At 46.6% G+C, this 114,450-nt stretch overlaps 4 protein-coding genes across 4 annotated transcripts; 3 read left to right on the forward strand and 1 right to left on the reverse strand.

The window, feature by feature from the left end:
* The first annotated feature begins 25,702 nt into the window (after positions 1 to 25,702).
* LOC119646715 (proteasome subunit alpha type-5) lies at positions 25,703 to 27,209 on the forward strand. Its single transcript, XM_038047293.1, has 3 exons — positions 25,703 to 25,842; positions 26,019 to 26,151; positions 26,510 to 27,209. The coding sequence occupies exons 2-3, from the start codon at positions 26,019 to 26,021 to the stop codon at positions 27,106 to 27,108; spliced, it is 732 nt and encodes a 243-aa protein (XP_037903221.1). The 5' UTR covers positions 25,703 to 25,842; the 3' UTR covers positions 27,109 to 27,209.
* A 248-nt stretch (positions 27,210 to 27,457) lies between these two features.
* Positions 27,458 to 43,934, forward strand: LOC119661694 (putative ATPase N2B). The gene is made up of 4 exons (XM_038071140.1): positions 27,458 to 28,020; positions 28,082 to 28,509; positions 35,451 to 35,886; positions 43,426 to 43,934. The coding sequence occupies exons 1-4, from the start codon at positions 27,658 to 27,660 to the stop codon at positions 43,546 to 43,548; spliced, it is 1,350 nt and encodes a 449-aa protein (XP_037927068.1). The 5' UTR covers positions 27,458 to 27,657; the 3' UTR covers positions 43,549 to 43,934.
* A 6,906-nt stretch (positions 43,935 to 50,840) lies between these two features.
* Positions 50,841 to 72,265, reverse strand: LOC119650469. The gene is made up of 6 exons (XM_038053357.1): positions 71,980 to 72,265; positions 63,850 to 64,013; positions 62,497 to 63,789; positions 62,218 to 62,440; positions 59,694 to 62,125; positions 50,841 to 52,260 (listed from the first exon to the last, which is right to left on the reverse strand). The coding sequence occupies exons 1-6, from the start codon at positions 72,035 to 72,037 to the stop codon at positions 52,027 to 52,029; spliced, it is 4,404 nt and encodes a 1,467-aa protein (XP_037909285.1). The 5' UTR covers positions 72,038 to 72,265; the 3' UTR covers positions 50,841 to 52,026.
* An 866-nt stretch (positions 72,266 to 73,131) lies between these two features.
* Positions 73,132 to 94,599, forward strand: LOC119646668 (inhibitor of nuclear factor kappa-B kinase subunit beta). The gene is made up of 6 exons (XM_038047198.1): positions 73,132 to 73,303; positions 84,670 to 85,049; positions 85,168 to 86,193; positions 86,285 to 86,466; positions 86,542 to 87,030; positions 92,678 to 94,599. The coding sequence occupies exons 1-6, from the start codon at positions 73,189 to 73,191 to the stop codon at positions 92,700 to 92,702; spliced, it is 2,217 nt and encodes a 738-aa protein (XP_037903126.1). The 5' UTR covers positions 73,132 to 73,188; the 3' UTR covers positions 92,703 to 94,599.
* The last annotated feature ends 19,851 nt before the right edge of the window (positions 94,600 to 114,450 follow it).

Raw genomic sequence — 114,450 nt, forward strand, 5'->3', positions numbered from 1 at the left:
AAAAAACCCCATAGAAAAAAATCACAAGGGGACAGATCTGGAGAGCGTGCCGGCCATTCCAAATCGCCTCTAATTGAGATAAGGCGCTCTGGAAAGTGTTCCCTCAAAACAGCCATCAATGCTCTTGAAGTGTGTGCTGTTGCACCGTCTTGTTGGAACCAAGTGTCCCCCAAATCCAAATGCCTATTGTGCGAAGCAAAAGAGGGACAGGATAACCGGCACATTGCCGGAAGTGGTAAATGTCCGGAATTTAGGAAGGCGCTCACTGCAATGAGAAAATGAGGTTTATTCAAATAAACTTCAATCATTGCAGGGTCGCTCAGCTGCTGACTTGAGCAGACCACGTTCGAATCTAAGATGGAAGTTGCCATCATAAGTGAACCGTATAGAAACCGTCACGGTGGCATATGGGTCACAGATTCGACTGGTGGAGCGGCGATATGGGCTTGTGGTCGACAAGCCATACAATGTACTGCAAGTCAGGCAGCCAGTGGCTTTGTGTGGGCGAAAATAAGTGGTGTATATGTATACAGCTGCTACGCCCCATCGAGTTTGACACTGTCTGAGTTCGAGCAAATGCTTGATAATCTTGTTCTCGACGCAAGGGGACGAAGTCCAAAGATGATTGCTGGTGATTTCAATGCTTGGGCCCTAGAGTGGGGTAGCAGACAATCAAATGCTAAGGGGCGCAGTCTATTAGAGGCTTTTGCGCAGATGGACATGGTTTTGGCTAACGAAGGTGCTGTAAACACCTTTCAGAAAGGGGGGTCAGGCTCGGTTGTAGACCTGACCTTTATCAGCCCTTCCCTGGCGTGTGGTATATCCTGGTGCGTCAGCGAAGGCTACACCCACAGCGATCACCAGGCAATCTTCTTTGAGACAGGGCAAAGAGCTATCATGCCCGAAACCGAAAAAGATTTCAGGCTGGTGTGCAAAATCTTTGGATGAGCAGACCTTCATACAGGAGTGGTTAGATCAACCTGATAAAGCAGGCGCCTCTACGGAAAGAGCCGTCCATCTGGCTCAATGCATCGCCAAAGCATGTGACGCGTCTATGCCTAGGAGGTGCTCATTCCCCAGTAGAAGACCAAACTACTGGTGGAATGATGAACTGACCGGTCTTCGATCAGCCTGCCACCGAGCCAGAAGAGCGGTTCAGAGGGCGGTAGGTAGAGTCGATCAGGGGCAGAAAGAGTGCGCCTATAAGGCAGCCCGCAAAACCCTCAAGCTCGCCATCCAGCGAAGCAAGGCGAAATGCTTTAAGGAGCTCTGCTCAGAAGCGGACATAAACCCGTGGGGGAGTGCTTATAGAATAGTGATGGGACGATTCAGAGGTCGCTCCTCTCCGCAGATCACGTGTCCCACCCTCTTGCTGAAAATCATCCAGGGGTTATTCCCCCAGCAAGAAGAGAGCACCGACATATTCCAACCACCTCTGAATGTGACGGGAATTCCTCCAGTCACCAGAGACGAACTGCTGACGAATTGATGCCATCAAATTGGTTACTGGCTTGGCCGAAGATGCAATTCACGGAAAGGATAGTACCAGAAAATATTGCGTGGTAGTAACCCTGGACGTGAAAAATGCATTCAATTCGGCCAATTGGAATCTAATACGCAAATCACTAGCGACGGTTGGTATTCCCGCCTATCTCGCTGCTATCGTCGATAGTTACTTAACTGAAAGGAGGCTCTGGTATGACACTGATGACGGACCCCAGGAGTATGTTGTTTCCGCCGGTGTCCCACAGGGCTCCGTATTGGGCCCACTACTGTGGAACGTCATGTACAACGATGTTCTTAATCTTCCCCTTCCGGAGGAAGCCACAGTGGTGGGTTACGCTGACGACATAGCACTGCTTGTTGTCAGTGAGGCAATCAGTGCTGTCAAATGCTGGTTGGAGAGCTCTGGTTTGACGCTTGCGGAGGAAAAAACAGAAGCGGTCCTCATCACGAATCGCCGGAAGAGAAATTACGCCTGTGTTAGAATCGGGAATCATATCATCACTTCCAAGCCGACCATCAAATACTTGGGGGTGGTGATAGACAGGAAGCTCAGCTATAAGCAACACGTACAGTATGTTTGTGATAAATCATCCACTGCTAGTATGGCCCTGGCGAGGATAATGCCGAACGTGGGAGGGCCACGGCATACCTCTAGGTTGCTTATAGCCAGGGTGGTGACCTCAATCATGCTTTATGCGACCCCAGTTTGGTGCGAGGCATTGCGGATGTCAGTTAACACTAGCAAACTGAATGCAGTCTACAGGAGGACAGCTCTGAGGGTATGCTCTGCCTTCAGGACTGTCTCAGATGATGCAGCATTCGTCATCTCTGGAATGATGCCCATTGACATCTTGGCAGATGAGATGGCGAATATATACCATGCGAAGCCAATCTCTCCCTTATCGCAGACGAAGAACGCTGAGAGGGAGAGATCCATAAATAGATGGTAAGAGCGGTGGGAACGCTCGGGAAAGGGTCGGTGCACTCACAGGCTCATTCCTGCCATCAAGGAGTGGTTGGAGAGACGACACGGTGAGATTAATTATAATCTCACCCAGTTTCTCACGGGACATGAAGGATATCTCCAATACCTTCACAGGTTTAAATTGGAGACCTCACCCGACTGTCCAAATTGTGATGGAGTCCCAGAGGACCCAGAGCATGTATTCTTCCACTGTCCGAGATTTGTGGAAGAAAGGAGGAATCTAGAGGAGACTCTAGGAGAGGTGCTGGTACCAGAAAATCTGGTGCCGAAAATGCTAGCACATGAAGAGAATTGGGATGCGGTCAACTCCATGGTCGCATCTATTCACGATAAATTGCGAAAGTCAGAGGAAAGGAGAAAATGGGAAATGGGATTAAGCTAGAGTGAGCTGACTCCGCCCCGTGATATAATACCTTATGGTGGTTCCGCAGGGCAGGGAGGGAGTCGGGGGTGGTTTTAGTGGCTAAAAATCCCACACGCTGGTGTGTCCAGACCTTTTGAAGATTTCCACCTCCACAAAAAAAAAAGACTTGGCTTCTGGAGAGAGCCACATATCAACCTTGAGAGAGTTAGGTTGGCTAGTAGAAAGCTGTATTCCGCATCAGTCTATCCTGCAGTCTACCGTGTGACTCCTTGAATTTCATTAGAAAAAATATTGATTAAATATATTAATGGAATTGTTGGAGTTGGACCAGCTCACATATAGGTTAAAGTTTAGAAATAAACTCAAAGTTTACAATAAGCATATTGGGTGATACCCGCCCGTGTGTGTAGAATTTGTGTTTTTCTCTTATTATTTTATTGGATTGTCCAATTCAAAATGGTATTAAATGCTATGGTAGTCGCCCAAATCGTTTGCATTAGTTGAGGATGGCAGAAGCCAGGCTTACGCGACAAGGACTCCCGGTGTTCTGTAAACTATGATTTGGCGAGCGGGTTAGAGATATAGGGAGATTGGCAGTTACTCGCGGAGGCAGGAGCAACAAACCAAGCTGACGATCAATTTATTGCAAGGGAATTGCGGTAATGGTGGGGTGAGATTTATTTAGAAGTGAAGACAGACTGCTCTCAAGTCATAAACTCACATAAACGACATCCTGGAAGAGAATGTAGTCCCTTTTATGCCGTTTATAACCCTAATTTTCTTTTATGCACGAGAATACCCGGCCACACGTCGCCAATGTTGTCTGGGACTATTTTGGTGAGGACCTTATTCGTACCTTGGAGTGGCGCGCTCGAAGCCCAGATCACAATCCTATAGAGCATCTTTAGGATCATCTTAATAAGTCCATCCGACAGCAAAATAACCCTCCATGAGACCTCCAGGAGCTGAGGGCGGCTACAGAAGAACAATGGAAGCATATTCCTCAATATCGAATGACCAATTTTATAAGGAGCATACCTGTAAGGATGCACAGTCATTGTGGGCCGTCTTGAGAGGGGGGTTTGCCTTTCGTTCTCCTTGGTTTATGTATAGCCGTCAACGAAGAATTTGCTGCCAGCCCAACTGAGAACTTACGATTATCTGGCGACCAGGTCCTCGACAAGAGAGACGGACTTGGAACGACCGGATTGTTACGTCCCTTACGGGAGGCCGTTCTCAAATCGAACCCGTCTCTGTCATCTCATCACATGGGGTCTGCGGTAGACAACCATGAGGAGCTTGAAATTTGCATCCATGTTCTGTTGAGGAATGATCTCACTCGGAGGACGCTGTAGCCACCATACTAGGACCCCTACAGGGTCGTTGAGCGTGGGGACCATGCGTTCAGTTTAGACATCGGTGGCAAGCAAGACGGTTTCCTAAGATAGGCTGAAGCTTCCTTCGACAGCACTGGAAGGAATCGTGGACGTTTTGACGTCCGCAAGTCGACCCCGGTTGAGTTGTCCGCCACGGATTCTCTTGCCGAAACCTATTGGTTTCAGCTGGGGACAGAGTTCAATGATGGAGCGAACGTACACAATTTGCGAATAGCGTTGGCTAAAAATAATTTTTGTTAGCGAAAATTTTGTTCACTTCTTCCGGCCCTTCCCACGCCAGATGGGTTCGGATCAACCTTCACATATTTCTTAAATGATATGGACGTAGCAAAGGCGCTCTGCTAGCTATTCTTTCGATAAGATTTCTTGTCTGTGTTCGCATCCGAACCGTCCTTGTAGTTATTATTCCCTTCGGCAGCAATACTTCAGACACGAGTCTTATGGTCCTAATTATTAAGAAAATTTCTGGCGAATTATTTGAAAAAGGAGAGTTTAGTGCGCGAGCCTGAGACTTCCAAGAAAAGCAAGCAAGCGCAAGGATAGGAATTTGCTCCGAATATCTGCGCAAACATTTTAAAACTGATTCCGAAATTGGTGTGGATTTAAGCAGTTTAGCTGTATAACGGTGGTTAAGACCGTTACCGCAAGACGCCGTTCATTGTCTTTTATGGTCGGCCAGCCCTCAGAACCATAGAGAGTGACTGGACGGACGATATTGCGGTAAATTTTAGATTTGAGACGTTCGTTGATACGTCGATCACAATGAACTCCAGTTGTGGAACGCCACTTCATCCAGGTTGCGTTAATGCGTGAAGCAATTTCATAACGCAGTTCTCCATTGGCTGATAGCGTTGACCCGAGGTATTTAAATCGCTCAGTTCTGGGCAGATCACTGCCGCTGACAGTAATTGTACCTGTTTCATGGGGATCGATCGTCAAAAGTTCAGTTTTGTTTAAATTCAATCTGACACCGTGTTGCATGAGGCGATCATTCCATTTTGACGGAAACAGAATAACCTTAACTAGTCCACATTTGGGAGTCGTAGGGCAACGGCAATGGGAGTTATAGTGATGAATGGGGGCGGAGTACTGTAAAGCATTCTCCACACGTTATGTTCCGAGGAAGCAATTACAAGCCATGGTCTTGCAGAAATTATATTGCTGGAAGGCACTGTGAACTCGGTAGTCTATGTAGAAACGATAAATAGGTCCTTTTGACAACAGTCGAGGCTTTACCATGATTGCTGTCGTAAGAACAAGGGGGCAGAGTCTAGCCGGGTCAAATCTGCAGAGCCAGCCCATAGCATTCACGAACGGATCTTTCTCAGGTCCTCAAAGAATTACTTTACCTAGTGTTCGTAACCTGGCCAAAGCTATGTAATCGCAAAGAAAGTGCCTGAGAGTTTCTCCTTCTTCTCCGCAGTTCCGGCGATGCGAATTGCCAATTTCCCGTGCAGACCGTCGTAATCGTGTATGTATTTGCACGCGTCTAGTACAAGAGCTCTTCTTCTTCTTCTTTTTTTTCAGCCTTTGTCCCGTTCACAAGCGGGGTCGGCTCGTCGTGATCGGCTTCGCCATTTGGCTCTATCGAATGCCTGATCTGGGTGCAAGAGCTCTAGTGGTTGCATTTTGTTTTAGGCGAGAAAAATCCTTCTTGATTTGGCACAGGTGGTGAGCCTTAATCATCAGAGGTCCGCAGATGTAGTTTGCAGTGCGAGTCCATCCTTAACAGTCGACAGTGGGTCACAGACCGTGCCCAGCGAAGGACTGCCAAGAGCAGAATCCCACCTGGTCAGTCCGTCAGCTCGCTCATTCCCGGTGTAAAAAAAAACCACGCGCGCCTGTCTACAAGAGTGTGGCACGCTTCTTGCTGCTTCTGTCGCATAACTGGCATTATGCCATCTGGGCCTGGAGGAAGAAGCTGCTTATAGCCCAGCTGATTTTATCCTTGGTAATTATCGACGTGATAGTTTTAAACGACTAGGGCTGCATCCTCCTCGCTGGCGGGGAAGTACTTTTGGTCAGCTGTGAGGCATATAAGCCGAGGAAATATACATGTTTTTCGCTCCCGCATGTTCCAATTTGAACATAGATAATTGTGCAGACTCCTTCTGGCGAGGGTACATCCTCTAGGTGTGCCTCGATCCACTTTCACCTTTGTGTTCCTGACTTTGAACCGGACTTTGTAATCCACCTTTTTCTGTGCTTCCAGGCACTCTTCGTTTATAAGGAGCAGAAAAGGTTAGCTTGTCGTCTGGGATTTCTCCTCCTTTTTAACCGCCCAGTCATCCCTGGGAATCTGGGGTTTTGAAGGCCCAGTGATTGGACGAGCTTGTCCTTATTGGCGTTTGCAGTTTCACCTTGGTTTGGGGTTCTGTTAGCATCTTTTACAGTGCAGGGAGGACTATACCAGGGATATTGAGGATTCACAATGGATTAACTACCGCGTTGGCCAGGAGGTCCAATTTTCAGATTTTAGGCAAGGCAGCGAAAGCAGATCTAGCTACATTAATGAATCTGGAAACTTTCAGTTCGGTGCAAACATTGATAGAAACCACGCTCCCTATACAAACAAATTTATCGACGCGTTCAATGCTCTGTTCATTTATGCAGATAGGGAAAGCATGGTGACCCGTCAGACTGAGAACCTTGTTTGGTTATTCAGTCCAAATCTACTTATCTCTCTTTCTTAACTCAACGCAGATACCGTCAGCATAGTCGAAGTGTTTGAGGAAAGATATCATTTTTTTTAAAGACGACTACGGGAGCAGCGTGATCGAAGTGGTTAGTAGATGTGGTTCGCTTCCTTTTATTAATTCGCAAACACGTCATGGCGAATTATATTTAGAGGAAAAATGACTAGTATTTCTGGCCAAAAGTCGGATGTAAGCCCAAAACGAATAGCCCATGGACCAGAAAAAGGTTAAGGCAATCAAGTGGGTGGGTCAAAGGTTCATTCACTCAGTCCTGCGAAACCTCGATTTCTGTTTCGTATATTTGGATGATGTTTTGGTCGCTTCTTCCACTGAGTCTGAGCACTTAGCCCATCTCGAGTGCATTTTTCAACGTCTCCTTGAGGCCGGTTTAGTCCTAAACGTTGAGAAATGCAAATTCCTTCAAAAACAGGTGAGATTCCTCGGCCACTCCATTTCCCCTGAAGGAATACAGCCCGACCCAGACAAGGTGCAAGCAATTACAAGCTTCCCGCGTCCGAAGACAGTGAGGGAGTTGAGGAGGTTCTTGGGCACGCTAAACTTCTACCGTCGTTTCCTGCTTAAGGCCGCCCATCACCAGTCCGTTTTGAACGCGTACTTGTCTGGCCCCAAAACAAAAGACACACGAGAGATTGTGTGGTCTGAAGAGGCTGTCCGCGCGTTCGATAAATCCCGACAGCAACTGACTGATGCTACACTCTTGGCATTTCCTCTGCAAGATGCACCCCTAGCCGTTTTTGTTGATGCCTCTGACATCGCAATAGGTGCTGCCCTTCACCAAAAGGTGGATCAAGTTTGGCAGCCGTTGAGCTTCTTCTCGAAACAGTTGAATCCCGCTCAACGGAACTACAGTACCTACGATCGCGAACTGCTCGCCGCGTACTTGAGCATCAAATACTTCCGTTTCTCCCTAGAAGGCAGGCCGTTCACAGTGTTCACGGACCATAAGCCTCTCATGTATGCTTTGAAACAAAAGCCCGACAAAGCGTCCCCTCGTCAGCTTCGACACCTGAGCTTCATAAGCCAGTTTACGTCAGACATCCAGCACGTGTCCGGCAAGGACAACATAGTTGCTGACGCTTTGTCTCGTGTCTCCGAGGTTAACATCCCCGCCTCACTCGATTTCTCGGCTATCGCCAAGGCGCAGGAGGATGACGCAGCACTTCAGAGCCTCAAATCGAACCCCAAATACAAATTTCGGGAGTTGCCCATCTTCGGCTCAAACCTCTCGCTCTGCTGCGAAGACTCGGAAAAGGGACCTCGGCCGTACATTCCGGCCACATTTCGCAAGGAAGTGTTCCACGCAGTTCACGACTTGGCGCATCCCGGCATCAGGACAACAAATCGGTTAGTCACCGGAAAATACTTCTGGCCCTCCATGAACAAGGATATCAATTCCTGGGCCAGAGAGTGCATCGCATGCCAGAAGTGTAAAGTCTCCAGGCATGTAAGGAAAGAAGTGGGCTCATTTCCCCGCACTACCAAGCGTTTCCACACGATACACCTCGACATAATAGGGCCTTTGCGAGACTCGCACAGTTACAGGTATTGCCTCACAATCATCGACAGGTTCACGCGGTGGCCTGAGGCAATACCTCTGAAAGATATTACGGTGCAATCTTGTGTCGAAGCCCTCTGCCGAGAGTGGATACCGCGCTTTGGCGTCCCTGCAGTGGTCATCACTGACCGGGGAATGCAATTTGAATCCACCCTTTTCTCGGAGTTAGGCAAACTCCTGGGTTTTAAACGCCAGCGGACTATTGCATACCACCCGCAATCCAATGGGATGCTAGAACGTTGGCACCGGACGCTGAAAGCCGCCATTATGGCACGCGACGATCCGTCCTGGACTCAAGTCTTGCCTCTCGTCCTACTCGGCCTACGTACAACCCGCCGAGAGGAATTTGCTGCCAGCCCCGCGGAGCTGGTATACGGGGAGAACCCAAGACTCCCAAGCGATCCGGTCTTCGACAAGAGATCGGGTCTCACGGAGTCGGGGTTGGTGCGCCTACTGAGGGACAATCTCCGACGCATCAAAGCGCCACCACCCACTGGACACTCGTCCACACCTGCCTGTTCGCCCAAGGAACTGGACACATGCACGTACGTTCTGGTCAGGGTGGATGCCGTCCGGAAGCCGCTGCAGCCTCCGTATGAGGGCCCGTACCGCGTTCTCGAGAGGGGAGAACATTTCTTCCAGCTCGAGATCGGTGGACACAAAAAGGCGGTCTCTTTGTCCAGACTGAAACCCATGTGCGCCCCGAAGCAGTGTCGTGTCCGCTTTGTGGATTAACGGGGAACGGAGTTCCGGGATCAGTCGCCGAAACCCCCTAGGTTACGTCTGGGGGCGGAGTGATGTGGCGCGGCATGATCCGCAGCATTCGAAATTTATTTCGAATGTTGCGGATGCCATCTGTCCATTGCAAGCGTTGTGGATTAATTTGCATGAGACGGGACTTGATTGTTAATGAGGAAGAAACTAAATACATTTTCATTATTCTTTTATGATTGATTTCGCTCGTTTCAATATCAATTAAAGTTCGTACATTGATTTATTTAAAACAACAACAAGAAACTAAAGCAGATCAGGGTTCTTTCCATTTCAAACAAGGAAGATGTCATTGTCCATTGAACTCCTCCCCGTCCTCCGGATAGGACAGCGCGAACAACGTTACTGATAACAAGAAGATATAATATCGGTTACAAGTTGGAACCCTGGCGGACTCCGCTTTGGATCTCAAAGTCCCCTGGGATTTTACCTAGGTGCAGCACGTGACACTTTGCGCCTTCATATGTGGCTCTCTTAATAGCTTTTTTGAGTACGTCAGATATACTCACTGTTGACGCTGTCAAAGGCTTTCTCAAAATGGATGAAGAGCAGGTGAAGCGAAGATCTAAACTCATCGCTCTGTTCCAAAGTGATCCGTAGGGTGTTGATGTGGCGAATTCAGGAGGATTTACCATTTAAGTTCAGAAACTTGTGGTCTCTCATAACAGCTGGGAAGCTGATCTGAGCTCCACACCAACATTACTGTTGTCACCGCTTCCGGGCGCTCATTTGAAGCGTTTATCCAATTAGCAACTGTATTTGGCGGCGCTTTCGTCGTGCATTGGTGGTTCTGGATAGTGTTGCCTCAGATTGAACTCAGCACCACCCATTTTATTGTGATCTGTTAGCTGAATGACACAGCACATTCACGAAATAGTGAAATAATGCAACAAAACTTATACTTGAACTACACGCGATCGAACCCCCATGCATGTGTGTCCGTGTTCCTTAAGAAGTGAGACATGAAAACCCTAGTAGGGCTTTCGACGGGACACTGCCCCTTAAACTACCATATGGAAAAGATTGGGGTAGTGGTTTCGGCTATGTGCAGCCAATGTGAGGAGGAGGAGACGGCCCTGCACTTTTTATGCAGCTGCCCAGCATCCTCAGATCTCAGACGAAGACACCTTGGCAAGGTTTTCTTCAATGAAGAATCTGTCTCTGGAGAATGTTCTAAGGTTCCCTAAAGCCTGCGAACACCGTAGGCTGGAAGCCATTGAATAGGCAACTTACGGGGATAGTACAATGGGCCTAACAATGGCCTAAGTGCTAGTTCTAGGGAGACCGTGTGGCGATCCATTTTCCCAGGCTCATAAAAAGTTTTCCTCATCTAGCGTTGACTATTGGCACACATTACGGTCATTGGTAATGGTGATCCAAATCGAGTCGATTATCGATGCGCAATGCAATATTTTGATTGAAGTTAAGCGTATCAATGTCGCTCATTGATCACCGCTGGTCATCGCCACCTTGACTTCGCCATTGTGCTTTGCACCGTCGTCATGGAGCGGATCAATTTCTTCACGACCGTTGCCAAAAAAGCGGCCACAGAAGAAAACACGATTAATCTCTTTTGGAGCGAAATTGGTAACAACTAGCCGGAACGGTATTATGGCAGCGGATTGTAAATTACTTATCGTAAAAGTAAATAGTGCGCGAACAGAGAGCGCGCTGCTGCTGGAGTATTACCTGGCCGAGACCAGGTAAACTGGTTTTCCTAGCGCTCCGGCGAAAACCAACCGATTCAATTGGGTTTGATGTATTTTCGTTCATTTTCTCGATATTGGCTAATTGGATGTTGTGATGATGTCTGGAAATTAACATTTTTGAGCGTGTCGAAATCGCCTCTTTCATATTTAATACGCCAAATGATTGGTGGCTCGAATGCTGGCCCGCGAATGAGTGCACGATCCAGTACAATGAAAATTACGTTTGACCTATTACGGGTACAAGTGAAACATATTGGAATCGAACAGAGACGTTGAGCAAATTAACAAAGTAAATATATTATTACCATTGCGGCGCTGCAAGACAAAGCCACGGTTGGCAAATATACAAATGAAGTTTTTTGTGCGGCGTTTCGTTGCTTTTATGATTTTTCTCTAATCTCATTTTCGAAATCTGAAACAATGAGATTTTTTGATTGGGAAACGATTTTTCTGCTTTGATTGTTGCTGAAATTTCCTCACGGACACACATGCATGGGGGTTCGATCGCGTGTAGTTCAAGTATAAGTTTTGTTGCATTATTTCACTATTTCGTGAATGTGCTGTGTCATTCAGCTAACAGATCACAATAAAATGGGTGGTGCTGAGTTCAATCTGAGGCAACACTATCCAGAACCACCAATGCACGACGAAAGCGCCGCCAAATACAGTTGCTAATTGGATAAACGCTTCAAATGAGCGCCCGGAAGCGGTGACAACAGTAATGTTGGTGTGGAGCTCAGATCAGCTTCCCAGCTGTTATGAGAGACCACAAGTTTCTGAACTTAAATGGTAAATCCTCCTGAATTCGCCACATCAACACCCTACGGATCACTTTGGAACAGAGCGATGAGTTTAGATCTTCGCTTCACCTGCTCTTCATCCATTTTGAGAAAGCCTTTGACAGCGTCAACAGTGAGTATATCTGACGTACTCAAAAAAGCTATTAAGAGAGCCACATATGAAGGCGCAAAGTGTCACGTGCTGCACCTAGGTAAAATCCCAGGGGACTTTGAGATCCAAAGCGGAGTCCGCCAGGGTTCCAACTTGTAACCGATATTATATCTTCTTGTTATCAGTGACGTTGTTCGCGCTGTCCTATCCGGAGGACGGGGAGGAGTTCAATGGACAATGACATCTTCCTTGTTTGAAATGGAAAGAACCCTGATCTGCTTTAGTTTCTTGTTGTTGTTTTAAATAAATCAATGTACGAACTTTAATTGATATTGAAACGAGCGAAATCAATCATAAAAGAATAATGAAAATGTATTTAGTTTCTTCCTCATTAACAATCAAGTCCCGTCTCATGCAAATTAATCCACAACGCTTGCAATGGACAGATGGCATCCGCAACATTCGAAATAAATTTCGAATGCTGCGGATCATGCCGCGCCACATCACTCCGCCCCCAGACGTAACCTAGGGGGTTTCGGCGACCGATCCCGGAACTCCGTTCCCCGTTAATCCACAAAGCGGACACGACACTGCTTCGGGGCGCACATGGGTTTCAGTCTGGACAAAGAGACCGCCTTTTTGTGTCCACCGATCTCGAGCTGGAAGAAATGTTCTCCCCTCTCGAGAACGCGGTACGGGCCCTCATACGGAGGCTGCAGCGGCTTCCGGACGGCATCCACCCTGACCAGAACGTACGTGCATGTGTCCAGTTCCTTGGGCGAACAGGCAGGTGCGGGCGAGTGTCGAGTGGGTAGTGGCGCTTTGATGCGTCGGAGATTGTCCCTCAGCAGGCGCACCAACCCCGACTCCGTGAGACCCGATCTCTTGTCGAAGACTGGATCGCTTGGGAGTCTTGGGTTCTCCCCGTATACCAGCTCCGCGGGGCTGGCAGCAAATTCCTCTCGGCGGGTTGTACGTAGGCCGAGTAGGACGAGAGGCAAGACTTGAGTCCAGGACGGATCGTCGCGTGCCATAATGGCGGCTTTCAGCGTCCGGTGCCAACGTTCTAGCATCCCATTGGATTGCGGGTGGTATGCAATAGTCCGCTGGCGTTTAAAACCCAGGAGTTTGCCTAACTCCGAGAAAAGGGTGGATTCAAATTGCATTCCCTGGTCAGTGATGACCACTGCAGGGACGCCAAAGCGCGGTATCCACTCTCGGCAGAGGCACAAGATTACGCCGTAATGTCTTTCAGAGGTATTGCCTCAGGCCACCGCGTGAACCTGTCGATGATTGTGAGGCAATACTTGTAACCGTGCGAGTATCGCAAAGGCCCTATTATGTTGAGGTGTATCGTGTGGAAACGCTTGGTAGTGCGGGGAAATGAGCCCACTTCTTTCCTTACATGCCTGGAGACTTTACACTTCTGGCATGCGATGCACTCTCTGGCCCAGGAATTGATATCCTTGTTCATGGAGGGCCAGAAGTATTTTCCGGTGGCTAACCGATTTGTTGTCCTGATGCCGGGATGCGCCAAGTCGTGAACTGCGTGGAACACTTCCTTGCGAAATGTGGCCGGAATGCACGGCCGAGGTCCCTTTTCCGAGTCTTCGCAGCAGAGCGAAAGGTTTGAGCCGAAGATGGGCAACCCCCGAAATTTGTATTTGGGGTTGGATTTGAGGCTCTGAAGTGCTGCGTCATCCTCCTGCGCCTTGGCGATAGCCGAGAAATCGAGTGAGGCGGGGATGTTAACTTCGGAGACACGAGACAAAGCGTCAGCAACTATGTTGTCCTTGCCGGACTCGTGCTGGATGTCTGACGTAAACTGGCTTATGAAGCTCAGGTGTCGAAGCTGACGAGGGGACGCTTTGTCGGGCTTTTGTTTCAAAGCATACGTCAGAGGCTTATGGTCCGTGAACACTGTGAACGGCCTGCCTTCTAGGGAGAAACGGAAGTATTTGATGCTCAAGTACGCGGCGAGCAGTTCGCGATCGTAGGTACTGTAGTTCCGTTGAGCGGGATTCAACTGTTTCGAGAAGAAGCTCAACGGCTGCCAAACTTGATCCACCTTTTGGTGAAGGGCAGCACCTATTGCGATGTCAGAGGCATCAACAAAAACGGCTAGGGGTGCATCTTGCAGAGGAAATGCCAAGAGTGTAGCATCAGCCAGTTGCTGTCGGGATTTATCGAACGCGCGGACAGCCTCTTCAGACCACACAATCTCTCGTATGTCTTTTGTTTTGGGGCCAGACAAGTACGCGTTCAAAACGGACTGGTGATGGGCGGCCTTGGGCAGGAAACGACGGTAGAAGTTTAGCATGCCCAAGAACCTCCTCAACTCCCTCACTGTCTTCGGACGCGGGAAGCTTGTAATTGCTTGCACCTTGTCTGGGTCGGGCTGTATTCCTTCAGAGGAAATGGAGTGGCCGAGGAATCTCACCTGTTTTTGAAGGAATTTGCATTTCTCAACGTTTAGGACTAAACCGGCCTCAAGCAGACGTTGAAAAATACACTCGAGATGGGCTAAGTGCTCAGACTCAGTGGAAGAAGTGACCAAAACATCATCCAAATATACGAAACAGAAATCAAGGTTTCGCAGGACTCAGTGAATGAATCTTTAACCCACCCACTTGACTGCCTTAACCTTTTTCTGGTCCATGGGCTATTCGTTTTGGCCTTACATCCGGCTTTTGGCCAGAAATACTAGTCATTTTTCCCCTAAATATAATTCGCCATGACGTGTTTGCGAATTAATAAAAGGAAGCGAACCACATCTACTAACCACTTCGATCACGCTGCTCCCGTAATCGCCTTTAAAAAAAATTATCATCATCATCAACGGCGCAACAACCGGTATCCCATCTAGGCCTGCCTTAATAAGGAACTCCAGACATCCCGTTTTTGCGCCGAGGTCCACCAATTCGATATCCCTAAAAGCTGTCTGGCGTCCTGACCTACGCCATCGCTCCATCTTAGGCAGGGTCTGCCTCGTCTTCTTTTTCTACCATAGATATTGCCCTTATAGACTTTCCGGGTGGGATCATCTTCATCCATACGGATTAAGTGACCCGCCCACCGTAACCTATTGAGCCGGATTTTATCCACAACCGGACGGTCATGGTATCGCTCATAGATTCCGTCATTGTGTAGGCTATGGAATCGTCCATCCTCATGTAGGGGGCTAAAAATTCTTCAGAGGATTCTTCTCTCGAACGCGGCCAAGAGTTCGCAATTTTTCTTGCTAAGAACCTAAGTTTCCGAGGAATACATGAGGACTGGCAAGATCATAGTCTTGTACAGTAAGAGCTTTGACCCTATGGTGAGACGTTTCGAGCGGAACAGTCTTTGTAAGCTGAAACAGGCTCTGTTGGCTGACAACAATCGTGCGCGGATTTCATCATCGTAGTTGTTATCGGTTGTGATTTTCGACCCTAGATAGAAGAAATTGTCAACGGTCTCAAAGTTGTATTCTCCTATCCTTATTCTTCTTCGTGTTTGTGTTTGACCAGTGCGGTTTGATGTTGTTGGTTGATTCGTCTTCGGTGCTGACGTTGCCACCATATATTTTGTCCTGCCTTCATTGATGTCCAGCCCAAGATCTCGCGCCGATTACCGCCTGCTCGATCTGGATGAAGGCAGTTTGTACGTCTCGGGTGGTTCTTCCCATGATGTCGATATCGTCAGCATAGGCCAGTAGTTGGATGGACTTGAAGAGGATCGTACCTCTTGCATTTACCTCAGCATCACGGATCACTTTCTCGAGGGTCAGGTTAAAGACGACGTATGATAGCGCATCCTCTTGTCGTAGACCGTTGTTGATGTCGAATGGTCTTGAGCGTGATCCTGCTGCTTTTATCTGGCCTCGCACATTGGTCAGGGTCAGCCCAGTCAGTCTTATTAATTTCGTCGGGATACCGAATTCTCTCATGGCCGTGTACAGTTTTACTCTGGCTATGCTATCATAGGCAGTCCTCTCTATGAAAAACAAGAAGGCGCCAGGACCCGATGGTATTCCAGCAGAGGTGTACAAACTGGTATTCCAACACCGGCCAGACCTACTGCTCGGCGCATTCAACGCTTGCCTGAAAGAGGGCATTTTCCCTGCTCGTTGGAAAATTGCGAGGCTTGTGCTGATCCCTAAAGGGAAAGGCGATCCCGAACTGCCGTCTTCATACCGCCCGCTATGTATGCTTGATACTGCTGGGAAAGTGCTCGAAAAGCTCATCAGAAGTAGACTCGCTGAAGCGATACGCGCTGCCGGAGGTTTATCTCCCCGGCAGTTTGGTTTTAGGGCAGGGAGATCGACAATTGATACTGTCATGCAGGTCGTGGACGCCGTTCGACGAGCAGAGGCACATAGCCGCCGAACTCGACGGGTGGTGCTCCTCGTAACGCTTGACGTCAGAAACGCCTTCAATTCCGTAAGATGGAAAGACATTCTAGGCACACTAGACAATACCTTCAACGTGCCGAACTATCTCTTACGGATTTTGAGGGACTATCTGAGGAACCGCTCCCTGCTCTATGAAACACTAGATGGTCAAAGGTGGATGGAGGTCACGTCGGGAGTAGCACAGGGATCCATCCTAGGGCCGGACCTCTGGAACGCTACCTATGACAGTCTGCTTAAACTCGACATGCCAGAAGAGTCGCCCCTGGTCGGCTACGCAGATGATGTCGCAGCGCTTGTTGCTGGACGCACTGTCGAACAGGCGCAAAGCAGACTCGGCATATTGATGCGACGGGTAAGCGGATAGATGACTACTCATGGTTTCAACCTTGCACTGGAAAAAACCGAAGTAGTCATCCTGACTAAGAAGAGAATTCCGACCCTGCGTCCTATATCGTTCGGCGAGTCGATAATCGAGTCAAAATCAGCGGTAAAGTACCTCGGGTTGACTGTTGACTCAAAGATGAGCTTTTCTGAGCAAATCCAAGCAGCAGTTTCGGAGTTTCGGCGTTAAGTAGGCTAATGGCAAACATTGGAGGTCCTACGTCTAGTAGGCGACGTCTCCCGATGAGCTCAACGCAGTCTGCCCTGCTCTACGGCGCAGAGGTATGGGCTGGCGCTTTTAACAAGGAGGTATATCGTAGACGCCTCGCACAAGTGCAGAGACGGGGAGCTTTACGGGTAGTGTCTGCGTACCGCACTGTCTCTGAACCGGCCGTGATGGTGATCGCGGGAGTTATCCCCGTTGCTCTTCTTGCTAGGGAGCGTCAGGCCATATACAAGCGCAAGGGAGATGAGCCAAGGGAGGTAGTTGCTCGCGAAGAACGGCAACACACTCTAGACGAGTGGCAGCTCTCTTGGCGAAATGAAACTAGAGGCAGATGGACTGCGCGGCTCATCGGCAACTTAGGTGCGTGGCTGAATCGGAAGCATGGTGAGACTGACTATTTCCTTACCCAATTTTTAAGTGGGCATGGAAGTTTTCAGTCTTACCTGCACAAGATTGGAAAGGCGCGTTCTCCGGATTGTGTGTTTTGCAATGGAGTTGTGGACGATGCCCACCACACTTTTTTTTCTTGCGGAAGGTGGGATGGGGTTCGTCAGCAGCTCTATTTAAACACAGGAGATCTCTCTCCAGACAACATTGTGGAAGAGATGCTGAGGACTGCTGATAGCTGGAACCGTGTTGCCCATTGCGTTCGGGCCCTTCTCGTTGCTAAGAAGATAGAACTCGACCGGTGGAGGAGCCGGATGGCAGGGGGTTCCTTGAACTGACAGTTCCCTTCCTCCTCTCCCCTCCCGTTGGTGAAAGGAATTCCCTGATTTGAAGGCTCCGCAAGGTGGGAGAGTTCGGGGGCTGGCCCGAAGTAATGTGACAAACGGTTCCAGGCTAGCTCTCTGACGATGGGGAGGTGTTTAGTTGGTAGTCCGACGACGTACTGAATCGGGAGTCCAACACTGTGTGCGTAAATGCATTCACCTAACCTACCCCAAGTCGATGAACAGATGGTGCAACTATTGTCCATATTCCAACAGTTTTTCCATCGCTTGCCGCAGAGAGATTTGCCTGGAGTGAAGCCTCTTTGGTATGGGCCAATGATGTTCTGGGCGTATGGGGCTATCCGGCCTAGCAAGATAGTGGAGAATATCTTATAGATGGTACTCAGCAACGTGATACCTCTATAATTGCTGCACTGTGTGATATCTCCCTTTTTATGTATGAGACAGATTATGCCTCGCTGCCAATCGTCAGGCATTGATTCGCTGTCCCATACTTTGAGCACAAGTTGATGAACCACTTGGTGTAACTGGTCGCCTCCATGTTTAACCAATTCGGCTGTAATTCCATCGGCTCCTGGCGACTTATGATTTTTTAGCCGATGAATTGCACGGACTGTTTCTCCTAAACTTGGTGGTGTCAGTATTTGTACGTCGTCTTCAGTTGGCGGGACCTCCAACTCGCCGATGTTCTGGTTGTTCAGTAGCTCATCAAAGTACTCAACCCATCGCTCTAATATGCCCATTCTGTCGGAAATCAGATTTCCCTCTTTGTCTCGGCAGGATGAGCATCGAGGTGTATAAGGCTTCATCCTACTGACTTGTTGGTAAAACTTGCGCGCCTGGTGCGGTTGCTCCGTGTACTTTTCTAGTTCACAGACTTGTTAGTTCTCCCAGGCTTCCTTTTAACGTCTGTGAAGTCGCTTCTCCGCTCGACGGAGTTCGTGATAAGTCTCTGCGCGTGCCCGAGTTCTTTGCGAATGCAACGTTACTCGGTATGAAGCATTCTTCCATTCCGTTACTAGCTTACATTCATCGTCAAACCTGCCGTTCCGGCTCCTTTTGCGGCTGGGGCCAAGTATGTTTGTGGCCGTATCAATGATAACGTTCTTCAGGTGATTGTGAAGATCATTTGTTGATGCTTTATCTCCAGGTCCTCTGCTGACTGTGGTTATTGCGGCATCCATTTCCCTCTTATAGGTGTCGCGGAGGGCTGTGTTCTGAATGGCTTCAGTGTTAAATTTCACCTGATTATCAGAGGGGATTTTGGGCGGTGTTTCTATTCGAGCTCGGATACGAATACGGGCTCCTTCCCTACTTGGCTGTTAAAATCCCCAAGTATGATTTTGATATCATATCTGGAACAGGCTTCGAGGGTTCGTTCTACTGCCTCGTAGAAGGTATCCTTCTCCGACTCTGCAGAGTTCTCTGTAGGGGCGTGAACGTTGATGAGACTTATGTTTCTAAACTTGCCTCGCAAGCGCAGAGTGCATAGCCGTTGGCTGATTTTTTCAAAGCCGATAACAGCGGGTTTCATTTTTTGGCTGACTAAGAAACCTACTCCGAGCACATGGTTTACTGGATGGCCACTGTAATATATGGTGTAGTGGCTCTTCTCCAGGAAATCGGTCCCTGTCCAACGCATCTCTTGTAACGCAGTTACATCAACCCTATATTGGGACAGGGTATCGGCTAGCTGCTCATCAGCTTTATCTCTGTACAGGGAGCGCACGTTCCATGAGAAAATGAGCAAATCGTTAATCCGTTGTCGTTGCCGGGTCCGTCGTTTTAAAATCCGTCCTGTCCGAGGCTCCTGTTGTGGCTTCGTAACAAGTTGTTTTCCGTGTAGGGTTGTCAGCCCTACCCAACCCCCAACCTGGAGGACCAGTTGGTACAATTTGTCCCGTTTTTAGACGCGGGAGACTCGCCTTCATCCTTCTCCGTCCGCAGCTTTTCGTTAAGAAAGAGCTCCCAGCGGTCACCACGTGGAGGTGGAGATACGGTCTGGTAGTAGAGCTGTTGGTGTTGGTTCAGCAGGCATTTCCCAGGTTTTATGCTCCATCGTGGATACCAATCCACGTTTCACCCTGGGACCTATACTACCCTTTGACCACTAACCCCCCACGCTAGACCAAAAATTACTCTGGAAGACACATGTTGGAAATACTTGTCGGAAAGCCACGAAGGCTCTGATAACTTGCAGATCCATAGCAGGAAAAAAATGAGGTTGCAGCCCGAAGATACCACTTTGGATATATACTGCAATAGTAAGGTCAATGATTACCTATGGAGCGGTAATCTGGGCAGAAAGAACCCAACTCAGCACATAAGCCAGGGAATTACATAAGCTCCAAAGGCTGGCTTGCGTGTGTATCAGTGGGGCAATGAGGACATGCCCAACGGCATCCCTGGAGGTCCTTCTGGGGTTGACCCCTCTCCATCTGCACATACAGATGCAGGCAAGGAGATCAATATTCAGGGTGGCCGGTAGTATGAGTGAGGCGGGGAGCTGCCTAAATCGAAGGAAGATTGATATCCTTTCTAGGCGGTATCCGAATTACTGGGAGAGCGTGGCTGCGACATACGGCTTAAACCAGCAACTGATTACTTGGTACACTGACGGATCCCTCACAGCAGAGGGAGCGGGTGCCGGTGTCATTGGTCGAAGGAAAATGTACTTTGAACCAATGGGCAGGTACACTAGCATATTCCAGTCGGAAATTTACGCCATAGACAAATGTGCCTCCTTTAATCTGCAAAGGAACTACAGGAGGCAGAACATAGCTATTCTCACCGATAGCCAAGCAGCGGTCAAGGCACTTAGGTCCAACCAGGTGAACTCTAAACTGGTATGGGAATGCCTTGAGAGACTGAGTACACTCGGCTCGTCCAACAAGGTCTGGATACTTTGGGTTCCAGGCCATGCTGGGTTGGAAGGCAATGAGGCAGCGGATGAACTAGCCAAAAAGGGAGCAGGGATGCCTTTACACGGGCCAGAACCCTTCTGTGGAATCGGCTATGAATCTAAGAAATGAAGAGAAACGGTTGAGGGAACTATATTGGGCGGGCCTACCAGGGATGGAGCAGTCCAGGGTGCTTATTGGGGGATACGAAGGAGGAGGACGAAACCTCTATGCACGTCCTGGGACAGTGTCCGGCACTTGTGCAAAGTAGGTCGATACATCTGGGAGAACACTTAATACCAGATGCAAAGCTGAAACTTCTGGAAGTGGGGAACCTACTAAAGTTCCTAACGGTTACAGGCCTGCTTGAGATACTATGATCAACAGGTACACTATAACCAGTAAAAGGGGCACAATAGTTCTTCAAGGACGCGGTACGACTTTCCCTTAACAGAATAATAATAATAGGGCTCCCCCGATTATATTAGAGGCGGGAGGGGATAAACATTTAGGTTGGGGTTAGCCGCCACAGTGCCACTATATTATCTGACCTCCCATGAAGAGGAAAGGAAGCCGAGTGTGACTCGCGTAGATGTCGGAGTCGGCTCAGAGATACTCCTTCCCGTGCGCGTTAAATTTTTTTTATGATTGTGTCTCGTCCCCTCCTCCTCCCTGATAAAAATGTTGGTGCCAAAGTGATGCAACGCTAGACTCTCATTGGCCACAGGCCACAGTTGTTCTGTACGTAATAAATGTTTTTTTTTTTCAAAAACTGCGTTTAATGTGTTGTTTTTACCAATGGCTCCTCATCGGTATATTTATAACCCATCATGGGGGGTATATTCGCGATCGGCATAAAATTTGCTATAAAATAGGCAAATTTAATAAGTTTTTACACCTAGACTGGTCATCTCTCCCGTAGTCCTCATGGTGGTAGGATTCAATGGTCTCAATGGTGGTAGAATTCTGAGAAAGGGCTACCTTTTACTCGATTTGCACCTGTACAGAGACAGTGACCCAAGGCGGGAGGGATGAAGAGGACTGTGAGATTGCGGGGCATGTATTGTGGGGCCTAATTGGTAGAAGCAGGGACCTTAATTTAGGAAAGAAGTTAATGCTTGGAGGTATTACATTATGTACAGGCTAATTAGTGCGTATTGTCTTAATCTGGACTAAATAAAGAAAAATAATAAAAGGTGATCTACACCTGCGCGGGGATTGACTGCCAGAACATTGGACTTACGCGTTTAGCCCCTGTGAAAGTCCGAGGAGGAGCTTTGATAAAAGGAGGGGATGAAGAAGGGAGGGGAGGCGTGATGGTTGAGAGGAGAGTTACTGTCCGAGAGGAGAGTCAGTCCTGACATGTAGTACCTCTGCTCGCGTAATAATGCATTGCGTTTAGCGAGACTTTTTTTATCAGCGGGTTAGGGTGGGACAGCCACTTTTTCAGTCTGACGCGCGACAACTTGATCATGTGCGGAATTATGGGGGCGAACCCCGGAAAGGTCGTACAGAAGAGAGTTTTGATGAAATTTTAGGTTTGGCGTTCTGTATTTGGCCGTTCATTTCCTGAGTATCGCCCTTTCAAAGCGTTGGAGGGCTTCTGCTACGTTCGGTGATATAGTAGCCCATGCTGGGAAACCGTAGGTCAGGATTGAACGAATAAGAGTTTTGTATAAAAGGGTTTTGGTGGCAGGGAACAGGGCCCGGGATGAGAGGAGGTTTTTTAAGGTAGCTGAGGCCTTAGAGACATTGGTAATAACAGATCTGACGTGAGGGTTGGATTTGAGTTTGTTGTTGAGGGAGATTCCCAGGTATTTGATGTTTGATTTCGGCTTGAGTGTGTGGTTAGCAATGCGTAAATGCAAGTTTTTGCTTTCTGGTACTGTGCGCCAGTGGCACTTCCCACTGGGGTTTCTGAAGCAAATAACCTTAGACTTAAGGGAATTAACGGTAAGGGCCCACCGATTGAAATAAGCGATGACCCTATTGGTTGGGATATTGAGAGAGAGGGAGGCTATTGGGTGCCTGAGACCACTTGCATATCGGATGGTGTCATCAGCGAAGAGGATCCCTCCTGACGCGGGAAGACCATTGTCGTTGGGGGTAGAGGGCGGGGAAAGGGCTGAGTTGCCGTTGTTGTGGGGGATAAGTTTACGGGAGGGAGGGGAATATCGTGGAGGAAGATGTTAAAAAGTTTGGGGCCTAGAAAAGATCCCTGAGGGATTCTGAGTTTACCGGAAAATCGCTGGAGCGTAGTCCATCGAAACGCACGTGGCAAGTTCTGTTAGAGATGAAGTCTACGAGAATTCTGAATAAGGAGAGGGGGCAATTGGACTGGATTAGTTTGTAGAGCAATCCCTCTTTCCAAACTGAATCAAACGCCTTTTCGAGATCTGAGGCGCAGGCTACGATGCAATGCCTGTTTTCCAGTTGATTGAGGATATGGTCTTGCAGGTATAGGATTGCCTGCTCGGTAGATCTGAGGTTTTCGAAGCCGAATTGATTAAGTGGAATGGTGGCGGAGTAGTGTCTATTGAGGTGACTTAGTAGGATACGTTCAAAGATTTTTCCAATATTGGAAAGAAGAAAGATGGGCCTCATATCTTTGAGATCGCCCGAGCACCCCTTCTTAGGGATAGGTATGAGGAGGGCGGATTTCCAAGATACCGGGAAGTGGCCGTTGTTCAGGCAGTTGTTGAAGAGGATGGCGAGACATTCACTGATGGTAGGCGCACACTTTCGCAGAACAAAGTCAGGGATGCCATCGGGGTCCGAAGATTCAAGTTCGACTTCTTCTAGGGAGGTAAAGAACGAGGCGAACGGGCCTGTTCTGACTGTATCAGCCGGGCATCTGGGAGGTAAGACCCTTCCAAGCTCAACCTTTTATTGCTGACAGCATTGGCGACCACCAAGTTTCAGATGGGGTCCGCTAGCGATTTGGCTCTGAATAAGTGGCTGAAATAGTCTACCCAGGCGGATATTTTTTCCTCAGGTTAGTGACTCTGGAGGTTACCTATTTCTATCGGAGTTTGGTTGAAGTAAGTATATTTTTTTCTTCCGGCCAATCGATTAATTACTGAGAAAACTTGTGGGTTGGGTTTGAAGGATTTGAGGAGTTTCTTGTAAAGGGGGCTTTACACGCAACGATAACTCGTAACAATTCATTGAACGATTTATCGCTCCAACAAATCGAAAGAGTAGAGCACTGTTTACACGCTACGCTAAATTGTAACGATTTCTTGTCAAATGTCACCCTACATCGACCCCCCAGTCTTTATAAAAGCTTTAACCATGGAGGAAGTAGTGTTGCTGTCGCTGTACATCGGTTGTTTGGTGAGAAAGGTGAAGAATCGTTACGATTCCCAGAAATTGATGCCGGCCGGCATCAACCATCCACTCCAACTCCAATCCCAATAAATCGCTACAATCTCCCGTTTACACACAACGATAAATTGTAACAATCTGATCGTTACGATAAATTGCTACAATGTATCGTTGCGTGTAAAGCCCCCTTAAGATTCATTCAGTTCGGACCGAATTGATTGATTTTGCTGGACAGGTCTTTGATGATCTCGGAGAGGAGACGGTAGTCAGCGTTGCATCTGTGACCGGTGAAATAAACTTTTCCTGCACTGCAGTAGTCTGTTTCTATCACGGACAAAAAGGAGGGTTGAGGGGAAAGGCACCCGTATTTGTAGTAACCAGGTTCTTTAACTGGAGCGTGTTTGTCGATTGTAGTTTCGAAAGCAGAGTTCACTTTCCGGATGTATGTATCTAGCTCATCATTAGAGTGGATGCGCGATTTGTCCAGGGAAGGGCCCAGCACGCTGTCTAAGTCGCGTTGGAAATCGTCCCAGTTTGTTAGATTGAAAGATCTGCATTTGTGCGGATGGTGGAGTGAAGGGAGAATTTGCTGTAGATGTAGAGAGAGGCTGAGGGCATGATGGTCCGAGTGGGCTGCTGAAGAGGAGCACCTAGTGACACATGCTGAGAGATTGGACGAGATTATAAAGCCGTCTAGGAAAGAGGATCCACGATTAAAGGATGGCACTCCCGCGTTAATGATGTCCGCGCTAAGGAATGGAACTGACTGGAACCAATCGAAGAGCACTTTGCCGTTTTTGTTGTTAACGGAGTCGTTAACACCACCGAGGATGAAAGCGTCGAAACTGCTCGCGATTTCCCAGAGTTCGTCCAGAGTGGGAGTGAGGTGACAACCTGTGCCGCCCGGAAAGTAGAGAGCCGAGAGCCGATTAGGACTCGGAGGGCGCCACCACCCCTGACGGGAAGTTTGACTACTGCTAGCAGGCAATTTAACGCCAGCGCAGCTGTACTGTAACCGGGAACATGTAATTTTACTTTGGGGGCTTCCCCCAGTCTGGTTTCGTTTAGGAGAGCGAGATTAGGATTGGAATCCTCTAAGAGCTTGTGGAGAGCGTAACGTTTGTCGTTAGAAATAAGCGAATTAGTGTTGAGTGTGAGCACCTTCATTTTGGTTGTCTAGCAATTTGAAGAGGTATTGTAGGTACACTTCGGGTTTGTCTTCAGGGGGGAGACAGAGATAGTTGTGATAGAAGCCGGAAATTGTGCTTCACAGTGAGGAGAAAGACATATTGCATAGAAACCTCGCTTCCATGAAGAAGCCCTTTGGAATGGAAGAATGTGCAGTCGATGAAAGGCTAAGGGTTTCGGGTCTTGCTTTACCCCTGGCCACTGCGGCAAAAGACGGGGTCAGTGAAGGAGGGGCGGTCCAGTTGGCATGAGGCAGGATGTTAGGCTGCGAGACACGAACAGGCGAGGGTCTGTCAAGATGGGGGAAGAACGAAGAAGATCGAGAGTGCGGGATGCTTTTTGCTCTTTCTTTGCGCTGGATAGATTCCAGCCTACGGGGGCACTTTGAGAAGTTGGCAGGGTGACCCAGTTGGCTACAGTTTGCACATTTGCTACAGAATAGGCAAATTTAATGATTTTTTACACCTAGACTGGTTATCTCTCCCGCTGCTCGGGGTGCCGCGGAAATCATAATAATATCAAACGTCCCCCGCAATTCCACAGTAACAATTATTTTCAAGCAAGGGTTGTAATTTTCCTTATTTCAAAAGACGAGTTTCGACCAGTTTCTAACATACCGAAAATTGCTCTCATACCTGGCAATGATTGGTTTGGTTACATTCTTCCGCAAATTTCAATTCGTCTCCAAACGTCAACTTAACAAATTGACAGCTGAACGCGAAATTTGTTTGTCATTTCCACGACATATTCCAGTTTTGTAGTTTCATTCTTTAAGTAATTCATATCCCGAATTCTATAAAAGTAAGCCAAGTTTCTGCCATTTCCTCATCCTCCATTGAAGTGTTTTACAAACGGAACAATTGGAGTGTGAACTCGCACTGTTGATGGAATTTTCGCCGCATCATTACTAGCATAACCTCAAACCACCTTTCAATTGGAGAAAGGATTTCAAAATTTCTTTATTTTATAATTTGCAGATGTTCCTTACGCGTTCTGAATACGATCGTGGCGTAAACACATTTTCTCCCGAAGGTCGACTGTTTCAGGTGGAATATGCAATTGAAGCTATCAAATTGGGATCGACTGCGATTGGAATTCGGACGCCGGGTGGTGAGTGTTTTGCATGAAATTTAGATAGATTTGAGCTCTCGGGATGAAATTGGAGATATTTAGGATACGCGGGACTTAATGGCATTAATTTAGATGATATGGCGTTTCCGGTGGATCTTCTGTGCTAAATACCAAAGTCGAAAATGATTGGTTCCCGACGAAATTTGGGATTCCAAACGTTATTTGTGTTTAGAAGTTGCTGCAATGGTTTCCCATTTATTGTTGGCTGAGCCGGCAATAGTGGGTTCTTCCCAATTCGGCTTTCCCGCCGAAATAAAAACCCAAATTTCTGTTCCATCAAATTTATACAAAGTCGGAAAATGCCAACGCTAAAGTGGTCATTGTCTTTCCTTTCTAGGTGTGGTGCTCGCCGTCGAAAAGCGAATAACGTCGCCGTTAATGGAACCGACCACTGTTGAGAAAATCGTGGAAGTCGACCGGCACATTGGCTGCGCCACGTCCGGGCTAATGGCAGATGCTCGCACCCTCATCGACCGGGCCCGTGTCGAGTGCCAGAACCACTGGTTCAACTACAATGAACCCATGTCCATCGAATCCTGTGCCCAAGCCGTCTCCAGCCTTGCGATTGGCTTCAGCGACAGCTCAGACGGCGGATCGGCCATGAGCAGGCCATTTGGAGTAGCGATTCTCTTCGCCGGCATCGAGAACGGAGCTCCCGAGCTGTGGCACATGGACCCGTCCGGGACGTACATGAAGTTCTTGGCCAAAGCGATTGGCTCGGGCAGCGAAGGAGCGCAACAGAATTTGCAGGACAACTACTCGCCCGACATGACTGTGGACGACGCTGTCGAGCTCGCGCTGAATACGCTCAAGCAAGTGATGGAGGAGAAGTTGAACTCGACTAACGTGGAAGTGATGAAAATTACGCCTGAAAAGCTGTTCGAAATGTACCCCAAGACGGAGGTCGAGGCAGTCATCAGCAAGTTGCAGCAGTGAAGGACGGATCTGTTGGGAGGATTATGTTAAGATTTTCTTGCTTACGATTTAATTTACGGTGGTGATTTTTTACTAGAATAAAATGTATTCGAAGTACCACACTCATGAGTTTTGAACGGCAAATACCGATATTTCAGGAACAACTACAATCCCTTGACGCAAGACACATCCGTCCTGGTTATCTTGATCAGCAAAACAACCGGCGGCATCCTAAATATAACCAAACTGGCAGCAGCTCACGAATTGTTTTCATGAAAATTGACGATTTCGGAACGCCTCCGCCCACCCGAAAGTTGAACCAACGCCCATCATTCCCCTATCCAATCAGCTGACGACATTGTCATTCTGACAACGTGAGTGCCATCCGAATTTCGCTTATTCAACAATGTTATGACATGTCAAGGTAGTTGGTTACCCGCAATCTTTCTTTTACATAACATGTCGTGGTTGCTGAGCTGAGATTTGGTTTCCGCATCTCAGTCAAGCTGAGATCGCCGCTCAAGTATTCTCATAGATTTAAGAGTGTAACCGTGGCAAGAGTCGTCCAAAATGCGCGGAATACCCGGTCTCAAATTAGTTTTCGTTGCCCGCGAGAATCTCTTGCTTCGAGTGGCCCAGCGGGGTTTTAGCCAGAAAACAGGCAAGGGACCGTTGGCAGCCCTCCATGCGAAGGTTGAGAGCGGGGAACTCCGACCCGATGACTATCAACAGAAGGCTATGGCTAAACTGGAGGAGCTCTACAAGAAAGTGTTGGTCTATTCACCCCCACAACGGGCAAAAGGAGGCTTGTTCGGGCTCTTCGGTGCTCGTACTAAGCCAGTGGACTCTGCCCCTCTGGGACTCTATCTTTGGGGGAGTGTAGGTGGCGGGAAAACAACGCTAATGGACTTGTTCTACGACTGCTGTGAAACTGTAAGTATGCCTTCCATTGAACCCTCACGAAGCAATAGATAACCATCCACCCCTTCCCCAGGTTGATAAAAAGCAGCGCGTCCATTTCCACTCCTTCATGACAAACGTACACTCAAAGATCCATGAATTCAAGGAGGCAATGAGCGCCAACCGCACCGACTCCAAGCCTAAGCCCTACGACCCGACCGAGCCAGTGGCCGATCTGATAGCGAGAGAGTCGTGGCTGATCTGTTTCGACGAGTTCCAAGTGACTGATATTGCAGACGCGATGATTCTGAAGCGACTCTTCACGCATCTCTTTGACCACGGCGTGGTGGTCGTAGCGACGAGCAACCGACACCCCGACGACCTGTACAAGAGCGGACTGCAACGATCCAACTTTGTACCATTTATTGGCCTGCTAAAGTCCAAGTGTGAGGTGATGCCCCTCGACAGCGGCATCGACTATCGGAAGTTGGCGATCAAAGCGGACAGCAATGCTTTCTTCTTGTATGTGAGCTGAAATGGTGAGCTATGGTGGCAAGTTGTATGCGATTTCGTGGAAGATTCTTTTCCGCTGATATGAGATGATTAGTTTCAGATAAGCGTAAGAAGTTAGTTATTTGTCATCCATCAAATCGTGGGCGCACAAGAAAGTCTCTTCGATGTAGGGGTTCTGATACTAGATTCTTCCGCTCCTCCTTGCGGGACCACCATGAAGTATTATTTCGCAGGGGAGGCTCTGGTTCACTATACCAGCTCGTCCATGTCACGTCTCGGTCGCGCCGCCTTCCGAGCTCGATCCAACTCCAGGAGTTTTGTCTGCACCACGGCTACTGCCCCATTTACCGCCATCCAGTTTTCCTCCGACTTCAGCATCTCTTCCACCAGGTTCGAGGGCTCAATGTCCGCCCCTAAGATGCTGTTCAACCTCCTTTTCTGCTGCAAAAATCTGGGACACTGGAACATAACGTGCTCCGGAACCTCGGGTGTAACACCGCATTCAGGACAGTTGGGAGACTCGTCCAACTCGAAGCGATGCAAGTACTTCCTATAGCCACCGTGTCCCGTAAGGAACTGCGTCAGGTGGTAATTGAATTCTCCGTGCTTTCGGTTGACCCATTTCTCGATACACAGGATCAATGTATGGGTCCACCGGCCCTTCTCGGAGTTATCCCATCGTTGTTGCCACTTGCCACACAACTCTCCCCTGATGGCTTTTCGGAGATCCGCATTCACCTCGGCTGGATTTGCCTTCCGTTTTTGGTAGAGCCAGTGTGCCTCGCCCGCTAGAAGATCTATAGGGATCAATCCTGCGATGACACACACTGCCTCCGTCGACGCCGTCCTAAATGCGCTGCACACCCTTAGCGCAATTGGCCGGTATGCCGAACTTATCTTCCTCCGGTTGACAGCGTGGTTCAACGCTCCCGCCCAGACAGGGGCCGCATATAGCAGGATCGACCTCACCACTCCCGCGATGAATAGCCTGCGACTATACTTCGGCCCTCCCACGTTAGGCATCATCCTTGCAAGGGATGAGCTGGCATTTGCTGCCTTCTCTCGCGCATAATCCAAGTGTCCCTTGAAACTCAGCTTGGCATCGATCACCACCCCCAGGTATTTGACAACCGATTTTGAGACGACCTCACGATTACCAACCTGGATGGTAACCGTGTTGTTCTTCCTACGGTTGGTAATGAGGACCGCCTCCGTCTTTTCGTCCGCCAGGTCCAGCTTGGCTATTCGTAACCATGACTTGATGGTATGAATGGCTTCATTTGCATAAAGCTCCACGTCCTCGGGATGCTTTGCAATTGCAACTACCGCCAGGTCGTCCGCAAAACCAATCAGCGTTGTCTCCTCCGGCACGCGATGACCAAGCACTCCGTCGTACATTATGTTCGACAGCAGCGGTCCCAATACAGAACCTTGAGGCACACCTGCTGTCACAATGTATCCCTTCGGCCCGTCGTCCGTCTCGTACCAGAGAAGTCTGTCCGAAAAGTAACTCTCGATGAGCCGAGTCAAGTAGCTAGGAACACCCAGTTTGGCCAAAGCGCCCTTAATCCAGCCCCAGTTGGCTGAGTTAAAAGCATTTTTGACGTCCAACGTCACCAGAGCACAGCATTTGCCCATGGCCATTGCATTTCGAGCCAATTCCACGACCTTTGCTATTGCATCGACCGTAGAACGGGCTCGCCGAAATCCATATTGCCGCTCTGAAAGACCACCCCCAAGCTCGATGAACGGGAGCAGCCTGTTGTATATCACCCTCTCCAATATCTTCCCCATGGTGTCTAAGAGACAAATAGGGCGATATGAAGAGGGCACGCCGGGCCGTTTTCGGGGCTTCGCTAGCAACACCAGCTTCTGCCTCTTCCACTGGGCGGGAAACACTCCTTCTGCCATGCACGATTCGAATGTGCTTGCGAACCACCTTGGTCTGGCCTTGACCGCCACCTTCAGAGCCCTGTTCGGAATTCCGTCCAATCCCGGAGCCTTGCTGTCCCCAATACGTCTGCAGATTTCCCAAAGTTCCTCTTCGGTAACATCAGGGATCGGGACGACGTCCTGCTGAGCTGCCAGTTGGGGTTCTCTTTCGTGCTGCTCTTGCTGCGGAAAAAGAGTTGTAATTATTTGCAACAAGAGGCATGGGCATGTCATTTGAGGTGATTTTCGCCCGCGGATCTTCTTCATTACAACTTGGTAGGCTGTACCCCACGGATTCGTATTAGCCTCCATGCAGAGCATGTAGCATTCCCGCTTGCTTCTCCGAATGGCCTTCTTAAGGTTGCTTCGCAGATCCCTGTATTCTTCCTCATGCTCCTGGTGCTCCGGCCTTCCCCTTGTCCTGTGGGAAAGTCTCCTCGCTCGGAGACAAGAGGATCTCAAGGCAGCGATCTCCGTGTTCCACCAGTAGTTTGGCCTCTTGCCGTGGTGCAAACGTCGTCGTGGCATCGTAGCGTCGCATGCTTCGGTTACACGCTGAGACAGCTGTGCGACCCTTTCCACTGCTGTTCCATCCGGATCATGGGCTCCCTCCAATGCGGCCAGGAATGTTTCCTCGTCGAAAGCTCCGATAGACCAGCCAACTGCCTTAGCCTTTCCAACTCCAGAGCGTCGTTGCCTGGTTCCCCGGTTCCCAATGCGGAGGAAGATGGCCTGGTGGTCACTGTGGGTGTAGTGTTCACTCACTTGCCAAGCCATCTCCCTCACCAGTGAAGTGCTAACAAATGTCAGGTCAACGATCGAACCCGACCCTCTTCCTCGAAAGGTGGGCACGAATCCAACGTTGGCCAGCACGATGTCCAGCTCAGCAAATGACTCCAACAGAATTTGACCTCTGGTGTTCGTCGAACGGCTTCCCCACTCCTGGGCCCATGCGTTGAAATCGCCCGCAATGATTTTAGGGCTGCGGTCTCTAGCGTTCAACACCAGACTGTCTAGCATCTCCTCATATTGTGCTAAGGTTGCACTAGGAGGAGCATAGCAGCTGTAAATATGGACACCGTTGACCTTCGCCCTTATAAAACCGACTGCCGGGGGGGTCATGACTTCCTGAATGGCCTGTCTTCCGCACACCCAGATTGCGGCGTTGCCAGACGCATCCACCGCCCAAGTCGCATCGCCGTGGTTTCTGTACGGCTCGCAAATAACCGCGACATCGACATTCGACTCTCGAATGGTTTGCGACAGCTGGTCCTGAGCTTGATTTGTATCAATCTCATTTGCCTGTGCGGTTCAGCTCCCTCCTATATACCGGACATCTGCTGCTTCCCGCAACATGCCGGTCGTCCACGCCCTCTTTCCCACTACATAGCATACACCGTGGATCTCCGGTGCAATCTTTGATTGGCCATCTTCCCCACACTTCCTGCAACTCCTCGACCTATCATGCTGGCTAGTGCATGCCGCCGCAAAATTGCCGAAATCGAGGCATCTGAAGCATCTCTTTAGAGATATTTCCTCCCTGAGCCTCACACGACCCAACCTACTCTTACCTTGCCCGCGGTAATCAACTTAATAGCTGATTCCGCCGGCAAACTAATAATAGCAGTCTGTGTGCCGCCATATGCCTTCTTCATCCTTTTTATGGCACTCTGGTCTATATCGCTAAGGTTGAACTGTTGCTTTAGCGCAGCACAGATGTCCTCCCGTGAGGTGACCTCATCTAGGTCCTTGCATTCAACCACTATCTCCTGCTTCCGAGCTCTTACCTTAGCTTCCTCTCCTAGTACACTTTCCACCTTCCCGCGGAAGTTATCGGCCGACTTGTCGGCGGATCTACTTAACTCCAGCATCAGATCGCCTCTCTGTGTTCGCCTGATACGGCTCACACTATCCCCCAAATTCTTCTATTCCGGGTCTGACTTCACCTTTCGGAGGATGTCGGCATATGACATATTTCCCTTCTTGGAAATAATTATTATTTCCGGGCGGAGTTTCTTTTTGTCCTTTTTCCTCTTGTTGCTCACCTTAGTCCATTGTTCGGGCCTCCGGGCGTTGGTTTCTTCCACTTTTGTAGGTGTTGTGGCTGTAATCGTGAGATTACCGACTTCCGCGGGTACTCTCGCCGGCTCCGCCTTCTTTGGTGAAGAGGCTTTTTTCTTGTTCGGGACTTGCTGTGGTCCAAGAGGCTCGCTGGTACCGTCTCTAGTCCGTTTTCCTCTCTTCCCGCCTGCCTTATCATGGGGAAGCGTCACCTGCGTTTCACTTGTGACCTTGCCAACTGACGCTTGGGAATTCTTTTCTTCGAGTGCCTTGATATAAGACAATTTAATGCCTCTTATCAAGGCTCGAATATTTTGGTGGATATTCCGCATCGTATTGCACATTATTTTGTGCAGGCACGTGATTGTTCGTGGCTGAGGGAAATGACCTGCCGCAAACTTCAGCAATCGTGTATGTTGAAGGCTCAGCGTCAGGCAAGAACTTTCAAGTTGAAGTATCGGGAATGAATTTAATGAGACCGAGATATTGGGGGGGGGGGGATATTGACTTTTTCTGATAATTCTGAAAATGGAAAGAGCTTCGTGCACGGAATTCAGTGGAAAGTTAAAGTACAAATTCGCGTAGTGTTCCACGCTCGATAGTGTGCAGCAGGAAAAGTTATGCCTTCGCCTCTTTATACTTGAATTATGTTTACTGTGATGTTACGTGTCCAGGATAATCCGCTCTTGGCTCCTAAGACCAGGACAGCCACAAATAGTGCAAACTAGCTACTTGTGCATTGATCGCAGAAGAAATCACAGTAACGGAAGGACTCGCGAGGATTAGTTTAGCCCCCCTAACTCCATGCAACTGTGTTGCTAGCCAGTCTGTTTCGCGTCCACGAAGACTACACACTTTGTCCTAAGTCACTGAAAATTCAGATTTGTTTGGCTCATTTCGTGCTGAATTCACATTTCTGCGGAATTCTTGAAAGAAGCAAAAAAAGAGATAGAAACTTGAAGCATTCTCTGAGGGTATAACCACAACGATTAAGATTGAAATCTTCAAGTCAGAACATTAACACTGGATTCTTGATTTATTACTTTTTTCGTTTGATTATTCCCTGTTCCATTCTAAAGTCGTAAAATCCTTACAACAATAAGGCACATTCTCCAATATAGTAGCCTCAGAATGTTAAGGCAGGACGGGAACCTCAGAGGCCGCGCCTCACTAAACATTTGAGGTGAGGGAAACATCGGTCGAGGTTGTGATCCGTCGTGAATCCTCCTTTTCGGTCGCGGCCTTCGGGTCTGAAATTTTATGGCTCTACGCGCGCGGTAGGAACACATAGTAAAAGAACAACACGGCTTCGTTAAACGTAGGTCCACTGCCTCCAACCTGCTTGACTTTACCAACTTTGTCGCCAAATGTCTAAATTCACGGCAAGAAGTGCATACCATTTACACTGACTTCGCGAAAGCCTTCGACACTGTAAATCACAAGCTACTTCTCTCTCGTCCCTAAACGTTCCCATACCACTTGCTTTATGGCTTGCCTCTTACCTTTCTAACCGATCCTGCCGCGTCTCTTTTGACGGCTGTACTTCCCGCTCCTTCTCCCCCTCTTCTGGCGTCCCACAGTGGTCTATTCTGGGTCCTTTGCTATTTTTATTTTTTATTAACGACCTTCCTCCCCTCCTTACTTGTCCCTGTTTGCTCTATGCAGACGACCTTAAGCTGTTTTCCGCTATATCGTCGCCTATGGACTGTGTTTCCCTTCAGAATAACCTGGACAATCTGGTTCGTTGGTGCTCGACTAATGGTTTAGCGCTAAACGTCAGAAAGTGTCACTCTATGTGCTACTCCCTAAAATCCTCACCCACTTCTTTCTCCTACTCGCTTGACGGACATTCCTTATCCTGCTGAAATTCCACTCAAGACCTCGGAGTCACTTTCGACAATAAGCTCCGCTTTGACACCCATTGCCTCGATGTCATCAATCGAGCAGCAAAATTGTCAGGCTTTATTTTTCGCTCCTCCTCTGATTTTGACTCCATCCAACCCTTCTTAGCTCTCTTCAATTCCCTTGTGAGGAATACCCTCGAGTATTGCTCCGTGATCTGGTCACCCTCCCGTAACTGTGATTGTCTTGCCCTTGAAAATGTGCAACGTAAATTCACCCGTTCCCTCTTCTTTAAGAAAAGCTTCCCTCGTGTGGATTACCCCTCCCGCCTCCGCTTTCTAAACCTTCCCTTCCTACAACAGCGTAGATCCTATCTGGATCTATGAACATTCTTTAAATTTTCCTCGGGTCTGATGGACTGCTCCGCCGCTGACGAGATCACCTGCCGTCCTGCGTCTTATAACACACGTAACACAGATATTTTCAACGTGCCCTTCGCGGAGCTCGAAGTCTACTTTCATTCCCCGATTCCTAGGCTTTGACAAAATTATAATGCAGAACAGTTTGGTCCTTTTAACTTCCCTACTTTAAGTAGTTTTAAACGTAGGATAAGTTTTTTGCTTTCTCCTCCTCTTGAAGACAATAATTAATTGGAATTCTCTCTGTTTGTTTTCCGTTAATTAAATAAATAAGACCAGTAGGGAACCCCCGAAAGCAGAGGGCAGATTCTGTTGGCGAAGATAGCGCATCACTGTTCGGATTTCAAAATTGGAAGACTCGGTCGATGGAGCAAGATGTTTGGAGGAGAAACATTCTGAAGGGAAAGGCCCGAAATAGACGGATTAGAGGGCCGAAAAAGATCTTACTACTTGGTCTATGCCGCCTTCCTTAAAGCTTCCTCTCTGTAACAAAAATCTGCGTTTAAGATTTTTATTATAACAGATAAAAATCTTTTTTCTTAACCAATCTAGAGTGACCATGACCAGATTAGATTGTCAGTATATCAATGTGAGCGTTTAGTTAGTTGATTCACGATAGTTCGCCTAAACAACCTGCTACCACAGACTTCACCACTCCTGTAGGATATACATTCTAAATTACTTCTCCATTTTCAGAAAATCTCAGGAATCCGACGCACAAATGGATAAAATCTTCAAAGTATTATGTTCTCAAGAAACAGATCATATCCGACCCCGAACTATAACTCACTTTGGACGTGACTTAACATTCAGTAGAACATGTGGTCAAGTTTTGGATAGCACATTCAAAGAATTGTGTGATCGTCCCTTGGGTGGCAGTGATTACATTCAAATAGCTCATTTCTTCCACACGGTCCTCATCCGCGATGTGCCTCAGTTCAATATTAAATTAAAATCTCAAGCCAGACGGTTTATCACGTTGATTGATACGTTATACGATAATCGCGTGCGTGTGGTTATCTCATCAGATGTGCCTGTTGAACAGTTGTTCAGCAAAAACGATGCCGACGCAGACGAGATCACCGATGAACAGCGTAAGCTTATGGATGATTTGAATATAGAGCATGGATCGGTAAGTTTAAAGTTGATTTTTTCTCTATTTTTTCATTATTTTTCCTCAATAAACGTTTGCTCCCTTTTTTATTTTAAAAATTTGATTTTAAAAAACAAAATTCCATTCATAACTCAATACATTTCATAAAAACTTTTTAAAATTCAAATAGTAGGGACCATATGCAGTGGGGAAGACTAACAGCTGTTTGAGGGCCTGCAAATACCCTGCTGAACGAGTTGTTCAAACTCTTTCCGCGTAATAGCCAGTTTCTGGGATGGTAGAGGACACACCTTCGAGAAGATCGGGGAACTAGTAGTGTTAATGTGGTGCTGCACATTGTGCTTCACTCCTTTTGAGAGACTAAACTCGGTAGTAATCTGACTGAACTTTTGGGGAAGTGTCCGAACACGAGAGTCGGTAAGGTTTCCTAAAGAACGGAAAGATTATTGCCTAGGTGAGATGCCATTTGGCCCGACGAATTAAGGTTGGTCGTGGAATCTATAAGAGACTTGTTTTGCAAGTCCACCAGCAGTCCATAGTGACACAAGAAGCCTGCGCCTAGAATGGGGAAGCTGACATCCGCCAGGATGAAACGCCACGAGAATGTCCTACGCAAGCCAAGACTCACGTCTACTTGCCTATACTCGTAGGTGTTGATACGGGAGGAGTTTGCTGCTGCCAGTTTTAGTGGTTGTGGAATGGTGCTGGGGTACGGAAAGAACCGAAACTTCCGCACCAGTATCCACGAGGTAGTTGCGCCTGCTGAGAGGGTCACAAATTGTTAGGCGACGTGGCGCTGCGTTCTGGGTGGCCGTCGCCAGGACTCCCGCGGACCTAGTTTTTTTGCGGCAGGAGCGGATTTACAAGGGATCGTACATTTAGTGGCTTTATCGCCGAATCTGCGATGGTACCAGCAAATCCCTCGGTCCGTGGACTGATCTGACGACCTGCTACCCGATCGCCATTTTCGAGTGGCAGACCGCGAGTGAGCTCGTGATCTGGCGCCCGAATGCTGAGCGTCCAGCGTCGCCCGCATCGCGGCCACACTGGCTGTTAAGGCGGCTATCTCGCGTCTTAAGTTGCCCCCCTCGTCCGATGGCTATGGTCGGGCGTACGTGCCCCTCGTGCACTCTGTCGGCCGCAGCTGCCAGTGCTTCCAAGGAACTGGAGACGCACGCAAAAACCCCCTGGGTACCCTCCGGGAGCCGACGCAACCAAAGCGACTTCATCAATTCGTCGTCGATCTTACTCCCACCCAATTGTTTCATTTCGGCATTAGGCCTGCCAGCAAGTGATGTAGTTTTGCCGACTCACTTACTGACAGGCGCCTGATCAATTCGGTCTTCAACAGCGAGTACGAAGCCGATTTCACTACGTCGGACACCAGCACGATGGACTCCTCGTCCAGGCCGACCACCGCGTGATTGAAGCGGGTCGCGTCCGCTGTGATCCCGGACATCTGGAACTGTGCTTCCAAATGCACGAACCACAGTTCCGGGTTCCGCCGCCAAAACGAAGGGACGCGCACGGCGAGGGCGGTCACTTGCGGGTCCGATGGACCTGCCGCATCTTTGCCGTCAACCGACATTCCAGGAAGCTAGAGCTACAACGCGAATTTGTGACGAACACGCGGTGATACCGACGTTAGCTAAAGTCCTAATCGATACGGCAGGCTGCACCTTCAAATGTTCGCACGAGCGAAAAAAAGGAAACGCAGACCAACAAGAAATACGAAAGCTCGCCAAAAGAGCGGAAAGCAGGCGAAAAAAAATCCACCGATGAAAGATACGGCAAACACCTCGAACGCCGTCTCTTGTGGCGATTTTAATTTTTATTTATTTTTATGAACGAATTCAATGAAAAATATTGTATTTGTAACTGCTGTTCGTGCTGCTCGCTGCAGCTGTTGCTCTTCGGTCGGAACTTGTGCTGGGCTGCCGTTGTTCGTGCTGGTCCTCGCTGCAGCTGCGGCTGGACGTTATCCTGCGAGCGGGCGGCGGAGGACGGGGCACACAATGTAGCAAAATCATGAAATAGTCGGAGAGTAACCTCATCACAATCTTCACAAACCGTGGCCAGGTGGTGATTTCTTTGGGTGAATTTTCACGTTTTCCAATCTGGGCTCGAGGTGCTTTCCGTGGTTTTTACTGTTTTACTTCGCTGCCAACCCTTTATTTGGGTTTAGTCTGCAATCAGCACAATTTGCACGGGACGGGCAAGTTTGACGTCCAAGTAAGTGGGTTGTAAGTTCGGCGAAGATCAAAAACCGGGGACGTTTCGAAGGATCCCCTCGGCAGCGACTCACAGGTTCAATTGAACACCAAGCGATCGGTTGAGTCCCGGTTGTGGCTGGGTTTTTCGTTGGGACTCCTCAGATGAAATTGCGTTGACACACCTAGGAGGCTTCCTTCAATTCCAGGATTGTTGCGGACGCCCTGGCGGAGGTGTTGCTGTTGTTATCGTCGCCAAATGTTTTTAGCTCACTCTGATTCTGAGCTGAACTGGGCGCATTCGTGCGGGGTCACCAATTTAGTATTTAATAAATTATATTTTATTTAAACTTAATTTGATTTTAAAAAACAAAACAAAAAATCAATACATTTCATAAAAACTTTTTAGAATTCAAATAGTAAGCGGAGTGCGGATGTCGATTGCTTTTTGGGTAGTTGTCATCCGTAGTAGGTAGAAGTCTAGCAATTATTTATTTTTTTTTATATATGACATTCTGCCGTCCACTCATGGCACTGATTCTTGAGAGTTTAGCCGAACGCAGCAGACGTCTTTGGACAGCAGCAGAGTGGTAAAAGTTTTTGAGAATTTCTAATTACAAATTTATTTTCTTTTTTCAGGAGTGGTTATCTTTTAGGTACCCTTTAGTGATAAGCGTGGATAGTGTTAAGTTTTTGTGGGTAGAAAATAGTTTTTGTTTTTTGAAGAATTTTCAGCAGAAATCGTTATGGAGACGAGGGCCCAGAAAGCCCCAGAGGTCCGATTACTATCGGACCAATCCCAAGAAAAGCTAATCGCCAGTCTGCAACGCAGTCTAGATGAAATTAATAAACAGCTAGCCGCTGCGAAAATTGAGATAGAGGAGCAGCGGAAGCAGAACGAGGGTCTGACAACCCTCATTAAAAGCTTGCAGGAGTCAATAGACCTGCAAAACAGGGAGAAGAAAGAAAACGGCAAGCGTTTGCGTATCGAGAGTCCACAAGTGTCGGACTCTGAAAGTAACTCCTCATCGGAAGAGGAGATGTCCACCGACAACACGGACAACACCGCCACCGAGGAGGAGGAAGATGTGGAATTTCCACCTCTGCCGCCACCGAAACCAGGGCCAACTCTTCCGCCCACTTTTTTAAAAAAAACCGTAGTGAAGTCACCGGAAAAGCCAAAGCCTTCAGGACAAGAAAGTCCTAAGGCTAAAGAAGCCGAAAAGGGCACGGTACCCGTGATTTTAAGGCAGCCATCAAAATGGCCAGCCATTGAGAAAGAGTTGAGAAAAAGGAAAATTAATATCCTTCACGCGAGGAGGATACACCTGGGAGTGAGAATAACTCCAGAGCAGCCGAGCGACCACCGGAAGATCACTAAATTCTTTAGAGAAAGTGGAATTCAATTCCACACATATCTTCTCCCAGAAGAGAAGAACATGAACATTATAATCCGGGGGCTCGAGGGAATAGCGCCCGAAGATGTGAAGGAAGACCTTGAGGATCAGGGCTTCCATCCTATAGAGTGCTTCTTCATAAAAATGAAGAACGGGCCCTCCAGACTACTAAAGGTGTTAATGCCGAAAAACGAAACCGGCATATACAATGTCAAATCGATCTGCCACCTGATCGTGAAAATTGAGTCCCAAAAACCGAGGACTTCCCAATCGCAGTGCCATAACTGTCAGCAGTTTGGACACTCTGCGAACAACTGTTTCGCTGACGCACGTTGCGTTAAATGCGAGGGATCGCATCACTTTTCCAAATGCGAGAGGAAACAGGAGCAGAAGGCAACCTGCACCAACTGCAAAGGGGATCATCCAGCCAGCTACGGCGGATGTCCAAAAAACCCTAAAAATATTAAGAAAACCTTCGCCCAGATGGCGAAATCTAACCCTTCTCCACAGGTATCACAGGTAACACAACCAATCAACAAACCGATAGGAAAAACTCCAACAGCACCGAAAACTCCCTCTTCCTCAGCGAACCCGAAGCCCGTACAAATGGATCAAGTGCTGAGCAGCATGCAAGCACAGATCCAGAACATGATGGAGTCAATGATGATGATGATTCAAAATCTGTTTAGCTCGCAGATTCCTCTAGGCAACCCAACTAAAAACCACCATGGTAAGCATTAAGCTTAACATTATCTCATGGAACGCAAATTCCGTAAAAGGAAAAATGGGAGAATTGAAAGAATTCCTTTACGAGGCAGAAGTAGATATACTACTCATCCAGGAAACGTTCCTCAAACCAACAGACCCACTTAAAGTACCCAACTACGACATATATAGAAACGACCGACTTACTGGCCGTGGAGGAGGAACCGCAGTCCTCATTAAGAGAAGCATCGAGCATCACCGCCTGGAAACACCACTCATCACTGGAATGGAAGCTACAGTCATCGAGGCAAGGACAGGACCAGCTGATATAAAAATAATATCAGCCTACCGTCCACCATCAGCAGATAATTTTCAGAGGACCTTCAACTGCTACTCAACGAGGACAAACCGACTTTTCTCGCCGGGGATCTGAACGCGCGTCATCGAGACTGGGGAGCAACCCGAAACACCAAAGCGGGGAGAGAACTGCTCACTTTCCTAAACGGAAACGGAGCAACTATTCACGCACCAGAGGAACCAACACATTATGGATGCAGCACGACCGGCACCATAATCGATGTGGCTATTACAAACAATTACAACAACCACATCACAATCAACGTGTTGGACGACCTCTCGTCGGACCACAAACCGGTGTTATTTTCAATATACAACATATATATTGAAAATCCGCCGAAAATGATAAAAACCACCAACTGGGACACCTACCGCCACATTCTAAGACAATACACCACAACCTCAAAACTAGAAACTTCGGAGCAGGTAGAGACAGAGATTAAAAACCTAACCGCCCAACTAACTTCAGTCAAGCAGGAGAGCTCAACGGAGACAGAAGTAAACGACCAACAATACTTCCGGCTCCCAAGAAATATTAAAGAAAGAATAAGGGAGAGAAATCGCATCAGAAAAAGAGGAAGAATGACAGGAGATCCCAATCTGAAAAAAGAAGCGAATCGGCTCACTAACGTCATCAGAGATGACATTGACCGATTCAGGAACGAACAGTGGGAATACTTTCTCAAAAATCTAGAGCCGGGAAGCAACAACTTCTGGCGGCTCAGCAAATATTTTAAAAGAGGCTCGAGAAGGCAAATGCCTACAATTCATGGTCCCAATGGCCTTGAATTCTATAAAGAGGGAAAGGCCGAAGCGTTCGCGGACTCACTCGAACTCCAGTTCAGGGAGAACACCGCATCGGACGACGAATCTGAAGAAGAGTACGAGTCAGAAACAGAGACACAAGATGACTCAACACAAAGAGAAGACTGGGAACTGCAAACAGATCAGGTGGAAGTCCAAACCATCATCCATGGACTAAGCAGCAAAAAAGCCCCAGGATGGGATATGCTTACAAACGAATGCATCAAGAATGCACCGAATAACATCGCCGAATCAATCACCGCAGTAATAAATGCAGTACTCCGTCTCAGAACATATCCAAAAGCATGGAAAAAGTCCATCATCATCCTTCTGCCGAAGCCGGGAAAGAACCCAACCTTCCCACAGAAAAATTGGAAAAATTGCAGAAAGGGTAATACGGAGCAGACTGCAGGATCAACTCAACGAGCTCAACATCATCCCCGAGGAACAATACGGATTCCAACGAGATCATTCATGCGAGCTTCAACTGGCCAGAGTAGTCCAGCACATTCGCAGTGGTTTGAACAAGCGGAAATCGACCGGACTAATAATGTTCGATATATCGAAAGCTTTCGATAAAGTCTGGCACACAGGGCTCGTAGCCAAACTAAAGAAATTTAAAATATCTGATTCAATGATAAGACTGATCCAATCCCTTATTGCAGATCGAAGTTTTAGGGTGGCACTGGAGGGGCACCAATGAACGGAAAAAAGAATAGAGGCAGGAGTACCCCAAGGATCGCCGCTTTTCCCGCTGCTATACACAGTATTCACGGCGGACATTCCAAGACAATTTAACCGCTTCACAGGGATCTCCTTATTCGCGGACGACACATGCCTCTTCCACACATCGAAACAGGCACGCCTCATCACAAGCAATCTGCAGAAGGCAACCAACACAATGTTGGAATACTTCAAAAAGTGGAAGATAAAAATAAACCCGGAGAAGACCCAGGCAATCTTCATCACAAGAAAGAGAGAACAGAAACCGGGGAAAATCAAAATCGAAAACCAGCCCATCGATTAGAAACCAACAGCGAAATATTTAGGACTGACTTTCGACAGCAGAGTAAATTGGAGAAAACACATCAAGTTGAAAAGAGATGCATGCACAGGTACGCTGAAATCCTTTTACCCCTTAATTAGATCTAAGAAACTAAACATTAAGAATAGACTTTTAATTTATAAACAATTAATTCGCCCATCTCTGCTATACGGGAGCAGTATTTTTTACCAAACATGTAAGACATATAAAAAACAACTGCAAATATGTCAGAATATAGCTGTAAGAAAAATTTTCAATGTCCCGCATTATATAAGAAACCTAGACATACATAGCGATCTAAGATTAGAAACCACAGATAAGTATCTTAAAGATAAAGCCCTGAAATTGTACCAAAAAATTGATTCCCACAAGAATAAAACTCTAAATATTTTAAAAACAGATAATCGGAAAAAAGAAACTTATCCTAGCTTAAGGGCATTAGTATTGTAAGAATATATATCATAGTATTTTAAGGTAATTAGTATTATAAAGTAATATTGTTAGTTAAGATAAGATAAAATTATTATAAGTATTGTAAGTAATTTATAATTAATATAAGATATAAGTATTATAACGTTTGGGGAAAAAAAAAAAAAAAGAAAGAGGAACAATAACCAGCCAGAGTAAAGATGGACAACAATGTCCACAGCGAAAAGGGGAGCAAAGGTGTCGAACACCAGCTCCAGATTCATCACAGTTCCAAGCTCATGGCACTCTGATCTCCTCTCCTGTGGCGAGGTCTAAACTGAGTGGAGAGCGCCGGTGGCGTCATTTGTCCGCTCGCCATTCGCAACATTCGAAATAAATTTCGAATGCCGCGAATCCTGCCGCGCCACAAGTAGACATATTGGATTTTGAAATCTTCTATCTGATCTTCCCATCTTTCTTTTGCCACAATATATATGTAATTAAAAAAATATATTAGAGATATTATGGTGGTCTCAGTGACTTGAACCGTCTTAAAAACTTGCATATCACATTTATTATTGAAACATATTCCGATTCCTATCAAAGTTTTATGCCAATATTTTCTTTTCAGGCGGAGAGTAAATCGAATATTTTTACCGGCGAGGAAGAGTTGTTCGCATTCGATAGAACTCTCTCACGACTGGCTGAAATGCAGTCTAAAGAGTACTGGGAGCAATGGGAGAAGCACCGATGAACAGCACTTTACCCATGAAATTTATCACGATAGTTTAAGGCGACCTGGTCTTTTTCCATTTAACTTATGAGTGAGAATTTTATTTAATATTTACTGATTTATTACACAACATCCGATCTTAGGAACTTGAACTGCACAAATCAAGTTAAGATTCAATAAAAATGCAATAATTCAAGTACTTACTGTAAGGATGCGTAGTCATTTCAAAAAGGAATAATTGTATATAAAAGAGTAGACTTTACTAAAGTTATAGCATGCCATAGGGTTTAGTTTTAATTCCGTTGGTTGTTCAAATTGAGATGTTTATTTTCGTTCAGTGGACATTTAATATGCTTCAAAAGGCTATAAGCACGGCTGTATTACAATAAAGCAATATTTAAATCGAACCAGTCTTTTAATTAAGTTGCACCAAAAGCCAAAGTGGTCAGAGGGTAGTATAGGTCCCAGGACGAGACGTGGATTGGTACCCACGATGGAGCCTAAAACCTGAGAAACCCCTGCTGCACCAGCACCAAAAGCTCTACTACCAAACCCTATCTCCACCTCTATGGGAAGCTCCTTTTTAACGAAAGTTGATCCGTGATGCTGAAGTAAATGCGAAAGACACCATCCTCTTTAAGTCCACCTAACTAATGAGCTATGAAAATCGACATCGTAGGAATAATGACCCGAGTCTTAGACTTACACTTGTTAGCACTGATGAAGGAAACAAGTGGTTCCCGAAATATCGGTATTTGCAAAATATAAATCAACACTAGCGAATAGAAAGAACAAGTTTTTATTATTTCACAGGAGTTAGATCTTCAAAGTCAGCCCATAACAGGCACGATAGATTGCAGCTTACCCACTCTGCAACAGGAAATCTCTTTGAGGAATTGTTTACCTGTTGTTGTCTACAGTCTAACTCTAGCTAGAGCCGGGCTATCGCAAAGGGAGTGCTTGAGGGCTTCCCTCTTCTATTCAGCATGTCCCTGCACTGCCGCACTAGTGTGGAGGTTGTCGTCACTGAGTACAAAGCTCTAATGACTGCCTTTCTGTTCGTCAACCATGGATGGATTTCAACCTGGAATACACTGGCGAATCCTAGGAAACAGTACGACTCGGCTGCACTGTGTGTATCCGAGAAAACCTTCGTACCATCTCCACAGAACATCTTTGATCCATCGGTACAGAATATTGTGCCATAACCTTGCAATACGTCGCCGGTTCTCCACTCTGCCCTGCTTGGAAAGCCGACAGCAAAGTTGGCCTTGAAGTTCGGCTTCTGTCTAGGATATTACTATGATCGTAGGGTTTCGCTGTTCAACATCCAGACTCATGTAGTCTCACACCACTACACGTTACAGCGAATTTAATGTGGAAATACAGAAAGAGAAGGTGTAGGAATACACGGCGAGCATCCGCCGGGCAGGATTGTAGAGCCTCAGTAACATCTTCACATGCGGTTCTTTGGATCCTGTTAAGTTTGGTTTTATTGTACATCTTGCTCAGCGACCGCCACCACACAATAAAACCGTACATTAAGATGGAACACACCACGACTCGTATATCCAGAGAACCATTATTGACCAAAAACCCCGTTTCCTAACAGAGGTCCCCTTGCAGGCATTGAAGGCTATACAAGCCTTTCTAACCTTAGTTTTATGTTTAGTTTCCAATTTCCAAGATGGCCCCGAGATACTTTTCATTGGAGGAAAAAGCCAATCTTTGTTCATTCAGCTGCGGGTGATTTAATGCAGGTGTCCTTGTTTTGGTGGTAAATAACATCCGTTTTGGTTGAATTTATACCGAGTTCGCACCTTGCAGCCCACAGACCTACCTTTCCTAAAGTGCTTTCCATGATTTCGCTCATAATCGAAGAAAACATCCCTGACTTTATTATCACCAAATAGTCAACATACGCTACCTTCGCCCCACTCCTGTCCCGTGTAAGTTAAATTTCGTTCATCACTATCAATCACAGAACCGGAAAAATGGCGCCCCCTGGGACGGCTATCGCTCACAGCACCGGTCAAGTGACCTTCCGTATCTCCGCCAGGGTTGATCGTAGCAGTATGCCGTTCGCTCGTATTAGACAAGTGTTGCGAGCGTGTATTAAGCGGGAAGCACAATTACGATGCGTGCGGAATGCGGACGAGAGAGGCTGCGGACCGCACGTATTTTCGATGTACAAAGAAGATTTCAGGTCGGCAAAGTTCATTCCACATCGACAAAGTTTGGGTGGTAAGCCCTAAACCAGGGGTCCGTGGACCGAAAAAAGGGGGAGTAAGTTGCTCCACATTTGGTCCGATTCAGCATTAAGTTGATACGGACTTAGGACCCCACAATTCTCAAAAAAGATATGGGATTCTATGTTCTTCGCCAGAATCTAATTGAGTTGAGTTGAGTTGGGGAAACGGAAGGTTAGGTTTGGGTTGATAATAACGTCAAGGAGAGACTCACCTGTTTCGTTGATTTTCGAGCATTGGGTTCGCAGCCTGTCAATAGGTTGGCTTTTTTCGCTATGGTGGTAGGCGTCAAATATGTCGTTCTTCTCCTGGAACTAATCGGCTGCGAACCATGTAAGCCGCTCCGGTCTGTTCCAGTTTGCCGACGGTTAACACGCTGTTCTAAATACAGAAAAGCATGCAGGTTCTTTCTGGTGAGTATAAATGTTCTGGCGGCCCGGTCTGATTATGCTTCAGGTTAAAGTTGCATAATTCGGCAAGTCCTTACACGACCTCCGCGTGGTGGCCGCTGGAAACCGTCTTCGGGCGGGCCAAGAGTGTGTAGGGCCGGGCTGGGAGTATGCTCATCCAACTGACGAGGATCTGCTTGTCTGCTGGTCATGTGTTAGGGGCAAGTAGATCTGGCGGGGGGATGGACTGAAGCAACAGCTCGGGGATCGTCCTCCCTGCACTGGAGAAGGTGCTAATAGGACCCCAAGCCAAGGTGGAACAGCATACGGCGAGGTCTGCGTGGCCAATGGGGAGCTTGGTCTTTAGTATGCGAACTCTGAATACCTTGGGCACCTTGAGTTTCAAATAAGACCCTTACCCTGGTGGCCGGGCCAACCAAGGTGGACATTCTTCCCGGACAACTCGTGGAACCAAGACATGGACTCAATTAACAAAAAAACTAAAATGACGATAGAAGAGCAGGCGATGATGCCAGGCACATCATCGGAGGACGAGCTGCTGGCCTCCAGCCAGGAGACAGTGGCCGTCGAGAGCAGTACACTCGGTGCCAGCCGTAGCACCGTTGTGCTGAAACCAACCGCAGGGACCTCCCAGAGCGAGGCGTCAGACGGACTAGTGGCTTCCAGCCTGGAACCCACTGCCGTCAAGCTGAGTGTAGCGAGTACCAGACATAGTACTCCTGACCCCAAGCCCTCAGCGTCGGGGATCCCTCGAAAGTGAAAACCGACAAGAATGTCGGTCGTCGGAAACCGGCCAAGAACCGAAGGTCCACGGGTGTCCTGCTCAAGAGCCAGTACCAGAAGGCCATGCATATTCTCGGCAAGATTGCCAAGCATAAGAAGGCCGGTACTGTCGACGAGCGGGATGAAAAAGACCTCGCTAAATACCGGGCGATTGTCAATGAATACAACAGCAAACGCCTGGCTGACGAGCAGAAGGCGAAGCCCATCGTTCTAAAACGCAACCGATCTCAAGACGAGGTCGAACAAGATAGGAAGCGGAGCAGAGTGGGCAAGAGCGCAGACGCCAAGCAACATCCGAAGGAAATTGTACAGCAACCGTCAGCCGGCGGGCCACGTACTGCGAAGCCCTTCAGCGACGTGGCCAGGAGTCACTTACGTGTGGCGCTGGCAGATGGCAATTCTGCTAGCGGCAAACTAACGCTGGACCGCTGTGGACCAGCGTTGAGGCTAGGCTGTCGGGCATGGTCTATGAACATCTCGTGGAGACCGGAGCAAACACCCGGGACTCACTCCCCACTTTGATTCATCTCAGGTGGTCCGTGGGTTCCACGTAATAGCTTGCATGGACCAGTTCTCTAAGGACTTTCTCGGTTCGTGCGTCGCTAAGATCAGCGACGCCTGGGAGGGCGTTCAGCTCAAGATCATCCCTTACGACGAGATTCCCAGGAGACCGGTCGCTCGCATCTGGTTGCCGAAGATCCGCATGGAGAAGGACAAGCTCGTCCATTTCCTGCGGGGAGGAACCTCAGATAAACTGCCAGCCCGTACTACTCCGCATAAACGAGGAGTGCCTGGAGGCACTGAAAAATGCCGATTATAATGTGTGGTTCGGAGTCAGGAATGCCAAAGTAAAAGTGTTCCGCTCTGCAAAACCGGATGACGACCTTGACCCAATCGACGCCGCCAACGAGCTGTTGGAGGAGATGACGATCGACGGTCCGACGGGGGCTGACAAACCCCCCACGCAAGCAGATCATGCTGAGGGTAACGCAAATAAATCTACAGCACTCGAAGTGCGCCTCGGCTAATCTGCTCGTCTTCCTCTTAGAGGAAGACATCGACATCGCATTAATACAGGAGCCCTGGGTCGGAAGCGACCGAACCATCAAAGGGCTCCAAAGCAAATATTTTAATTTATTCCACAGCACAGGAGACGCTGATCAGGCTAAACCTAGAGGTGCGAGGAAGAGTCTGCACGCTTTCCTGTGCCCGGACCTGAGTTCCAGTGACCTAGTTGTGGTCAAGCTGGAGCAGGTGGGGGCAGAGAACGTGTATATTTCCTCGGCGTACATGGCTCACGACCGATCAGCTCCGCCAGAAGAACTACAACATTTAATGAGCACCATAACAGTAAAGAAAGTCAACCTGCTGATAGGCTGCGACGCGAATGCAAGGCATACGCTTTGGGGCAGCTCCGAAATCAACGAAAGAGGTGAGTCATTCTTTGATTTTATTATTACTTCAAATCTATCGGTGTGTAACAGGGGCAGTACACCAACCTTTCATTTCCCCTGCTCAGAAAACTGTGACGGTTGGGGGGAGGTCCTTGACATCACCCTAATAACCGACAACGGGATTCTTAGGGTGGAGGACTGGAGAGTGTCTGACCAGAGATCCTTCTCTGACCACAGTTGGATACTCTTCAGTCTAGATCTCGCCGCAGAGGTCTCCAAGCCCTTTAGAGACCCCAGGAGGATCGACTGGAGAAAGTTTGGTCAGGTAATTAAGAACAAACTCTCCGGTGCGCAAATTGGTAGGATTGGCACGGCAGACGAACTGGAGTCAAAGGTCGGGGCTCTGGAGAAGGCATTCGATACCGCCTTCAAAGTCTCGTGCCCTGCTAAGTACAGCAAAAAGACCCTGCCACCGTGGTGGAACGAAGATCTCTCTGGTCTCACCCTCCACGAGGTAATTGGCACGGTTGAGCGGTTGCTGCAGCACAAGCAGTATACCCTCGCTGCTTTCTTGGATATAGAAGGAGCTTTCAACAACGTCAGTACCAACGCCATCAAGGAAGCCTTGACCGGTATTGGATTGGAGGGGTATCTCACGCATTGGATTATATCCATGCTGAGTACCAGGATAATCCAGTCCGATCTGGGAGGCAACCACTTGACCAGAGCTGTGAACAGAGGCACGCCCCAGGGTGATGCCATCTCACCGGTGCTCTGGTTAATAGTAATGGACAAAATTTTACGTACATTGGACAGCAGCGGGGTGAAGGTGGTGGCGTATGCCGACGACTTGGTGATATTAGTATCAGGGATGTTTCTGTCCATTATGAGCGACATCATGGAAGGAGCGTTGCGAAAGGTGTGCCTGTGGGCCGCAAGATGCGGACTCAGCATAAACCCAACCAAAACGCAACTGATGCTGTTCACCACCAAGACAAGGGTACCTGAATTCCATCTACCACAGCTGAATTAACAAAGATTGGTTCTTTCCTCTAATGTAAAGTATCTGGGTGTAATCCTGGATCCTAAGCTGAATTGGAGGTTGAACATAGAACTGAGGGTTAAGAAGGCCTGTATAGCCTTCTATGCCTGTAAGAGAACCTTTGCAAAGAAATGGGGTCTCCGGCCGAGGATGGTTCTCTGGATGTACACCGCTGTAGTGCATCCGATCCTGACGTTCGGCTTTAATGTATGGTGGCAGGCTTTGAAGAAGAAATACAATAGAACGAAGCTTAATAGGATTCAAAGAACCTCGTGTGCAGGTGCTACGGGGGCTCTGCAGTCCTGCCCGGCAGATGTTCTCAATTTACTCCTGCATCTCCTCCCCTAAACCTCCACATCAAATATGTTGCCGCGTGCAGTGCCGTCAGACTACGTGAGTCCGGATGCTGGCCAGCGAAGTCCTACGGCCACAGCAACATCCTAGATGAAATACCTCCAGAAATCTGGGCATCCATCACGGACTATGTCACACGCAAGCTGAACTTCACGAGAAACTTTGCTGTGGACCTTCCAACCAGGGCAAAGTGGAAGATCGGCGGCGTGTTGCAAGACTATGACACGGTATTCTTTACGGACGGATCAAAGATGGCCTATGGAGTCGGCGCGAGGGTTTTCTCGAATATACACGGTGTATCCAAATCGTATGGTCTCCCAGGTTTCGCCAGTGTATTCCAGGCGGAAGTACTGGCGATATTGCAAGTCTGTCGATGGCTGGAGCGTGATTCGAGCCCCAAGCGTAACATAGCCATTCTGACCGACAGTCAAGCGGCCATCAAGGCCTTGTACTCAACGACGACATCTTCCTGGCTGGTGGGCAGGCACTTTCTCTGCGATTGCCCAGCTCTGGCTCGAGTCAGGCTGCGGACACTGGGTAAACCATTCTTTGGGGACCTCAGCGAGATTTCTAGCTGTAGGGTCGGAGAGCTGCTTTCCTTCGTAAATGTTACGGGCTGGCTCTGAAGATCCGAGCCGGCTGGACTCTGCTTCCCTGTTCCCATAACAACAGTCACGGTCTTAGGAGTTTGTGGCATCAAAACGGCGCACCAAAGCGCTAATTGGGCTCCTCGGAGCGGCCACTGATATCTACCTACCCCATAAATGTTCTAGTCTGTCTCGATCAGTGTCCCTTGTGCTGTGGAATAAATTGTAATATTTACTGTGGAAAGCTTTGGTGGGTCGGCATCCTCCAATCCAGAGTGCCTATATTAGTGTTATACCGATATATTCGTCTCGGAGGAAAACCAACAAATTAGCTGAGGCGCACTTCCAGAACTGCAGATTTATCTACACAACCGTCAGCAGGATCTGCCAGCGTTTGGGGATCAGCGCTTATTGTCGTTGGTAGTCAGTTAGCAATTTGCATAGCCTACTATCTATATATTACGAAAGTGAAATGATAAAAGCAAACACCATGGTTCAGATGATATTTCAAATATATTATAGTGTTTAAAAAATGAATAATACAGTTCTAAAACATAACTTTAAATAATTTCGAGTCTTTCTTCTAAAAAGGCACTACAGGTAAAGATTTTGTGGCCATTTCGTCTACCAAATCGTCCTTCTTCTCTTTCACTCACTTAGGTCACTAAATATTCCGAAAAAAACTTAAACAGTTACAAATAATTTACTAAGAACAACTTGACACTTTCTTACAGATTCTCCAAAAGTGGAAATCGGCTGAAACTGTTTGATATTCGAAATGGCCCGCGTTAAGCTGTGCTCACTTTATATCTGTAGCCTAAATAACAAATACATAATACAAAGATGTAGTAAAGTTGCTTTGAAATAATGATAACGACAATAAAGTACTTTATTCATTAGATGGGAGGTAAAAAAGGTCCCAATTTCACTTTTTCCATTCATCGTCATGTTACCATAATATCAACGATATATCGTGCGTTGAGTCGTTTATGTTGAGGGCACAGCAGTGAGGGTAGCCTCATTGAAGCATCGGCCCGTGGCACAAAGGTGTCACCAAATTTCGGCCTTTAATTCACATTCCCCTCATTTGACACGCAGATTAGTTACTTAAAACTTTTCTGCGTGGGGTGTTGCGGTTACATTTTGTGCGCTCGAGAGAGGGGTCATCCTCTTGTTCGGCAGCCCCAAAATATGTACATTTGGTTCCGGAAAAAAGAAAAGGAATTCAGACGAGTGTTCTGAAGGCCATTAAAACTGCTTTCAAAAGCAAAACATTGAATATGCGAATAACAAAAATAGCGTTTTTCCCTAACGCATCCTAAAGATGATAAAAAAATAGAAAACCGTTGCCGCGCCCTCTTGTCGTCTTCGCTTCAAATACTACTAAGTAGGGTTTTTCATAAGACAATATGCTCGCTAACTAGGCTATCAGTTGGCAGACAATTTAGTTTCGATTCTTGCACAAAGCGAAGCGTTCCGCAAATCATTGGCACATTCACATGTATATATAAAAGTCTGAATAAGATATGGTGCTCTCGTGTCAAAGAAACACAGAAACAGTATTTACAATTCCAATATCTAAATGAAAATATTTCACATTCGATCCTAAGATTTTGAGCAGGAAATCGGCACTGTCGTCTACATTAGACAGACAGGCGAAACCATAATGTTGGTTATCGGTCATTCGTTCAGGTCGTTTCGACGTCGCAGCAATGTCAGACTTGCGTTCGGATCACTCAGTGAGTATGTCTCGGGCTCGAAAACTGGCGGGTACTCCATGTTAGGATAGTCTGGTGTTGAATGGGTACTCGTTCCCGCAGAGCTGGTCTGCGGAAGTGTTGAAGATTGTTGCGAAATGCTCGAAAGGTCCTCGTTGCCTATCGCATTGATTGCTTCAGATGTCCCGTGCCCAGCCTGAAAAAGAGACAAAATCAAAATTATAAAGACGATCTCCTTCTCTCTCCTTCTAGCTGATGATCTGAACAGCTTTGACCCCGACATCGAAAAACAATTTTTGACAGCGAAAATTCCAAGACAGCGTCACAGCGGATGCCGTTCGTTTCAATTATGCGTTGGTCGGGCAGTTGGGCTTGTCTCCAACGTCCTCGAGGACTGCCCTTATAGGCGGTTGAAAGAGCAGCTCGTAAGACGCCGGTCAGTAAGAGCGACGGCTAAATTTAACCGCTTACTGACAGAACTAATGCTGGGTGAACGTGCGCCAAGCCAACTGCTGCGTGAGATGAACTCCTACAGTCTTTGTGTATCCAGAAGTGTGCGTATTCAGGGGCTCTGGATACGGTAGAGGCGCTCAAGCTAAGAGAAGGAAAATACGACGAGTCGCAAGTTCGAATCCCGAGTTCTCGAGAGTTTAAGCTACACGCACGCGGCTGCGCTGAACCCCGCGTGTTTTTTTTCGGATTCTTTCGGGGCAGCAGCAGTTTTCTCGATAATAGGCTAGTTTGGCATATCCGATCATACCCTCGAATGATGAGGATTTCTCAGACGTGGTAGAAGGAAGCAGTGAACAGCCGCACTCGGCGATCCACTCCGTCGCAACGTTCAAGCTGCCACCGTTCTGGTCATCTAGACCAAAACTTTGGTTCACACGAGCCGAGGTGCAATTCTGGACTCATCGACTCGCGAATGATTCGTCTCAGTTAGACAAGATTATTTACGAGCTCAACCCGGAGTATCTTGCCCAAGTTACGGATTTAATTGAAACTCCGTCCGCCGCTGAAAAGTTTCAGGCACTGAAGGAACGCTTGACAAGTGCTTTTGCCGTATCGAGGAAGAAAGAGTTGCAAGAGCTTCTGAATGGCCTCGAACTCGGCGACCAGCGTCCTTCCCAGCGACTGAAAAGCGCTTCGAGAGTTCCGGAAGCGTTCCTGAAGTCGCTTTGATTACGTCGATTGCCCGAAGACGTTCGAAAAATGTTAAGCGCGTCGGAGATCAAGGACCTCTCACGGTTGATCGAGATGGCAGATAGACTGTTCGAAGCACGAGATTCGGCATACGTAGCCACAGTTGAACTCCCCAACCCACCTTTTTTTTTGGGGTGGGGTAGGTGAATGCATTTACGCACACAATGTTGGACTCCCGATTCGGTACGTCGTCGGACTACCAACTAAACACCTCCCCATCGTCAGAGAGCTAGCCTGGAACCGTTTGTCACATTACTTCGGGCTAGCCCCCGAACTCTCCCGCCTTTTGCGGAGCCTTCAAATCAGGGAATTCCTTTCACCAACGGGAGAGGAGGAAGGAAACTGTCAATTCAAGGAGCCCCCTGCCATCCGGCTCCTCCACCGGTCGATTTCTATCTTCTTAGCAACGAGAAGGGTCCGAACGTAATGGGCAACACGGTTCCACCTGTCAGCAGTCCTCAGCATCTCTTCCAAAATGTTGTCTGGAGAGAGATCCCCTGTGTTTAAATAGAGCTGCTGACGAACCCCATCCCACCTTCCACAAGAAAAAAAAGTGTAGTGGGCATCGTCCACAACTCCATTGCAAAACACACAATCCGGAGAACGCACCTTTCCAATCTTGTGCAGGTAAAACTGAAAACTTCCATGCCCACTTAAAAATTGGGTAAGGAAATAGTCAGTCTCACCATGCTTCCGATTCAGCCACGCACCTAAGTTGCCGATGAGCCGCGCAGTCCATCTGCCTCTAGTTTCATTTTGCCAAGAGAGCTGCCACTCGTCTAGAGTGTGTTGCCGTTCTTCGCGAGCAACCACCTCCCTTGCGCTTGTATATGGCCTGACGCTCCCTAGCAAGAAGGGCAACGGGGATAACTCCCGCGATCACCATCACGGCCGGTTCAGAGACTGTGCGGTACGCAGACACCACCCGTAAAGCTCCCCGTCTCTGTACTTGCGCGAGGCGTCTACGATATACCTCCTTGCTAAGAGCGCCAGCCCATACCTCTGCGCCGTAGAGCAGGGCAGACTGCGTTGAGCTCATCACGAGACGTCGCCTACTAGACGTAGGACCCCCAATGTTTGCCATTAGCCTACTTAACGCCGAAACTCCAGCCGCAGCCTTGTTCGCTGCTGCTTGGATTTGCTCAGAAAAGCTCATCTTTGAGTCAAGAGTCAACCCGAGGTACTTTGCTGCTGATTTTGATTCGATTATCGACTCGCCGAACGATATGGGACGCAGGGTCGGAATTCTCTTTTTAGTCAGGATGACTACTTCGGTTTTTTCCAGTGCAAGGTTGAAACCATGAGTAGTCATCAATCCGCTTACCCGTCGCATCAATATGCCGAGCCTGCTTTACGCCTGTTCGACAGTGCGTCCAGCAACAAGCACTGCAATATCATCTGCGAACCCACCTTTGCAGTTGGATGCTATGCAGAAGGAGCTGTCTGCTCTCCGCTCTGAATGTAGCAAGGCTGACACCGGCCGGGGTTCCCGCTCATCTTTGAACCGCAGTTTTACCGTCGCCCGTTAGGGTCTGCTTTTATCATGCGCGGTTCAGAAGTCGGGCTCGCAGATCGCCGTGCAGATGAGCTACGAAGACGAAGAGATCGGAAAACTAGTACCGACGCTGTCGAGAGCGTCCAGCAGCCAAGCCGTCTTCACATTCGTGGCGAATCAACGGGCCTCCTGTTCCTTATCGCCACCAGCGCCGACATTTCTGTGGTTCCCTGTAAGCGCAATGCCCGCCACCCGAATCCGTCGACATACGAGCTGTACGTAGCGAACGGGTCGAGAATTAGTACCTTCGGGCAACGATTGTCGTCGCCCAAGTTAGGTTTTTACCGTTTTGTGTGACTGATGAGTCCCGAGCGATTATAGGCGCCAATTTTATTCGCCATTTCGGCCTAGGGTTAGATATCCGAAATCAACGCATAGTGAGTCAGCAAAGGGGTTACGTGTGGCTAGTGGCGCGCCAGCAGTCGCTACGGTTAGTGAACAGACGCGATACCACCAAATCCTGAGACAATTTCCGGCATTGATCTGCGTTAGTCCCAGGATTTCAACCGCACGGCCATCGACGGAACATCACATCATAACAACCGGTCCAGCCCATCAGTATTGGAAAAATCTCGTCGGCTTACTGCCGAGAAATTGACTGCAGCAAAGTTAGAATTCGAGTACCGTGGACGAGCCCGCTGCACCTTGTTCCTAAAAAGGATAGTTCCTGGCGGTCCTGTGCCAATTATCGTCGCGTTAACGCGATCACACTTCCCGACCGATATCCCATGAAACAAATCGAAGACGTTTTGGCAGGACTAGCGAGTAAACGCATTTTTAGCAAAGTAGACCTGTTAAGGGCTTTTCATAGCGGAGAGCGACATACCCAAAACAGCGGTCATCACCCCGTTCGGTTTGTACGAATTTCAAGTGATGACGCTTGGGTTTCGAAACGCCGCCCTGTCTTTCCAACGTTTCATGGGCGACATATTAAGAGGACTCGATTTGTGCGTTTCGTAGCCGACATTTTGGCTTCATCAGTGAGCCTGGAGCAGCACGAGCAACACCTACGGATAATTTTCCAACGACTCAACAGACATGACGCTGTGATTAATGCCTGGTAGTGCATATCTGGCGTCTGCGAAGTAGAGTTTCTTGGCCATACCATTGACCAGGACGGAATTGCCCCACTGGCATCGCAAGTTAAAGCGTTGCGTAACTTTCCTCAGGCGGTCATGCTCAAAGAGCTCTGAAGGTTTCTCAGAGCACTGAACTATTATCGGCGTTTCATTTCTAATACAGCGAATCTGCAGCCGAAAAACGACAATGTGAGGATCAATTTGACTGACTCCGCCATTGGAACATTCGACGAATGTCGCGAAAGCATGGTTTCCACTACACTACTAGGTCATTACGAACCAAAGAAGCCATTGGCCTTGGTTACCGACGAGTCTGATGTGGCGGTCGGAGCCGTGGTTACCACTCGCATATTTTCAGCGAAAGATGTCTAAGGCAGAACGGAATTACAGTACGACAATATCGAAGAAATTCGTTTGGCAGTGGTCGCGCTGATGTGTGCAGTGCCAGGGCTCGAAAGTGGGAAAATAAACGAAAAACGCCATCCAACCGTTTCCGATGCCCGACCAACGGTTCCAGCAGGTTCACATTGACATCGTCGGACCATTTACTCGGTCAGGTGGTTTCCGATACTGCTTCACCATGCTCGACAGGTTTTCGCGTTGGCCCGAGGTCTGCCCTTTGAAGGACAGTCGACGAAGTCAGTTGTCGAAGCATTCTACTCAACCTGAATATTACACTATGGGGCACCGACCACCGTTACCATGGATCAGGGCGCACAGTTTGAATCCGCCTTGTTCAACCGGCTGTAAAGCAACCCGCACCAACCCGTACCATCCGGCGACCTACGGAACAATCGAATGATGGCCCCGGTCACTAAAAGCATCCTTAATGTGCCATGAAGACGAAGCAAATTGGATCCAGCTGCTGCCTACGGTGTTAATTGGTCTTCAAAACAATGTTAAAGAGGATCTCGGTGTGAGTTAGTATTCGGAATTACTCTTCTTCGATCCGAACGCATGGCTACAGGCAAGTAGACTTGATTTCAGGACTTCAATGAACGTTTTCGCTTCATAATCGCGGACATCAGTATGCTTATCTTAGACGCGGATTTCCTGTGCCACTATAGTTTGCTAATGGATATTCATAACAGATCCCTTATTAACCCTACAACTTTCCTTAGGTCATCAGAAAAGATCTCATCCTGCTTACCCAGCACTCTTTCCATCGTTTTTGAAGACGTTGCTGACGCACGTATTCACACACTTCTTCAAAAATATCGCAACATCAATACCCAAACGTAGTCTCTCTGAGCCCGTTAAGCATGATGTTCAGTAACCATATTAAGACTACTGGCTCCCCATTTTTCTCTAAGGTGCGTCCATTATCACCGCAGAAGTTCGCAGTTGCGCGGAAAGAATTCGAAGAACTTCTTAAGTAGGGTATTTGCAGACCTTCAGACAGTTTTGGTCATCACCACTTCACATGGTCCCTAAACCCAAGGGCGAATGGAGACCTTGTGGCGTCTAAATGCTCAGACGATTCCAGACCGGCTCATCCACGACTTCGCGCACTCTATCGCAAACTGCCGTATTTTCTCGACCTAAGTCTAAGGTCAAGGCATACCACCAAATCCCTGTAGCTCCCGAAGACATTCCGAAAACGGCAATTAGCAAGCTTTTGGGACTTTTTGAGCTCTCTAGGATGACTTTTGGGCTGTGTAACCCGGCGCAAACCGTTCAAAGATTCATCCACTCTGTGCTACGAAACCTTAACTTCTGTTTCGTATATTTGGATGATTTTCTGGTCGTGTCTTCCTCTGAGTCCGAGCATTTAGAACATCTCGAGTGCATTTTTCAACGTCTTCTTGAGGCCGGTCTAGTTCCTAACGTTGAGAAATGCAAAAATTTCTACAATCGCAAGTGAGATTCCTCGGCCACCTGATTACACCTGAAGGCATCCAACCGGACCCGGTCAAGGCGCAAACAACTTCGAGCTTCCCGTTACCAAAAAACCGTCAAGGATCTCAGAAGGTTCTTGGGCATGTTAAACTTCTATCGTCGTTTCTTGCGCAAGGCCGCTCATCATCAATCCTGGGCGTTAAGCCTTATTGTCTGCGCTGAAAACCAAAGACTCCAGTCTGATTGCGTGGTTTCCAGAGACTGTCCAGGTGTTTAAGTTACTCGCCGCGTACCTCGCCATACTTCCGGTATTCCCTTGCAGGCAGGCCATTCACATTATTCACAGACCATAAGCCACACTTTGAATCAAAAGCTCGACAAAACGGCCCCTTGCCAACTTCCGCATTTGAGTTTTATCAGCCAGTTCACTTCCGATATTCAACACCTGTCTGGAAAAGATAACGTGGCTTCTGACGCTTGCAGAGGACAAGATCCCCGCCACCGTCGATTTTCCGGCAATCACCCAGACGCAGAAGGACGATGCAGTTCCTCAGAGCTTGAGGACCGATTCCAAATATACATTGAGGGAGTTTCCTATCTTCGGCTCGACATCCAGTATATACTGCGAGACGTCAGACAAGCGACCAAGACCATATATTCCGGCAAATTTTCGAAAGGAAGTATTTCACACCGTTGACGATCTAGCGCACCCAGCCATTCGGACAACGAATTGGTTAGTCACCGCAAAGTATTTTTGGCCGTCCATGAAGAAGGAGATTAATTCTTGGGCCAAGCAGTGCATCGCATGCCAGAAGTACAAAACAACAAAGCATGTGTGGAAGGAGGTAGGAGTGCTCCTTCGGTCCACCAAGCGTTTCCAAACAATCTACCTCGACATCATTGGCAAACAATCATCGATAAATTCACGCGGTGACCTGAGGCAATACCTCTGAAAGAGATTACTGCACAATCTTGTGCTGAGGCCCTCTGTCGAGAATGAATTTCACACTTTGATGCGCCGGGAATTATAATCACTGACCAAGGAATGCAATTTGAGTCCTCCCTTTTCTCAGACTTGGGCAAAATCCTTGCCACCGGACAACCAGTTACTACTCTCAGTCCAATGGGATGCTCGAAAGGTGGAACAAGGCGCTGAAAACCGCTATAATATCCCAAGACGACCCTTCTTGGTTGCAGGTCCTACCACTCTTCTTGGTCTCCAGTCAATCGCGAAGAGTTTGCTGCAAGTCGGGGGGATAATCTGAGACTCCCCAGCGATCCTGTTCTCGACGTCAGGTCGGGGCTACCGGTCTGTTGCGTCTGCTCAAGGACGCAATGCCAAAACTGAAGCCGCCACCACCCGCCAACCACGCGAACACCGTGACTGACGTGTTCAGAGATCTCAAATCCTCTACGCATGTCCTAATTAGGACGGAAGCTCCTCGGATACCACTACAGCCAGCTTATGAGGGCCCCTTCGAAGTTTTCGAGCGAGGCCGATATTATTATAGCCTCAACATCGGGGGCACAACCAAACGGATCTCCTTGGCTCGGCTAAAGTCCTTCGTCCAGCAAGAAAACGCGACCAGGACGAGAAGCTCGCAACGGGTCCGCTTTGACTTGCGGCAGCCGAGTTGATGGGGCTGTGCGTCTAGTTTCTGGCTGAAAACCCCCTTTGGTTTGCAAGCCACGACAATTTTTGGCAGCGAAAACTGTTTTTCGATGTCAGTTGGAGTTCGATTAGGGAAGCAGGCGGTTGTGTCCGCCCACTAACATTAAGTAAATATGTTTCAATAATAAATTTAAATGTTGTAATGTGATATATGAATGAATAAGTAGTTTTGATTGCATGCAAACTGGGCTTTTTTTGAATATCTGCTGTAAAGATCGACTACGACTCAAAAGCCAGACAATGGATCTACATCAAGTTAATAAAAAATACAATCGGCATACCTTCCCGAAAATCATCGGCGAAAAAGTTTCATGATCTAAATCCGCCCCGCCTCCTCCTCCTGATGTATTGTTGTTTGAATGTTGTCGTCCAAAAATAGCTCGATGTAAACTTGGCGATCCGAGCAATTTCCGTTCTTTTGGTGTTTTCGTAGCCATCACAAATTTAGTAAGAATCGGCACGGGAGCTGAATTCTTGCGATTATTCTCGATTTTCTTATCTTTAAATTCTGAATTGTAAGTGTGACTCTTCTTTATGTTCGATTGGGGCGGAGTTAGATTGTCGCTAGCCCCAAAGGAATGTGCATAGATGTTCGTTTTCTTGTTCAAGGGTAATGTTAACGGTGCGAACGTTGCATGTGAAGAACTTTTACCACTTTTATGGTGATGATGGTCTGAATGTTTGAATGGTTTGTTGAATAGTTTTTCGCTAGATGTCTTGAAAGCCTCGAATTTTCCTTTTGTTTTCTTGAAGCTTCCGCCTCGACTTGATTTGTCAGTGCTTGAACCGCTTTCCGTTGCAACAACTGTACCGTGCGATGAAGCTACTTTCTTTTTCGAAGAACTGCTTTTATCCGTAGCACTTGAAGAGGACCGTGAAGCTTTGTGCAGATCCGTGTTCGCTGGCTCGTCTCCGTAGATAAACTCATAGCCGAAATCGCGCAGTTTGAGGCCTTCTTTTGTTCGTGTTCGTTTGATGTCTTCATCGTCCGGATTAAAACTCATCTCATAGTCAGGGGTCTTTGGTAGGCTTCGACTTTGGATCTTGGACAATTTTCCACCACTTCCATGACCCAATGTGGATCCACTGCCATTGTGCATGTGATCCTTTCGACTTGAAAGCACTCGAACAAGATCTTCTTTCTTTTCCACTCCTAACTGCACTCGATTGTTGTAGTTGTCTCTTGCTTCCTCCTCTTTCTTTCGCAGCATCAAGTCCATAAGCGTAACACGACCTTGTGGGTTATTATGAGGGTCCCAGGCATTTGAGACCACATTGATTTTCGGCAGTGAGCAATCCATTGCTTTCGATGTATGGAAGTCAAATTCAACTAAGTTTGGATTTGAGGCGTGGATGTAATTGTAAGGAGAATTCTTGCGTAACTTTTTTGGATTGTCTGACTTTGGTGATGTGTCCCCTTGGCAATGTACGCCAACCGACGAATGCGTTCTCCCATCACCGTTCAATATATTATCAACATCGGATCCCATGCCACCCTTAGAGTCAGTACTGTACGTTGATGTAATGGATTGCTTCCGGACTCTCTCAGCTGTATAATTGACCGACATACCCGTAGCCCCGATCGAGCCGGACATCATTCCGTCTTGATGATAAATGCCACTCGTATTGGTTCCAATCTGCAGACCATGCGTGCCACCGGGCACTTTTCGGTAGCTTCGAAACTGAGCCGTTGGAACAGGAATATCGCTCGATGACGGTTTCTTTTCGGTTCCACTTTTGAAAGCGGCCAGTTTCTTCAGAGAACCTAGATATCTTTCGTGCTTTGAAGGTGATCCTGTTGCCGCATTATCCGGAGTCAACGACCCAGGGCTTCCAAACTGTCCTGATCCAGACTTCGATAGGTGAATTGAAGGAATGGGCGATGGCGTGGTAAGCTGCTTACCAGGCCCTGATGTCACCAATTCATCTTCTTCGTCATCCGTGTTATCAGTTTCAGAAAAAATCTCTCTAATCGCGTCGGTTGTTGGAGTGGCCGAAAACCCAACGGCGCTCGTGTCATTACGAATATTTGGCTTTTCTTGCTGAAGCGTGGCCTGTTGAATGTATTCCATCCACTGGTTGAGAGCTTCTACAGACTCCGCAGCAAAGTAGAGAGTTTTCAGTTGGTGGTAGACCTTAAACGCGAATTGCTTAGAATGTACTTCCTTGGCCAGAGATACTGTAAAACCGGGCAAGACTACCATACAACTGGCCTTGCGCGAGTCCTTCCTCTTGAACCCATACAAAATCGTTTCTATCAGAACAAAGTACAACTTCGCCCAGAATGTGATGCCTTGTCTGTCTTTTGTGCGTCGATACAAATGTCCTTGAATATCGCTTGTCCCTAATGATTTCAATGTCACTGAGCGACGTTTGGCTAACAAACTATTTTTCTTTTTCAAAGTCAGACTTTTCGTTTTTGTTGGTGTTACCAGTTCACTTTCCTCTTTGATTGCTTGCTCCTTTGGGTGTTGGTGCACAGACGCAGTTGTAGAAAGTACGCTGTTGTTTGTTTGGGATAATGGAGAAGGTTTCAATGGAGTTGGTTGGTATTGGAGGGAAACTTTATCGTGTTGGAGTAGAAGTTGTGGCTTTGGTGACGGCGGGATAGCTGGCGGTTGTAATTCTACTTGGCGTTTTGGACGTGGTGGGGGAGCAGGAGGTGGCGTACTTTGCAGAAATTCTTTTCTAGGCTCAATTGCTGGTGGTGTATCTGCAGAAAAAACACGAAACCAATATTGTCAACTTCAAGGAACGATTGAAAACTAAACTATTTTTTTCCTGACTTAAAAGAGAGAAACGTACCAGACTCTTCGCCGGTGTTATCGTAAGCGGGAGTACTATGGCTTTTATCGAGCCTTCCCCTCCGATTCACAACGGCTGCGTTGATACACTGGACAGGCTCCACCGAATTCGCCTTATTTCTCGCCGACCTATCTTCCTCAAAGCATTGATTCACATCATCTTCGTCTGCATAAGGAATTGGTTCGAAAGTTTCTAAAATGGTGTTTTCTACGTTGCAAGTGTACTGCAAACGGAAAGGATCATTTTCAAATTCGTCAAAAGCTTACTTGATCAACCTACCTTATTATCTACTGGGTAGTTATCGGAATTCATGCTGGCGTCAAACCGAACTACCTTGCTCACCCCCGGTTTCGATTTGCCGCCCTCATTGCCAGCCACGGTGCCTTCACCTTTCGTTCCGTGTTTGTCAGTCGATACCTGTGACAATGAGTTATTCATACCGCTCAACAGATGCTCGTTAAATTTCGAATTTCCAGCTAAACCCAAACATGTTGCTGGTCTCGCCGCGATCTCCAGACCAAATCCAAACGAAACAGATTTGTCTCGCAGGCTAGGCGATGAAGCTTCATCGTTTTGGCGAAGTTTCCGTTCGTCCCAGAATGGGATATTTCCAATGTTTTTCAAATGTGTTAACTCGGTCCCGCAAATTGTATTTCGTCGTTGCAGCACCGCTCGCGGCTTCGGCATATACAGACGTTGATTGTCAGGCGATTTTAAATCGGTTGGTGTTAGAATATCACTACATGAGGAGTCGGTGTCGGAAGAGTTGTGCTTCTCGGCGATTTTCAGGGGCAACGTAAAGTCTTCAACCGCAAGAACATTTGACGGGGCAGGCCGAGGACTGGGTAGATTGTCGCCCCATCTGCCAGGCAAAGCGCGTTTCTTACTAGGCAATCGATATGGTTGCATATATATTTGCCCATAGATTTTCGTATGCTTAGGGCACTTCTTGAGAGTTATCAGGACGTCGGGAGATGATTCTCGCAGCTGCATCATCACAGATTTGTACTGCCAGCCGACTACAGTTTGATAATGGATCTGAACAATTTCATCCCCGTCTTCAATCTTGCCTGAATTGTGCGCAGGAGAGTTGTGTTTAATATCACTAATTTGATGAATACCATGGTAGCTCGGGACCACATTGAATCCCAACTCCGATTCACGCTTTTTCAATGTGACTAAGTTCAAAGCGCACGGTTGCAAAAGCATCGGATCGGTGATGTCTTGAATAATGTAGTCGGCAAGTTTCGCCAGCTTTTCCGCAAGTGCACTAATTTGATCCACTGGGTTTTCCACGAAGCGGTCCCGCTGTGCGCTCGCTGCCATCTCCAATCCAAGACGAAGCATATTCTTTCGAATTTCATTGAATTGTAACTGGCCCTTGAATGGAGATCGATCCAACCAGCCGATAATCGGCTTTGTTGTGGCAATCGTTCGCGAAATATCATTTAGCAATTGAGTTTCTAGTTTCGACTTATCACAGTGATAGTTTAATTGCTTGTAGAGATTGCGTGCTGCAGTGGCTACGTGCAGCGCGAGGAACTGTAAGTTCTCTTTATCGATGTTATAGTGCTGTTGCAACAAAATTCGAATTTTTGAAATCTATTCATCAAGTTTTCTATGATTACTTACAAAATTCCTCAAATGTTCCACGGCTTCTAACACGATCTCCTGATGACCGATCCATATCATCCCAAGTTGTTCGAGTTCATATGGCCGGATATTGAGCAATTGTTTCCCTCCTACTTCGTTGTTCGTGAAGGAATGTACATAGTGCCTCATAGAATCATCCAAACCTGTGAAATTATGTGTTGAGTATATAGCATAGACTAAAATCATTTAGAAATGTTCTTCGAACTCTTCCCGCGCAACTGAGAGCTTCTGTGGTGGTAATGGGGGCAAAGAAATCGAAAATTTACCGCAATGTCGTCCGTCCTGTCGCTCTCTATGGTTCTGAGTGTTGGGCAACTATAAAAGACAATGAACGACGTCTTGCGGTAATGGAGACGAAGATGTTACGTTGGACTAGTGGCGTGACACGTTTTGATCACATCCGAAATGAGGATATCCGTGATCGTTATGGGGTTGTACCGATCGTGGAAAAGTTGCCAGAGAGGCGTCTTCGATGGTATGGTCACGCAGTTCGTGCTAACGAGAATTCATTTGCCAAGATTGGTCTGAACATCAAAGTCGATGGTAAACGACCAAAAGGAAGGCCTAAACAACAGTGGCTTGATACGCTGGATGGGGATTTAAAAGCCTCGAGATTGCACCCAGATCAGGCATTCGATAGAGCCAAATGGCGAAACCGATCACGACGAGCCGACCCCGCTTGTGAACGGGACAAAGGCTGAAGAAAAAGAAGAAGAAGAATGGGGGCAAAAATAGAGGAGCCAGCGGTGTCGGTACGATACTGAACATTATGATAACGGAAGAGAGTCTAGTGTTGCGGTATTTTTAGAAAATTGCGCGAATATGTGGATCGGAAAAGTTTTCAAAAATGATGGAAGGAATATTGGTCATTCATCGTCTATCTGGTAACCTAAGATAAGTTGAAGGGCCAATCTGGGATCTGTTTTGCAGATCAACTAGCAGCCCATGCTGTCACAGGAAGTGTACGCGCAAGATGGGAGTACTGATATTCGCGATAGCGAAGAGCCAAGAAAAAGTTTGTCGAAGTTCTGAACTCGTGTCTACCTATCTGTAGTCTTACGAGCGGATCAACGAGAAATTTGCTGCCGCTAGTTTTAAGACTTATAGTGTTAGTCTATAATTCCGAGATGCGGAAAGAACCATATCGATAAGTTAGTGCGCCGGGTCAAGAGGTCGTAAATTGGCAGACGTTGTAGTGCTACTACTACCCGATCGCCTTTTCGAAACACAAATCCAGACCGTGATCCAGTGTTATTTCCCGAACCCAAGGCACCGACTGTCTCCAACAATTCAGAAACGGTGGCAGTTAGCGCTACTACTGTAACTGGGCAGGAGTCGCGCATGGACCGAATTTTATCGTCGTTGGCAACGAGTGGTTTCAGAGACTCGGAGTCCACATATGCGAGAATAGCCAGTGTGCTGTCTCGAAGTCTCTGCGGCAACAAAAACTGCTTCATTTCGTGCAGCAGTTGGCTTAGCGTCAGCTCTGTCACCTGGCGTTAACTATATCAGCAGGTGACTTAGTTGCAGCTTTTTGTGAGAGCAGTCCTCGAGCATGTCTAAAATAAACTCAATTATCTCCTTACTCCACCCGGCGAACGCGTGGTTAAACCATTATGACGCTGGCAAAAGCAAATTATGTCTCGAGGCGGTGGAACCGTGCTGCCGAGCTCTTTCTCTAAAACGATGGCACCCTTACTGCCAGGCCCTTCCCTTGGTTCTGTCTGTAGACATTTTATGAATTTTTCCAACTAATATTCCTGGTGTAGACGATTTTTTTTTTAGAAATGTCTCCACCCACTGGCTGCCGAGCAGTTGAGATCATACTCGCCTAAAGAGTTCACTTTCCGTGGAAGCAGTATACTCAGTGTGGTGCTGTAACCAACCGCAGGGACCTCTAGGAGTTAGGCGACAGATAAACTAGTAGCGAGGATCAGACATAGTACTCCTAACCCGGAATCCTCGACGTCAGGGGATCCCTCTAAAGTAAAGACGTCGCTCACCGGAAACCAGTTAAGAAGCGAAGGTCCTCTTGTGTGCTGTTCAAGGGTCAGTGCCAGAAAGCCGTGCATATTCTCAGCAAGATTGCTAAGAATAACGAGGCCGGTACTGTCGACTAGCGGGATGAAAGCGGCCTCGCTGAATACCAGGCGTTTGTTGAGGAATATAACAAAAAATGCCTAGCAGACGAGCAGAAGGTGGAGCCCGTAGCTCTGAAACGCAATCGATTTCAAGACGAGGTCGAACAAAACATCAAGCGGAGCATAGTGGGACAAAGCTCGGACGCTAGGCAACCTCTGGAAAAAGCGAACTGCGAAACCCTTCAGCGACATGGCCAGGAGCCACTTACGCGTGGCGCTGGCGGATGGCAATTACGCTAGCATCAAAGGTATGGACCAGGGTTGAGGCCAGGCTGTCGGAGAGTCATTGAGCATCCCCTGGACGCCAAAGGCGAATACACGATATCCATCCCCTGCTTTGATTCCTCTCAGATGGGCCGTGGATTCCACGTTATAGCTCCAGGAACTATCTCGGTTCGTGCGTCGCTAAGATCAGCGACGCCTCAAAGTTGAAGCGGATCCTTGTTAAAGAACATAGCCAGAAGCTGGGTTATCTGCATTTACAAAACGGGGAGGTACACAGAAAGCGATGAAGAAACGGCAAACCATTTGCTTAAAGTGAACTTCGTAAGCAGCGTCTCAAATCTCATCTCGGGGCCGACAGATACATACAGCCCTCAACCGAGAGACTGAAATCTGGCATGTAAAGTAGTATAACTGGAGCGAGTGAAATGGGCATTTAACTCGTTCCATAGATACAAGTCTGCAGGTCTGGATGGCATCATTCCTGCGCTAGTAATAATGGGTCTACATATTCGGAATATAAATCGTGTATGCCTAACACACGCTTATATTCCAATTAACTGGCGTGATCTGAAGGTGATATTTATTCCCAAACCAGGAAAACCAGCCTACACGGCTGCCTACAGGGAGGGGTTCTCTCTCCTCTGTTATGGCTCCTGGTAATGGATATCCTGTAACGTAAGCACCATATCGAGGAACAACATCAGAAATTGAAATAATAAAAACTTGTTGTTTCTTTTTCGTTGGTGTGGATATTTATTCTTGCAAATACCTACTTTTCTACTTGTTAGCACTGATGAAGGGAACAAGTGGTTCCCGAAATATCGGTATTTGCAAGAATAAATATCCACACCAACGAAAAAGAAACAACAAGTTTTTATTATTTCAATTAATTAATCGTTGGAAACACCGCATAAATTCACTCAGATTAACATCAGAAATCCCGCAGATTGCTCTGATACTGTAGGCCTGCGATAGGTAAGACCTGGGGACTTTCACCAAAACGGATGCATTGAATGTACACATTTATAATAAAACCCATTTTGATGTATGCATGCATCGTCTGGTGGCCGAGACTGAACTTTGCTAACAGCAGGAAGCTGCTAACGCAATTTCAGAGGCTTGGTTGCCTAAGTATTAATGGAGCAATGAGTACTACGCCGACTGCGGCACTTGAAGCTCTCCTAAATCTACCCCCATGTTCTCGGGTAATTCGATTGCGGAACTGGCCCCACCCCTCGGAAAAATGACGACCATATTCCAGGGGTAGATAAATGCCATTTCATTGGCAGCAGATGTCTGCGACAAAAATGGAGAAGTCGCACTATTCGAATCTGTTCCTACAGTCGGGCAGCATTGTCAGTACTAAACAGCAACGACATGTCAACCCAGTTAAAGTGGAGTTGTCATCAGGTGCTGCTGAAACTTGGCCGACTGAACGAAACACTCCTGCTGTGGGTGCCAGGGCAGTCAAACATCACTGGTAATGAAGAAGCTGACAGACTTGCTCGCCGAGGATCTGGATCCGCAATGGTGGGGCTAGAACCAGCTTTTGGCATTCGGCCGTCCACTGTCAAGTCTACTCTGAAGGGTCAAAATTGCAAGGATTCACGTAATCTAGTGGAGAAATTTGAACTCTTGCCGGCAGGCGAAAATTCTCATGACACAACCTGGGGTCGCCAGAGCGACATTTTTGTTGTCCCTTAAGAAGTGGGACATGAAAACAGTGTAAGGAGCAGTGTCCCGTTAAAAGCCCTACTAGGGTTTTCATGTCCCACTTCTTAAGGGACAACAAAAATGTCGCTCTGGAATGGCTGGAGCATGATCCGAGCCAAAAGCGTTACATAGCCCTTCTGACCGACAGCCAAGCGGCCAATAGGGCCTTGTACTCAGCGACGATATACTCCAGGCTGGTGGGACAGCGCAGAAACGCGCTGAACAGTCTGGGCGACCTCCTCTGGGTTGCCGGCCATGGAAACGTAGAAGGGAATAGGCGGGTTGCCGGACTGGTCAGGACGGGTTCTGCTTTTGGCAGTCCCTCGGTGGGTGCAGTTTGTGTCCCGCTGGCGTCTTTCAACGGTGGAATCTGCTCACCCTATTTAGCAGTCGCAGACCCCACCACCTATGCCAGGTAAAGGATTTGGCCTGCTTATAACAAAACCCGATGGCGAGAGCTCTTGTGCCAGACGGGTGCAAATGCATATAAGATTGCGTCGATCTACATAGTATAGCCATAAGTTCTGTCAGTCGATGCGAGGCCGCCGAAACTGGTAACACTGTGCACGGATAGTACCTAATCATACCCCAGTTCCGTCAGAATTTTAGGTTCCAAAGGTCAATAGCGCGTGAACGACAACACGATGAAGCTCGGTAACTACGAAAAAAAAAATCGCGATTATTGCGTTGCACCAATGTGGGAATACGCTCAAAAAGATTCATAGTTTGCTAAAAAAAAGCTGCGTTTTTAGATCATTAGCTCGATACCGCCAAACAGTTGATGTGGTTGACAGGCCATGAGAGAGGCACTCCGCGCCCGAATGTCGTGCATGCCGTACGTGTTCGTCGCAATCCTCTCTGTAAGCAGAAACGAATGTCAGCGGAAATGGGCGTTTCAACTCGAAGTATGAGTCGTATTTTACGAGAAGATCTCGATCTCGGTGCGTACCGGCGGTGCCATATGTTAACGTTAAAACTGAAGAAAGTACGTCGAACTCGGCGTGCTGCTCTTCTGCAACGATTTTCCGGTAAAAAAAATATCGCGAAATTCTATTTTCTGATAAAAAATTTTTTACCATCGAGGAAAAATTCAACCAACAAAATGATCGAGTATATGCTCACAATTGTTATGAAGCCAAAGAAAATGCTCCGCGAGTCCAACGTCGTCACCATCCTACTTCTGTCATGGTATTGTGGGGCGTCTCATATGTCGAAATAACTGATATTCATTTCTGCGAGGCCGGCATCAAAAGCAATGCGAGCGTACACGAAAAGATGTTAGAGGGTGTTGTCGAGCCATTGAGTGAATTTCTATTCGCTGGAAAGCCGTGATGTGTCCAGTAGGACTCGGCCCCCGCTCACAAAACCAAGATAATTCAGCAGTGGTTAGCGGCGCATATTCCTGACTTCATAACCGCAAATGAATGTGTTTCAGGCAGCCCAGATTTGTATCCTCTGGACTACATCCTTTGGGCTAAGTTAGAGGAGATTGCCTGCGATCGAACTTACACCGATTTGGAGAGTTTGAAGGCCAGCATCGTGCGTGCAGCTCGGGAAATGTCACTTCACACTGTGCGTGAAGCGATCGATGCATGGCCTCACAGACTTCGGGCCGGTATAGCTGTCAGCGGCGGCCATTTTGAATAATTCTCTTTGGTTTAAAAGCGCTATGTTTCGCTCTTTTCTAATGGTGTACTTTTTGATTGATTTGCTTTATTACTTCGTGAGAAATAAAGATTTCTTTGACTGACAGAACTTATGGCTACACTATGCACACGGAGCACTGGCCTATAGGGGACTACGCTTGAGGGGAAGCCCTCAGATAATTCCTTTGCGATTGCCCATGCTACAGACACCATGTTAACCATTCTTTGAGGACCTCAAAGGGATCTCTAGCTTGGTGGGTGGGACGGCTGCTTTTCCTCCTGAATGCTACAAGTTGGTTTTGACAATCTGAGCCGGCTGGCCTCTGCTTTCATAATAGCAGTCATGGCCTTAGGGAGCTTGTGGTATCAAACGATGCATTACAGCGTTAATTGAGCTCTTCAGAACGGCCACTGATACCTACCTACTCCTGCCAAACTCCGTGTAGTCCGAGGAACATGTAATCGATGCTCCTGAACACCGTGTTTCTGGAAAATATTAAACAGAAATCAACACAAAGCCAAGATGGCAGAGTAACCATTTGCGAAAGCCTACAATGCGACCAAATCAAGTCATTACATCATTTACTCGACCTAATGCATCCAATCTGATGAATTTCGTTGATAAGCCCAACAAATTTACTCCACAATAATAGCAAGTATAAGTGAGGTTGCCAAGCATGTAAAACTCTCCATATTGATACGCTTTCAGTCACTAAAGCAATCATCGTAGTTGCATCATCACTGATCGAGAAACTCCACAAAAACTCGAAGCGCATTTCGATAGCCATTTGTCCGGCTCACTTGCCCGCAAAACTAAACAATCCAAGTATGCACTCGCTAGACCTCAAATGCAGCTCCTTTTGTCATTAGAGAAAATCGGCGTAACAAATATCTTTTATTCCTCAAAATTTCGCTGCAATAAGCCAAAGGGGGCTGCTCTTCGTTTATATGTGTTTATTATTTTAGAGTTGAAACAAAATCGGTTAGATGGATTCGAGTTAAGGGTAGACGACAAATAAGTATTGTATTAGGTTGACTGCAGGATTCTATAACAAATGCCCCATTTTTTGGCCGCTGCTATTCAAGAGCGCGACGATTGCAGACAAGAAAACATTTCCATCAGCAGCAAGGTGTCCTCTGAAGAAGGAACAAAGCGGAGAATATGGGCTCAAAGCTTCCCACAAATATAAAAATATACAAAAGTCTTGATGAGTTTGATAAGAATCTGCCGGAAACTGTGGAGCTTCTGCGGACGGAAGAAGGTGATCGGGTGTACTTAATAGGCACCGCCCACTTCAGCCTCAAGTCCCAGGACGATGTATCACTCGTTGTGCGAAATGTGCGACCCGATGCGATTGTTCTGGAACTATGTCCACTTCGCGTGCATGTGCTGCACTACGATGAGGAAACTCTACTCAAGGAAGCTTCCGAACTCACGTCAACCAAAAAACGTGAGATCATTCAAGAGCATGGGTTTTCGGGGGGAATGTTCTATATTTCCTTCCTTAACATGAGCGCCAATATCACGAGGCAATTGGGGGTCGCACCCGGCGGTGAATGCCGACGAGCTGTAGCGGAGTGTGCTCTGGTTGAAAACTGCAAGATTATGCTCGGGGATCGACCGATTAATATTACTATGAAGCGGGCGACAGCGGGAATGTCCATGGGCCAGCGGCTTAAGCTTGCTATGATGCTCAAGCAATCGGCCAAGTCGAGTGAAAGAGATAAGATGACCTTCGAGGACGTAGAGCGCTACAAGTCCCGCGACATCCAGCCCCTCAGCGGAATGCGGCATCGTTTGCCTTCGGTCTACAGCTCGTTCGTTACCGAGCGCGATGTAGTGTTGGCGCACTCGCTTCTCCTCGCAGCTAGTATTATGAGCGTGCTCAAGACAAAGGGACAACCTGCCAAAGTGGTAGGAGTTGTTGGAATGGGTCACCTTCCAGGAATCATTAAGAACTTCGGCCACACTACCACGAACCAAGTAGCTGGTCTCATGACTATTCCGAATACAAGTTGGTTTGGTACTTCGCAATCCCTCATCCCCGGCATATTCCAGAAGGCTGGCTTGATAGCTCTGCGAGGGGTGCAGGGTGCCAAGAAAATGTTCTGACAACGGTATCGGACCTGCAACCATGGTCCGCATTTGAATGTTTGCAAAGTGAACTTTGGTCTGAGTGTATTTTGGAAGTTATAAAGCCTTTTTACATCCACGGCGTGAACCATAGCAAATTGAATGTTGTGTATTTTTGTGAGCAGTGAAAACAGTTGAGCCGCATGAAATCGAACAGTTATTAATAAAATTTATCACAATCGGCAAACGGTGTGCTTTCATTACTACGCCCACTGCTAAGATCCGCCGGTTTTCAGCGCAGTTTACAAACCTTTCAGCCAGTCGGTGACCTGATCTGGTGTCCATTCCGCCACATTTATGTAGGCCATTTTCACGGACTCGAACAGAAATTACGACGCCGCAAGCTGCACCGACGACCAAATGTCCGGGTCCCGCTTCCAAGGCGGCTAATTCGAACGCGGTTTTTCCACGGCCAATTGTTTTTATTGCGACATTGTCCTAGCGATCAGCGAACTATTGTTGATTGCACTTTTTGACTTTTCGAGTATCGCACGGTGACACATACTAAGGTCACGTGACCTGGTCTGCGTATTGGCTGGTTGAATGAATGGAAGGAATGAATGAAAGAACGTTCTTCGGCGTGAAGATGGCTGCGGGTTGTCTGTGGAGGAGCGCGGAAAATTTGATTTAGACTTTTGTTTGGGTCTTTGATTGCAAAATGCTGTAGATTTTAGAAGCCTGGTTCGCAGATATTCCCTCCACTTTAGTAGAAATTATATCATCGGAATCTTAGCACAAGCATAGAAGTCTTACGTATAAATTCTATGATTTTTTTTAAATTTCTGCCTCAATCCTTTTCGATGAAGATGTTCGTTTCCTCGACGAGCATAATTTTTTAACAAATGTCAGGCGATGACGGGTTTACGGTTTCTTACCAGGGCAGAGGCAAATCGTCAGACACTGCCTCACCTCTGCCTTGGGAGCAGCGTGACCGAAACGGTTCGCCGATGTTAAGTGCTTCTTTATATAATTCGCAGAACATGACATGACTACTAATTATATTGAGTGCAAATCCGCCTTATTGACCAGAGCTTGGCCAGAGCGGTCCGGCATTAAGTTGATGCGGACTTAGGACCCCACAATTCTCATTTTTTAACGTAAAGGTTCGTTTCCTCTATGTTTTCTGTTCTGCTGGCTGAGGTCCCACCAAGCATCGTCTTCTAAATTAGAAATCTTTGGGGAGAAACTACATGTGACGTCATCGATCAGCTGGAAATGTCATTCCCGTTTTCGCTGGTTCCATTGCGCCTAGTTTGGTTAAATTTGAGAAGGTTCTCCGTACTCTCTGATAATAGTGATGTGAACGAGGCTTTGTTTTGGTGTCATTATCTTTGATCTTGGCTGGTCAGTTGGTTAGGTTTTCTGCAAGGCAAGTCGACAGTTAGTGTTTATGGAAACATTTTACGGTTCATGGCTAATTTTACAATTGCTTGAAGTAACCTGAAATAGTGCACCAACGATGTCTCGAGAGGATCGTGGCGGATTTGGAGATTGGCAGATCGTCAAGCGTTTAGGTTCCGGAGGAAATGGAGAAGTTTCGCTTTGGCAGAACCGAAAAACACGCCAGAAGTTAGGTAAGTCTTGACAATGACTGGATCAGCCAGATGCCGATCTTAGGACGTTTCCAATGGGTCTGGTTGCCCAAAAATTCTTCTAGGGAGGTGGTGAATGTTGCGTAAACGGGAACTTTTCACTCAGCGTGGGGCCTATTCGAATTCGGGACTGAGTCACGTAGGTTTGTTTAGTTTTATTTCACGTCTCGATGGTGAGCGCGTGCTGGGAGTGTGACTTCTACTCGAATTCAATTCCTGGAAAAATGACAACATGCACGATCGAGAATGGCTTTATCAATTTTCAGTTGAAAAACTTGTTGATAAACGACTGTTATTTATCTATTAAATATAAAATCCTAGGCGCGGTTATGTTTTCTATATCCCCGCGGTTTGATGTCGGATTCGGGTACAATAGCCCAAAATAAGATTAAAACAAAAAGAAAAAAACTTCGAAATCACCTTTCGTTTTCGAAATATCAAAAGTTGAATTTTTCGAATTGGTCCATATTCGAAACATGTATTTCGTTCTAGGGTCCATACGCTATCAAACAAATTGCGCAACGTTGCGTTGTGCAGTTGCATCTCTCATACATGATTACAAGTATCTCATTTCATTTCATTTATTTATCCAATAGTGACTTACAACTAGACAATCATAACTTACTGCTAGCTTAATAACGGCTAATTGATCTTAACGCTATCAAACGGGTGACTATTACATAGTTTGACCAACCCGACCTTCTCTGTAATCTACTTTATCTGTGTATATTGTTATTTACATACATCGATCTTGACAATTTGTAATCGAACTTGGCATTTTCAAACTGCGCCCGCACTAAAGGCGCGAGAAAGTATGAAATTTACTTACTTAACCCAGTTATAAATAACTTAGCCTAACTTATTTTAACTTAACCTAGCTTAACATAACATAAATAATTCTTAACCAATATATACAATGAGAACATTACCATTTCCTGTGCTTATCCTCTATCCACCCCTACCAGGCAAGTAGTTTCAAAAAAGGCTTAGGATTTTGGGTTTGAGAGATGAACACACTATTTGGCAGGGCCTCAAAAATGTGGCCAATGGGGAGGTTTAACCCTGTTGGTAGAGATGCCGAATTAATGGGTTGGGGTGGTCCTCCATTCTTTCGAAGAACCTTTCCATTAATGTGAGAACGTATTCTCGAAGTGGTTTGACTTTGGCTCGCCTATAAACTTCGGCGTTTTTGCCGATCTTTTTAGTTTTCCAGTTATATGACAAGCCTGTGCAGTGTTTAAGGATTCGAATGATTCGCATTTTGCCATGGCTTGGTTGGAGCATGAGATCCAAGTTGGTGCTCCGTAACAGATGACGGGTCTAATCAGGGTCTTATACAGTGTCAGTTTTTTTTTTTGAGGAGGTGGAAATCTTGCCTGGACACGCCAGCGTGTGGTCTCCTCTAGGCTCTTCCTTTTCTCCACAAACCTTGGACAGTGGAAGAATACATGCTCTGGGTCCTCTGGGACTCCATCGCAGTTTGGACAATGGGGTGAGGTATCCAGTTTAAACCTGAACAGGTACTGGCGATATCCTCCATGCCCCGTGAGAAACTGAGTAAGATTATAATTAATCTCACCGTGCCGTCTCTCCAACCACTACTTGATGGCAGGGATGAGCCTGCGTGTCCACCGACCGTTTCCCGAGCGTTCCCAACGCTCTTGCCATCTATTTAACGATCTCTCCCCTTCGGCGTTCTTCGTCTGCGATAAAGGAGAGATAGACTTCGCATTATATATATTTGTCATCTCGTCTGCCAAGATGTCAATGGGCATCATTCCAGAAATGACAAATGCTGCATCATCTGAGACTGTCCTGAATGCCGAGCACACTCTTAGGGCTGTTCTTCTGTAGACTGAACTCAGTTTGTTACCGTTAAATGTTACCTGCAATGCCTTTCCCCAAACTGGAACTGCATAGAGCAGGATCGAACTCACTACCCTAGCTATAAGCAACCTGGAAGCATGCCGTGGCCCTCCCACGTTCGGCATCATTCTTGCCAGGGCCACACTCGCAGTGGATGCTTTGTCATAGACATAGCGCACGTATGGCTTATAGCTAAGTTTCCCATCTATCATCACTCCCAAGTATTTGATCGCAGGCTTAGAAGTGATGATATGATTCCCAATTTGAATTTCTTTTACGGCGCTTGATGATAAGGACCGCTTCCGTTTTTTCCTCCGCAAGTGTCAGACCAGAACTCTCAAGCCAACCCTTAACAGCACTGATCGCTTCGCATGAGTATAACTCAGCGTCTTCGACATGCTTTGCGACAACAACCAGCGCTATATAATCGGCGTAGCCCTCCACCGTGGCTTCCTCCGGAAGGGGAAGATTAAGAACATCGTTGTACATGATGTTCCACAGTAGTGGGCCCAGTACGGAGCCCTGTGGGATACCCGCGGAGACAACGTACTCTTGGGGTCCGTCATTGGTGTCATACCAAAGCCTCCGTTCTTGTAAATAGCTGCTGATAATAGCTGCAAGATAAGTGGGAACACCAATCTTCGCCAGAGATTCCCGTATTAGGTTCCAATTGGCCGAATTGAATGCATTTCTCCCATCCATGGTCACCACTATGCAATATTTGCTAGTACTGCCCCTTCCGTGGATTGCATTTTCGGCCAAGCCAGTAACCATTTTGATGGCATCAATGGTTGATCTGTCAGTTTGGTTTTGGTGCTGAGACCTACTGTCTTGCGAAGAAGAGAGTAGATGCCACTGACTGCACCGCGTGCCTTACTGATAGCGAGCTGGAGGTGGGGTTTGAACTTGAGGAATTCATGCAGGGTTACTTCCAAGTATTTGATCGAACTAGATCTGCTCACTGTGGTGTTCCTGATTCTCATTTTCAAGCGTTTAGCTTTCCTGTGGATGCCTCTAGAACCTAAGTATCTAGATTTTCTCCTAAACGTGCAGATTTGCGTTTTTCCCTCATTAATCTTGATTCCCCCAACTACGGTAGTACCTGCAGAGATTTACAATGTATTTCTCAACCGCTTTGGCTGCCCTGTTGGGGTGGAGGTTCGATGCGAAGATAAGCGTGTCATCGGCGAATTGGATCAGTTCAATGCCGTTATCGGGGATCGGAACGTCAGCCGTGAAGATGTTGTAGAAAGTTGGCCCAGAAATGGATCCTTGCGGTACACCCAACGTTATCGGCAAGAGATCGGAGAACTCATTCCCCACGCTGACAAAAAAGTGCCTATCTTCGAAGAAACTTAACGCAATTCTAATTATCGGGACTGGGAACTCATTATCGATTAATTTATATATAAGTCCGTTTACTCACACGGAGTCGAAGGCCTTTTCCAAGTCTAACGCACATGCTACTGTGGGTTGATTGTTGACGTTAAGTCTTGAGACGACAGTGTCGTGTAGGTAGCTCAGCGCGTGCTGGGTTCCGTGTTTAGAGCAGAATCCGAACTGGTGGTCAGGGATAACTTTGTTGAGATTAGAATGCTGGACTAGCCTAATTGTCCATGCTTTCTCAAACAGTTTGCCAAGGTTGGATAATAGGGAAATGGGCCTGAAATTGCTTGGCTCTTTGGAGGTTCCTTTTTTCCGAATCGCAATAATTTTTGCAACTTTCCACGAGGATGGAAAGTAGCCGTTATTAATGCAGTTGTTGAAAACTGCTAATAAAAACTTCAGCGAGGCTCTGGGGAGGTTCTATATGACAAAGTTCGGGATTTCATCAGGCTCGGCTAACCTTTTACCGTTGAGGTTTCTGGTTAAGTCGGTGAGTTGAGGTAAACTCAGAAAATGTTGCGATTTCGATGTCTTGACTGAGGTGTTGGTTGAGGTGAATTTAGTTAACTTCATGGAGTTCTCAGAGACGAAGGCTTTGATTGCTGAATCAACAATCGACGATATAGCCGGGTTGTTTTGAGGCGGAGGGGAATTGAGCTGAGTCCCAAAAGATTCCGCGAGAACTTGCGCTTTCCTAGCGTCACTGCAGATGTGCTCCCCGTTCTTGGAAAGAGCGATATTGCGGGACTTATGTTTGCCGGTTAGCCTGTTGATATGCTGAAACATATCTGGGCCGGGCTTAATATCTGCTAGTTTCCTTGTCAGTTCTTTGTTGCGGAAATTCACCACTCTTTGCCGAATTATTGTACTCAGACAATTAATCCGGGAGAGCAATGCTTTATACTCAGCATTAACTTTATTTCCGTGTTAGTGGAAAATTCGTTTGAGTTTCCTACGCCATATTTTCCTGACTTTCATGTGGAGCATGATATCATGAGGGACTGAGTTATATTGTAACTCGTCGACTTTGATGAGCCTTGTGTTTCTGCGTGTAGCAGTATTAATGGCATCTGTGGCCAAGGTGATGGCTTCGTCGATCTCCATGTCTGATAGATTGCGGTCAGTTGCGAGTTTTTTCAAGTTCAGTCTCGGTGCAAGGTCTGCCTTGATTTTGTCCCAGTCGGTGTGGGCGAAGGACCTTACGGTGGTCATAACTCGCTTTCGCAGTTGGGAGGACGAGGAAAGTTTAAGCTGTACTGCGGAATGGTCAGAAATGCCTGGTAGAGTATTACAAGATATCACTTGAAAGTTCAGGGAAGTTTTCTCGGATAGGAGGAAGTAGTCAATGGTTGATTGGCTACTAGGTCTTGTCGCAGAATCTGGCAAGACCAAATCGATATAGGCTGGCGAGTAAGGGTCTTGGATCCATTTAAGCAGGGTTTCTCCATTTCTGTTGACTGCCGTATCGCCGCAGGAGGTGTGCCTCGAATTGAAGTCGCCACTTGAGGTACTTGTACTTTAACTGGAGATTGCCCAAGATCTTAAGATCTTGTCCCAGTTGCTCATTTCGAGAGTTGTATTTGATGTATACGGAGACTACCAAAATCCGTCTACCATCAGTAGTTTTTATTGCCGCCGCAGCGGAAGAGGTAAGCAGGTTTCGTATAACGACTTCCTCAAATTGATAGTCTTTTCTGAATAAAAGGGCAGCGCCAGTGTTGTTATCGTTCCGAATAATATTATACCCGATGAATTGGACATTATGCCTGCTATTGAGGTGAGTTTCTGAAACGCAGTAGAAGTCCGCTTTCAGACTGTCGATCAACACTTGGGCACTGGCACGTTGGGCGTGTGAGATCAGGGACGCGGAGTTAAACGTGAAGATATTTAACTCCATAGGTTCGTTATTATTTTTATTGCAGCGAATTGCCGCTGCTCGTTGATGGAGGCCGTCGTGAGGGATTGCACCAATTCGCGAAAGCTGGCAGCTTGCGCGTACGATACGCTGGGTCTGGCCAAGCTTTGTGACAGTTGTGTCACTGCGTGCTTGGCTCGGGAGCTTTCATTAGCTCTTCTTTGCTTGGCAGCTTCCTTCCTGGCTACCATCTCTTTATAAGCCGGGCACCCGCGATAACTCGATGGGTGGCCTGCTTGACCGCAGTTGCAGCAGAGTATTCCTTCGGTTACAGTCCTCGTGCATTCCCCACGAGGGTGTGTTTTCGAGCACTTGACACATCTGTGTACAATAGTGCAGTTCTGGGCAATGTGCCCAAAGTTTTGGCAGTTATAACACTGCACTTCTTCGAAGCTCATAACTTTCTGCCAGGAAATTTTTCGATGAAGGATGTATTTCACCTTCATCACTTCGGTGAGCTCTTGAGAGGGCTCGAACGTGGCAATAAATAGTCCCGACTGAGATTTCATCGGGAGGAGCTTTATCTCTGCGGGTTACTAAGTTCGCCACCGTGGTGAGTTTGAACTCAGGGTGGTCGGCTTGTAGTTCCTGCAGGATGTCCGAGGGGTCCGTTTCTCTGTGGAGACCTCGGATTATTAAGGACTGGTTGCGCAGAGAAGGGGGGTCCTTGTTGTGGCGTTAAGCCCTTGCTCTTTCATGAGCGCGAAGACCAGGGCGTGTTCTTCCGCCGTCTCCGTAAAAATGAGGGTTCTATCCGTCTTCGTGTTTTTCAGGGAAGCTTTTAATCCCTTGGCCTTGAGTAGCCTGAAAAAATGGGGCACATTTAGGTTGTACCCGGTAATGGCTGGGATTTTTACCTTTTTGGTCTTAGGGGACGGGGAAGGATTTGCGAATAGCTGTGGTGGGGCGGTTACAGTTTTTGCACTAACATTATTTTTCTTGTAGCTCTTGCGACTCCGGACGAAGTTGAAGGGGTCTCCCTCGTCGATGATGACCTCGGGGTAGGATGCAGGGGATCCCACGATGTCCATATCAATGGCCTCTTGGTGTTGCTCGTTTTGCTGTTGTTGTTGTTGTGACGGTTGCTGATGTTGTTGTTGTGACGGTTGCTGATGTTGTCGTTGCTCCTGTTGTTGTCGTGGTCTAAGCTGCGCTACTGCCGGCCCAGCGCGGACCGTCTCTTCCAACGCTGCCAATTGTACTTGCAATTGCTTGATGAGTAATTGCTGGCACTCTAGCTGGTGTGCCATTGCTGCCTTCTTGCTCTTCAGGTCTGCAATTTCCTTTTGCAGACTCAAAGTTCTCCCGCTGTGTTCGGGGCCCGTGCTCCCCTCCTCCTCGGAGGACATTTCGCGTGGGAGTATTGTGAAATTTTGTAGTGTGTTAACCGAAGAAGAAAAAGGCCAACTTGCCAGAATGGAAAATTCGAGCTGCACAATGGGAGTGATGTTGAGGGAAATTGGTAGATCCGGCGGAGTTGTGCGGGTGCAACAGATAAAAAGCCTGCTAAAGCACCTCATTTAACACCGATAAATAATAAGACTCGTTTCAAATTGGCTAGATCGTGGATGAAATGGGAAGAAGAATGGAAAACCGCAATTTTTTCGGGTGAGAAGAAATTCGACCTGTACGGCTCAGCTGGATTTAGCACATTTTGACACGATCTAAAAAGTGAAGCTCCTCGAATGAATCGCAACTTTGGAGGCGGCAGTGTTATGGTTTAGGGAGGGGGGGGGGGGGGGCGGCATTTTCTTTTCTCGGTAAGCTTCGACAGGGGATCGTACCAACCAAAATGAACTCAGTAATATATACTGAGCTTCTGGAAGCCATTTTGATGCCGCATTTAGATGAGAATAATAACATTGACTGGAATGACAACGCCGCGGTACACGCTTCTGCATACACGAAATCATTTTTAAATTACAAACCAATAAAAATTTTGCAGTGGCCGCATCGAAGTCGTGATCTTAACCCCATAGAGAATATATGGGGGATACTTGCAAGGAAAGTCTATACGAATGAACGCCAATTTAGCTCCGTACTTGAGTTAAAGAAAAATAATTTAGAATGCTGGGAACCAAATCGAAGAAAATACTTAATAACAGCCTTAACGCCAAATCGAATTTTCGAAGTCATAAGTCGTAACGAACGTATCCAGGATATCGAACACTTCCGTTCCGTTAATGACAAGAATGGTACTTTGCTTACCAACCGTCGAGGCGCGACGGATAGATGGCGAGAATACTTCGAGCAGATTTCAACTGAAGAATTTGCTCATCCTCCACTTCCACAATCATTGCCGACATTTGGAGCAGTTCCACCAGTCAGCGCAACTGAAGTCGAGGAGGCAATAAAACAAATGAATTCTGGGAAAGCAACAGGACCTGACGACATCGCATCTGAACTCTGGAAAACGAAGAGCTGGGACCCAACACTGTGGCTCAGTGAATTTTTTAATCGGGTTTTTGAGGAAGGAAGACCACAACTGACTGGCAAGAAAGTACCACTGTTCCAATATGGAAAAAGAAAGGTAGTCCAGCAGAATGTTCAAATTACCGTCCGATCCGGTTACTTTCCCATACCATGAAGATTTTTGAACGCATTCTTGATAACCGTATTCGCGAAATCGTTTAAATAACCGTAAATCAAGCCGGATTTGTTAAAAACTGCTTATTTACTGACGCAATACACGCTTCACGGTTATTCATGGAGAAACACCGTGAGAAGCATCGCCCTCGTTACATTGCATTTGGATCTAGAGAAAGCGTTTGACCGTGTACCACACGAACTCATCTGGTATGCTTTACGACAACATTTAGTGCCAGAAGAACTCGTGCGCTGGGTTCTCTGCTCGAAGTATGGCGGGTGTATCAAAACCGCTTCGTGTCTCTGTTGGTTTCCATCAAGGAAGCGCTCTCTCACCACTCCTTTTTGTTCTTGTTATGGACACTGTCACACGGGATATCCAACGTCCAGCGCCCTACACACTGCTTTATGCAGACGATGTTTTCCTAGCATCTGATAGCAAAAATGATCTCGAGCAACTTGTTCAAAAATGGAATGATCGCCTCATGCAACACGGTCTCAGATTGAATTTAAACAAAACTGAATTTTTGACTACCGATCCTCATGAAACAGGCACAATCACTGTCAGCGGTGGGATATCCGATCTGGCCGCAATTGCAGCATCTCTGCCGTGGATGTTTGGCATTCCCCACGGACATGTGACATGAGGATATCCGCGATCGTTATGGGGTTGCACCGATCGTGGAAAAGTTGCGAGAGAGGCGTCTTCGATGGTATGGTCACGCAGTTCGTGCAAACGAGAATTCACTTGCCAAGATTGGCCTGAACATCGAAGTCGATGGTAAACGACCAAAAGGCAGACCTAAGCAATGGTGGCTTGATACGCTGGATGGCGATTTGAAAGCCTCGAGATTGCACCCAGATCAGGCATTCGATAGAGCCAAATGGCGAAGCCGATCACGAAGAGCCGACCCCGCTTGTGAACGGGACAAAGGCTGAAGAAGAAGAAGAAGGAACAATTGAGGGTGATGTGAACGAAATTTGTAGCATTGCACTTCTTGTATTGGCTTGACTTTCTCGCCACATCTGTCTAAGGCGGGTCTGAGAAATCGCGAATAATTAAGGACCTACTCCTCATGGTCGGTGGGGTGCTGGTGATGGCGTGTGGGATCTCTTTTTGCGCTGGACGAAGTTGAAGGGCTCTCCTCCGGGAAGATCACGTCCAGGCACGTATCGCTATCTCCTTGGTGCTGCTACTGTCGTTGTTAATTCTGTTGCTGCTGTTGTTGGTTCTGCTATTGCTGTTGATTCTGCTGCTGTTGCTGTCGATGTTGCCGCTGCCCGGCCATGTTGTTTGCTTCTTGCATGGTGATGGGTATCAGTTGGCACTCCAATTGTTGGGCCATGTCCGTCTTCTCCTGCTCCAATTCTGCGATTCTTTCAAGGGGGCTCGAGTTCCCTTCCATTTGTGCTGTAAGGCCCGTGGCTCCCTCCTCAGGAAGCATCAAACCCTCCTCCTTGATCTGGGCTTGGGGCCAGCATGGTATGTAAATAACATAGCGGAGTTATTGTTGTGTGCGACACATGACTCCGATTCCCTTGCTAGGAATTATTCCTGCAATATTCGCTGTCATAGCATGTGATCTGGATGGAGCCAGGTTTTAATAATAATAGTAATCATTGGCGCAATAATCCATATTGGATCAGGGCCTTGAAGTGTGTTAGAGCAATTCATTCAAGTCGTAACACACTACAGTACACTGTAGGAGGCAATGTGGTCAGCACTGCGCTCGTTCGAGATTATTATCCTAATATGATTCGGGGTACTTATTCAGAGCTGAGTCGACTGGTATCCTGTTGAAATATTATCTTTTACATTTCATACAAAAACTAATTCTTTTCTTTTCTTATTACTGTACCCTAATAAACCTTTTGTTTATTAAAGAGATAAAGTCCGGAACTCATTCTTTTACTGTTTATACAAGTGTGCATGTAAAATGAGTTAGATAAATGCTTGTGGTACATATAGTTACATATCTGCTAGTTTTGTTCAATAAGTACAGTCTTCGATAGACCTTTCTGAAGTAAGTAAGTCACTCCTTGCTTAGTAGTGAAGATTAATAAAATTAATAATAGAAAGAAAGAACAATTGTGTTTTCATTAAATAGATTCTGTGCCAATATTTCAATATATCCGACATCCAATCACGAAAAAATCTCTCTGCCACCAGTGAGATTTGAATCGCTCGTGATCTTCGTTACGACAGCCAAGCGCTCTACCCACTTGAGCCATTCGGCCGCGTTTTCCTTCGGTTTAACGTTGGATGTTTCCAAAAAAATTCAATGTTATAAATATTGGGTTGGGGAAAAAGTAATGTCGTATTTGTGATTGAATTTTAACGTTTTATTTAACATACTTAGAATTATCCGATTTGAGTCAAATATGCGCCGTTTTGTTCGCAAACTTGTTGCCATTTAGAAGGCAACTCCATTACCCCTCCTTATTTGCAAAAAACTTAGACAGCCAGTTTTCGCAAGCCTCTTTTGAGGCGAACTTAGTAGCAGCAAGAGCGGTTTGCATGGACCGGAAGAGATGGTAATCACTTGGTGCCAGGTCCGGACTATACGGTGGGTGCGATAGGACATCCCATTCGAGCTTCCGTAACTTCTGGCGGGTCATCAAAGATATGTGAGGCCGAGCGTTGTCCTGGTGGAACAAAACACCATTCCTATTGACCAATCTTGGTCGCATCTGGTCAATCGCCTGCTTCAAACGGTCGAGTTGCTCACAGTAGAGCACCGAATTGAGGGTCTAGCCATAGTTGAGCAGCTCATAGTGGATGACTCCCTTTCAATCCCACCAAACACACAGCAAAACCTTCCTGGCCGTCAATCCGGGCTTGGCGATGGTTTGGGCGGCTCGCCGTGCTTCGACCACGATCTTTTTCGCTTGAGATTTTCGTACGTGATCCACTTTTCATCACCAGCCACCACCCACTTCAAAAATGGGTCGAATTCGTTCCGTTTCAGCAGTGCATCACAGGCGTTGATTCGGTCCAAGAGATTTTTTTCCGTCAACTCGTGTGGCACCCAAACATCCAGCTTTTTTTGGAATCCGATCTTCTGCAAATGGTTCTAAACGGTTTTATGGTCCTTACCCAGTTCCTGGCCAATCGAGCGAATGCTTACATGCCGGTCTACTTGGATGATTTCGACGATTTTATCGGTTTCTACGACGATTGGCCTACCAGTACGGGGTGTATCTTCGACATCCACTACATCAGGATGAAATCGATCGAACCAACGCTGTACTGTGGGAATCGTTACAGTACCCATAAAGTTTACCAATTTTTTTGGCCGCCTTCGTTGCATTTTTACCTCTCAGGTAGTAAAAATGTAAAATATGATGAATTGCTTGCTTGGTGGACTCCATTTTCGACGCGCTATAACTTGAGATTGAAACGTACGATCACAAAACTGTCAAAGAGACACCTGTAGCCCAGATTGTCGTCTTCAAAGCGCCGTATAGTATGACCCGATGCGATAAGTACAACACAAGATATGTTTAAGTGTCGCCATCTATTGACACAATACGACATTACCTTTTCCCCAACCTAATATAATAATTTACGAATAATTATATAATCTAATTCCAGCTATCAAATCATTGAAATTTCCACCGGATCATGATCAGCAAAAAGATGGACGGCGTTGGCGTGACGAAATTGCTTTCGCCAGAGAAATCAAACATGAAAACATCGTTCAAAGTGTAAATGTTCCAGAGGAATTCAAGGCGTATTTAATGCGTCAATATCCACCCGAACCACTCATTATGGAATATTGCGAGAAAGGTGATTTGCGCAAAAAACTTCAGATGCAGGAACATTTAAATGGCATGCCAGAATTCGATATTCGTAATATCGTAAAGTGCATGCGGAATGCAATAGTTCATATGCATTCAAAGGGAATTTCTCATCGAGACATCAAACCTGAGAATTTGGTGATAAAAGAGGTGAATGGATGTGAAGTGTACAAGGTGAGTCTGTATTCAAAAAAATCTACCTTCAGTTATCCCATCAGATATTGTTGGAACCGTTTTAAAACGTTTTTCCGGCATATAATATCTTTTTGTAAGAAGGTCATCTTCGTTGCAGCTAACCGATTTGGGATACGCGCGAGAAATTACTTCGACAATTGAAGCCAGCCATGTAGGGACTTTTGAATATTTTGCCCCAGAAGTGATAACTGAACTGAGCTACTCAAATACAGTTGATTATTGGTCAATGGGCGTAATTGTATTCGAAATTATATGCGGCGTTCGACCGTTTCTTCCGGGCAGCCCCGTCACGGACTTTATATCGAAATTAAAATTGAAAGATCCTAAGACTATAGCCATAACAAAATCGCATGACAACCGATTTGAGAATCATAGCACTTTGTTCGAGCAAAACCAGATATCGCCGTGCTTCAAACGATTTTTGGAGGTTTGGCTTCGTATTCCCCTCGATGTGAATCCCCGGAATCGTGCGATTCGTACAGATAATGGGCCCGTTTCAGGCACACCATCCCCTGCGAGTCTGAAAATATTTAATGACTTGGACTATCTTCTATCAGCGACAATATTAACTGTGTTTTGCATGCACAATTTTCGTCTGTTTAGTTACAACATTTCTGAAGGAATCACGCGAGAAGGTTTTCTGACTACTTTGTCGACTGACACAGAAATTCCGAAAGACGATCTAGTGATAATTTTACCTCCGGAGAATGTTCACATTGCTCGATTCACCTCAAGTAACAAACCGATAGAGCTTTACATAGATGATCTGCACGACAAACCGATGGTGTATTGCACGACTGATAAGGACACGCTCAAGGACACTAGTCAAAACGTTGGTCTTTCGGCGGTGCTGCTTGAGGCACTGGGGGATAACAACGTGAAAAATCGGAAGCACGCCCTTGAAGTTGCCAAACACCTGATATTCTATGTTCAACAGCAAGGCCGATTTGCGACATTCTTCATGCACGCTCTGTTGAACTATGCTGTGATGGTGGACGATTGGATTTTCAAGTTCCAAGGAAAGGTGGACGAGATGTCGACGATGTTCTGGCAATTAAAAGGCGCTATGCAATTCTATTTGTTACAGTTGGATCAGACCAAAAATATTTTGGTAGAGAAAAATGTAAGTTGGTATGCATTAATCTCCTTGAGATAATGACTCTCTTATCGAAGGATTGTTTCTGATAAAACTAAAACTTCTACTTATATTTCAGGTCTCAGCTAAGTTGGAAGATAATAGCGAAAAGCTGATTGAGCGCTTCAAAAAAATTAATGATCTCTTCATTCGAACCCGCAATCGATTCATATCTGTATTGCGTCGAAGCAAAACTACTATAAGCGAACTAAATGCAAGTTTCAATGACCATTTGAGTACAATTGAGAAAATATGCGACATGTATGTATCAACAATCAATAAAGTGCTCCAGGACTTTTGGCTCCCAGAATTAAAAATGCTCAAATCTTCTTACAGCTCTACTCCCTGTGAATTATACAACAAATTTCGTGTTTGCTCAAGCATCGCTGATACTGCCAAGGAGATGTTTAAATATTTTAACGACTTTCAAAAAAACTGGTTCTTCCTGAACTCAGCGCAAATCAAAAATATCCAAACGTCTGTGTCGGAAATTCATGTTGAATTCGAAATAATTGAAACTGTTGTAGACGGACTGATTAAACAGCAAGTGGAAACGCAACAATTGCTCAATCGAATGGCTGCAGATTTTAGCAAATCTCTTTGGGAAATTGCTACGAGTACAGCGTCCGCGACAATTGATGGTCCGAACATTCCAGATTTGGATGGAATTTTATCTTCAAAGCAAGTTAACGTCGCGGAAGAATTGTGTGAGTTGGAAAATTCATGCGCGAGTGCAATGATTAGCAATGGCGAGAATTGGTCAATGGTGGAGGCTAGCGAAGAAGCCAAATCAATTCTTATTCTGAATAGTGACTTATGGGATAGGTGAGTACATTTTATGACTTTTATTTTAGAGATTGGTTAAGTTTTTAAGTTGATTTGATTAGCATTTCAAAAAGATTCGTACGATAATATTGGGTTGGGGAAAAAGTAATGTCCCCCCCCCCCCGAACTTAGTAGCACCAAGAGCGTTTTGCATGAACCGGAAGAGATGGTAATCACTTGGTGCCAGGTCCGGACTATACGTTGGGTGCGATAGGACATCTCATCCGAGCTCCCGCAACTTCTGGCGGGTCATCAAAGATGTGTGAGGTCGAGCGTTGTCCTGGTGGAACAGAACACCATTCCTATTGGCCGCAGCTCATAGTGGATGACTCCCTTTCAATCCCACCAAACACATAGCAAAACCTTCCTGGCCGTCAAACCAGGCTTGGCGATGGTTTGGGCCGGCTCGCCGTGCTTCGACCACGACCTTTTTCGCTTGAGATTTTCTTACGTGATCCACCATCACCATCCGCTTCAAAAATGGGTCGAATTCGTTCCTTTTCAGCAGTGCATCGCAGGCGTTGATTCGGTTCAAGAGATTTTTTTCCGTCAACTCGTGTGGCACGCAAACATCTAGCTTTTTTGGAATCCAATCTTCCGCAAATGGTTCCAAACGGTTTTATGCTTCTTACCCATAGTTCCTGGCCAATCGAGCGAATCATCACATGCTGGTCTACTTGGATGATTTCGACGATTTTATTGGTTTCTACGACGATTGGCCTACCAGTACGGGGTGTATCTTCGACATTCACTACACCAGAACGAAATCGATCGAACCAACGCTGTGCTGTGCGAATCGTTACAGTATCGGACCCATAAACCTCACAATTTGTTTTTTTTTTGGCCGCCTTCGTTGCATTTTTATCTCTCAGGTAGTAAAAATCTAAAATATGACGAATTGCTTGCTTGGTGGACTCCATCTTTGACTCGCTATAACTTGAGACTGAAACGTACGATCATAAAACTGTCAAAGAGACAAGTGTAGCCCAGATTGTCGCCTTCAAATTGCCGTATAGTATGACCCGAGGCAATAAGTACAACACAAGATTGTAGCGACATGGTAATGACATGACAGCACCAACATGGCAACGCCTTTCAACAGCTGATATGCTCAAGAAAGTAACGTCACTATATGGATCGGCAAGGATATAAATTCGACGCCATCCGACTCTTTTAGACGCTCTTTCTCTCGACCTTTTCGGTGTTTGTAACTTAATTGTTTTTCTCGAATTTGAATAAATGGGTAGAACCTAAAAACGTATTTTTATCATGTTTCTACATTGGTGACCCCGACGACTAGAGTTAAAATTAAAAGTGCAATGATCTTAAATTTCCATACGTTTAATCGACACCAAGCGCGAGTTTCAAAATGGCCACTGAATCCAAATCGCCATACCTCTCGAGTGATTTCCTGCCGCCGATAACTAATCGACCAGCAGGCGTATTCGTGGAAGCGGCACGCATACAAAGATTTCCGTCATTTTATCGACCCGACCCGGCATTTTGGTTTGAGCAGGTAGAGACTGCGTTCCACACTAATCACATCACGTCGGACGAAACAAGATTTAAGTACGTGATACAATTTGCCGGGCCGGAAATCCTTCCGCATGTGATCTCCATAGCACGCAATCCTCCGGCAACAAATAAGTACGAAGCCGTGAAGAAGAGGATATTGGCAGCATTTGTAGAGTCCGCCGAATCCAAGCTGCGACGACTTTTTCAAGGGAAGAATTTGGAAGGAAAGAGACCATCGCATTATCTGCAGGACTTGCGAAACACTGGCGGGGAGCAGGTAACTGACGCCATGCTAAGATCGTTGCTACTTGAGCAAATGCCCGAAAATATTCGAATGGTGTTACCAATTTCTAACGAGGCAGACGTCGATAAATTGGCGAAAATGGCGGATTTAATAATCGAGATGCAATAACTGAAAATGATGTCTTGGAGCAAATATTGAGCCGAATTGACCGACTGGAAATCACGACACGCAACCGGTCCCGATCCAAACAACGGAGCACCAGAAGGCAAAGATCAGGTTCACGGAATCGAGGATTTTGCTTCTTTCATCAACGGTTTGGGAAACAAGCGCGTAATTGCCGACCGCCATGTAAGTGGCATAATAATTCCGCGACTTCGGAAAACTAATTTCGGCGGTCGAGGACGACCCCTCTCACAGTAAACCCAGCCGATTATTAGTACTCGATCGGAAAAGCTGCATGCATTTACTGGTGGATACCGGTGCTGATATTTCAGTTTTGCCTAAAGACAAAAATCAGCACACGCCAATGCAATTTCAGCTTTATGCCGCCAACAATACGCCAATCAAAACATATGGACATCGCATCATAACGCTCGACCTCGGCTTACGACGAACGTTTACCTGGAGGTTCGTTTTAGCGGATGTTCGACAACCAATAATCGGTGTCGATTTGCTGCACCATTATGGCTTATTAGTGGACCTACGCAGGAGGAAGATAATCGACGATAAGACCAACTTACCCTGCATCGCAAAGCTCACCGGCACCATAACTTGTGGTATGACAACACTGAAGTCTAGCGAAAGTTATCATGACATTCTGAGAGATTTTGTCGACATCACAATTCCATCTGACGGAGCGAAAGTGATGGCTCATGATATCTACCACCATATCCTGACTAAAGGACCGCCTGTTTTTGACCGACCCAGACGATTAACGCCCGAAAAACTGCGCGAAGCAAAGGCCGAATTTGACTACATGCTACAACAGGGAGTTTGCCACCCATCGAGTAGCCCATGGGCGAGCCCGTTACACTTGGTACGGAAGAAAAACGGACAATGGAGACCATGTGGAGATTATCGGCGTTTGAACGCTATCACCGTCCCAGATAAGTACCCCATCGCTCACATTAGTGACTTTGCGCACAAACTGAGTGGATGCAAGGTATTTTCCACGATTGATCTGACAAGAGCATACCACCAGATTCCTGTAGCACCCGAGGACATTGCCAAAACAGCTGTCATTACTCCTTTTGGGCTTTTTGAGTTCCGAGTAATGACGTTCGGTCTACGTAATGCCGCACAAACTTTCCAGCGGTACATTGATCATGCACTCCGCGGATTGGACTTTTGCTATGCATACATCGATGACATTCTTATCGCTTCTAAATCGAACGAGGAGCATCGGAAGCACTTGTTGACGATATTTGATGGACTCCGTGAATACGGATTATCCATCAATGTCGATAAATGCAGCTTCGGAACATCTTCTGCCGAATATTTAGGATATTTGGTGAGCGAAAATGGCATCAAGCCCCTTCCAGGTGGAGTGGAAACCATTTTGAATTTCGGAAAACCGTCAACAATTAATTTCTATAGAAAATCGTTGCAGAATGCAGCCGAAATTTAAGCACCTCTACACGAGTATCTCATTGGTGCAAGGAAACGGGATAAACGCAAAATCGAATGGAATCCGCGAGCAGATGTCTCATTTGAAAAGTGCAAACAGCAAATTGCCAACGCTGCGTTACTACGACATCCCATTGAGAATGCACCATTGGCCATCAAATCAGACGCATCGGACACGGCTATGGGAGCAGTTCTCGAACAGTGGAACAACGATGTTTGGGAATCGCTCGGTTTCTTTTCGAAGAAGTTCTCCGATACACAACGTAGGTACAGCACTTACTATCGAGAACTCCAAGCAATCTATAGTGCAGTCAAGTTTTTTCGCTACATGGTCGAAGGTCGTCCGTTATTAATCAAAACCGATCATAAGCCGATAACGTTTGCCTTCCAACAGAAAGCCGATAAAGCTAGTCCATGGCAATTAAGGCAACTGGACTATATCGGCCAATTCTCGACCAATATCATATACGTCACTGGCGAGGAAAACGTTACAGCAGACGCCTTGTCCCGAATTATTGCTGTTACATTGCCGGTTGCCATAACGCCCGAAGAATTAGCTACAGCGCAACGAAACGATGAGGACTCCAACATCTACTGCGTTCTGAAACGACCTTGGATTTGAAAAAGTTGCGAGTTGACGACAAGGGTACAATGTTGTACTGCGACGTGTCAACTTCCCAAATACGGCCGTATATCCCAATACTTCTCAGGAGGAGAATATTTGAGATTACTCACCGACTATCTCATCCAAGCGGACGCGTCACGAAGAAGCTGATTTGCCGAAAATATGTCTGGCCTAGTATGTCCAAGGACATTCTCGAGTGGGCACGAACATGTCTAGCGTGTCAACGAAGTAAGATTGGACGACATGCAAAACCATCGCATGGCCAAATCGATATGCCGGACACGAGATTCAGTCACGTACATATCGATATTGTCGGACCGCTAACACAATCACAAGGTCACTCGTATGTATTGACTATGATCGATAGATTTACAAGATGGCCTGAGGCGGTTCCGATACGATCAATTACGGCAGATGTTATCGCAGACGCATTCTATACCAACTGGATTTCACGATTTGGAGCACCTACTATATTAACATCGGACCAAGGATCCCAGTTCGAATCCTTGATCTTCCAGTCGCTGACGCCCTTAGTGGGTTGCAAAAAGATTCGAACCACTGCATACCATCCTGCTTCTAACGGATTGATTGAGCGATGGCACCGATCGATGAAAGCAGCTATTATGTGCCACAACCACCGTGAATGGGTCGAAGTGTTGCCAACGGTTTTGCTCGGTCTTCGTACAAGCGTTAAGGAGGATATTGGCGCAACCGCTGCTGAGCTAGTCTATGGGACAACGATTCGCATTCCTGGAGAGCTCTTTCTTGACGAGGAAATGCCTCCCGATCCGAAATTTTTCGTTGAGAAATTTCGTCACCATATGACGCAAGTTCGTGCAACGCCAATCTCTCGACATGATAGAAGGAAGGTGTTCGTCCACAAGGATCTTTCTACATGCTCACACGTGTTCGTGCGGATTGATCGAGTGAAGAAGCCGCTAGAGCATCCGTACGAAGGACCATATAAGTTGTTAGAAAGACTTTCCGACAACGTTTTTAAAATCGAAATTCAGGGGCAAAGCAACAAATATCAGCGTCGAGCGACTAAAACCTGCCTATTTCGAAGTAACATCTGATCCAACGGAAGCAGCCCAACGACCAATAAGTTTGGCTCCCAAAACGTATGTAGGACCAAGAGCAAAACCAGCGAGTGAGAGGCGAGTAATATTCGATACGTAGTTTTCCAGCCGTTAACCGTCAAAACTACTCAGGAGGGAGCAGTGTAGCGACATGGTAATGACAGGACAGCACCAACATGGCAACGCCTTTCAACAGCTGATATGCTCAACAAAGTGACGTCACTATATGGATCGGCAAGGATATAAATTCGACGCCATCCGACTCTTTTAGGCTCTCTTTCTCTCGACCTTCTCGGTGTTTGTAACTTAATTGTTTTTCTCGAATTTGAATAAATGGGTAGAACCTAAAAACGTACTTTCTATCATGTTTCTACAAGATATGTTGTAATTGTCGCCATCTATTGACAAAATACTTCATTACTTTTTCCCCAACCTAATACATCATCTTCGTTGTTGGTGTATGCATGCTGTATCTTATACCCTTCTTCTTGTCATACCTAATAAATTTAAGAAACTTAAAATTCCAGAAACTCATCATATCTCAATTTTTCTTTAAAGGGTGGAACGCTCGCTGCAGAAATGATACTCCACCTCTATCGAGTCCAGGAATTATGGAGAAGTGCCTAGATATGATCCAGTTTATACAATTGAGTGAAGTTTGAGTATGTTTATCATATGATAGTCTAGAATATTTTCCCTGGAAAAGTGTAGCGTTAAGAATAGATTTGGAATAATCACGGATTAATTGTTGTGCCCAACCGCCCAGGTTGGTGCTGCTACGCTACAAATGGCAGCAGCTAGTCGACCAATATAACGAATACTAGTGCACAGTAATACTGCGCATTACGCTCATGGAATACAAGCTGGCACGCGATGTAGTCTTTTGCAGTTTACTAAAACAATTAACAAAAACAACAAGTAAAAACCAGAAATTCTGTCTACTTTTTGAGAATTCCTCATCAACGCTAAAATTAGGGTTTTTTTTTTCTAATTTGCCATTTTTTGAGTGATTTGCTAGCCAGTATTTCAAGTAGAAAGGGAAAAACACGAATCTTCTTTTTTTGGTCACAATTTTTCTGCATTTAAATAGTTTGCTTTTGGAATAAAGCAAATTGTAGCCAAAAAAGAAGGTCCGTATTTTTAAAGTATTGTGTAAAACAAAACCTTATTAAAATCTAACTGTCTGTTCGTCCGTCGGTCTGTCTGTCACAGGCACTTTCTCAGAAACGGTTACTGTAATTAATTCGAAATTTGGTAAGAAGATGGGAAGTCCGAGTCCCACGGAACCACCATTTAGGTATTACTTCGCAACTTGGGTTTGACTTTAAGCGCCCGTCCTTCTGTTCCTTTCCGGTTTCCTCTTTCAGCACGGTACACAGTACGATTGCGGAGGAAACCGTAGACCAGTGCCTTTTCGATCCCAGCATCTCTGCGACTCAATTCTCCGGGCTCATGCTCCTGCCTAACTTTTGGTTCAGATTCGTCCTCTCCTTGGGGAGTGAAACATCACATGCTTTTCGCCAGAATGTTGACCGGGGTCATGCCCACTACCAACAGTATTAGCTTATCTTATGTAGTTCCAAAAGCACTGAAAGCCATGAGAAAGTAAACCAAATTCATCTGCTTTCATCTCTGGGGGTTTGCAAGCGACTATGCCCACCTAGGTGATGAGTAAAGCAGAATGGATGACACCACGCTGGCTAGAAGCAACCTGTCGTAGTGTTTCGGCTGACCAATATTCGGCATATTGTCCACTATCTTACTAGCTCGAATAGCCCCATACACCCAGAACATCATTGGCCCATACCAAAGAGGCTTCACTCGAGGCAAATCAGCAACAGATCAGATTTTTTCTCTGCGGCAAGCGATGCGAAAACTGTTAGAATATGGCCATGTACCATATTTTCATCGACTTCAAGGTCACCTATGATAGCATAGTTAGGGTAAAACTACACGGCCGTGGGAGAATTCGGTCTCCCAACGAAATTAACAAGACTGAAGAGGCTAACCCTGACTAATATGCGAGACCAGAAAAAAGCAGCAGGATCGCTTTCGAGACGGTCTCACTTTCAATAATGGTCTAAGCCAAAAAGATGCCTTATCGTGTACCCTTTTTAATCTGGCTTTAGAAAAAGTGATCCGTGATGCTGAGGTAAATGCGAGGGGCATCATTTTCTCTAAGCCCACTCTTGGGAAGAATAACCAGAGATGTAACGCCTGCTCGATCTTGATGAAGGTAGATCATCGAGATCGAGCAGGCGGGGCAAGGTCTTTGGCTGCACATCAATGAAGGCAAGACGGAATATATAGTAATAAAGTTTAGCGAAACGCAGTTTTTTCTTCTTACGAACAACTTTATCCTTTGAAATCTCCGTCTTTTACAATCTCTGGAACTAGACTGAACTCTACTCTTGAAAATTGAATTTGAATATCTAATGCGTTATCGGAATTATTCCATAGTTTATGCTGCGTATGTAATTTAAATGCAGTAGTAGCATGTTCCGTGTCCGTCATTGTTTCTGTCGCGGAGGCACCCCGTAGGATAATAATAATAATAATAATCGTTGGTGCAACAATCCATATTGGATCAGGGCCTTGGGGTGTGTTAGAGCATTGCATTGAAGACCGTAATGGTACACTACAGTACATTGCGCTCACCCGAGATTATTACCCTGATTTGACTCAGATACTCATTCACAGCAGTCGACTGGTATCCAACATCCAGTCACGATAACAAATCCCTCTGCCACCAGTGAGATTTGAACCGCGACCTTCCGCTACGACAGCCCAGCTCTCTAACCACTCGGACACAGGATGCTTTGCTATAACAACCACAGCTAGATCATCCACAAAGCCGACAATCGTAGTTCCCTTAGGAACGGGAAGAGCAAGCACTCCATTATACATGACATTCCACAACAGGATACCCAATACCCAGCCCTGCGGTAGCCCTCATCGGTCCCGTACCAAAAAGTTCTCTCTGAGGGGTAATTTTCCACCACCACCAACGCCCCTTTAATTCGGTTCCACTTGGCCCAGTAGCGTCGGTCTTTGATATTCAATGCAAACACGGCACAGTAGCCGACAGAAACCAGCGCGTTTTTTGCCAGATTCACGACCATGCTTATTGTTGCATCCACCATAGAGGGGGCACGCCGAAAACCGTACTGGCGCTCCGACAAGCCACTACTGTTCTCGATAATGGGTAGAAGTCTGTTGTAGATGACCCTCCTCATCATCTTTCCCACTGTATACAACAGGCAGATGGAGAGCTATGATGATGGGCTTTCAGGTGGCTTTTACTTTTTCTACTGAGCAGGGAATATTTCTTCTTTTAGACACCCCTCCAAGGTCATCACTGTCAACTTCAGACCTCTGTTCTCAAGACCGTAATGGTACACTACAGTAATACATTGTAGCAGGCAATGTGGTCAGCATTGCGCTCGCCCGAGATTATTACCCTGATTCGACTCAAGTGCCATTAGTGAGATTTGAACCGCGACGTTCCGTACGACAGCCTTGTGCTCTAACCACTCAGCTATCCGGACAACACAATACAATTTTTACATTATATGACTATAATAATATTTTGCTTGAATTTTGGTAAAAACTCTGATTCTTCTTCTTTTTCTTCAGCCTTTGTCCCGTTCACAAGCGAGGTCGGTTCGTCTTGATCGGTTTCGCCTATCAAATGCCTGATCTAGATGCAATCATCTAGCGTGTCAAGCCACCGTTGTTTCGGCCAGCCTTTTGGTCATTTACCATCGACTTTGACGTTCAGACCAATCTTGGCAAGTGAATTCTCGTTGGTGCGAATAACGTGACCATACCATTGAAGATGCCTCTCTCGCAATGTTTTCACGATCGGTGCAACCCCGTATCGATCACGGATATCCTCATTTCCGATGTGATCAAAACGTATAACGCCACTAGTCCAACGCAACATCTTCGTCTCCATTATCGCAAGACGCCGTTCATTATCTTTTGTAGTCAGCCAACACTCAGAACCATAGAGGGCGACAGGACGGACGACATTGCGGTAAATTTTCGATTTGAGACGTTCATTGATACGTTGATCACAAATAACACCAGTTGTGGAACGCCACTTCATCCAGGTTGCGTTAATACGTGAAGCAATTTCATAACGCAGTTCTCCATTGGCTGATAGCGTTGACCCGAGGTATTTAAATCGTTCAGTTCTGGGGAGCTCACTGCCGCTGACAGTGATTGTGCGGTTTTGATACACTCTCCACACTTCGAACTTTACTTTTCGGATCGTGGCACAGCAATTGAACCCAGCGCACGAGTTCTTCTGGCACTAAGTATTGTCGTAAAGCATACCAGATGAGTTCGTGTCGCACACGGTTAAATGTTTTCTCTAGATCCAGAAATGCAATGTACAGAGGGCGATGCTTCTCACGGTGTTTCTCCATGAGTAATAAGACAAAAGACTTATGTAAGTACCGACGTGAGCCCTGAGAGGCCGCATCGGAATTTCAAATCGTAATTACTCACCAAATTCGCTCGCGACGACACCACTTCCTGCTTCAGTCTGGGCACTGTTTACGCAGCTACTTAAAAGCAGGGAACGGTGTTGCGCGAGGAAAGGAGTAAACAAGCAGTCAAGTTCCTGTCAGGCCGCACCACGATACTTAAAGGTTAATAATCTTAATATCGTAATGTGATGTATTTCGAGGTTTAGATTTTGTATAGATTTATCACTACGACTTTTTTCCAGATTTTTCGAAAAGCTCTAATTCAACCCTTTCATTTCATACCCCATATGACCATATTCAGTGAAAAAAATTTGCTACTCACTTCCGTTTATATGAGGAGCCTCCCCTTAAACACAACACAAAATGATGACGAAATCTATGAGTGATACCACGACCGTCTGGTTCTGGATAGAATCCGGCTCAACATGTTGCGGTGGGCGGGTCATCTAATCCGTATGGATGAGGATGATCCAGCCCAGAAAGTTTATAAGGGCAATATCTATGGTAGAAAAAGAAGACGAGGCAGGCTCTGCCTGAGATGGAGTGATGATGTAAGTCAGGACGTCAGGTAGTTTTTAGGGATATCGAATTGGTGGATCTCGGCACAAAATCGGGGTGTCTGGTGTTCCTTATTAAGGCGGGCCTAGACCGGATGAAAGTCCTGGGGGTTTAACGTAAGTACCTGCCGTGAAGGCATAATCCCACGGTCCTCTTCGGACACGGATTGATTTTGGGACCACAATCAGAGCCCCGCCATGCAAGCACAGCGGTCCTGGTTTATACTGAGTGCAAGCTCAGCATTCATAACAGTGGATGCAAGGCCTATCTAACACCTCTGCCGCAACTAAAGAGTACGGCACCCGAGTTGTACAGCGCAACACCACGCTCGAGCTCCGAGGAGCTCTGCTCGCGATGTAGGCATAACCACAACCACCATGAAACTCCCACTAGGGGGGCCAACCGCAAATAATAGGGCCGAGAACACATCCTCCAGGAATTCTCCTGGAGCATATACTCTCAGAGGGCCATCCCGGTTCCCATGGTACCAAATAACCTCCGGTGAGACTTCGTGGCAGAGCCACTTCAGATAAGTCCCTTGCAGACTCGGGTCTGATCGCCCTCCTCAAATACGTGGGGACGGAACTCCCCAATGGGTTAACTGGAAGGCCTAGACCGGATGCCGGTTGTTGCGCCATTGATGATGATGAAAATGATGCTACTCGCTGCTTGTGTACAGTTCATAGACGTCGCTTCAGCCCTTTCCAAATGAATCTCATGTGACAGACGGACAGACAGACAAACATTAAATCGATTTTAATAAGGTTTCGTTTTACACAAAATGCTAAAAACCAAAGAGATTGTCTTTATTTCTGCATTAATACTTTGTTAAATGTTCTCTATTTTTAACAACATCTGACATTCTTTTTAGAAGGCTTTTATATAATTGTTTATTTCTAATTATTACAGTTTCCAGCACCTCCACTGTCGTATACTGTTTTCCTTCGGCATAAACAAGTCGATCCAGCTGTCCCTAATAATTTTCCATTATTTTGAGATTGGGTGATGGTGCTGGTCAATCGAGGGGGTTGGATTTCTGTCTCTAGGAATAGCTGCACATATTTTTGAGCGTTCATTTTTCCTCTAATGAACCCTAGTTCAGCCCGACCGGTCAATCCAATAGCACCCCAGATCATTATGGAGCCTGTCGAAATCTACAGCCATCCGGACTACTAGTTTCCTTCTTTTCCATTAAGAAACCAATTTATTGGTCGTTTTTGTTTTGCTTCGACAAGGACACCCAGTTGCTTCGCGGTTTACTTTCTTACCTAATTCTCGTTTCGACATTTTAACAATAGTTTTCTATTGATTTTTTTAATCCAATTAACGTCCTTTGTATACTCGTAGTAATATGTACACTACTGAGTCATAAAAGTAACTGACTGAACGTCCTGTGAGCCTGAGTTCCAACCAATTAACGTTATGCGCTCAAAAAAAGCGACATCACTAAGAAAATCAATCTCAGAAATGCATGATCTTGTTCCCCAAAACATTGAGTTTTAATTCCTGTAGCTTCCATAATAGATTGAATTTTGAAATCGACAAACGCTTAAAATATCCTTGAAAATATAAACAGTTCATCTAACCAAAAAGTCGAGCTTTTTGAAAATCTCTAGGTGGCGTAAACCCTCAAGTGATACCGATATAAGTAGGAAAAAAGCTTCGATGTTTTACCATTTTTTTATGAAAGTGAGATGCGTGATGGCCTTTTTGCTTGTTTTTTTTTCTTCGGAGTTAAGTACGCCCAAATAAACTTCAACACGGTTTCGGTAATCTGTGAACGTTATTTCTACGCCTTGTCATAGAGGCATCACAGGCGACGACCATGTTTCTGACAATTTGCTCAGATTTTTCACTCGCTGAACCTTTTGGTGTGGAACTATCCCTAAATATCTCTCATCCCTCTCATCTCCACTGCTTCGTCCGGCATGATTCTATGTCTTTTGGATGCTCCTATTCTCCTTTTCCTTTTTGGTCCTCTACATGAGGATGGACGATTCCGTAGCCTACACAATGACGAAATCTATGAACCATGACCGTCCGGTTATGGAAAAAATCCGGCTCAATAAGTTACGGTGGGCGGGTCATCCGTATGGATGAGGATGACCCCACCCGCAAAGTCTATAAGGGCAATATCTATGGTAGAAAAAGAAGACGAGGCTGACCCTGCCTAAGATGGAGCGATGGTGTATGCCAGGACGCCAGACAGCTTTTGGGGATATCGAATTGGTGGACTTTGGCGCAAAACTGGGATGTCTGGAGTTATTAAGGCAGGCCTAGACCGGATACCGGTTATTGCGCCGTTGATGATGATTCTCCTATTTTCCACTACATTAAACAGTATAGTTTGATGCTCGCTACGCGTGTAGTGTAGTGTCTAGTTCACTAACTCGCCAGGTAATGTCCCTCATACGAAGGTAATATCTACCACTGAATCAATCCACCCTTTCCGGAAGGTATAGGTACTTCCGATATTAGCAGAACAATGTCCAGCGAAGGAAAAGCTTCCAGCAATAGGAACGCTCTGTTAGAAATTTTGTTTCGCCATTTGGTAGACCATGCATTGAAGTCTCCCGCGTACACTTGCGTCTAACGACAGTTCATGTAACATTCGCTCATATTCCACGCTTGTTTCATTTGGCGGAGTGTAGCAACTATAGACATGAAGATCGTTAATTTTAGCTCTTACGAACCCATTTCCAGGCGTTACGGTAATTTCTTCAAACGGGTATCTTCAATTGTGCAATTTCACTTTTGTCGGTGGCCCATACCGCGTTATTTTTTCCTCTGTGTGGTTCGCTAACAATCCACGTCCATATCAAGCTCTTGAACTGACTGGCTCAAAAGATCATGTGCAGCCTCATAATTGTTAAGATTTATCTGAATAAATCTCATTTATTCTTTGCTTTAGGTTACCTCCTAGTCTGTCTGTCTGTCTGTCAGTCCGTCACATGCATTTTTCTCGGAGAGGGTTATAGCGAATCACACCAAATTTGGTGGAAAGGTGGGAATTGTGAACGCTCATGCACATAGTGAGGTACATCATTCTGCATCGAATTTAAGGGGGAGTCTGCATACATGCAAAAGGGAGGTGTACATTTTTTTCATCAAACATAGTCATGTGGGGTATCAAACATATAACAGATTCCCTATTACAGTTTCTGAAAAATTGGTCTCTAGAGATGAAGTATTTCTCATTCATGCAGAGAGCTGTTAATATTGGGTAGATTTTCGCCTTTTTTCTTTCGTTAAGTTCCACACACTGCTAATCCTCGAGTTTCCAAATTGCTTCTTTGGTTGGTATGTTCGGATATAAGGCTTTTAAATCAAATGATACCAGACAGTCGCTTTCCTCCAGATTTTTGTGTGCAACAAGTTTCTCCACTAGCTCCATGCTATTCTTTACTGAATACTTGCTGTGATAATTTCCAAGGATGCTCGTTTCTTTCATAAGCTACTTTTGAAATTTATGGGGAATTGTTGTCCGCTATGATATCTCGTGTCTCATTATCTTGCTTATTGATTTTTGGCTGGGTCCTCATTTTCGCTGAAGATGGGTTTGGCATCCTTCAGGTCTACAATGTTTCCTAGTATTTTTCTACTTTCGTTGAGTGTTTTTTCTACCCTTTTTATAGAGTCGGGAAGAGGATTATATCCCCTTTTTTCAATTTTTCTTCTAGGGCACTATTGTATTCATTCTTGTCCATTATTAAAACCGCGTTTCCTTCTCGTAATTTCTTAACTACCGGGTCATGACTGTATGACCCTCATGTTGTTCTCTTGTGCAGAATATACCCCATTTCTTTGCGAACGATTTCCTTTGATTCGAGGTCTAGATGCCGCATGGAATTTTGTCGAGCCGGGGGCCGTGGAAATTTTCAAGTCTCTTTAATTTCGGCCGGCCTCTGTGGCTGCTCATTTTTCGTGATATCTCGCGTTCCCGGCATGGTAGCGTGAGAATTCTGGCATTTCCGCATTCTGGGCCGGGCCGTCCCCTTTTGATCGAAGCATCGCTTCTGGAAATCTGAGGATTTTGCATTTTTGGCCATTTTGTCGACCCTGAGGGTCGTGGAAATTTTCAATTTTCTAGGATTTCGGCCGGTCTCTCTGAGCGTCCATTTTCCGCGATATCTCGTGTTCCCGGGATCGTAGCGTGAAAATTCTTGCATTTCCGCAATCTGGGCCACGTCCCCTTTTGATCGAAGCATCGGTCCCGGGACTCCGAGGATTTTTCATTTTTGGCCATTTTGTCGACCCTGGGGGTCGTGGCAATTTTCAATTTTCTGAGATTTCTGTCAGTCTCTCTGGGCGTACATTTTCCGCGATATCTCGTGTTTCCGGGATCGTAACAGAAAAATTCTTGCATTTCTGCAATCTGGGCGGCATCCCCTTTTGATCAAAGCAGCGCTCCCAGGAATCCGCTTGTTTTTGCATTTTTGGCTATTTTGTCGATCCGGGGGTCGTGGAAATTTTCAATTTTCTTGGATTTCTCCCGGTCTCTCTGGGCGTGCAGTTTCCGCGATATCTCGTGTTTCCGGGAACGTAGCGTGAAAATTCTCTCATCTGCGCAAACTGGGCTGCGTCCCCCTTTCGATCGAGATACCGCTCGCGAAAATCCGAGGATTTTGCGTTTTTGGCCATTTTGTCGACTCGGGGGTCTTGGAAATTTTCAATTTTCTGGGATTTTGGCCGGTCTCTCTGGGCGTGCATTTTCCGCGATATCTCGTGTTCCCGGGACCGTAGCATGAGAATTATTGCATTTCCGCAATCTGGGCTGTCCCCTTTCGATCGAGATACCGCTCGCGGAAATCCGAGGATTTTGCATTTTTGGCCATTTTGTCGACCCGGGGGTTTTGGAAATTTTCAATTTTCTGGGATTTCGGCCGGTCTTTCTGGCCGTGCATTTTCCGCGATAAATCGTATTCCCGGCATCGTAGCGTGAAAATTCTCGCATTTTCGCAAACTTGCTTGCGTCCCCTTTCGACCGAAGCATCGCTCGCGGGAATCTGTGGATTTTGCATTTTTGGCCATTTTGTCGACCCTTGGGGGTCGTGGAAATTTTCAATTTTCTTGGATTTCTGCCGGTCTCTCTGGGCGTGCATTTTCCGCAATATCTCGTGTTCCCGGGACCGTAGCGTGAAAATTCCTGCATTTCCGCAATCTGGGCTGCGTCCCCTTTCGATCGAAGCATCGCTCGCGGGAATCCGTGGATTTCGCATTTTTGACCATTTTGTCGACCCGGTGGTCGTGGAAATTTTCAATCTTCTGGGATTTCGGCCGGTTTCTCTGGGCGTGCATTTTTTGCGATATCTCGTGTTCCCGGGATCGTATTCTTGCATTTCCGAAATCTGAGCCGCGCACCCTTTAGATCGAGGCATCGCTCAATTAGTGGCTTGGTATCGATTGCGGAATTAAGTCCGTTGTTGAGTACTTCCAGCTCACTTTTCGTAAAGATTTCCGACAATTTGTTGCTGACCAAGTTCGGTATTTGTTCAACGTCTAGGGTACTGGCTTTGGTGGTAGTTTTTTTTTATTCTGTAGAGTTTTTTGTTTAGCAAATCCCGTTTTCACCTTTTCTCATATTCGAATGCTCTATCCAATTTAAATATCTTTGATTCTAGCTGGATCTCTTCCATTGTTAGGTATTTTGCTAGCCTTAGGTATGCATTGTAGGCAACATTGGTTGAATTTGTCCATTTTTTTTGTACTTTTGATCGATACTATCCTTTAGAAGGAATCGTTCCATTTTGATCGAAACAATTGTGTGCTAAAAAAAAACTTGCTAGAACCGATTTGCCACCTGGCTCACAATGAACAATGAAAATTCGTTTCAGCTTCCTTACTTCGGGTTAGAACATCCTAAAAAATAACTAATCATGATCTGTTCCATGTCGCAGCTTACAAAGAGTTTAAGGTACTGCCATAAATTCTAGAATAACCCTCTCTCATTATAGAGGTTTTTTTTATAGTTTATAAGATTTTTATACAAACAGGGTCATATCTTTCGCGTTCTTTGTTTATTTTACTTACCCAAAAGGTCTTTTAATACTTTAACAACGAATATTTAGACGTAAATACAGACCATGTGAAACATGATGGAACCTTTCTGGTTGCTTCTAAATAACTGGAAGCACATGATACATGTATACATGATTTTCAAAAAAAAAAAATGTTACAAAATTGGGTTCAGAAACACTTGACTCCTATATTTGAATATTGTTTTGATATTAGTTTTATGCATGATTGTGATTACTCTCTAAAAAGTTGCTTTTCTTTTATTGCTTCTTATGTAGCATTTCGCCTTACGATAAATGACTATTAATATAAGTTTCACCATTTAAAACTGTGATATAGAATTCACAGCGTCAAATTATTATGACAAGAAAACTTCAAGATTCGGCGTATATTTACTAATGATGTTAGATTTTTACATATATATATTTTGAAATGTGTGTGATTTATATGAAATAAATTATGTAAAAGTTGAAGAATTGCGTTTATCTTATTTTTTTTTATCTGTATATTTAATGAGGAACATTGGAGTGAACTTCTAATTAACAGAATCGGTATAACGCCTTGTCCAATCTGATGCGAGGATGCATTTGCTAATATAGAGGCATTACCCATTTTACGTTGATTAAAAGCAAAGATTTCTTTTTAAGGTTTTGTGTAAAACAAAACCTTATTAAAATCGATTCAATGTCTGTCTGTCTGTCTGTCACACGTAATTTTCTCCAAAGCGGCTAAACCGATCCGAACGAAATTGTAGTGACCGCGGCTGCGTGACGGGAGCGGAATCTCATTCGGCTCTTTCTTAATTAATTTGCTGAAACAATGCATTTAATAGTGTGCAATTGCCTTAATGTTCGCCGCAGATTGCACATTATTGAATCCATTCGAGTGAATTGATCTTGACAAGAGGCGAATGATTTGCCGCATCCGCAGGCGCATGCGCATGTTGCCGCAACATTGCCTAGCGAGTGAGAAAGGCTATGTAGCGGGAATAGAAGCGGTGCACGAACAAAGAACGCGGAGAGTGTTGCTTGGTGAAGAAGCGGTGCGGAGGAAAACAACGAGGAGTTTGACTGAGTGAGGAGAAGGTTGCTGGAAGTTCATGATGGTCATGAACATTCCTGAGATTAATTTATAATGTGGATTGGAAAGTGAGTTTAGTTCATTATATATAGTATATTTTGTTTTGTGAAATATGAATATTTGAATTGAATTAATTTGAAGGCGTTGCGCGGAAAAATAACCGCGGGTTGGTTTTTTGGCGGAGTGGAGAGGACAAAGAAGTTTTTGGGATCGAAGACAAAGGAAGTGACGTATTGCAGAAGAAAGGGTTGAACGCCGGCTTCAAAGAGTGCATGAAGGGTCGTGAACGTAGTGGAGTGATTTTCCAGTTGCGTTGTGATTCCATAAGATACTTAAAACTTCACCTCGCCTACTTATAGCGGAACCGCCAGAACAGTTTGTGGGAATAACTGGTTCGATACGTTATTTTATGGATGAGCGGAACTTTCGCTGAGTGAATTCAGTGATTTTGCAAATGTTTGACGGGGTCCATTCCAGGGCTATTCGTGGACTTGCTAGCACTCCCTCCTTGAAGTGAACGGGGTGCAAGTTGAACACTCCCAGAAAACAAACGAAAATCTTGTGTAAATTGAGTTTTCCCACCTACATTTTGACCAAGACAGAATTCCAAACTCAACTTACAAAATCTCTCGTCCTGTCCTGTTAGAGTCGGGCGTAGGTTGGTAATTCACTTCTTTTTGCACAATAAGTTCGAGCTTTCAATTGGAGGACGCACGCAGATGGTTTTTGCAGTATTGTCCTCCCCAGTCATTTCAGTTCCCTATACTGAGGCTTGGAATTTTGATATCTGGATGAATATTCAGTAAAAGTGTTTCGTATACTTCCTGGCGTCAGGACTTCAGTGTGCTGCTGTTCATCTGCATCACATAAAACTAAGGTTACTAGAATAAGAACATAATGTAGAAAGGCGTCCAAGCAATTACCTAAAAATAGAGAGTAAGCAACTTTGAACAAAGTAAACCAGCATCAATCCGAGCTCGGAGTGACATCTGGGTAAGTCAGTGTGTTTTTATTTTCTTTTTTTTTCTATGATTTTATTTCTTTAAATTTTACATTTTGTTTATCTTTATTTTCATTTTTTCTTTAAATTTTACATTTTGTTTATTTTTATTTTCATTTTTTTTTTTTGTAATAATTTTTGTAATAATTAATGAATGCTTGAACAACGAACAATGGTGATTGACTAATCTAATCTTAGTTTGAGGACTTTCTCCCTTTCGTTCCTCCTTACTCCCGCGGAATTTCTATAAAGGGACATCCTCAAAATGAATAATTGGCCGGAGGATGTCGAGGAAGGGTGGGAACCTCAGAGGCCGCGCCTCATACAAGATCTGAGGCGGAAGAGACAGCAATTGAGACGGTGATCGCGGCACTCGGGTCCGGAGACTTACGGCTCCACGCGCGCGGTCGAGCCGGTTTTTTTTTCTCTTTTCTATTTTCCAACGTTAGCTCGCGTTCTGTTTGTCCTTCGATAGGCCGTCGCGAAATTCGTTGTAATGTCGAGTTTAGAATCCGTTGCGGACCCACGCATTGGAATAGACACGTTGGTTTCTAGTAATGAAGCGTGAGGGATCAAAGCGCTCAAAGGACCCCCCCACATTCCCGAGCCTGGCTAGCACAGAGGCGTGCAAGAACGTGTCGACCGAGCACTTTGATAGAGCTTCAATCTTTGTGGGCGGACCTTCACGGTCAATTTAGCCAATTTGTTTAGATTTTTGGGATAGCTCTGCCCTCTAGGTCTTTATCGGCCACTCAGGATGATCGACCTGATCTCCTATTTCCACTCATATCATTACAAAATTTAGTGGACAGATGGGAACTATGAAATCCCATGTATGAGGGTAGTTCAATAAGTCCTTAGAATGACCAACGGATGGTGCGCGAATCAAAAACCTAAATCGCTCTAAATCATCTGTTTTTAGTCAGCGCCACTCCCGACTAGATATATAGTGCAGTCACAGTCCACATCTTCTGAGTTTACGTGTTTTTATAATCAATTGCTTGTTAAAAAAAGTGGAAAAAAACGAGTTCAGACCGGTAATAAAACATTTTCATTTAAAGTGCTTAACTCCATATGAGATAAAAAATGAATTAGACTCGGTTCATGGCACATCTGCCCCCGCCTTAGCAACAGTTTATAATTGGGTAAATGAATTGAAGCGTGGTCGTAAATCAACAAGTGATGAACCACGTTCAGGAAGGCCCGTAGAAGTGACCACTCCCGAAATCATCAATAAAATCCACGATATGGTGTTGAAGGATAGAAGATTAAAAGTGTGCGAGTTAGCCATGATGACAGGGGGTGCTCAGAGGTGGCGGCGAGGAAGATGGGGCGGCAACCCTATCGGCCAAACCACAACCAAGTGGTCGAGGAGAACCTCCATAGTGGTGGCACCGGGAGACGCTGTAATCACTTTGGTTTGCCGGCCGTGATTCAGTAGGCGAATGCTCCAAAGACCTAATCAGGGCGATCAGACCCGAGCCTGCACGGGGACTCATCTGAAGTGGCAAATTGGTCACGAAATCTTACCAGAAGTATACTGGTACCATGGGAACCGGGAAAGCCCCTGGACTCACATACTTCGGGTGAACTCCTGTTGTATGTGAGGACAGCTCGGTTATTTGCGGTTGGCCCCCCTAGAGGGAGTTTCATGGTGGTTGTGCTCAAGCGAGAAGAGACCTTCGGGCCTCGACGTGGTGTTGCGTATCAACACGGGTGCCGTACTCCATAGTTCGGTAGAGATTTAGGTAATTCTTGCATCCACCAGTATGAATGCTAAGCCATGCACTTGGTATAGACTGGTACCGTTGTTGCTTGTCTCAGCGGGGCTCTGATTGTGGTCACAAAATCAATCCGTGTCTTAAGAGGACCGTAGGATTAAGTCTCACGACAGGTGCCTATGTAAAACGCTATGGGCTTCACTGTGACGACAGGGATATCAATAGGTACAGTTTTTTCAATTATACATGAAAAATTAGGCATGAGAAAGCTATCAGCAAGATGGGTGCCGCGTTTGCTCTCAGCTGAGAATAAACGAAATAGAGTGGTCACCTCTGATTCTCTTTTGGCGCGCATAAGTCGGAATCCTGAGGAATTTTCTCGTCGGTTTAGGACTGTGGATGAAACATGGATACACCACTACACTTCTGAGACAAAGGAACAGTCAAAACAGTGGATCGGCACGGGTGAACCAGCTCCAAAGAAGGCGAAGACCGTAAAGTCAGCTGGTAAGGTTATGGCTACATTTTTTTGGGATGCCCGCGGAATTATCCTTATTGACTACTTGGAAACGGGTAACACAATTACTGGTGAGTATTATGCATCATTATTAGGGCAGCTGAAAGAAGAAATTTAAAAGAAAACGACCACATTTGGCGAAAAAAAAAATTCTTTTTCATCACGACAACGCCCGAGTTCACACGTGCTTCGTTTCAATGGCTAAAATTGAAGAATTAAAATTTGAATTGGTCGAACACCCACCGTATTCACCAGATTTAGCCCCCAGTGACTTTTTCTTATTTCCAAACTTGAAAAAATGGCGGTGGACAGAGATTTACGGATAACGAAGACGTCATTGCCTCTGTAAGTGCTTATTTTGAGGAACTTCTGAAAGCACACTTTCCTGAAGGATTAAAAAAACTTGGAAAAGGATTGACCAAGTGTATAGAGCTCCAACGAGATTATGTTGAAAAATAAAAAAAAAATTTACTCAAAAAAAATTGTTTTTACACTTTATTCTAAAGACTTATTGAACTACCCTCGTATACAGCGAGTGGCATAAATTTAGGTGGAGTTTAAAGGGGGGGGGGGGGTTTAGTGTCCGGATAGCTGAGTGGTTAGAGCACAAGACTATCGAACGGAAGGTCGCGGTTTAAATCTCACTGGTGGCAGTGGTGGGGAGTACAAAATTTTGTCTTTGTCGAGTGGAAAATTTGAATCGCAAAAAGGCACAGTATTGAGTTTCTTACCTGCATCAGTTTCGCTTGAATTTTTTTCTTTAGACGAGGAGTCGTGAGTGAGAAAAGGGGGAAAAAGGATTGGAGTTGCTTTTAAAGCGAGGAAGAGCTTGAGGAGACGCGTGGAGTTGGGCGAGAAAATGGGAGCCATGATATGAATTGTTGAATGTTGACAAAAATAAGTAGCTCGATCGTTTTTCTTGGGGTCCATGCTGATTTTTGCTTAAAAGGAAAACTGGTTGTGGTGCTTCGTTATTTTTTATCATAGAAAAAGTTTTGTGTTAAAAGAGCGTACCGAAAATGGAAGAGGAGAGGCGAAAGAACTGAGAGGATGGAATCGAAGCGACTCGATGCCATGAGTGAAATTCAGGTGAGAGCAACAATGTTTAGGTCAATTATGCAGATTACATCAATACGTGGGCAAAATAGAACAGTTTGAACAAACTATCGATAGCCCACAAGTGTACCGGGAGCTTAGTAAGCGAAAGTAGAAACGCTTCAGGCACATATATATAAGATGCTGCAGATTCAGTATATGATTGAGGGTATCCCGGCGAAATTGATAAGACCGACTAGGCTGACCCTGACCAATGTGCGAGGCCAGATAAAAGCAGCAAGATCACTCTCGAAACCTTCCCACATCGATAACGGTCTAAGACCAGGGGATGTCCTATCATGCGTCTTCTTTAACCTGGCCCGAGAGCCATATTTTTTTTTTTTTTTTTTTTTTTTTGGGAGTAGGGTAGGTGAATGCGTTTACGCACAGAGTGTTGGACTCCCGCAACAGCACGCTGGCGGACTACCAACTAAACACCTCCCTGTCATCAGAGAACTAGCCTGGAACCGTTTGACACATTACTTCGGGCTAGCCCTCCCGCTCTCCCGGCTTTGGGAGCCTTCAAGTCAGGGAATTCCCTTCACCAACGGGAGGGGAGGGGAGGAAGCGAGTTGTTAGTTCAGGGAACCCCTTTCCGTCCGATCCCTCTCCCGGTCGAGTTCAATCTTCTTCGTAGTAAGAAGAGCCCGAACATAATGCGCAATACGATTCCAGCTGCCAGCGCTCTTCAGCATCTCTCGCACAATGTTATCTGGAGAGAGCTCCCCTGTGTCTGCATAAAGCTGCTGGCGGAGGCCGTCCCACCTCTCGCAAGAGAAAAAGGTGTGTTCAGCGTCATCCGCCACTCTATTGCAGAACACACAATTAGGAGATCGCGCCTTCCCAACCCTGTGCAGGTAAGACTGAAAACCTCCATGCCCACTTAGAAGTTGGGTAAGGAAGTAATCAATCTCACCGTGCTTTCTGTTCAACCACGGATCTAATTTGTCGACGAGCCGCGCAGTCCACCTGCCCCTTGGCTCATTTTGCCAAGAAAGTTGCCACTCGTTAAGGGTGCGTTGACGTTCTTCACGAGCAACCACTTCTCTTAAGTTTTCGCCCTTACGGCGGTAGATAGCTTTGCGCTCCTTGGCAAGGAGGGCAACGGGGATCACTCCCGCAATCACCATCACAGCCGGTTCGGAGACCGTGCGATAAGCAGACGACACTCGCAAAGCTCCCCGCCTCTGCACTTGAGCGAGGCGTTTACGATGCACCTCCTTGTCAAGGGCATCAGCCCATACCTCCGCACCATAGAGAAGGACGGACTGCGTTGCTCCCATGAGGAGACGTCTCCTAGTTGATATAGAGCCGCCGACATTCGCCATTAGCCGACTCAAGGCCGCGACTCCTGCTGCAGCCCTGTCCGCTGCTGCTTTGATTTGCTCGAAGAAGCTCATCTTCGAGTCGAGCATTAAACCAAGGTATTTAATCACTGGTTTTGACTCTATAGTCAACTCGCCGATCAATATGGGACGCAAGGTTGGGATTCTCCTTCTGGTCAGGATGACTACTTCGGTTTTTTACAGCGCAAGGTTGAGCAGTCATCCATCCGCTTACCCGTCGCATCAATATGCCAAGTCTGCTTTGCGCCTGTTCAACAGTACGTCCGGCAACAAGTGCCGCAACGTCGTCTGCATAACCAACCAGGCGCGACTCTTCAGGCATATCGAGTCTCAGCAGACTATCGTAGGAAGCGTTCCAGAGGTCCGGCCCTAGGATGGATCCCTGCGCTACTCCCGACGTGATTTCCATCCTCCTCTGGCCCTCTAGCGTCTCATAGAACAGGGAGCGGTCTTTCAGATAATCCCTCAATATCCGCAAGAGATAGCTTGGCACGTGAAAGGAGTTCTCTAGTGTGCCTAGCATATCTGTCCATCTTACGGAATTGAAGGCATTTCTGACATCAAGCGTTATGAGGAGCACTATCCGTCGAGATCAGCGGCTGTGTGCCCCGGCTCGATTAAACGCATCTACGACCTCCATAACAGCATCCACTGTAGATTTCTCTGTTCTAAACCCGAACTGCCTTGCGGATAAGTCCCCGGCAGCACGGATCGCTTCAGCGAGTCTACCCCTGATGAGCTTCTCGAGCACTTTTCCGGCCGTGTCAAGCATACACAGCGGTCGGTATGCAGACGGGGGCTCCGGGTCTCCTTTACCCTTACTGATCAACGCGAGTCTGGCCACTTTCCAGCGACAAGGAAAAATGCCCTCCTTCAAGCACGCGTTGAACGCTTCGAGCAGCAATTCTGGCCGTTGGCGGAACGCCAGTTTGTAAACTTCCGCCGGGATGCCATCAGGACCTGGCGCTCTCCTGTTTTTCATAGTGAGAACCGCTTCTTCGAGTTCTCCCATTGTGAAAAGGGGGCAATCCACGACGCTTTCCGCGTTATTTACATCAACCCGTACAGGGTGTCTGGGGAACAATGCCCGCACAATGCGGTCCATCTGGTCGGTGCTCAATATGCAGGGCTTCCGCAGAGCCCCGATTTTCCGAGTGACAAGCTTATAGCCAAGTCCCCACGGGTCATCATTCACCTCATTAACAAGCTTTTGCCAGCAGCGAGCTTTGCTTTTATTTATAGCGCTGCGGAGTCTCCTTTTTGCTGATCTATATTGTGCCTTTATGGCACATGCCTCCTCGTTGGCGTACAAACGTTGTGCCAAACGGCGGAGCTTATGACACTCCTTCCGTAGGTCGGCAATTTCCGCCGTCCACCAGTACATAGAAGGTTTGTCGCGCCTGGGGCCTCTCCGGGGCATGGAAGCCTCACACGCCGTCGTTATCAGGTTCATCATTGAATTTACGACGGTGTCAGCTGCGACACCACCACCCCCCGGAGTGCCCCCCAGCGCGGCCCTACCTGCTCCAAGAGCTTCGACGAACCTTCCGATGTTCACCTTCGCGACATTCCCACACGCAGGGTGAACGTCGTGTTGGTGCTCGCCGGCAAGTAGCGTCAAACACTTCGAACGCAATGTACTGATGATCACTTGCCGAGAAGTCTTCTAGGACTCGCCACCCGTTCACCGATGGTGCCAGAGATTCCGACGCAAAAGTGATGTCGGGAATGCTTCCTTCACAACCTGGGCGCCGAAACGTTGGCGTGGATCCGGTGTTTAAAATTACGAGCCCGGTTCTCGCCGCCATTTCCAGAATCCGTTTCCCTCTGGAGTCTGATTGAGGCATGCCCCATTCAAGAGCCCTGGCATTAAAATCACCGCCAACCAGGATTCGTCCCTCTGTGCTCGAAACGGCGTCCTCCAGAGCATCAAGCCGGCGCCGAAAGTCCGGAATCGACTCATTCGGCGTCAGGTAAACGCTAAAAAATGTTATCCCTAAACACCGGATCCAGACAAATCCGTCCCCCCGGCCTTCGGCAAGAACACGAAGTCGAACGCCGTCCCGAACCCAGATGGCAGCGGTGCCCGATAAGTCGAGATACCATGAGGACGGGTCCTTGTTTCGATATTGCTCGCTAATCAGCACTAGATCAGCATTTACTTCCGCAGCGAACTGTGCTAGCAACTGGTGAGCGGTTACACTCCGGTGCATGTTAATTTGCAAAATGCGGATCATGGCGTTCGCACCCTAGCCCTCTCCAATTCCGCCCTGAAGATTGGACACCGTCCCGAGCCCGCAGTGTGTGCGACGCTTTCGCCAGACGCACCACGATCCCTGCAGAGAACACAACTCTCGCTTTCCTTGCAAGTCTTCGCTTAATGACCCGCTTGGCCGCATCTCCGGCATGCTGTCCTCCTGTCCGGACCCTTCCAAGCTGCTGACGTGTGTCCACAGTCCAGACACCTGTAGCACTTGGTGGGGACTATCCGCATTCGTACCCTGCATACTACCCATCCGATTTTGATTCTCCCGCTGTTAAGGAGTTTCCTCGCATATTGCTCGGGGACATCCACCACGGCAAGTTTTTGGCCTCGAGCATTTACAGAGGTAATACCTACCCGGGCATCGGTTACCTCTGGACACTCACGCTTTAGCGCCTCCTCTACCTCGACCTTTTCTGTGAGGCAGTCAAGATCCCGTATTTCTAGAGAGCACATGGGTGGGAAACAAGAGCCTTCTCCCCCAATAGCCCCTTGACCGCTTCGCAGAACGTGCTCTTGCTGGTCGTCTTTGGGCCCAGTTCGACGAGAACTCCACCACTCCTCGTTTTCCGTATCGAAGACACCTCTGCTCCGTTCTCCTCGGGTTTCATCCTGTAGCGGATTTCACTAAGGACTTCCGCAAATGTCTTGCCTTCCGTCGGCTTAATGAGCAGAGCCGACGGTCTAGTTCTTCTTCGTTTCCTCGTTTTTTCCGCTACTGGCTTTGGGTTGGCAGCCTCCTTGTTTTTGGACAGACGTGTCTCTGGCGACGGAGTCCGTTGTTTCTTTTTATCCTTTTTCGCCTTCTTTTTTTGTGCCTTGGAGACTACTTCGATAAAGTCTCCTTCAGGCACGTCGTCCTCTTTCCGCTTTTTCCCCTGTTCACTTTGCAGAGGGCTATCTGCAGTCCGTTTGACGCAAGCAGCATTCTCAGCGGGGAGTGCGACTGTTTCTGCTCTACAATCGTCTTCCGCTGCTCCCCACGTGCGTCTATAAAAGGAAATGCGATCCAGTAGTTCCTCCAGTTCCATCAGCCCGTTTTCGACGGCTTTGCTGACGTTTCTCTGAAGGAACGTTGCTGACCGCATACGTTTCACCACTGCTGCGCACTTTCTGAAGAGCCTTTCCTCTTCGGCTCTAGCGAGGACAGTCGAATGTACTTCCACTCGATTTGTGTCCAAATCCATCTGCTCAGGACTAACGTTTCTCACTGAGCTTACTTCCAAAACAGGGGCACTGCAAGGTAATGGAGTTGCCATCTCCGCACGGTCAGTCGCGCCACTTGATGAGGCTTCCTCTTTATTTGGGCGCCCCGGTGTCTCATCGGGTATATCAGCCCTCGTTGCCTCTTTTACTGATCGCTGCGGTGAACGACGCATTTTTGTGCTCCGCCCAAACGCACCCAGCTCTTCCTCCTTGTCTGATGTTTCGTCGTTTTTTTTATAATTTTCAGAATATTCTCCATGAAAAAGGTACCAGCGCATCGTGTGCAAGGGAGCGGGCCGCAATAGTCAAGAACGGGTATACCCTCGGGGACACAGCCCCTACTCCAGTTCCAGGCCCTGGAGCCATATTGGCGATATAGATGTGAACGCAAGAAGCACCATCCTTTTCAAGTCCACCCAACTACTGGAAGAATAACTCGAGATGTACTACCGAAGCTATAATTTTGAAGTAACCAAATGCATGAAACCGTCTAAATGGTTATCGGAAAATGGAGTCGTTAGTGTATGACCTTATTCCATACTCATCACGTCGTCGCTTGCTTATATTTCACAAAAAGGCAAAGACGCGAAATTATCAACGTCACACTCGACTTTTGACAAAAGTTCGGATGGAGATTCACGGATATCCAATACCCAGTCCAGATTTCTAGTCCACTGATGACTACTTCCAGATTTAACAAATCAGCTTATCGATAGAGAAGAGATGGCTGATTGACCATCAGGACAATTACCGAAGGAACCCCGTATCATAGCATCCTGCTAATGCTGCCGAAAATAATAAACCTGGGAGAATGTTGTGTTAACGAACTACGCACCATATAGCCACAATATCAGGCCTACGAATTACCCTAAAACCCAGTCCATTAGCTCCACCTTAGCTGAACATTTTGACAAAAATCAATTCAGGAGAGGATTAGCATGTCTATTAAAAAATGGTTGGGTTTCACTATCGCATATGGTCACAATGAATGGAGACCATGCAACGATTCTCGTATGTTCAGTCGCCGACTTTTT

Source organism: Hermetia illucens, chromosome 1, assembly GCF_905115235.1.
Source record: "Hermetia illucens chromosome 1, iHerIll2.2.curated.20191125, whole genome shotgun sequence".
In the NCBI taxonomy this organism is placed as follows: Eukaryota; Metazoa; Arthropoda; class Insecta; order Diptera; family Stratiomyidae; genus Hermetia; species Hermetia illucens.

What these genes read in the sequence shown, in the direction of transcription:
- LOC119661694 (XM_038071140.1), top strand. Translation starts at nt 27,658, where the DNA reads ATGCGCGGAATACCCGGTCTCAAATTAGTTTTCGTTGCCCGCGAGAAT. An exon ending in TCTACGACTGCTGTGAAACT is followed by an intron (nt 28,021 to 28,081) that starts GTAAGTATGCCT and finishes CCCCTTCCCCAG; the next exon opens with GTTGATAAAAAGCAGCGCGT. An exon ending in GACAGCAATGCTTTCTTCTT is followed by an intron (nt 28,510 to 35,450) that starts GTATGTGAGCTG and finishes CTCCATTTTCAG; the next exon opens with AAAATCTCAGGAATCCGACG.
- LOC119646668 (XM_038047198.1), top strand. Translation starts at nt 73,189, where the DNA reads ATGTCTCGAGAGGATCGTGGCGGATTTGGAGATTGGCAGATCGTCAAG. An exon ending in AAAAACACGCCAGAAGTTAG is followed by an intron (nt 73,304 to 84,669) that starts GTAAGTCTTGAC and finishes ATCTAATTCCAG; the next exon opens with CTATCAAATCATTGAAATTT. An exon ending in ATGGATGTGAAGTGTACAAG is followed by an intron (nt 85,050 to 85,167) that starts GTGAGTCTGTAT and finishes TCTTCGTTGCAG; the next exon opens with CTAACCGATTTGGGATACGC.
- LOC119650469 (XM_038053357.1), bottom strand. Translation starts at nt 72,037, where the DNA reads ATGGCCTACATAAATGTGGCGGAATGGACACCAGATCAGGTCACCGAC. An exon ending in GGTCACCGACTGGCTGAAAG is followed by an intron (nt 64,014 to 71,979) that starts GTTTGTAAACTG and finishes ATAATTTCACAG; the next exon opens with GTTTGGATGATTCTATGAGG. An exon ending in CGCCGATGATTTTCGGGAAG is followed by an intron (nt 52,261 to 59,693) that starts GTATGCCGATTG and finishes TCTCTTTTTCAG; the next exon opens with GCTGGGCACGGGACATCTGA.
- LOC119646715 (XM_038047293.1), top strand. Translation starts at nt 26,019, where the DNA reads ATGTTCCTTACGCGTTCTGAATACGATCGTGGCGTAAACACATTTTCT. An exon ending in TGGAATTCGGACGCCGGGTG is followed by an intron (nt 26,152 to 26,509) that starts GTGAGTGTTTTG and finishes TTTCCTTTCTAG; the next exon opens with GTGTGGTGCTCGCCGTCGAA.